The sequence below is a fragment of the Eubalaena glacialis genome, chromosome 16 (genome assembly GCF_028564815.1).
Source record: "Eubalaena glacialis isolate mEubGla1 chromosome 16, mEubGla1.1.hap2.+ XY, whole genome shotgun sequence".
In the NCBI taxonomy this organism is placed as follows: domain Eukaryota; kingdom Metazoa; phylum Chordata; class Mammalia; order Artiodactyla; family Balaenidae; genus Eubalaena; species Eubalaena glacialis.
The window spans coordinates 11,226,156-11,331,730 of NC_083731.1; the positions used below are offsets into that span (position 1 = coordinate 11,226,156).

The 105,575-nt window shown below is 39.4% G+C and overlaps 1 protein-coding gene across 1 annotated transcript; it reads right to left on the reverse strand.

Moving 5' to 3' along the window:
• Positions 1-25,000: 25,000 nt before the first annotated feature.
• TM9SF2 (transmembrane 9 superfamily member 2) lies at positions 25,001-81,985 on the reverse strand. The gene is made up of 17 exons (XM_061171257.1): positions 81,633-81,985; positions 68,131-68,198; positions 66,289-66,382; positions 61,131-61,258; positions 56,030-56,159; positions 52,689-52,813; positions 51,356-51,467; positions 50,214-50,293; positions 49,302-49,410; positions 44,778-44,910; positions 42,354-42,473; positions 39,465-39,522; positions 36,266-36,425; positions 34,346-34,497; positions 33,012-33,123; positions 29,358-29,529; positions 25,001-25,691 (listed from the first exon to the last, which is right to left on the reverse strand). Exons 1-17 carry the CDS (start codon positions 81,795-81,797, stop codon positions 25,624-25,626), a joined length of 1,986 nt encoding a protein of 661 aa, XP_061027240.1. The 5' UTR covers positions 81,798-81,985; the 3' UTR covers positions 25,001-25,623.
• Between the last annotated feature and the right edge of the window lie 23,590 nt (positions 81,986-105,575).

The following is a 105,575-nucleotide window of genomic DNA, read 5'->3' on the forward strand; positions in this document are numbered from 1 at the left end:
GGTTGGGGTCATTCACAAGAAACATTTGCATGAGGTCTGGAAGGTGGAGGTGAAGCAGCAGGTCACGTGCGCTCACCCTGCTGACACGGGGCAGTCAGCGTTAACTTCCTCTCTTTTGAGATTATCTACAGATCTCATTACTTTACCTTTATATCCACCCATTTTTTTCAACTCAAACATTTATCGACATGATTCCTGACCTCAAGAAGCTAATCTGAATGAAATTCAGGCACGTGCTACAACACGGATGGACCTTGAGGACATCATGCTAAGTGAAATAAGCAAGTCACAAAAGGACAGATGCTGTAAAATGTCACTTATATGAGTTTCCTAGAGTAGTCAAATTCATAGAGACATAAAGGAGAATGGGGGTTACCAGGGGCTGGAGGGAGGGGAAATAGGGAATTAGTGTCTAATGGGTACAGAGTTCAGTTTTGAAAGATGAAAACAGTTCTGGGAATGGATGGTGGTGATGGTTGCACAACAGTGTGAATGTACTTAATGCCACTGAGCTGTACACTTAATATGGTTAAAATGGTGAATTTTATGATGTTCATATTTTACCAAATAAGAAAAAAGATTTTATTTACTTATTTATTTTTATTTATTTATTTTTAAACGGAAGTATAGTTAATTTATAATATTATGTTAGTTTCAGGTGTATACCATAGTAATTCAATATTTTTATATACTACACTCCATTTAAAGTTATTATAAAATATCGGTTATATTCCCTGTGCCATACATTACATCCTTGTATGTTATTTATTTTATACCTAGTAGTTTATACCTCATAATCCCCTTTATCTTGCCCCTCCCCCCTTCCCTCTCCCCATTGGTAACCACTAGTTTGTTCTCTGTGTCCATGAGTCTGTTTCTGTTTTCTTATATTCATTCATGTTTTATTTTTTAGATTCCACATATAAGTGAAAACATCTAGTATTTACTTGTCTTTCTCTGTCTGACTTACTTCACTAAGCATAATACCCTCCAGGTCCATCCGTGTTGTTGCAAATGGCAATTTTTTATTCTTTTTTTTTTTTATAGCTGAGTAATATTCCATTGTATGTATATACCACATCTTTATCCATTCACCTGTTGATGGACGCTGAGGTTGCGTCCATATCTTGGCTACTGTGAATAATGCTGCTATGAACATTGGGTTGCATATATCTTTTCTAATTAGGGTTTTCATTTTCTTTGCATAAGAACATGCAAACAGGAGTGGAATTGCTGGATCATATGTAGTTCTATTTTTAATTTTTTAAAAAGGAGATTTTGAAAAGAAGCTATCCATGAAAGAGGTAGACAGGTGTAAGTGGGAAAAATGGGTGGGTTCTGAGGTCTGCTGGTGATATGGAGAAAAGGGATATGGAAATAGAAAGGATGCTGCAATTCCCTCTATGTGAGAGGGGCAGGGAAACCAGGAGGCTCTGCAGAGACGGGATAGCTCCCGGGACGTGGAGAGTGAGCCTGAGAGTGTTAGGAGAAAAGCAGAGAAAGCAGAGAGAACACTGCTCCAGATTGTAAACCACAGGAATGCCCAAGTCTCAACCAATGTTGCCCTACAATATACACGTCTCCTGAGTGGAAACACGTTACATTGTTACCACGTGGTGTTATAAATGTCATGAAACTCGAATAACTCTCACCGTTACCATCGAAATACTGAGTTTTTGTACTGGCTCAACTACAACTACAGTTTTGGAAAATAGTCACACCCAAGGAGACAGTGGATAAAAATATCTGATCAAACCATGGTTTACTATAACCATTTCGAGCTTAAATAACTTAAATAACCATTTAAAGCCATAACAGTTAGGAAAATGAAGCTGCATTATTCTTTTGTTACAAACACCAAAGCCTCTTTATCATAATTCATTTTCCCCTTCCTTTTGGTGTCTGGCTGATGTAGGTTATTTTCGCCAAAGTTGCGTCTCAAAGCCTACAGGGCCAGTGTCACTGATTCAAGACTTCAGAATGTTGCACTTAGAAAGAGGAATATTAGAAGTTCTGTGGAATAATTTTTCAACAGTGGCATAGATGGAACTACATTCTGAAATCATCCATCCCTCCTGCTGCTCTGATACAAAACCCTCCCAGCCTTACCTCCTGGCAGGCGCTGCCTTTGATAAGGTGATGACTATGTCTGGCTTTCTTGGGGAGAAAGGAGACTGTCTCTCAAATTTAGGCCAAATGCAAAATAACTAGAGACCACATTGTGGACCTTCTGAGCCTTAGCTTTCTCTCTATAAACTGAGGAAGTTAGACTAGCTGACCTCTAAAATTCCTTCTGGCTCTCAAATGCTGATTGTATAAGATCCTTTTCTAATCTCAGCCTCCAAAACTGTGCTGCAGTGCCGCCTAGTGTCATAGGCAGGCTCCCCCCGCCCCCCGCTTCCCACACACTCTCTCGGGACTCTCTCGACCCTTCCCCTGACCCACTTTCTTTTTTACAAAGCACTTATCCACTTCTAAATTACTAGATAATAGGCTTATTTGTAATGTCTTTGTTGAATGTAAGCCCTATGAGAACAGGGATTTTTGCCTGTTTTGTTCACTGGTGTATCCCAAGCCCCTGGAACATATCCTGGCACAGGGCAGATGTTTAGAATTAATTTGTCCAACTCAAAGTGTTGAATCTTGAGGCATCCTCTGCCAAGATTATCCTTTACATCAGGGAGTCTCCAACCCCTGGGCCACAGACCTGTAACGGTCTGTGGCCTGTTAGGAACTGGGCCACACAGCAGGAGGTGAGCGGCAGGCCAGCAAACGAAGCTTCATCTGTATTTATAGCTGCTCCCCATCACTTGCATTACCACCTGAGCTCCGCCTCCTGTCAGCATTATGGTGAGTTGTATAATTATTTCATTATATAGTACAATGTAATAATGATAGAAATAAAGTACACAATAGATGTAATGCACTTGAATCATCCCAAAACCATCACCCCTGCCACCACCCCGTCCGTGGAAAAACTGTCTTCCACGAAACCGGTCCCTGGTGCCAAAAAAGGTTGGGGGCTGTTGCTTTACATAATTTTCCCTGTTATTTTAATTCACTTTATATGTTAAAAGTTATCTTCAGTTGCTGTTTCTTAATTGCCTACATGGTGGGCTGAATAATAGCCCCGAAGATGTCTGCATGCTAATTTCCAGAACCTGTGAATATGTTATTTTGCAGTTTTGAAATTAAGGATCTTGAGATGGGGAGATTATCCTGGATTATGTGGGTGGGCCCAATGTAATCACAGGGTCCTTGGGACAGGGAAGCAAGAGGATCAGAGTCAGAACAAGATGTGACACGGACTCAAGGTCAGAGTGATGAGAGGCCACAAGGCAAGGAATGTAAGCAGCCTCTAGAAGCTGGACACGGCGAGGAAACGGCTTCTCCCCTCCGGCCTCCAGGAGGGACAGAGCCTTGCCGACACCTTGATTTTATCCCCATGAGAGCTATTTTGGACTTGTGACCTCCAGAACCCTAAGATAATAAAGCTGTGTTGTTTTAAGCCACCAAGGTTGTGGTCATTTAATACAGCAGCAACAAGAAATGAATATACTTGAAACGGAGCAGGACCCTGTGGTCCTTCCCCCTCACGTCCTCCACCTGCCTTTGTCTGTGGAAAAACTTTAGCCAAATAAGTTTAATCAGAGAAGTGAGAAAATGCAGAAACAAAGGAAAACAGTTCAACAAGACTGAATACTAATAGTTTACTCATTAGCATAGTCAAGGACCTGCTTTATAGATACTGAAACCCTCACCAGGTGGAAGAAGTTAACTACATGATGACCAGACTGTAGCCGTGACATAAGCTGCCACAATTCCGAGAACTGGCCTCAAGGAAATGGGAAAAAACTGACCCCAGAAAGGAAGATTAACTGTACTTAAAACAATCAAGATGACGCCAGTCAGACCACCACATGACCAATTTCAAGATGACCATCAGAGCTGACTGTGCTGTTTCTACATGTAGCCTCCTCCCTCATCTATAAAAGCTCTTGCCCACTGGTTGTCAGTGAAGGGGAGTCGGCCTTTGGACAGGCGTCCACACCCCCCCTCGCCCCTGTTGCCGGCCTCTGAAATAAAGCAAACTTTCCTTTCCACCAACATTGCCTCTTTATTGGCTTTTGAGTGGCGAGCAGCCTGACCCCACTTCCGGTAACACACCTAGTAAAAAGAAAACCTTCCCAAGCACACCTCCACAGACAAACTGGCTCTTAAAGAGTGCTTTTAATGCCAATTCCAAGTCCAAAGTGACACTGTTGGTTCAAATGACCACAAATGTCTCTGTTAGTGTCAGACAGAATCAACAAACTTTTGCTCTGGCCAGAACCTCCTTGACTGAAAGTTTCTAAAGAGAGCAGCTTAAGTAATTTTTCAAGCCAGAATTGGAATCCTTTTTCTGTATGTCATTTGAAAAGGACTCTCCACCCCTGAACTGATTAAATAGAGACACCAAGCACTTACCACTGCCTGAAGTCACATTACACACTTATTTGCTTATTGCCTGCCATTTCTGTCATTCATTTGTTTATGGTGTGTTGCTTTCCATTAGAATGTAAGCCCCATGAGGGTGGGAACTGAGTTTACTTTGTTTGCTACTGTATTTTCAATGCCTAAAATGATGCCTGAGACACAGTAGATGCTAAATAAATATTTGTTGAGTGAATGGCTGGGAAGTTGACTTGCTAAGAAGATGTAAGAAATCCTTCAGCACCACTTTGCCCTACCTCTGAGAAAAAACAAATGATAGCAATTCAAATGCAGCTGAAAATGATGAGATTAAGAAGAAGAAAAAAAAAAAAGCAAGCAGTCCCAGGTTGTTAGTTTTGAGTGATGGGAGGAAATGAAGGAGTCACATGAAGATAAGAGTGAGAATGGGGGTGGCACAGGAGTTACAGACAGGCTTCAAAATGATCCCTTGCCTGTCTCTTCACAAATTACGCATTGAGGAAATAAAAGAGATATTTGCCTACTATAAGAATCTATTAGGTCCAGCAATCCCACTGCTGGAGTGGGATATCCGGAGAAAACTATAATTCGAAAAGATATATGCACCCCTATGTTTGTTGCAGCACTATTCACAATAGCCAAGACGTGGAAGCAACCTAAATGTCCGTCAACAGAGGAATGGATAAAGAAGATGTGGTACATACATACAATGGAATATTACTCAGCCATAAAAAGAATGAAATAATGCCATTTGCCACAGCATGGATGGACCTAGAGATTATCATACCAAGTGAAGTAAGCCAGACAGAAAAAGCCAAATATCATGATATCGCTTATATGTGGAATCTAAAAAAAATGATACAAATGAACTTGTTTACAGAACAGAAACAGACCCACAGACATAGAAAACAAATGTATGGTTACCAAAGGGGAATGGTGGGGAGATAAATTAGGAGTTTGGAATTAACATATACACACTACTATATATAAAATAGATAACCAAAAAGGACCTACTGTATAGCACAGGGAACTATACTCAATATTTTGCAATAACCAATAAGGGAAAAGAATCTGAAAAAGAATATATATATATATATAAAACTGAATCACTTTGCTGTATACCTGAAACTAAACCAACATTGTAAACCAACTATACTTCAATTTTTAAAAAAAAGAATCTATTAGGAATTTTGGTTATTAACGTATGGAGCCAGGGAGAGAGGCCCATGTCTTGGCCACTACCAGGTAGCCCTATGAAAAGTAAACAGTAAAGATGTTAAAAAAAAAAAGTAGTAATAACGTGAAAGAACTAATGTGCAAGGTTATTCCCTATATCATGGTTTGTTATCACAAAATATTGGGGGAAAAAATCTAAATGTTCATCACCAGGGAACCGATTTTTTAAAGTATGGTACATGAAACAACAGAAAAGTATGCAACCATAAAAAGAATAAGGAAATAAATTATTTCCTTAATAGTTTATTTCCTTATTCTTTTTACTTATATAATGTACTAATATAGAAACTATTTTGTTATGTATAATAGAAGACGTTGCTAGTGAAAAAAGACAAGGCACAGAACACTTGTATTATATTCTATCTTTTGTGTAAAAAGAAGAGTAAAATAAAAATATGTTTCATATTTTCTTATAGTCAATTATTTAAAAACTCTGAAAGGATAAAATAATGCTGCTAATGACAGGGGTTACCTGTTGGAGAAGGCAGGAACAAGGCAAATGGAGAAAGGGAAGGGAAAGGTTTTCACTGTATCCCTTTTGCAATTTAAAAACTTTTGAATCATGTATATGTATTATTTATTCAAAACATTAAATTTAAATCATATGAACAACAAGGCAAAAAGAAGAAAAGAGAAACCACAGTCTCACCCAGCTAGACCTGGGTCCCTAACTCAACCTGATGCAGAGCTCCCTGCACCGTGTTTGTATGTGGACAGTGGGATACCATATGCATTTTAGCATCTTTGTGGCCACTGAGCTCTGTGTCTGTTTCATATCCCATATTGGATTAAAAACTCCCAAAGTCCCAGCCTGTTTCCTGGAGTGAGGGCCCAGGGACTTGCACAGCTGACAGAGTCTTCACAGCCTCTATGGATAGGAGACTTGATAAAATGTGTAACGTTGAAACATATAATGAAAGCTGGTTGGTTAAGACCCTCTGGCTTTGGTGGAATAATCTTTAATGCACCAGACAAGAAGATCGCTAACCAGCCTTATTACTGACAATTTCCTAATATCCCTGATAGGGCAGGCAGGTGATTTGAGGATTATCCAGACGCTGACAAATCCCCTGGGCCCTGACAGTCTCCTTTACAAAAGAATCAAATCTGTTTATTGCTGATAATAGATGGTATGCCTTAAGGTTTGCTTGTAAGTAACATGTGCCTTGCTTTTTTTTTCCTTTTCTTTTGGCAACAGGAACCAAACTTGGATTCATCCTGATAAACTGGGCATTTGGGACTTTATGTTATGTAATTGCTCTAACAGTTTCCTAATCCCCATTTGCTAAACCTTTGCACCCCAGCTCACCATGGCATAAACGGCCTTGATCCAGGGCAAAATGGTCCATGTAACCAAAGAGCCTATTCTTGTGGCTGACATTCACTAATCATTCTTCCTCGTTTTTATGTGTTGTTCTGAGAATTATTTAAAAGGACAAAGCAAGTCTTGAATTTGTAGGTGTGACAAGCTGAACTCTCTTCATTTGTCTCTGTATTCCTTGCAACAGGTACAGTAGCTAGCACACTGGAGATTCTCAAAACCAGTTGTGGGATTGCCTTGTTCATAAACTATCATCATTTCTCCAGTGAAATGTTCTCAGATATCTAAATTTTAGCAAACTACAATTGGAAACCCAAATAGAGAGTAATTTAAATTAGCTTTGTCATTCCTTTTGATTTATAAGAAGTAAAATGTCATCTGCCAAATTCTAAACCTATGCATAGTCAGTATTTAATCTTATCCATAACATCTCAGTGAAGGTGGTTATTTTTTAAAGTATTGCTGCATAAGAAAAATTTTCTAAGCATAAGTTAATATCTCACTTAGCAAGATCTGCCTGACCTTTGATCTTATGACTATTTTCCTATGTAAGTTGCACCTGAAACTGATAACACTAGCCCAGACACGGAGGGAACTCTGGGCACCTATACTTTTTTTTTGGCGGGAGAGGCACCTATACTTCTGCACTTTGCATACTAGTCTAGGGATCCATGAGGACCTGCCTGGTGAAGAACGCAATCGTTGGTATCCAAACTCATCCTATCCCATCTGTAATATTCTTCATTCTAATTTTCTGCCTAATGAAACAATACAGCTAGCCATAGGATTTCCAGCCTTCAAACAAGGCCCCTTCTGAAGGTTTTGTCATTAGTTTTCTCAAAATTAGAGGAGTTTTAGGATTCCAGAAGTTGAAAAGGCCCAACTGTTAAATGTCTCTCTGTCTCTCTTTTTAAAATCCCATTTAGTATTCAGTATATGTTCATTATAGACAAATTGAAACCTATGGAAATAAATCAATAGGGGCATAGGGAGAAAGTTAACATTCCAAGGTAATTGTTAATATTCTGATGGCTTCCTTACAGACATGTTCTTATGCATTTTTCTCTGTGTGTGTGTGCGTGTGTGTATCTCTCTTTTTCTCTCCCCAGAGATGGATAATTAACATATATAGATAGACACACACATACAAATATATCTTAAAAATAACATCACATATACATTCTGTTTTAAAACTTGTGTTTTTCCTCTCAGTAAATCACTGAAACATATATTTTAGGTAATATTGTAACACTCCAACCCACATGGAGATACTCAGACTTTTGTGGAAAAGAAATCAAACAAAATACATATATAAAAATACTAAAGACAAATCCAGGGAGAGACCCTATGTAAGCTGTGAAAATGAGTTCAGAGTATTAGAAAATTACTTTCTTCTAATTCAAATTTTTTTACTCTGGAAAACTTTGAAAAATATTTTTCACACCGTAAAATTTTTATAGGAACACAGCTAGGAAATTCTCCTATTGTCATGCAATCCTAAGCTTAAAGTTCGCAAAATCTAGTTTTTGCTTCTTCTTTTTCTTCTTCTTTTTTTATTTTAAGCCTTTTAATTTAACTTATTGACCCCAGTATTTTTGCTACATCCATTGCTAGGATCAAATCGTTATTCTTTTCAAAAGCATTCCTTTAACCTGAGGTCAAACAAATGTGAAATATGAGGAAGTTATAAATAGACTGAAATCTAGAACAACCATAACCTTGATGTACTTTATCTAAATTTTTATAACTTTGAAGTGCACCGAATACAGAAAGAATGCAGAGCTTTTCTTTTCCAGCCAGAGAAACCACACACACCAAAAGAATAAAAAAATGATCTCTTTCTCATTTCTGTAGTCAATTTTTCAATCCAAAAAAAGAAAGTGGGGGAGGATTTAAGTCAATCCAACAAAAATAAACTGTTGCTACTGTTTATTGAGAAAATAATTCCTCGAGATTTCTTTTTCCCCAAAGAACTACAAAAAGAAAAAAAAAAAAACCATAAAGATCTCTGGCTTAGTTTATTTCCTAGAGGAAAAATTGTTTAACATCTGTTTATTTTGTAAAACCTACCAATAGCAAGTGGGCCCATAAAATTCCCCCCTTTTTTGTGTGTGGTGGGAAAGAAGCAGGGGGCAGGCTAAATTTGGCCTGCAGTTGGAATATAGTTTGCTGTCTGGAATTGCCCAGTCTTGTTTGGTTTCTATAAGATTCCCAAGGTCCATGAACTCATGTGTCCCAGATGAATAGCCCAAAGGGAGGGGCTTGGGTTGGATGGTTGGAGTGAGACTAGACAGTGGAAGACTCTGAAATCCAGGCAGTAGAGTCTAGACTTGACTCTCTGTGCAGTGGATTGGGTTGACTCCAGTTCTCCCCCCTCTCTACATTTACACCTTTCCATAGGCTCAGAGTAGGTAGAGTATCTCTCCTTGTCCCTTGACTTTGAGCTTGGCCAATGACGACAGTGTATCAGTTCCAGCTCTAGGCCTTGTGAGGCCTCACATCTTTCTGCATCATTGTGAGAAGAGCACACGTTGGCAAAGCCCACCAGGAAGAGGAAAAGGGGGAGGAATGACCCGTGGAACAGAGCTTCCCCACAGACCTGCAGTAGAAACAAAGCTGCCCCAGCAGAGAGCAGAGCCCCCAGCCCAGTCCAGACTGGCTGAACCTCAGCAGACATATAAACACTTGCCAGTAATAAGTACCCATCGTGTGACACCCCTGAGTTTTGGAAGGCTCTGCTGTGCTGCATCATTGCACTAATACAAACTGATACACACCTTTAACCAAAATAAAAATCATTTAAAATTTTTTTAAGAACCTATACTTTAGGGAGTTTAATGTGTGGCTGTGTACAGGATGGATGAGATGGGGGAAGAGACAGTATAGTAATCCGCATGTCAGGTGATGAGCCCAGAACACGTGTGGAGGCAGCAGGTACAGGATGAGGCAAGACACTGACAAAGGATTCACGGTTAGAGAAATGCAAATTATGTAAAACGAGATTCCCCTTTACACCCGCAACATAGGAAAAATTAGAAAGTCAGATGATAGCAATTGCTGAGAACGGTGTAGGGAGATGGAAATTAGCATGCAATGCAGATGGGAGTGTAGACTATGCTATCTTCCGGAGAGCAGCTCAGCAGAACTCAGTAAAATTCCTATGTGTACACCCCATGACCCAGCAATCCCATGCCTGGGTGCAACTCAGGAAGTTTACCCAGGTCCGTAAGAGGAGGTAGATAAGGATGCTCATCCCAGCAGTTTGTGGGAGCAGGTTGTTGGCGACAACCTAGTAATATACAAAGGGAAGGGCAGACAGCAGTTAGTAATGAACAAGAGGTACGTATAGCTGCATGGGTAGGTCATGCGGTGGAGGAGAGAAAAATGAAAAGAGAATGAGACCCATAGCCCAATACTGTATGTATGTACATATGTAGAGATGTGTGTATGTATATATATATATATGTATACGTATATATAAGTATATGCCTGTATTTTTCAGAATTATGTACATATGGACATATTCAAGGACATACACCAAACATATTACAGGAGGATGGAGTAAAGTGGGAATGGGAGCAAGGTTTGGAAATTAAGAAAAAAATAAGAGAAGGGTCTTACATATACAGATGATACTAGAGGAATTAGCTAAATTCTGGTACCTGAATTCCAAACATATGGATGTGAACTTTCATCAGAGAAAGTGGTGGCAGCTTCCAGACTGGAGGAGAACTTGAATGAAGGGACAGGACTAGAGATGGTTTGAGAGCTCTCCATAGAGTGTTACCACTGGAGCTCTAACATGAATGAACTTTCATTCGTATAAATATGTGACTTCACTGGTTCTTCCATTGCAGTATATCCCATTTGTGCCAGCTATCGATTTATTGCCTCAGGGCTCCAAATCCACCTTACTTTGCCCTGCCCTGTGACGCTGCAGCTGGAACCCTGTAAACACGTCTCCTTTGCCTCCTGTCCCAATGGTAAGTTTTATCAGTAGCAGGGATGGGAAGGACAATGCAGGTGAAAGGGACTTTTTTTCCCCCTAGTTTCAGTGTCTTTTTTCTTGTTGCTACAGCATAAAAGCCAGTGGGGCCAGCGGGAGACCCAGTGACACACACACAGTCTGAGAAGTTTCACTGTCACTCCAGCAGGTAGCCTCCCAGGGTATTTCACCAGCATCCCCACTGCTTTGCCAGGGGGACCCAAGCACCCCAGCAAAATGCTACCCCATCCAGTGGCCTCGGTCATACCCTCCCCAATGAGTTCTTAACCTGTGTCTTCCTTGGATAATTTGCCTCTGCTCTAGAGGTAGTGCTTTCTCCCTACAGCTGTGATTCCTGTGTCTTCAGAGTTCTCTTTACAGTTAATTCTCTCTTACCAATTTAGTCATCTCTATGCTAAATTTTCCCTGTTCAAATTACTGGTGTGGTTTCTCTTCCGACTGGACCCTTCGAACAGTAAAGCAGGAAACAGCACAGCACAAGCCTTTCCATGTTTCTCACCCTTCACAGCTGACTTTCACTGTCTCCTTTGTTTGTCTTCTTGATTCACTGCAATCAGAAATTTCATTGATAAATTCCTAACCATCCAAAAGTCATCTTTCAGACCTTTTCTCTCTTAATTGCTTCTCCCTGATACCTACCATGTTTCAGACCATTCCTTTTGAAGCCAACATGGCTCTATACGGTAGCAAGAGCTACCATGTTGGAGTTGGACAAAACTGCTTTGAAGTCTCAGCTCTGTCGGTTACAAGCCTGGTGACCATAATCTTTGTGAGCCTTGGTCAGCCTTCTCATCTGTAAATTGGGGAATAATGATGTTGATACACAGGTCTCAGATTATTTTAAAGGATAAATATGGTAATTTATGTAAAGCATCAAAGCATAGGGCCTGGCAAATAGTAGGTGCTCAACAAATGCTGGTTCCCGTATGTTAATGGCCCTCCACCATCCCCTCCCCAGTGGATTCTAGGCTCCCTTCTACAGCACCTTCCTTGGGCAATGTTACCACACAGGAGACTCTAACTACCACCCACTTACTCGGTCATGCCTTCTAGATCTATCTTCCTCCGAGACCTCTCTTCTAACCCAGCGAGGGGTCTGACGTCACCTGAGCACCTTATCACACCTACAACCCCCTTGCGAACCCCCCAACACCGAGCACTTTCTCACCTGCACCTCCATGTGTCCTGGTCACAGCTGACCGGCCAGGGACAGGCACTCCAGCAAGAGCTACACCTCGAGGCCGGCCACAGCAAGCCTCCACCCAAAGCTGGGGGTCTCTCTACTGACACAGTGACCCTGGAGACCCAGTAGTCCCTCTCTGTGGGCTCTTTTAGTGTGAGACAGAGAGGAACGTGGTATGCGCAGCCAGAACTGAAAGAAAACAAGAAAAGCCAATTTGCAGATGCCTCATGGCAATCACGCCTAGGGGTAGGCAGTGGCATTGAAGAGAAGGAGAAAGAGTCACAGAAGCAGCAGAGATACAGCAAAGCCCTGTCATCGGGAGTGGAGCTCCTACAGAGCCAGCAGCAAAGGACACCGCGTGTTGGGCAGCTGGAGCGGCTGGGAGCTCCTGCTTGTCGTGAAGAACATGCCAAGACTCCAGGGAGCCTACATGCTGAGATGACTTCCTGTCTTTCCTACTTCCCATTGCTTCACTTCACTCATTCATTCTCTCTGTCTCTGTCACTCTCTCATAGAAATAGCTTCATATAGCTTTTCCCCCCCTGTTTGTAGTAGGAGATGCTCATTATCTTGGTCTTTACAATAAATGCTGCCACTTGAAAAAAACCCTGAAAGGGTCTTTGCTCCTTACAACCTGAAGGGGCTTAACAACATCCCAACAGAGCTTCAGACTTGTCTAGATCCATCTGCCAAACTGACCATAGGAGACTCTTTCCTGGATGTCTGCTGAACGTGTGCATGAATGCATACACACACACACATGCATGCACACGCACGCACACACACACTAGCAGGGGGATAAAGGAAGAATAAGCCAGGATGGGACACAGTAAAGAAGCAGCTAGAAAGGCAGGTAAGTGCCTTAAGACAAGCCATTGAGCAGATGCCAGTAGATTCAAGCTCTGGTTCTCAGACATCAGGGGGCATCAGAATCACCTCAATGGCTTGTTCAACCTCATCTTGCTGGGTACCTCCCCACGCCCTGCAGAGTTTCTGATCTAGCAGGTCTGGGTCCGGGCCTGAAAATATGCAGTTCTAACAAGTTCTCAAGTGATGCTGCTGTTGTCGACCGGGGAACCACACTGAGAGCCACCAGAGTTTCAAGAAGAAGTGAATAGCTAAGAAAATCGAATACCTCAGAGGCTTGGCGTGAAGTACTGGACAGACTGAGGAAATGTCTATGCTGTCAGTTCAGATAGTAATTTCCAGAGACTAGCAGATTGGTGGCTTCCTGTCCCCTGAAAAAATACCAAAAAAGCTATTCCTGTCCCCTGGGAATACCCCATTGTCAAAAGCTGCAGGCAGCGTGGGTGAGCCCTCTTCATTAAGGCTGTCATCAATCACACTGCCCCAGTGCCCAGCCCTGACTAGGACAGTCGCAGTGGGTTAGCGGGTCAGTCAGCGTTTGTCACCCTCAGCATCCTGCACTTTTAACCAAACCCTCAGGTCAAAAGCCTTCAGTGCGATAAAGGCATTCGTGGTCTGAATCCACATTTCAATAGAACAGAAACTGAAAATAAGCAAAATCACTTTGAAAGGTGATTAAGAGAGTCACCCCTTGAAAACAGCTATTATTTGTCCATCATCCAGGTTAGAGGTCAAAATAGGAACGAGGAAGCAAAGGCTCTAGAGCTCCCTCAGATGGACATTTTAATTTCAATTCTGTCCCCACTTTAGAGCACATTTCATTACTTGCTGAATATGGGAAGTTATTGGTTGCCTACCGTTTAGTTTCCTAGAGCTGCCATAGCAAATTACCACAAAACAGGTGGCTTAAAACAACAGAGGGACTTCCCTGGCGGTCCAGTGGTTAGGACTCCATGCTTCCACTGCGGAGGGCCCAGGTTCGATCCCTGGTCGGGGAACTAAGAACCCGCAAGCTGTGCAGCACGGCCAAAACAAAACAAAAAAAAGCCCAAATCAAGGTGTCAATAGGGCCACACTCCCTCTGAAACATGTAGGGGAGGGTCTTTCCTCGCCTCTCCCATCTTCTCGAGATTTGCTGGCCATCCTCGGCATTTGCTGGCTCGCAGCAGACATCATCACTCCAGTGGCTCTTAGTCGTCACGTGGCATCTCCCTGTGTTTCTGCCCTCACATGGCACTCTCCTCTTCTTATGAGGACACCAGTCATACTGGATTAGGGCCCACCTAACGCCAGTATGTCCTCGTCTTAACTAATTCCATCTGCAAGGATCCTCTTTCTAAATAAGGTCACATTCTGAGGTAGAGGGAAGGGGGAAGAGGGCGGGCAGGACTTCAACATATCTCTTCTGGGAGGACACAATTAACCCATATTATTTACCCAGGACCCTTTACTCTTTCCTGATGAAACCCAAGTTTTCGCAGGATTTCCCTGGCAGTCCAGTGGTTAAGACTCCGCGCTCCTAATGCAGGGGGCCCGGGTTCGATCCCTGCTCAGGAAACTAGATCCCACATGTCGCAACTAAAGATCCCACATGCCACAACTAAGGCCCGGCGCAGCCAAATTTATCTAAAACCAAAAACAAACAAAAAACCCAGGTTTTCCCAAAAGCATGTTAACTGATACAACTATGAACAAAAATATCCAAGCTGAGACTGGGAAGACCCTGCCCATGTGGCAATGGCTTGTCCCAACAAGTCATTGCTGTGCAAAAAGTAGGTACCTGGGGTAACCCACAGACTATTTTCTTGAAGAGCTTACAGCTATGGGGACTCTGGGCAAAGTGACAAGCCTTTAAGAGATGGGCACATCAGAAGGCCATATATAGTCGTGGCACGTCTCAGATCATTAGTGTGCCAATTATCTGCTTTCCTGGATTTATCCCCATTAGTTGGGGGAAGGTCGACCCTTTAAAAAAAAAATCTATCTAAGCTCTTATAATAAAGCCTAACATATAATAGGCACTCAAACTGCATAAATGTTTCAAATATTGTTAAATATGTTTATTTTGCTAAATCCTTTTTCTGCCCCATTGTGAGCAGTTATCTGCCTATGCCACAGAACGAGTGAGAAAGTATTTTACTAAAGGAGCAGATATTCGTTTTCCCAACTCAGAACTGAGGAAGTGGATGCAGAGCCTGAGGGACAGCTGTGGGTGATCAGGCTGGGACCATGTTCAGTGTTTTTGCAAGTAGATTAAATAAGACAAAGCGGCAAATGCTGAGGCAGAAAATGCTGGAATGTTGGCAGAGAGTCTGTGTTTTTCCTCAGGCACCAAGTAATAGTGGGTCCCCAGGGATTTGGATGTGGCTCAAGTGGGGCTCAAGTGGCCTTGGAAGGAGGCTGGGTAATAGGATGACTTTAGCTCAGCCCAGGAAAGACAGTGTGGACCAGACCTGCAGGGGTTTGAGTTCAGGTGCAGTCAGGATTTAGTGACAGTTTCCTTCCCATCCATCCCTGACCCACAAAGTTGGGTGCAAACTCAAGGAGACTTTGATGGACCCACTTACACACTGCAAAACAGATATGCTAGGAAAATTGTTAAAGATTTGGAAATGGGCAAAAGAGATTATTAGTATCCTTCCAATAAAATGCTGGGGTGTTTTCCCCTGACCATAAAGGAGTACCAGATCCTATAAGGTTGTGTGCACCTCTGTCTTTGATTGGACTAGTATACACTTCTGTAGAGATAGAAGTAAACTTGTAGAAAATGGATAGTCAGGCAAACGTTTCCTGTCTCTAGCAATGCCAACGAGTCCTGTTCATAGTAACGCAAAAGAATCTTATCCAGTAGAGAATATAAATCCCTGTAAGTCTCAATCTCATTTGACCTGGTTATAACCGCTTACTTGTTCTTTCATTAATTAATAAGTTAAATAAAATCTTTAACATGCAAGCAGTTTATATCTGTCTGAGAGTCATATTTTACCTTTCAGGATATTATACTTTAACAGGTAAAGAGGTAAATAGGAGTAAAGTGAGGATGGCATGGATGCCTGGAGTCTCAAAGTTTCAACATACATGTAGTAACTATGGAGAAAATCAAGCCAGTGTTGGGGAGGGATGAGAAAGTAACACGTTGGGGAAAAAATTCAAAAGCGGTGAAGTCTGTCATTGGACCTTTCCGATGCTCTTTTCTCTAACCTCCTAACACCCTAACTTTCCTCATCTTGCTGACCCAAGGCTATATAAATCTCCTCTCTAGAGACCCCACCAGGGTCTGAACCCACCCCACCATCCCCAAGATCCAAAATGCCTTCTTCCTTTCCCAGCAAGACCCTCTGCCTAACTAAGAGGTTGAAACTGAGTACAATTCCTCAAGGGCATTTTTTTCTTTCCTTTTTGAGAAAAAAAATCTTTAATTTTAGATTTATGCCAAACTGGTGAAATTGTGGTAGAATATATAACACGATAGTTACCATTTTTAAGAGTACAGTTTAGTGGCGTTAAATACATTAATAATATTGTATAAATATCATCACTATCTATACCTAAAATTTTTTCATCTTCCCAAACACCAACTCTGTAGCCATTAAACGATAACTCCCACCCCTGTAAGTCCTACCCTACTTCCTGTCTCTATGAATTTGACTACTCTAGGTACCTCATATTAATGAAATCATACAGTATTTGTCCTTCTGTGACAGGCTTATTTCACTGAACATAGTGTCTTCAAGGTCTGTCCATGTTGTAGCATGTGTCTAAATTTCCTTCCTTTTTAAGACTGAATATTCCATGGTATGAATGTACCACATTCTGTTTATCTGTTCATCTGTTGGTGATCATTTAGGTTGTTTCCGCCTTTTGGCTAATGTGAATAATGCTGCTATGCATTTTTTCTCTTCTTTTTAAATTACTTGGCCAGAAGACGTTTTAAAAGATCTCTCACTGGGGCAGTGTGTGCAGTTTGAAGACTAGGAATTCCACTTTGCCTTGCCCTCATCTTCTCACAAACCAGGATCTGCAACCTGGCATCCTGCTGCTGAAAGATGGCTGCCCTCCAGCATACTTTCCTGCAGCATATGCCAAGGAATGCTTGCTACCTCCCCTCGCTCCCCATCCTATTAGCTGGTATATTAGTTTTGTACGGCTGCCATAACAAAATATCACAAACTGGGTGGCTTAAAAAATAGAAATTAATACCCTACAGTTTTGAGGCCATAAGTCCAAGATCAAGGTGTTGACAGCTTTGGTTTCTCCTGAGGCCTCTCTCCTTGGCTTCTAAATGACTGTCTTCCCTCTGTGTGTGTCTGTGTTCTCATCTCCTGTTCTTATAAGGACACCAGTTATATGGGCCCACCTAATGACCTCATTTAACTTAATTACCTCTTTAAAGGTCCTATGTCCAAATACAGTCACATTCTGAGGTACTGGGGGTTAGAACTTCAACATATGAATTGGTGGGGGGGACATAAGTCAGCCCTAAACAGCTGGTTCAGGGTTGAACCAGATTGACAGCATATCACTCTCACACACCCTGAAAGTTTTTACTCTGCTGGTTTGATGAAATTGGGCTTATGGAATAGGTGCGCACTTTTATTGACATAGCCTGGAATCTGCTTAGTGGACAAAAAACCACTTAAGACCAGACCGAAACTGCAGAAATCCCTGGAAGGAAATTTCATTAACTCACTGACTCAACTGCATCCCAGGACAGGGTTTTCTGGCTGCTTCCTAAGAAGAATGTCAGGATGCTGCCAGCGAAGGTGGTAATGGAGGTGGGAAGGAAGCTGGTTGTGGACTTTGTAATTTTTGGGTAACTTGCTTAACTTACCGGGGCTTCAGTTTCCTCCTCTGTGAAAAGGAGGGTCTCTTTAGGCCCTTCCTGAGTACTCAAACATGGGCCAGGAACTGCAGGCATCACCTGGAGCTGGTGAGATGTGCAGAATCTCTGAACCCATTCCAGGCCCGCTGAATCAGAACCTGCATCTTAACATCTTCAGGTGATTCACAGGCACATGGAAATTTGAGAGGCACTGATTTAAGACTTGTTGGGTCTGGCAGTCACAGAGGGAGATCAAGGAGCCAGTCACTACGAAACAATTTCTCCCCTCCTTCGTTTCTTCCCCTCAGATAGCAGGTTGGAGGAAAGATGTTCATCCCTGCTTCTAAGCTGCTGTGAATACAGGTAGGAAAGGCTCCCATCCTATAGGCAACTGTCACCCAATTCAGAGCAGAAAATAAGGGTTCCAATGCAATGGCCCCCTGCCACTTGCTAATAATCCTTGGCTGCAAGATCCAGGGAATGAGCAAAGACCAACAGGATTACTGGGTTAATTTCAGAACTCCCCCCCACCCTGCCCCATCTCCACCCCGCAATCTGCCATAGATTCATGTTATAAAAAGGGAGAGCTGAACTCAACAGTAAAAAACAATCCAATTCGCAAATGGGCAATAGACATTTCACCAAAGATGGCAAATAAGCACATGAAAAGATATCCATTATCAGTAGCCGTAAGGAAAATACCAATTAAAACCACAATCAGATGTCACTACAGGGACTTCCCTGGTGGTCCAGTGGTAAAGAATCTGCCTTCCAATGCAGGGGACGCGGGTTCGATCCCTGGTCTGGGAACTAAGATCCCACATGCCGCGGGGCAACTAAGCCCGTGCGCCGCAACTACTGAGCTCACGCGTCTCAACAAGAGAGCCTGCGTGCCGCAAACTACAGAGCCCACGTGCTCTGGAGCCCGTGCACAACTGCAGAACCCACATGCCCTGGAGCCCACGTGCCACAATTAGAGAGAGAAAACCCACACGCCACAACTAGAGAGAAGCCCGCGCACCACAATGAAGACCTGATGCAGCCAAAAAAATAAATAAAATAAAATAAATATAAAAAAAGATGTCACTACATACCTATCAAAACATAAAAAAATAGTGACATCAGCAAAGGCTGGTGAAAATGTGGAGAAACTGGATCTTTCATATGTTCCCAGTAGGAATGTAAAATGGTACAGCTACTCTGTAAAAACAGTTTGGCAGTTTCTTATAAAACTAAACCATTTGACCCTGTGATTTCATTCTTGGGCATTTATCCCAGAGAAATGAAAACTTATGTTCACAAAAAAATCTGTATGAAAATGTTCAGAGAGGCTTTATTCATATTAGCCCCAAACTGGAAATAACCCCAATGTCCTTCAATGTGGGTAACAAACTCTGGAACATCCACCCTCTGGAACTTTCTCAGCGATAAAAGAGAGTGAACTGCTGATGCACAATACAACCGGGATGAATCTTCAGAGACTTATACTGAGTGAAGAAAGCCAGTCTCAAAGGTGACATACTGCTTGAGTCCACTTAAATGATATTCTTGAAATGACAGAATTGCAGAAATGGAGAATGGATTAATGGTGGGAGGAGGATGAGGGAGGTGAGGGTAGCTATACAAGGCCAACCTGAGGGATCCTTGTGGTGATGGAAATGTTCTATATCTTCATGTATCAATGTCAATGTCCTGATTTTGATATTGTGCTATGGTTTTGCAAGATGTTATCACTGGGGGGGGAACTGGGCAAAGGGTACGCAGGGTCCATCTGTGTTGTTTTTTACGATTGCATATAAATTTACAATTCTCTCAAAAGGGAGATAGAGAGAGAGAGAAAGAAAGAAAAAAGAAATTATTCTTTAAAAAAAAAAAAAAAAGACATAGAGACCTGGGTCCTGGTCCTCATTAGAGAAATGTGCTTCAATTCTTTGCCAGTTGAGGAATTCTGGTGCTTCTGCTGGGTGTGAAGTGGAAAGGGAGAAGGTCAGAGAAGGGGAAAAGGAGGACTTTTTTTTTTTTTAATAAATTTATTCTATTTATTTTTGGCTGTGTTGGGTCTTCGTTGCTGCCCCTGGGCTTTCTCTAGTTGCGGCAAGCGGGGGCTACTCTTCGTTGCGGTGCGCGGGCTTCTCATTGCGGTGGCTTCTCTTGTTGTGCAGCACAGGCCCTAGAGTGCGCGGGATTCAGTAGTTGAAGTACACAGGCTCCAGTAGTTGTGGCTCGCGGGCTCTAGGGCACAGGCTCAGTAGTTGTGGTGCACGGGCTTAGTTGGTCCGCAGCATGTGGGATCTTCCCGGACCAGGGCTTGAATCTGTGTCCCCTGCCCTGGCAGGAGGATTCTTAACCACTGCGCCAAGAGGGAAGGCCAAGGAGGACGTTTTATTTATTCTCTAGAAAGCCCTACATTTCTAGGCTAAGTAGACAAGTGCTTGGACCATCCTTCCTCAGGAAATAACTGGTTGCCAAAGCCCAGCCAAACCTCAGAACCCGCCAGAAATCCTAAGAAACCTACAAAACAGATCTTCTGTGCCCTCGTGGGCACCACATGTCAGAAGCCCTGTTTGTCAGCAGGATGGGCCCGGGGGACACTGCTCTGCAGCCTCCAGATGTGGGAGAAGTCTGTCTGGGGTGTTCCTTTAACCACACGCCACCAGGAGGCTAGGCCTGGCTCAGCTGTTCTTGTATCAAGGCCCTGGGCAGCTTCTAAGACCTGCCTTTGGCTGAGGGGCTCATCAAATTCCACTTGAAGACAAGAGGGAGTCTGTGGCACAGGCATCTCCCTGAGGACTGCCGGGTCCCCAGTCAGGGGTTCTGTAACTTCCCTCCCACCACATCCCTTGGCATCCCACCTACTTGAGTCTTGCCCCTTCAGTGTTTACAGGGTGCTCACAGACTAGTGGAACTTCAGCTTCCTGCCCTGCCTGGCGCAGACAAGGATAGTAAAGGCATGAACCAAGGGCGACACCTTGAGCTGCCCTGCAGTGCACAGGGCAAGTGGCGGGATGACGGGAGTCAGGCTCCATAAACGGAGAGCAAGTCACTGTCCTCCCTTTACCTCCCCACCTTTTTCTGTCTCAAAGACAGTGGCCGTTCAACTGCCACACCCTCTCCTATATTTTATTCATGTTTTCTGTTCACCAGAAAGCCAGCAGATTGGGCTCCTCGACCAGCAGGTCCCAGTCAAGGAACATTGCTGGGTCAACCTCCAGTGGTTTCCACCACCATCCCTTGCCTTGACTCGAGGGGCCTGGGGCTCGCCTCCACCGCCCAGTCAGCAACTTAAACCCTCAGAATGCACCACAGGTTAGCTCCTTCTTGCCAGGAGCAGGATCAGGGTATATGGGGCTCCCCACCTCCCAGCAACGCTCACATCTTCCAGCAATTTCTCTCCTTCCGATAGCGGCCACGTTACGATTTTAAGAAAATAAAGAGTAATATGCTACTCTGGATAACGCACACATAGAACATCTAGAAAAGCTGGTAAAATCAGGATAAAGATTGCAATGCCAAACCATTGTGTTTGCGTAACTAGAACATTGAGAGGATCAGAAGGAACTTAATGGCTTAAGTGGCTTAATATAAAATGACATCCTGACCCAGCTCCCATTTAGCCTTTCGTCATTTGCTGACAATTTCACATACGTTTACTCACACATACCTCATAGCAGCCTGAAGATTAAATATTTGAATGTAAGTGCAAGTCAGACGGGATCAAAGTAGATTTTACAGATTTTTCACAGCTCTGAAAGGTAGGCTGCATCTTCCAGTGGAAGAGGGCAGCTCACGGGCACTGTGTAGGGTCTGCGCTTCCTTCCCTCGGGGCGCATTTCACCAGCAGCACCTTGGGCTTTGGTTGGTGGGGGTCGCCACAGCCTCCTGGGACCATCCTAGGAGGCCAGGGCGCAGCAGGGTGAGCCTGGGGAATTGCCAGAACCTGGAGCCTGAGCCGGGAGCGTGTCTGAGGCACCCGTGTGCCTGGGCTTCCGGCCACAGCCTAGGACAGTGAGGGGGAACATGGGGAGTCCCTTCAAACCCCGGAGGGGCTGCTCCAGAGCGTGAAGTCAGCCACCTCGGGGGAGCAACGATGAGGTGCCTTGAGAAGGAACTACTCCCCAGCTGTTCACACCGATCCTTGGATTTTTTTTCCCCTGGGGAAACAAAGCTCATTTCACTGTTACTCACATGGTTAAAAATGCAACCACCCTGACATGGATGTAAAAACAAACAAACAAAATTCACACCTGAGGTAGAAATAAACCACATCGTGGCTTCTCCTGAAATTAAGCTTTGATAAGACTGGGTGGGGAGGGTAGGTGGAGAGAACGCCGAGGAAGGGCACCCAGCTGCTGAGGCAAATGGTGCACGCGAGTGTGTGTGCACAAGTGCACATTTTAGCCAGGCATCAGGTTGTTTTTAAGTCCCTTTTCCAGAGATCAATAACAAGGGGCCACATTTGTGCATAGCAATTCGTGGAATCAGATGCTGCCCCCATGAGCTGGGATCTTTTACTAGATCTCTTGTCATTGTGTACTGTCTCTGGGCAGTGGAGCTGGAGCAACTACCCAGCTATGGGACAAGAGAATTTTCTCTTCAAATTTCTTTCCCCAAACAGGTCCTAAGAGGTGGTCTATACCACTTTACAGATTTATTAAATGTCAACGAGGTGACTTTTATAACAGCGATGCTTTGTACTAATATACCAAACATACCCAGCCCAATAAAAATACAAACTCCACAGCTGCTTTCTTAAAACTCTCACGCCAATTCTGAAACCAGATACTATTAATACTGTCAGTTAAATAGGAATCAAAAAAGAGGTTTCAAGTAGGTAAATTAAAAACGAAGTTTCAGTTTCTGGAAAGAAACCGTTAACAATGATTGTCTCCAGGGGAGAAAAGTCAGTAACTGAGGATGAAAGCAGACTTACTTTTCTCTATATTCTCTTGTCCATTTTGAACTGTTTACCATGTGCATGGATTACCTATTCCAAAGAAAAATTTGAATTAAAGTGAAAATTAAATATTCAGAATCTAAACTGAAACTGTGAATACAGACTATCCCTGTTAAACTGCTTTTGCTTAAACCTTCAAAATAAAGGGAAACAAGCTCTGCTATTTAAAAAAGCCCTCCCTCCTGCACCCCCCGCATTTCAATCGCTGTGTATAATTCCTCTGAGGAGCAGAGTAACCATGTGTGGGAGTTAAAAATGCATTTAATCATTTCCCCCCAAATTTGACAGAAGTGTGGCAAGGAGGGCCATCTGTTTTATTTGAATGAGAAATGACCCAGCATTCTGATTTCAATTAGCCTCTTTGTAGCTTTACGTTTGAGCTGGTTCCATGGGTAACAGTTCAAACTAAGTGTAGAGAGAAGCTGGCCAAGTTCTGCCAGTGCTGATTTGTTTTAACAACTGTCAATGAACATAGAACAAGTGTACAAGACGATGTTGCTGGAAGCACATTAAAATGCAAAATTTTACAAAATCAAAACCCCACATTCTGGAATCTGAGAGCTAAACAAAATATTGAAATAGTGTCTTTATATCATTATATCAAATAATTTAAATATTTAAAATCAATATCACTTATTTAAATTCTTAGTTTCAAATGATATACGCCTACGACATGCAAAGTCCTGTTATGCTGTGGGCCTGAACCGAAGATGATACAAGTAGTGATTCCTGCCCTTGAAAAGTGTGTGATCTATTTGCAAGGATAAGCCTGCAAAGTTATACAATAATTTGAGTAATATTTAAGACAATAATAGAACTGTCAAACAGCAGTACTGAAAAAATTATTATGAATTCTGAGGATGGAAAGGGAATACTTTAGTCAAGGGCTTCATATTGGAAGGGATCTGCTCATTAGTGGTAGAGCAGGGCTGAAACACACACACCCCATCTAACACCTGTGTCCCTTCCACATCACCTCTACTCCCTTTTTACACACAAGCGCACGCACACACACACACACACGGCAGGTTTACAAAGGTGGGTGCACTCCCTCTAGAATGGTCAAAGGTAACCCAATGATGCAACACTACATTGGTGATGGTCCAAAGCCACTCCCATAGCTCTAGGGAAGCCAGCCTGAACCTCAGCTCCAGTTGTCACTGCCTCCCAGGGTGTGTTTGTCAAAAACACCAGATTCCTGGGCCCCCATCCTGCACAGGTTGACTGCCCAGTTCTCTGATAAATTCATGTCATGGGTCTCAAGGAAGTCATATGAATGGGGGAGGGGGAGAGTCATTTTTGATGGCAGCTAGTTTGTGCAATTACTGATGTGCAATTTACTGGAAGTGTAACTGATTCACACTTTCCCACGGCACTCAGGTGTTCCCAGTCCTTACCATCTGCTTTCTTGATGTCCTGAAAGAAGGTGCTGTGACCTCGGTTCTGCAGCTTCAACAGTTTCTCAGCATGTCCCTCCTCAAGGAGTTGGCCAGTTCTCCAAAGCCACATCATCCAGGGCAGAGGAGTCATGGTGGTGATGGCCACTGAGAGGGGACCCTGTGGCAGGGCCCTGGCTCAGCGGCAGAACCATGGGATGGATTCTGAGTCCCCAGCTCCTTCCACCCGAGCACTGCTGAAGCAGGAAACAGGGAACTCTCCACAGTGCGGCTAACCCAGCCCCACCTGCTTTGTTTACTGCCGTACATGAGACAGTCCCAGTCAACATGCTGCAACACGGTTATTTAACTCTAGGAAATCCAAATTAAGACAATGTAATCATAAAGAAGAAGAATTGCTAGTCATTGTTAATGTACAGATCATAAAAACTGACTTTTTAAAAAAATAAAAAATACCGTATTTTGAAAAACAGGTAAAAAATATGAAATTCTTAATGGCAATGCAGTAAGGCTCATATTAACTACTATACTTACATAATTTAACTGGCTAGATATGCATGATTAAAATTTCTGTTACTGCCTAATAGCGAAAAATTTTAGTTTTGTTACAAAGCCCAGGAGACTGGAATTTCATTCAGCTCAAAACTCAGAAAGTATTACATTAGCAAAAATCAGTAAAATCTGACATAATAGTATAAATCATTAAAAACACCATTGGTAAATGGATTTGTATTTACAGAATCTCCATGAATATGCAATGAAGACGTTTTTACAATATTTATTAAGATAAGAATTTTATAAATTGAAAGACTCAGAGGCACATAGTTTAAAAGGCCAATACCATGGGAATAATGAAGTCAACACAGAAAAGAAGATATGAACAGTTACAACCAAGACAAGATTTTTTTAAAAGCCACATCCCCCCAATACACATCATACGAATTATCCTTCAAAATTACCATGATAAAAAGTTACTTCCTTCAAAGAAAAATAATTCTTTCCACCTACCAAGCCTAGAAAATCCTATTTACAATGAACTGTCCTGTATTTCATCAGTATTGTTTAATATGGCCTCTTCTATTTTGTCATTAGAAGTACTGAAAATTTTATAGCTATTATATTTACAAATGCACATAATATTTAAATTTGCTCTTCACTGAGAACAACTGAATATATACTTAATCAAATCACAATACAAATGTTTTAGTGTTGCTAATACATTCTGTGGAGACAGGTGTATGGGGAGAGGTGTATTTAGAATTATGTTGTTTCTGAAGGATAACTAGGCCAATAAGTGTGATAAAACTCAAGGTAGTCACAAAAACAGGTCTTTGTTGATGAAGAATTTAATTTATTTCTGTTTTAACTGGACACACGGGGCTTCTTCAGTCAACCTTCACCACACTGTATATTTTGGTAACAAACCAAAAGCATGCAAAGAAGCCAATTGTTCCTATAAAAGAAAAAACAAAAATAAATCCCTTTTCAAAGGCAGCTTCATGATTTACACAAAAATACAGGCTTAAAATGATTGGTTCCTTAAAAAAAGCCACAAAACTATAAATCATTACTTAACAGGAATATACCATAGATCTGTGAACTTTTTTGAAAAATACAGAATTCAAATCAAATTTCTTACAGAAATTGATAGAAAAAACTTTTTATGCTATAAGATTACTGAAAGCTTTCTGTAATATATTCTTTTTCTTATTACATGGAAAAGGCTAAAATTGAAGATGAAAAGGATGCCAATTTTACTTTTCTATTTAAGAATATTTTCATTTTTTTTCCCCACATCTTTTTTGGAAGTATAATCACTTTACAATGTTGCTGTATAACAAAGTGAATCAGCTATATGTATACATATATCCCCATATCCCCTTCCTCTTGCACCTACCTCCCACCCTTCCTTAAAAAACTAAAAACAGAACTACCTTACGACCCAGCACAGCAATCCCACTACTGGGCATATACCCTGAGAAAACCATAATTCAAAAAGAGTCATGTACCACAGTGTTCATTGCAGCACTATTTACAATAGCCAGGACATGGAAGCAGCCTAAATGCCCATCGACAGATGAATGGATAAAGCAGATGTGGCACATATATACAATGGAATATTACTCAGCCATAAAAAAGAAATGAAATTGAGTTATTTGTAGTGAGGGGGATGGACCTAGAGTCTGTCATACAGAGTGAAGTAAGTCAGAAAGAATATTTTCTTATCACAAAATGGAAAACTGCCATTTAATTAATTCAACATATGATATGAATGGCTTAAATATCAGAATATCAGATTCACAGAGTAATTAAATGGGGATATTTTCTAAGTACGGTTAGCGGGAATGATCAGTTTTCAAAGAATTACAATAAAATAACTCAAAAAGATTTTACAAAGTGTTGAAAGTGATATGATTAGAATAGTAACAAAGGCACACCCCCTCTGAAATGAGAGGTGGTGTGGTACTGGAGGACAGAGCAGCTCTGTCATGAGCTGTGTGTATCATCTTTGGATTAGACACCTGGAATCTCCAAGCCCATTTCTTTATCTTATTTAAGAGGGATAATTTTATCTGCCCTATCTCCATAGACTGTTATGTAGAGTAAATGAGATGATTCATGAAAAAATACATGCCTTAATTTTCAGGTATTTTCATCCCTCTAGATTCCAAAAAATCTGAATGCTAGACAGGTGACAAAAATGAGGCTCCAAGGGGTTACGTAACTGCCTAATGGCCTGTGGCTGGTAAGAAAGGCCAGAATTCAAATTCACTTTTTCTGACTTCAAGTGTAGTATTCTTATAAACTATACCATGCTTAGATTTACTAAACATAAATTCAGAGACTCTGTTTTGCAAGAGAATATATACTAAATTGTGAAACTAACACATTTTTAAAGCTGAGGCATAGCTTTTTTTCCAAGATTACCCCCTGAGAAATTGTCAGTAGGTAGGGGTGCAGAAGAATACAGAAGGAGATACATACATGCCCCTTGTGGAAGTTTTATCTTTAAAGTTCCAACAGTTTTCACCATTGTTTTAAATGTAATATAAACAGAAAGTATTAAAGTAGATTTTCTAAGTCAAGAGACTATACATGGGCCATTACTACAGAAGTTATGAATGGTATTATTCTCACATCATACATGTACCGAGTACCTACTCTGTGCATGTCATGCACACTGTGTGTGTTTTGGAGGACACACAAATACACCTTTTGGATATTCAAAGGGTCATTATTAAGACTTGGGAAGAGGTTGGGGTTAATTTCGGAAAACTAATGGTGAAAACATAAATATACTTAAACAATCTCATGGTTAGCAAGAACTTCAAGATAACAGAAGGTTATTTTAAGATGAGAAAAAACATTTTATCATCGTACTAGCAACCCTAAGAAAGTTAAGTTTATTTTGTTCTTAACAAAATACTTCTAGTATTTTATTTTGTTCTTAATATTGAATAGATATAGTGTACATACTAAAAGTGGCATCTTTCCTTATGTGACAGAACAATTATTTTGTCTTGTATAATAGATTGACTTAAATAAAAGGTGTCAGTTCAGAGTCCTGAAATAAATATGGATGTCCTCACTTTAGAAAAATTCAAGACACTGAAAGGGCTCAGCACTCCTATGTAGAGAACCTTTTCCACAAAGTGAAATACACTAAAAGTTACTGGCTTAACTGGTTGATTCAATTTGATGTGGCGCCAGAATTTAGATTACAAAATTTGTTTTACTCTAAATAAGTAAAAATATGACACTTTAAAAATCAAGAACAATAAAGTTCAGGTGATGGTTAAATTACCATTATAACATATGCCTGGAAAAACAAGACATTCACCAAGATCATTATTTTTTGTGCGTAGCAAGGAATAAATTACTCTATATATGCATGCATGGACACAGATACAGATGCACAAAAACAGTAATCCTTGTTTCACAGGCTATGACTGTTTTACAGACATTTATTAATTAAGACTTATGGCTATGGACCTAAATCTATCACATAGCATCAAGATATGCACCCCCCAACTTCTACCCCACTATGTCTGACCAATGAATGACCTGCAGTACAGAATTGATGTTAAGTGCCTAAAGCTTGTTACATACTGACATAGCAACAGGGGCACTTCAAAACTCTACCTAATTTTCTTAAATGTTAACAGATGAGTAAAAAATAGAAAAGTTCTAATTTTTTAGAAAGTTTTTTTCTGGGACTTCCCTGGAGGTCCAGTGGTTAAGACTCCATGCTTCCAATGCAGGGGGCACGGGTTTGATCCCTGGTTGGGGAACTAAGATCCCACCTGCCGTGCGGCCAAAAATAAATAAAAACTTAAAAAAAAAATTTTTTTTTTAAGTTTTTTTCTTTTTGACTCCTGTATTTCCTCACATAGCATGCAACACAATCTTAGATAAAATTTTAGATGTACATTTTTTTATGACAAAGAAAGGTCCCCCCAATCTTTTTTTTTTTTTTGGTGTAGTCCTTCCACAAATGCTGACCAAGCACCCACAAGGCTCTGAGATACAGAAAACTTATCTAGGTGGACAGAGAAGATATACACATAGAAATACCAATATAAAGCACACTGTATCCCATTAGGTACTTGGATTTTAAAGTGGAGATATAAACCTGTAGTTTAAAACTTCTAGAGTAAGGGATGTCCTATGATTATCTTTTCTTGATATCATTTATTCTCAATCTCATCTTGACTTCACCGCCTCAATTCCTACTTACTCCTAAACTTAGGTAGTTAGAGCTTTTTATGCTATTTCTGAAATGAGCAGAAGCAAAACTGTTCCATTAAGAGATTAACAGGGGAAAACCTTGAGAACTACTGGCTGAGATGCCCCTGTACTTGCAGCACAACAATGGACCCCGTTTAGTCTTCTCCCCTTAGGTTCTGTTTTCTCACCTTCCATTTACTGATATTCACCTCACAGGGAGGCAGACCAAACTATGCTTAGCTGCGCTCAAAACTAAATACAGGAGCACTGAGTAGCACAAGCTTTCATATAATTGTAATTTGCCTAAGAACTTGTAATTTGGATGCAAGTTTAAATAATTGTAATCTGCCTAAAAACTTATTAACTAAAAATAACTCGTTCTAATTCTTACCTGTAAAAAGAAAGAAGATCAAAACCATTATCATGGTATAACCAAAGTACAGAATTGTACTTGCTGTTCCTGTGATTTGCAGTTTTGAAAAGAAGTAGTGTATTGCATATATTAAGAAATAAACTGCAGTAAAGCCACTGGTAAGGAATGAACGCCATTGCCAATGATAATCCTGGGTAGAAAAGAAAAAAATGAAAGATCAAGAATTACTTTCCAATTAATAGATAACATGTAGAAGAATAAAGTTATAAAGCAAACACAGCTAAGTGAAATAGCGCCCCAAGCCTAATTTTTGCTATTGGTTCCAGTCTCTTTCTCACACTGAACTTTGCCAATTTCCCTCCTCACTAAAGATGCTGAGAAGCACCCTCTAGCTTTGATGGAACTACTTAAAGACTGGCTAAAAATGTGTAGAAAAATCTTAAACAGTTTATGAATAATGAAGCATTAGGCTATATTTTAAAATGTATGTTTCCCAAAAAGAAAAGAAATATACCAAGAGCTTAGTTACATAATTCAAAATTAGTATTAATTCTAGTCTAGTCATCTCTATATTAGGAAGAAGATTATCCTCAAAAAAAACCTGGTTGAAACCCATTTTTAGTTATTACTAACAATTTATATAAGGTAGGTTTTTAAATACAGCTTCTCTTACTTTTACATAAAGTGGCTTACAGCTTAGCAGGAGATCTTCTAAAAGATACTTCACTATCTTACCCTTTGGAATATATAAAATATATATATATATTTCAAAAGCACACCAAGATTAGAAAATCCTAAAGAATCCACACACGAAAACTACTACAACTAATAAATGAATTCAGCAAAGTTGCAGGGTACAAGATCAACATGAAAATCAGTGTTTTCATATACTGACAATGAACGATGCAGAAAAGGAAGTTTAAAAAATTATTCCATTAACAGCAGCATCCAAAAGAAAAAAATACCTAGGAATAAATTTAACCAAGGAGGTGAAAGACTTGTACACTGAAAACTACAAAACACTGCTAAAAAAAAATTAAAGATGATTTAAATAAATGGAAAGCCATCTGTTTTCACGGATTAGAATTGCTAAGATGGCAACACTCTCCAAAGCAACCTACAGATTCAATGCAATCCCTATCAAAATTCCAACAACCTTCTCAGCAAAAATGAAAAAGCCAACCCTCAGAGTCATATGAAATTGCAAAGGGCCCTAAAGAGCCAAAATAATCTTCAAAAAGAAGAACAAGGTTGGAAGACTTACCCTTCCCAATTTCAAAACTTAATACGAAGCCATGGTAATCAAAACAGTGTGGTGTTGGCATAAAAACAGCATATATACCACTGGAACAGAATTGAGACTCCAGAAATAAACCCACACATCTATGGGCCAATGTGTTTTCAACAAGGTTGCCAAGGCCATTTAATGAGGAAAGAATAATTTCTTCAACAAAAGGTGCTGGGAAAACTGGATAGCCACATGCAATAGAATGAAGTTGGACCCCTAACTAATACCACATACAAAAATTAATTCAAAATGGATCAATGACCTAAAACTATACACTTGGAAGAAAACATGGGGGTAAATCTTCATGACCTTGGATTTAAGCAATGAATTCTTAGAAACAAAAGAAAAAAACAGATAAATCAGACCCTCAAAGTTAAAAGTTTGGTGCAAAAGACATCATTAAGAAAGTGAAAAGACAGCCTACAGAATGGGAGAAAAAATTTACAAATCATATATCTGATAAAGGTCTAGTATCCAGAATATAGAAAGAACTCTAACAATTAAACAAAAAGATAAACAACCCAACTTACAAATGGGCAAAGGAATTAGACATTTCACCAAACAAGATACCCAAGAAAATATGCTCATCATCACTAGTCATTGGGGAAATGAAAATCAAAACCACAATGAGATACCACTTCACACCTTCTAGGATGGCTATAGTTTAAAAACCCAGAAAATAGCAGGTATTGGCAAGGATGTAGAGAAACTGGAACACTTGTGCATTGCTAGTAGGAATGTAAAATGGTGCAGCCACTGTGGAAAAAACAGTTTGATGGTTCCTCAAAAAGTTAAACAAAGAATTACCATATGACTCAGCAATACCACTCCAACATATATACCCCAAAGAACTGGAAACAGGTACCCAAATAAATATTCGTACACAAATGTTCATAGCAGCACTATTCACAATAACCAAAAGGTGGAAACAAGCCTAATGTCCATCAATGAATGAATGAATAAACAAACTGGAGTACATCTATCTATGCAATGGAATATTACTCGGCTATAAAAAGGAATGAAGCACTGATACATGCTACAGTGTGATGAACCTTAAAACATTCTGCTAAGTGAAGGAAGCCAGACACAAAAGGTCACACATAATGTATGATTCCATTTACATGAAATATCCAGAACGGATAAATCTGCAGAGACAGAAGCAGATTGGTGGTTGCCAGGGTCTGAAGGGGAGAGAAGAACGGGAAGTAACTACTTAATGGGTATGGGATTTTATTTAGGGTTGATGAAAATATTTTGAGACAGAGACAGTGGGTGCACAACACTGTATATGTAGTAAATGCCACTCAACTGTTCACTTTAAAATGGTTGATTTCATGTTATGTGAACTTAACCTCAATTTTTAAAAAAGCATCTCAAGTTTAACAAAGTCAGATTTTATCTCCTGTATAGAAAACAACTACAAAAGAATGATTTAACACAATCTAAACCTTTAAAAGTCACCTAAGGACACCAACACACATCACCATGTTGCCAAGTATATAACTCATAACAATGTAATCTCTGAAATGTTTTAATAAATTTTTCTACTTAAAATGTTTATTTTCACTAAATTTTCAGTCTACAAGTGTCTGTATCACAAAAAAAGAATATTAATTTTAAAGTCAGACAGTTAAAGAATAAAAATTCAGCAAAATGTGTTATTCTCAGGAAATTAACATTTTAAAGTTAAGCTCTAAATAAATAAATATACTGAATTAGGATACTATCTTAATTCAATCTTAAAGAAGGCTACATTCGATTTAGGAATACAGGTCAATTTCTACCTTAATAACACATATTTACAGAAATTACTTCAATTACTGTTAAGTCCCCTACATATGAACCTTCAAGTTGAGAACTTTCAAAGATGCGAACATGCATCTGGTTCCACCAAGGAACCAGCACCTGTGCCATCAGCGTCAGGCGTGAGTGAAACTGCAGCTTGCCCTCCGTCTCCTATTGCTGACGATCCTTCAGCTCTACCATCTCCCACCTCCTCTCCCTCCTCCAGTCAGTAACGCTTCTTGCCTGTTCACTCGATGCCAGTCCTTGTACCCCAATTGTTGTACCATACTACTGTACTTTTCAAGGTACTGTACTGTAAGATTAAAAATGATTTATTTTTTCTGTTTGTTTTCTATGTATTATTTGTGTGAAAAGTATTATAAACCTATTACAGTACAGTACTATACAGCCGACTGTGTTAGTTGGGTACCTAGGCTAACTTTGTTGGACTTATGAACAAACTGGACTTATGAACGTGCTCTTGGAACAAAACTCGTTCGTATGTAGGGGTCTTACTGTAATAGTATTCAAAGTGGCCTTATGCCAAAATTATAAATACTGTCCACAAATTAACGTAATTGAATATTGCTAATACATACCTCTGCACATAGGTGGAAATAGCAAAGAAGTATAGTTGCTTCAGAACAGGTAATAACCAAAATGATAAACACCAGGAACAGGAAGCCAAACATGTAATACATCTGGTGTGACCTATAATCAAACATGTCAAGATGAAGCTATAAATATTTTCTCTTTGACACAGAAAATAACACAATCTTCTTCTCATTTTTCTTGAACTGAAAATGTTTGCTTTTTCTCCCAACTAATCAAAGACAAATTCTCGTAGATTTAGACAGTGATGGGGCGGGGGTGGGGCAAGGGGAGGAAGGATGCAGCAGTGCTATTGGACTCTGCCTTCCTGTTCAGGGAGAACCTGAAACTCTTATTTATTCAAATATGCTTAGCCCATCTGTCTACTGGTGAGTCAGACAAATTTGATAAAAAAATTAATGTGAAGACAGAGCCAAACTAAGAAAAGGTTACATTTGGTACATATTGTTTCTTATCATATATGATAAAAATCAGTTGAATTTGGAAAAAACACTGTCAGGAATGAAAGACAAGTTCTAATCACTGAAAAGCTCCAATTTAGTTCTGACAATGCTACCTGGAACCTTGGTACTTTCTGTAACATATGTCAATGCGATCAAATAAGGATCATAATATACTGCAATGTACACACCCTAACAGTGATGCTCAAAATTGCCACTATGTGCTTTCCCATTCGAACAAGAAATCAGAGAGTGAAGGGATCTTGGGATAAGAAACGACTTTGTAATTCTTTCCCCCCCCTTTGGCTGTGCCATGCGGCTTGTGGGATCTTAGTTCCCCGGACCCTCAGCAGTGAAAGTGCAGAGTCCTAACCACTGGACCACCAGGGAATGCCCAAGAAGCGACTTCGAAGGCTGTCTAGCTCAACCCTTCCTCCAATGCTGGCTTGAATCCCCTCTATCAAGAGCTCAGAGCATCTTCTCTGAAGCACTACAGATGACTTATTAAAGAGCACAGGTTTGGAGAGATTTAGGTTAATTTTCTGTCATACAGAAAATGTAGCTGTGTGACACAGGCAAATTACTTAACCTCCAAAATCTCATTTTCACCTCTGTAAAGTGGGATAATACCCACCTTACAGAGGTCTGAGAATTAAGTAAGAGTAAGAAATAATAAGCCCTTATTAATAATAACTTATCACAATTATTCTTTCTCACACTGAAAAGATAAAATAACCTTTTGTCTCTTAAGATTTCTGATAATTGGAGAATGGCTTACATTTATAAGGTATAAATAGTAATCCATATAAACAAAAAGAGAAAGCTAGTACTACATATAATGGGAATGGGAATAAGAGGACTTGACTTAGTCCTCAGCTTACCAAATACTATTCAGAATGAAGAAAAGCTGTATAAAGATGCACCCAAAGGGCAAAATCCCTCCCATGATAATACCAGGTAACGGCTTTGTGTAGAAGGACTGTTCAGGAATTTGACGTGGAATCTGATTGGTTCGAACTGGGTGTTCAATGGCCTTCAGAAAAAAACAAAAGAAAGGATTCATAATTATATATCTATAATCTAGTACAGAGAGGAAAAAATTCTTCTCTGTACTAGATTATTTGCCTGCTTTTTCTCAGCTTCCATGCTGACACGAATGGCGATACAAGTCTACCTGAGTCATCCAAGTGACATTTGTATTTAGAAGCAACAAACCAGATACCATCAGGTACAATATTCAGTCTGTCTTCTGGAACAAGCCACCACTGTTTCCAGCAGTGATCCAATGACTAATGGCTTTAGACAAAGTAAGAAACACACAGGAGGAGATAATACAGTACTCAGAAAATAGTACTTAATAAAAAGGTAGAGTTAGGTTTTTCCTTTTAATTACATACTTGCTGTAAGAAATCAGCTGGTTCTGAAACTGTGGTCAATGTATTTTTTTTGGAGATGGACAATGTCATCTTTATTAAAATTGCTCAATTTTACTAAGACTTAAGAACACGAAGAAGATAATGAATGGCTCTATGAAGCTTTATAATCCTAAGTTATTGGTGATGTTCTCAATTATTCTCCCTTTCGTACACATTACATGGTAGTATAAAAACAAATGGAACCTAGAGTACCTAAACATAGTTACATAAGAGGAAAAAAGAGTACATATGTAGAAATTCATTTCCTTGCAAAAAAGTTCAAAAACATACTTCTATAGTTTTTGTGATGACATATCAAAATTTAAAACTTGATATTCTCATTGAGATTATACTCCTGTGGACTACATTATTTTACATGTAGGTATATGTGTATATAGGCAGAGAACCATTAAATCGTTCTTCAATTTTTATATTTTTAGAATTTTAAGTACTTATTTAATCTATGTAATTAAAAAAAAATTTCAAACCATATCAGTTTACTACTTATGCTATATAGATTTTAAGTCATAAATTAAACAAAATGCCAAAGAACTGAAAAATCTTTTAGTAGCCTGGCATGGTAGGTGCAGTGGAGACTCTGAAGTCTCTTAAAAGTCAAAGTAGATAAGTTTCTTCCAGGGTTTTTCCAGGTCCCCTCACAAAGTGTACTACACTACGTAATTTCTCTTAACCTTTTGGAGATACTTTCAGAGGAGAGCAAAGATAGTGAAGTGGAGTTAGAGGAGGACACTGAAGAATTCTCATTTTCCTCTTAGCCTGAGGGTAGAAAGGGGGCAGCAGAGGTGGAGACTGAAAGACTGAGGGACTGAGACTTGATTATAATATTTCTTAAAATCAAATATTAGCAGGTAAGCATATAAAATTTATTCCAAAGCTACATATTAAAAAAATTGCTACTCTTACTGTATAGTCACTTTTGTTACAGCTTCACTTCCTAACCCATACTCAGTTTTACCCAGTTTACTTAGTTAAGTAATATAGATTAGAAACACTTATGGCTAAGAAAAAAATGCATGTACTTTTTAGGTTAAAAAAAAGTAATAATTTATTTTTAATGTAATACATTCAAATTTTTCATTAGTTTAAATTAGCATTTCACTTCCTATTAATCCATTTTAGTTTCCATTTCCATTTACTTACAAAACTTTGACATCTAAGTTTACATCCATAACCTCTCTCTACCACACTCTTCTGAATACTATTTTAAGAATGACTGCAATCAAACTAGGAAGTCATCAATTTTCTATGAAATCCAGATCCCACAGGACTAGTTTGTATCTTTTAGATACCTATGTCTTTTAAGGTGGCATATGCTAATTTCCACAGTTGAGATTCATTCGAATAAGTTAACACCTATAAACTTACATTCTTCTTAAAACCAAAGTATGCACCAATAAATGTTAGAGGCACAGATATGCAGAACCAAAGAGCCAATATGGCAACCAACGTCCCAAAAGGAATAGCTGCTGAAGATCCTTCTCCCCAGAGAATCAGATTCATTATAAAGAAGTCAGCAAACACGATCCTGAAAGACACAATAGGTTTTTGGGTAAAACCTGAGGTGGAAGCAAAATGATATAGTAGCAATCATATGTAGTTAATATCACGATTTCTGTGTTATACACAAGGAAAGTGGAACTGCTGAGTCATAGGGTATGTGAATTTAAAATTTTAGTAGAAACTGCCAAATTGCTCTTCAGATTGGTTTTGCCTGACTTAAACTCCTAACAGCAGCTTATGAAATCTACCTCTTTCCATATTTTCATCATGCTTGGGATTGTTAACTTTGTTGTTTTAACTTGCATTTCCTATTGACAACTGCAGCTGAGCATCCTTTTGTTTGTTGGCTTTCTAGGTTTTACCTTTGGTGACTTGCTGGTTATATTCACTGCTCATTTTTCATTTGGGTCGCAGGGCTTTTGCAAAGTCACATATGTGAGTTATTTATATACTCCAGCAAATAACTCCTTGTTAAATACCTTTCTCCTAGTTTATGACTTTTAAGAACCCAAACATATGAATGTGTGTACTTCGTCCCTTTCAGTCATTCTTCTATGAGTACATTTTTAAAACATGGCTGTAATAATAGTATAATCACATCTGTATACCCCCCCCACACAGTTTTTAATGTTATCAAAGTGATCAATTTTTTCCTTTACCTTTTGTGTAAATTAAGAAAGCCTTTCCTAACCCGGGCTCGTAAAAATACTCTTCTAAATTTTTGTCTAATTGTTACACCAGTTACATTTAGGTTTTAATCCACCTGGAACTGATTTCATGTGTGTGAGGTAAGAAGAGAATTTTTCTCCCTTCATGTGGACAATCAACTGTCCCAGCATCATTTTACATTGTTCCTTTGGTTCGTGATGCCACGTCTAGCATGCTTCTGTGTATACATGGTCTACTTCTGTGTTCTCTGTCCTGGCAGCCACAGGACCTCTCCAAATGCCTTTGCAATACTTGGTCTTCTCATCAGGTAACATGGTGAATTTGTATGTATCTCTAACAAGCTTTGTAGACTTGTCATATGGACTGTCCCTATTTTGAGAAGTTACTTCAGGTGTTGCAAAGTTTTTCTTTTGCTAATACTCCTGTGAATACAGTCTTTTGCCCACACAACTACCACTACCACTAAGATGTTTCACTTGCTACTGGTGGTACTCATCATCTTGAAATATTAGCTGATATCTAGCCATTCTGCCAAACTCTTTTACTAATTCTACAAGTTTATAGCTCAAATTTGTTTATGTTCTCTGTATACAAATTATGTCACCAATAAATAATAATATAATCTCCACCTTTCTTTTTGTTTCATGTCTTAATGTAACTAGAACTTAAATAACTGAAGCCCTAAAAGTGATTTATGAAAATGTCTCTAGTGTTTCATCATTAAATGATGTTGGTTTTGAATTAGAGATAAGATTTTTATTAATAGAAGGGAGCATTTCTCTCTCCATTAAATTCTTTTTAAATCTGAAAACAATCTTTAATATTATCAAATGCCATTTTGCTGTGCCTACTGCAATAATTATATGCAGGTGCTTATTTATAAAAAAAATTTTATGAATTGATTTCATATTATCAAATGATTCTTCTTTTCCTAGATGAACACCAATTCCCTTTGCCCTGGGGACTTGGGTTCTTGGCTCTTCTCCTTCTCTCTACTTACCTCATCATCCCCTGGTGAACACCTGTTTTTAAGGGTGGGATGAAGATGATAAATCAGAGAAGGTTTGATCAGAGATGTAAAAAACTAGCATAGGATAATTTCTGTGAAGGCAAAAAAGGAAGGAGTTTCAAGGAAAAGGTATTCCAATGTTACACAATGTAAAGAGGTAAAGACAGGGAAAATGGTTTCTAGATTTGAAAATGGGAACATCTTTGGTAACCTTAGAGAGAAGTTCACTAAAGTGATGCGGGAAAAAGATTATGTGGGTTTACAATGTAAATATATGCTAAGAAAATCAGAGTAAGGGAGTATAGACTATTTTTTCAAGGCATTTTGTTGAAAATTGAAAAGAAATAAAGACAGTAGACTAGAAGATGCTTATAGGAAGCTCTTTTTAGAATATGGGAAACGTAGGCATATTTGTAGGAAGAGATGAAACACATGACCAGAACACAGAGAAAGAGAGAAATGGATTATGTCAGAGATTGGGGGGATGTTTGAAAGGCAAGATTCCAAAGGAAATTGTGGCTGACAGTCTTGGTAAGGAGCGGCACTTCTTCAACTGACAGCAGAGGGAAAGAAGACAAAGGATATGGCTTGAGGAAAGCATAAAAATCTGAATAGAACATGAATGGCTGAGAGGCATGTGAATCTTCAATGGAGGTGAAAATCTTGAGACTATTTAACCCAATCATGTATAAAAATGCCAGCTATTCTTTCATTTCTGGCCTGCAAATGGAACAGTCCTGGCTTCAAGATTTAACCCTTGGCCTACTTTATTGCTGCTGATTATTCAGAGGCCAGTTCTTGCCCTCCATTAATCTGTGAGCGGAGGATAAACTGGGTTCTATTTCTAGGACCAGACACACATCAGATACTTGATATCAGAAGCTATCTTCCAAAGCACCACAGATGTTCTGTTTTTTTATGTTGGTGGTTGTTTTTTTCATTTTTGGTATACGTTACTCTAATCTAATTAATGGAATACGCTTAAAAGTAGATATACTTATGATAAAAATCCAAAAATGTATGCCTGCCTGAACGATCTTCAGGTGAGGATTCATTTTCTGTGATTAGGTCAAAAACTTTATATGCAGCCTTACATGACAATATGTCAGACTAAGAAACAGACTTAAGAAAAGGAATAAAAAAAAATTAAAAAAAATAAAAAAAGAAAAGAAAAGGAATATAAAAATTTCTCATGTCTAAAGGTACCCTTTCCAGATAAGACATGTAGTTGCCATTCTGCAAATGTTTATTAAATATTCACTTTTTAAAAATTAAATTCATTTTCTTGGGTACATAGAGACAGAAAAGATTAGACTTACAGGACAGAAATTCTGGGAACTAAAATATGACTATGTCAAGCAAGTTATTATTGAAAAATTCACTTACCCAGGACAAAGAAATGATGTTAATAAAACGTTTGTTTTCCACTTCTCACCTCCAAAAGCTGTAGAAGAAAACAAAAGTGGCATTAACATAAAGACTTTTCTTCAAAGCAAACCAAATATCCATACCTCAGGTCTGGTATTGGACAAATTAACAGACAGCACTGGGTGCCTATTCCTAGAAAATGACACTAGCAAATGTCCTAATACTCCCTAATCAAATGATCCAAATCAGAGATGCACATCACAGGACTGTCCTGGATAAGTCCCGCTCTCAAGACTGTTTCAGCATAAAATAAATCTAGTGTCAAAGGAAAGTCATCCAAACCAGTTTTTCTTTTCTAATCTTTTTTTTTAACTTCAAAACAAAACAAACCCTTAAGTTCTAACCCAGTTTTAATTAATGGGACTAGATGGAAAAAGGGTGCACTGCAGATTCTCATTTATCTTGAGGTCAGTTTCAGAATTTGTTATAAAACTAGGAACCCTCAAGCCTGACATGCAACACACTTCAATGTCCAGAGTAGGTCTGAGTCTCCAGGATGCCTCCAGCACTGTAGTTTCAGGTAGGCCGTGGGTGGCGGTGGGGAGATCAGTGTGTAGGATCAGGTGACCAAGAAGAGTAGAAGGGTTACAGCCACTTGACAGAACAAATTTACTTGCAAACTTTTTACTCTCCTTTGCCCCTCTCTAATTTTTTTCCCCACTTTATTTTATTTTATTTTTTTATAAATTTATTTATTTTTTATTTTATTTTATTTATTTTTGGCTGCGTTGGGTCTTCGTTGCTGCGCGCGGGGGCTACTCTTCGTTGCGGTGTGCGGGCTACTCATTGCGGTGGCGTCTCTTGTTGCAGAGCGTGGGCTCTAGGCGCGGGCTTCAGCAGTTGTGGATCGCGGGCTCTAGAGTGCAGGCTCAGTAGTTGTGGCGCACGGGCTTAGTTGCTCCGCGGCATGTGGGATCTTCCCGGACCAGGGCTTGAACCCGTGTCCCCTGCATTGGCAGGCAGATTCTTAACCACTGCGCCACCAGGGAAGCCCTCCCCACTTTAAAAAAACAATTAAAAACTTAAGTCTCTAGACTAAAAAAAAAAAAATGAAAATACTCCTCTGCTCCTAGTTTAAAAGTTGGAGATAAAACTAGCTGAGATCTGAAAACCGCTCTGATTTTTAAAAAAAGTTTTAACAATTTATAAGCAAGTTTAAGTACCTCTTGCCCTAAAAGAAAACAACAAATTATATATATATGATTTGAATTCACAGCATTACTGATAGGCTATTGTGAAATTATGAATTTTGGGTTTAATACAACTCTACTCAAAATCCTAATATATTTTTTGAAACATTAAAAATGCTTCTATAAAATGAAGCATGTTTTGACTAGGGCCACGTGACAGTGTCTCAGAATGTTCTGCCTGATTAATATGCTACTTAATCTGCAGCTAGGAGAAATGAAGGACGGAGAGAAGATGAAGGGGAGGCGTGTCTGTCGGGCAGAGAGCACGGATCAGAGCTCAAGCAGAGGGAACAGCATGTGGGAAGGCAGGTGCAGAGGGTGACTGAGGAACTCAAAGGAAGCCAGCGCACAGCAACAGTGAGAACGGGGGAGCAGGCAGGGGTCCAAGCGTACCTCATATGTGATAAAATACATCTGACCACCCTAATCCTAGGTCTGTTAGTAAAGAATGAAAGAAAAAGAGAACTCTGACAAAATTCACAGAAATTAAACACACTCACACACACATACATGAATATAGAACTTCACATACTCTATGCATCTAGCAAAGTCTAACATTTCTATTTGGGGTTGAGTCTAGCCAACCACACCTTAAGGCCACCTATGTAACCCTACTGTGTTTTAGGGTTATTCCCTAAACCTTATGCCTATCAGAAGACCTTGGACAACCCTAGCCCTGCGTCAGCACCTCCCTGGCATTTAAATTCACAGATTACCTATGGGACCGTCTCTACGGGACGACAGGATTCCTGAGCAGGACCCTGGCAAAGCTGCTTTCTAAGTCATCTAATCATATCCCCATCCTTACTCTGTGGCTCTGATCCTTTTTTTCACTGAACTTTATTTTACTTCTGGAAAGCAAGAATACAAGAGAGTGCAACAAATCATGCTACAAAAGTAACTCACTTCAGGGCTCTTTAAAACAGTGAGATCTTAATTTACTTTAAGTACAGTTTACTTTTATAAATATTAAATTGACATAAGTATGACCTCTCTCATATAAGGTATTCCCGTATATACTTGTTTTTTAAAATTTATTTTATTTATTTTTGGCTGCACTGGGTCTTCATTGCTGCGCGCGGGCTTTCTCTACTTGCGGTGAGTGGGCTTCTCACTGCAGTGGCTTCTCTTATTGCAGAGCACGGGCTCTAGGCGCGCAGGGTCAGTAGTTGTGGCGCACGGGCTTAGCTGCTCTGCGGCATGTGGGATCTTCCCGGACCAGGGCTTGAACCTGTGTCCCCTGCACTGGCAGGCGGATTCTTAACCACTTGCGCCACCAGGGAAGCCCTATACTACTTGTTTTAATGAATACATCAGTGATACTCACTAGTACACTTTTTCCTTTATTAGTCTAAATATGTTTCTATGAATGTAGCAAATCTAAGTTGTTCAGCCAAACCTGTGATGTCAAAACTTAAGAAGGAGAGATGGAATGATGGATAAGCAGCACCCAAATTTGTTTAACCCACTGTTTAAGCATGTTTGAACGAGCAAATCTAGGGACAGTCATCCACTTCACAAGCTTCATTAAATAAGGATACACACCTATAACACATATTGTTTAAAGAGCATCAACTACCAGACACAAAGGCTCAGACAACTGATGTAGCAGGTTAGACTCCTGATCTGAACACCCAGCAGGGTGGCTTTTACTTACACTTATAGAATCTGGCAGCGACATAGCCTGCAGGAGTGCCCAGCAGCACCCATAAGACCACAGCACAAGTCATCAGTGCTCCTCTGTTGGCAGGTGACAAAAATCCCAGGCAAGCAAAAACTAAAAAATAAAGTTATGAATTTTATTATGGTCTCCTTTGAAGTGACAGAAGACCCCTCTCATTTTTTAAACAATAAACGAAATACAACTTCATGAAAATACGCTCTCTTACCAGGCAACCACACTGAAACTTCATAATATTTAAGGCACTGTATCTATAGGATCACACATAAAGTAAGCTCCAATTTGGAAGTTTCCTGTCAGGGTCCATTAAGACCCCACCTTTCCTGTTATCAGCAGAGGCTCACTGGATGCTCATGAGTGCTTTCAGCTCTTCTGAGATTCAAGTACAGCTTTTAAAATTAATATCAATAAAAAATATTCCCACTATAAAATATTCTCACTTTTTGTTCCTTTTAAAAACAATACTGAGTCCTCTGGGGTGAAAAAAACCTTATAACAGTAAAACATAAAGAGATAAGACAGAATCTAATCAAAGAACAAAACAGGGGAAAAATGATTTCATAGTACTATTCGCTTTGTGAACACAAGTTACTGAAGGGCTTGGTCAATGACTTGGGAAATTCTGGTTCCTACCCTTATTCAGCTAGTTCGTTTTATTTGTTCTTCCCTATATAACCCTCCCAACTAATAAGAAAAGAAGTACTATCTTATATTTATAGCAATTCCCAGCTTTAAACTGCAAGTCAGAAGTTATGGTTTTCTCAGAAAGAAATCCAAGAACAGATGCAGGTGGCTTTCTAATCCCAGGAGCACCAAAGTTCCCAGTGTTTCCCCTGTGTGCACACAGCCAAGCACACACCATTGCACACCCTCTGATCAGCACCAACTGAAGAGGAGAAACTCACGATCGATGACAGGAAACCAGACAGGGTAACTTTAGACGGTCTACTGGAATTTCAGCTAAGGTGCACCCCCCACCCCCAATTCCTCCCAGGCCTGAGAAATGGATTGTTCTGAAGCAAAACAGTCCATATTCGAGCAGTGAAGGGAAACAAACCCTATCATTTTCTAACCTAGGCTCTCTGAAACGTTCCTTCCTTACAAGTTCACTTTCTAGCTGACCCCAACAAAGATCGGAGAGGGGCAGAAGGCAGCTCTCAATAAAATTTTAAAGCAGAATTTCACCCTCAAGCATCCATTCTGCTCTAACACCACCTCAGCTCTCTGGGGATTCCGTGCAATCGCATGACTGTGTCCAAACCTCTTTCATGACTCGTTTTCCCAACGTATCCTCTTCAGTGTAATATACTTACAAATGCTAGCCTCACCCATCACACCGGCATCTCCTTATCTAAGTTGTTAGTAGATAAATATGTTCTAGTTAGTCTTCAAACTGAGCCGAAAGGTGCAAATCAGTAAACCCCAAACTTATTCAGGTGCCAGACATCTGGCATCGATAATTCTCTTCCCAAACATTTATGTGGTTAATTGCATCATAAAAACTTAGAACAATTTTACTAGCAGAAAATGATTATAGTATTAGGCATTTAATATGCAATCAAACATAAGAACAAATGTTTGCTAAAAAAATTATTGAAAGGTCAGTGGTTTCTGAATTCTTTTAGTAACATTCATGTGTTACTGTTCATCAGTAGCATGCAACAATAAAGGAAACATGGGGAAATGAATGCATAATTCAGAAAATTCTTTTCATAAACATTTTTTTCTCTTGTAACTAGGAAAACTGAAAGACCATGGCATTAATATATTTCCAGAGAATAGTCTCAGAGCCACTCCTGCAGCTGATGAATACCTCTAAGGGATTTCTATTTTTAAAAAAAGAGAAGAAAAAGATTGTCCTAATTGACAAAACCTTAATAAAATTTCTGAAGATTTTCAGGTGGCACAAGGAAGAGAGACTTTTTGTGTAGGAAGATCCTTCCTGAACATTGCTAGAGAAAGAAAGAGGTCTTGCTTCCTAAATCCTGCCAAGGTGGAAAGGTGTACAAAGAGCTTCCTGTCCCATCCCCTTCTCCTTTCTCTCTCAGTGGAAGCCAAGAAATCTTACGCTCTGGTGGGACAGGAGAGTCAACCTGTGTGACCCTGCTGCCAGGCCGCCCAGACTCAGACTCAGATGGTCTTTGAGGATCTAGTCATCTGCAGCTCCAGTGCCCCCACAACAAAGGCCTGGTCTCTATGCAGCTGTGAGGGAGACATGAAGAGTCAATTTCTGGCACAGCTAACCTTGCCCCAGGTCACTTACGGCCAAAGCACACAGATTCTGAGAACCAAAAGGACTCTCAGAAACAACCGAGCCTAGCCACAACTTAGGAAAACTGGATTTCAAATAATTATTTAGAGAAAGTAATTTTTACTTTGTAATTTTCACTGAACACTTACACAGAGTCACGAAAGTCATAATTAAAATCTGTGTCCCTGATCCCAGGAAGACTGACAGCAGCATCCCTTTTCTTGGAGGACGGAATATATCACCATGAACTAGCTTCCAGCCAAATTCTTCCTGGGCATCCTCCTAAAAAGGGAATAAAATCGTTTAAGTGCCATGTGGTATCACCAAGAAAACTAGACAGTTTGTTCACTGTTGAATATGCGGATATGGAAATTTTTTAAAAAACCTTACAAATGTTAATATTTATTTCAGTTTTGAAGTATAAAGCTTGACTCATGGAGCTTTATAGCTTTCTTGAATTATTTGGAAAGGAATGTTGTGTGTTAAGGTCTATAAATATAGTTACTGAGAAACTTTAAAAAGAAACACAAAGATAATGTGATACCTAGTTCTAGTCTAATAAGTCAAGCTTTATGATCCAATTTGATGGCGATTTTAAGTCATACTCTATAGTCTTCTTAACCTACACTTACTAATCTCCAAAACAAGCAAATGGTATTAGGTCTCATAGCTACTTTGCTTGTATAGTAGGCTTGGCTGTGAAAATATTAATAAGCTTGTGTCACCAGCCCAAACTGCTCCCCTATCTCCAGACACACATACACACCTGCCTAATCAACAGCTCCACTGGGTTGTTTAATGGACACCTTGAACAGAATTATCCACAGTGGAACTGATTCTCTCTCCCCGCCTCTACCTGCTCTACCTGCACTCTCCCTCAGTAGATAAAAGCTCTATCCTTCCAGTTGCTCAATCCCCAAAACCTTAGAGTCATCCTTGATGCCTCCTTTTGTTTTTTTCACACTTCACATACAATCCTTTAACAATTCTTACAGTTCTAGCTCTAAAATATATCCACAGGATCCACCACTAGCCCCTGGTTCAAACCATCCCTTCTCACCTGGCTCTCACGGAATTCACTAAACTCGTCTCTGTTTCTGCCCTTGTCTCCATTCAGTTGATTCTCAATACAGAACCAGAAAGATCCTTTTAACTAATCGGGTGGTTCAGACCAGAAACGTGCGGTCATTCACTGGCTTCTCTCCCTCTTCCACCCTCTCCACAGTCAACTGGTCGATCAGCATTCCATCCCACCTCCTGAACACCCTCTGTATCTATCTGCCCACTTCCCTACTTCCTCCCTGCCACCATCCCCTAACTCTGGGAACTCTCTAACAGTCTCCTGACTGGTCTCTGTGCCTCCAGTCTTGCCTGGCTCCAAACGATTCTCCACATAATGTTCAAAGTGATTTTCCTAAAACATGAATCTGGCCATGTCACTGCTGTTTAATATTCTTCAACAGCTTCTCAATGACCTTCAGAATGCACAGCTTAGAAGTCCTTCAAAATTTGGTCCCTGGTATTTTTTCAGCCTCCTCACTTAACATTTCATCCAGGGTACATCTGTATCCCTCCCCCAAATTCCCACTCAAATTTCTATCTTTGCGAGCAGTAGACAAGATTTTAAAAATAACATTCTAGTATTTTGTAGTTTCACATGTTCATTTAGATCATTAATCATTTCAATATAAGCAATAAAGTTGGAATCTACCTTATTTTTTTTCTAGATGGCCACCCCCCTTACCCAAAAGTATTCATCAAATCTATTTCTTCTTTGTTGCTACACTTTTGTTAACCTCCAAATTTAGACTCATTATTATTATATATAGAAAATATTTACTTGGAATTTCTTCGTTCACCAATCCTCCTAAATCTCTCTTTAGGATTGTTATTTATTTATTTTCTACTAAAGTATTTCTATAGTAATTCCTTCAGGTCTGATAGACTGATTCACTGCTAAAGTATTTCTACAGACATTCCTTCAAGTGAAGGTCTGTTTGTGGTCAACTGGTTTTGTTAGTCTGAAAAAGGTATTTCATCTTCATTTTTGAAAGACAGCATCTCTGAGTACATGATTCTATGTAAATAGTTAATTTCTCTCACTGCCAATTTAAAAATATTATGTTTTGAGCTTCCATGGCCAATTTAATTGTTTTTCCTTTGCAGATGCTCACTCTTTTTCCCCTCTGGCTGATTCTAAGATCTCTTTTCTCTGGTGTTCTGTGGTTCTGCCCAGTTGATCTAGGTGTGGATTTCATTTAATTTATTACACTTTGGATATATTGCATATCCTTTATCTATGGATTCTTATCTTTCATCTGTGCTGGAAAATCGTAGCTGTTACTTTTTCATATATCTTATACTCTGTAATTAATAATCTTAATATCTGAAATCTTTGGGACCTGGTGTAAATTTGTTGTTTATTGTAAATTTTTGTGAATTTCTGATTAATAGATCACACTTTATTGACCTTAAATGGGGGGAATCCTGCAAATCCAAATTTGAGAGACTTTCCTTCAGAGTATTTCTACTCGATTCTGCTGAGAATCAGAAGGCATGTACTAACCTAGAACCATTTTGCCCCCCTTCAAGAATCCAGGCTTGGGCTTCCCTGGTGGCGCAGTGGTTGAGAGTCTGCCTGCCAGTGCGGGGGGCGCGGGTTCGAGCCCTGGTCTGGGAGGATCCCACATGCCGCGGAGCGGCTGGGCCCGTAAGCCACAACTACTGAGCCTGCGCGTCTGGAGCCTGTGCTCCGCAACAAGAGAGGCCGCAATAATGAGAGGCCCGCGCATCGCGATGAGGAGTGGCCCCCGCTTGCCGCAACTGGAGAGAGCCCTCGCGCAGAGATGAAGACCCAACACAGACAAAAAAATAAATAATAAATAAATAATAAATTAATTAAAGAAATCACTATTAAAAAAAAAACAAAAAACTGGAAACTTAAAAAAAAAAAAAAAAGAATCCAGGCTTAATACATAGGAGATCAAGGTTCACCACTGACCCAAGGTTTAATGTCCCAATTGGTTAAAAACTTGATATAAGCACGGACCCAAAGGAGAACTTCAACTTCTCATGCTTGTACTGCTTCCTGCTCTGGCCTCACTCAATTTGGGGGGATGGGGTGGATTTGGGGGAGCCCTTGGATACCTTTTTTTTTTTTTTTTTAACCTATCATAAGCCCAGCAATGCATCAAGTCTGGTACATCAAGGGCTAATTTGTTTATTCATTCATTCAACAAATATCTGTTGATCACCAACTATATGCTTGGCACTGTTTAAAACACCAGCAATACTACAGTGAGTATAACAGAAAAATTCCTCTTCTCATGAGTACACCTTCTCATTGGAAAGGCAGACAATAAACAAAATAAGTAAAATATATAGTACTCTAGATGGTGATAAGAAGTATGGATGTGGGGTGTGGGTGGAGAGGATGTAATTTTAATGGGATGGTGAGGAAGGTCTCACTGGGAAGATCATATCTCAGTGAAGACCAGAAGGACGTGAGCTCTCTGAGGGATGAACACTTGAGGAAGACAGAAAAGCAGCTGTAAAGGCCTGGAGATGGGAACCCGCCTGATGTGTCTGCGGAACAGCAAGGCAACCAGCATGGCTGGAGCAGAGCTCCAAGAGCTACTGCAGAGCCTTATGGGCCACTGTAAAGACTATGGCTTCACTGAGTGCAGTGGAAGTCACTGGAGGGCTGTGATTGGGAGTGAAATGACCCTGAACAGATACGCTCTGATGCCTATGATAAGAGACTGGCAGGAGGGAAAGAATGGGAGCAAGACTGGAAATAGGGTTTCCTGGCCTGTACCCCAAAGCCACCTCTGTACAAATAAAGAAAAAAATTCCATTAACTCAGCAATTATTTGGAATTGCCAATTATGAACAAAGTATTGTGAAATTATTTTAATCAAATATTTAATAAGGCACACAATCAATAAAATCATGGAAAAGAAACTGTGGAGTACAAGTGCTAAAAAGCTTCTAAACATTAATATGTTCTTTTTTCTAATTAGAACAGGACAGAGAGATGGGGGGAACTAAGAAGCTGGGGAAGAGAAAACAATGAAAATCTGAGTTTTATGTATTCATTACAAGTAGTAATTCTTGTGGAAATTTTGTTAAAGAGCTGCTAGGAAATTAAAAGGTATAAAATGTAAAACATTATGCAACTTAAAATGCGAATAAATGAAGTTGAGGCATTAATTACTTTGAATCCACCAAAAGGTTGAAATGATAAAAATTCAGTTAAAATTAATTTAAAAAAATTAAACATACACACATATAAAAATTGCTTGGGAGCTATTCTACTCAACTTTGCTGTTTCACAAACGGAATGTCTGCTGGAAACAGAGACTCTGACAGAGCTGATGGCACGTAAGTGAAGAGGGCAGAGCTGGAGCTGTGCACGTGCACCCTTTCTGCACCCTCTACTGGTGCAGACGAGGCTGTGAACAGTTCAGCTCTGAGAGCTGCGGTCACTAAATTTCTACAGAAGACCAATCCTTAAGGATGATTTTCTTATTTGAAAATGTGAATTCAGGGTAACTTTTGAGAAGAATGTTTCAAAAGCAGATTCTGTCTAAAGCTATTATTTAAATTTTTTCCAAAGAAAAAATAAAGACTGTCCTCGGCAGACCAAAGAACAGTTCAGATGTTTCACTCACCGTAGAATCCATCTGATTATATCTGGCAATATCTTTATGCAGCGTCCGTAGCATAATCATAGCCACCATTCCAGACAAGAAGAGGACAATGACCAAGGAATTCATGATGCTGCAGAAATAAGCATGTTAGGATTAATCTACAGCTTAATCTTCGGAATAGCAAAACTCTTTAAAAACTATTTATTGAGTAATATTAAAACAGCATTAATCAAATTAAAAACTTGACCTAAAATCCAACAAATTCAATGAACTGTGTTCTGCTACATGGCCTTCTAGTGGATACATAACTGTATGTACTTATCATAATTTTGTGGTCTGTTGAGAACTAGAATTTTTTTTCTCCATGGTCAACATTAATAACTACTGTGCCCAAATTAGGGCAACATAAGCTGCAAGGATCAACAATGGACTGGTCTGTACCCTCAAGAAATCTACTGAAAAACAAAGTTACTCAGTAAATTAATGAGTATCAAAAAAGATTAGTCAGTGAAGTAGGAAAAGGAGAGTGATGGCACCATGAACAGCTCTCTAGATAAAAGTTTTGAGTCATGCTTAGAGGAGAGAATAATAATAATAATAATAATAAACAGTCCTAACAGCCGCAGCGGCTCGTCTATTGAGCCCTCTTCCGTGCCAGGTAAGGTGCTCAAATGCTCTGTTTCATTACCTCCTTCAATCCTCAGAATAGTCCCATGAGACAGGTTATTTCTAGATAAAGAAATGGACTCTGAGAAACTGGGTGATCTAGCCTGACTCACAACCAGTGACTGAAAGCCAGGACTGAACCCAAGTCTATCTAATTCAAAAGCCCAGCCTTCTGAATAACTGGAGAATCAGAGTGAATGGGATGTTCAAAGGGAGAGAGAATAAAATAAGGACAGAGCATAAAGAAGACTAATTCTATACTCTTACCTAAACCACTGAATGTGGGTATGAGGCATAGATTCCAGAATGTAGTCCCATCTAGATGCCCATCTGATATTCTTATCTTCCTAGAGGGATTTAAAAACACACACACACACTCTTTAAATAAGAATTTGCCAATGAAGCGTATCAGGAATCTAAAAATTTCCATTCACAGCTTAACATTCCAGTCAACAGATACAATTCCTCATTATCATAACTTGGGTTAGTCATGAGACTTATGGACCTAGATTTACTCAAGTCTCAGGAAAATTAGGATAAAATTAAGCAGTAAATAAAAAATAAGAGTTCCTAAAAGTATCTAGTTACTTGTATTTTTTTTAAGTCTTACTTTAAATCTTAATTAGCAAAGGCTTATTTTAAATGTCAAGATTTAGAGCTTTAGAGTATTTAATTATTTTCAGAAAATTGAGTGGAATAGCTTATTCTTTATTCTCTTTGATGCTATCTATCTATACCTATGAGACATCTAACCAGACCAGAGTCATAACCTAGGTACCCTGAGCATCTGGCAGGTGTCACCCACACTGAGCTCTTAATACCTAGAAAGAAATATGTACAATTTACTGCACCAGGCTTGCAAAATTACACACTATTTAGGGACAGTAAACATCACAACTATATTGGATTGCCAAGATAGTTTATTAAAAATAGAGGTGGAATATTGCCCAAGATTCTCATAAAATGAACTTTTACTTTCCTCCTAAGAAAACCCTCCCTTGAATTACCTAAGAACCTATATAGATCATCTACCATCAGGAAACTCTCCTTTTAAGCTTACACTCAAATCCTGATTTTAAAAATGGTGTTCTTTGCCCAAATGCTTGTTGCATATCTTTGACACTTTCATACCATCCTTCATGCCTAATTTCTACCTTTTGCCTTGTTTATATCTCTTACGGCTTAACACTTTCAATCAGGCTCAGTTCTCCAATTCCCCATACTTCTTATTTAAACGAAGACTTAGTTTTGAGTGCAATTATGTTGCCTGGTGCGCTGACAAACTATTCCAAAAATTAACTCATTAAGAGCTTATCTATTTGACAAGCTAATCATATTTTTAATTAGTTTAAGTAATATGAATTTAAAATCAATTTCTGAGTTATACTAAAGATAAAAATCACACTCACCTGGAAGCTAACAGAATAAGTATAGGCAATTCTGATCTCCCCAGAAGCCTTGTTACTTATATCCATGGGGGGTCCAGAGCAGTCTGGTTTATCTATATGGGTGTGCTTGAAGCTGTGGGAAGAAACATTTTGGCAAGATGCTGATAAAATAGTTTTTTAAAATGGAGTAAAGGTTAGAGATTTTGTACGTATTTCACAATGCTGCTGATAGTCAAAAGTGATTCATATCACACTGAACAGTACAAATATTTACTTCATATAAATAAATGGCTTAGTTATAAGTGTACAAAACTGTTACTCAAAATAAGAACCAGGGCTTCCCTGGTGGCGCAGTGGTTGAGAATCTGCCTGCCAATGCAGGGGACACGGGTTCGAGCCCTGGTCCGGGAAGATCCCACATGCCGCGGAGCAACTGGGCCCGTGAGCCACAACTACTGAGCCTGCGCGTCTGGAGCCTGTGCTCCACAACAAGAGAGGCCGCGACAGTGAGAGGCCCGCGCAGCGCGATGAAGAGTGGCCCCCGCTCGCCGCAACTAGAGAAAGCCCTCGCACAGAAACGAAGACCCAACACAGCCAAAAATAAAATAAAATAAATAAATAAATTAAAAAAAAAAAAAAAAAAAAAAAAGAACCAAACTTTGGAAAACATTACTTGAAGAGCATTAAATAATCTTTAAAGAAATCAAAACAAACACTGAGGGAGTTTAAATTAACTGCCATCCTATTATGGCATGCATTGCTTTACCACTAGTGGCACAAGAAAATGGCTATATCAGTTGGGTGGGGGAGTGGGGAGTCATGGAAAGAAAAGAATACTCAATCAAAGAAGCATCTCACAAATAACTGAGGAGTACTTTCACACTAAAAAAACTGACAATTTGAAGAGATGCCCTTTCAATGACTTATCACATACTGGCATCTAACACTGCATGGAGACTTTGGAAATGACACACTAATCAGCTCATTTGGGCCTCTGAAAGCCGCAAATATCTGAAGTAATGCTTTTCCACTGTAAAAGGGAACATGGTCCTAACCACTTATGTTCTCCATTCCAAGCTGACATAGAAAAGCTGTCAAAAATTGACTGAAAAACAAAACAAAAAGGCACCTTGGCTACTTACCATGACAGGAAAATAAATATTTGTATGGTTTCTCTGGGCAACCCATAACTCAATAACAAATCATTCTAAAGGGAGTTTTAGTAAAATCAATTAAAATACCAAATTATATGCCAGAATACTGATTAAGGAAAAAGTTAATTAGTCCCAAAATATTTATTCTTTGGGTCTAAATTTCACTTATAGTTATTTATTTTTATCTATTGTATAATTACCTTTTTGGTTCAAGTTTAGCAGCCACTAATCTTGCTCCCATGGATCCAGTTTCAACAACATGGTAGTATATTTTGATGTCAACATGGTTAAAGATGTAAAATGTATCTCTTTCATGGAATTCTGACTGTGGAGCAGAACTTAAAGTTAGTGGTGGAAAACTGGCTATAAAAGAGTCGAAACATAAAATTTTAAAATGAGCCAAAACAAGTAAGAAAATTTGAACTTGGACAGAATTTTAATCCTTCCCCATAAAAATGTGTAAGTTTTAAGTTTAAACTTTTTTTTTTTTTTAAACATCTTTATTGAAGTATAATTGCTTTACAATGGTGTGTTAGCTTCTGCTTTATAACAAAGTGAATCAGTTATACATATACATATGTTCCCATATCTCTTCCCTCTTGCATCTCCCTCCCTATCCCACCCCTCTAGGTGGTCACAAAGCACCGAGCTGATCTCCCTGTGCTATGCGGCTGCTTCCCACTAGCTATCTATTTTACATTTGGTAGTGTATATATGTCCATGACACTCTCTCACCCTGTCACATCTCACCCCTCCCCCTCCCCATATCCTCAAGTCCATTCTCTAGTAGGTCTGTGTCTTTATTCCCATCTTGCCACTAGGTTCTTCATGACCTTTTTTTTTTTTTCCTTAGATTCCATATATATGTGTTAGCATACTGTATTTCTTTTTCTCTTTCTGACTTACTTCACTCTGTATGACAGACTCTAACTCCATCCACCTCATTACAAACACCTCCATTTCTAAACTTTTTTTTTTAATTGAAGTACAATGTTGTGCTAGTTCCTGGTGTACAGCAAAGTGATTCAGTTATACATATATATTCTTTTCCATTGTAGGTTATTACAAGATATTGAATATAGTTCCCTGTGCTATACAGTACAACCTTGTTGTTTATTATATTTTATTTATAGTAATTTGTATCAACTAATCCAATACTCCTAATTTATCCTCCCCCCTCTTCCCCTTTGGTAACCATAAGTTTGTTTTCTATGTCTGTGAATCTGTTTCTATTTTGTAAATAAGTTCATTTGTATCATTTTTTTAGATTCCACATATAAGTGATATCATATATTTGTCCTTCTCTGATGTACTTCACTTAGTATGATAATCTCTAGGTCCAACCACATTGCTGCAAGAGGCATTATCTCATTCTTTTCTATGGCTGAGTAATATTCCATTGTGTGTGTGTATATACCACATCTTCTTTATCCACTCATCTGCTGATGGACATTTAGGTTGCTTCCATGTCTTGGCCATTATAAATAGTGCTGCTATGAATACTGGGGTGCATGGATCTTTTTGAATTAGTGTTTTTATCTCTTCCGGATACACGCCCAGGAGTGGGATTGCTGGATCATATGGTAACTCTATTTTTAGTTTCTTAAGGAACTTCCATACTGTCTTCCATAGTGGCTGCACCAACTTACATTCCCAGCAACAGTGTAGGAGGGTTCTCTTTTCTCCACACCCTCTCCAGCATTTATTATTTGTAGACTTTTTGATGATGGCCATTCTGACCGTTATGAGGTGATACCTCATTGTAGTATTTTGATTCTCATTTCTCTAATAACCAGTGATGTTAAACATCTTTTCACGTGCCTACTGGCCATCTGTATGTCTTGGGTGGAGAAATGTCTATTTAGGTCTTCTGCCTATTTTTTTGATTGGTTTGTTTTTTTTGTTGTTGAGCTGTATGAGCTGTTCGTATATTTTGGAAATTAAGCCCTTGTCAGTTGCATCATTTGCAAATATTTTCTCCCAATCTGTAGATTGTCTTTTCATTTTGCTTATGGTTTCCTTTGCTGTGCAAAAGCTTATAAGTTTGATTAGGTCCCATGTGTTTATTTTTGCTTTTATTTCTATTGCCTTGGAAGACTGACCTAAGAAAACATTACTACATGAGAAAACATGTCAGAAAATGTTTTGCCTATGTTCTCGTCTAGGAGTTTTATGGTGTCATGTCTTATATTTATAAAGCCTTTAAGCCACTTCGAGTTTATTTTTGTGTATGGTGTGAGGGAGAGTTCTAACTTCATTGATTTACATGTGGCTGTCCAGTTTTCCCAGCACCACTTGCTGAAAAGATTGTCTTTTCTCCATTGCATATTCCTGCCTCTTTGGTTGAATATTAATTGACCATAGGTGTGTGGGTTTATTTCTAGGCTCTCTATTCTGTTCCATTGATTCATATGTCTGTTTTTCTGCCAATACTATGCTGTTTGGGTTTCTGTACCTTTGTAGTATTGTCTGAAGTCTGGGAGAGTTATGCCTCCATAAGCTTAAACTCTTTATAAGCCAAAACTAACTGGCAGAGGTACAAATTACACTTCTTTAATGTTTTAATTTTTACATAAAACTTTAAAAGTACCTGACAAGACATCTCTTATTGTCTAGCTTTTCCCTTAGAAAATAAAAAAAATAAAATTTTAAATATTATATGTTATGAGCATGCTAAATGTTACACATTTTAACACTTTTCCTCCATGGAAGTTTAAAACTTCAGAATAAACCAATAACCTAAATTATTCAAGAGTCCTTGGTCAACTCTCACAAAAGCATTAACCAAATAACCAGTTTCATGATCGAGCTCATGCTAACTTCTACAACCAGGTCATATTCATTAAGAGGTTAAATCAGGTTGACTTCATTATACAAAATTTAATATATATCCCCAATAATTTTGATTACTTTCTAAATTAATGTCTTCACTTTATTATTTTATTTTTTAAATTGTAAAAGAATGGCCTCAAAGATTGATACCTTTTAAAAAAGGTATAATACCGAACTTTTACAATACAATATTCTATGGACTTAAATTCGCAATACAAATTTCATGGACTTATTATGAGGTCTTTTTGGCAGTCAACCATGAACTTTTTTTTAATATGTAAGATTTATGAATTTAACTTTTAACAGAGTCAGAACATACAAAGTCTTAGTCCATAGCATAGTGTTTAGCATATAAGAGACACTGCCAGTAAATGTTGAACTGAATCTGAATTATTTTAGTTCTAGTTATAAGTTGTTAATCTGGCTTTATTAAAGACTAGGTATGGGAATTCCCTGGTGGTCCAGTGGTTAGGACTCAGCGCTTTCACTGCAGCAGCCCGGGTTCAATCCCTGGTTGGGGAGCTAAGATTCTGCAACCTGCACGTCACAGCCAAAAAAATAAAAAAAGGACTGACTAGTTGTCCTTCAGAACATCTGAATTGCACTCATTCGATGAATATAACAATTTTTGTCCAGATAAAGATTGACTCCTTCTACCAAAAAGCCATATTTTAAAAAATAGTATAGAGTTAGTTTATCACAAACTTACGTTAATAACACAGGCATCTTTTGCATGGCCTTTATCTGTAATGTAACAGCCAATAGGAAATCCAGGATTACAGAACCTCTGACCATCTTCAACATCATAACACCATGTTACCGGCATATTATCCACAATCCTATGCACAGAAATAAAAGTCAAGTTAGAAACCACCAAACATGACTAAGAATTACTTCCCAATCTGTGTCAACACTTTGTAAAATTTAAATGTCTAAAAATGCCTTAAGGTGTCAAAACTACAATCAAAGAATTTTGATAAAATGTGGTACTTCATAAGTAATAGTATTGTGCCAATATCTGACACACTGTAGTGGGAAAAAAATCTCTATACCTTCTTTGAAAGAGAGTAAATTAAATAAATTAATTTACTGCGATCGCTAATATAGCAATGCCATTATCTAGACACCTAAGTATAATTTACCTTCAGCGAACACTCAAAAGCTCTAAATAGGTGCAAAGCAATATATTTAGTTCCTTGGGAACAGTTTATGGAATAGTATAGAAACAAACGTCTTTTATTACTCAGGTAATTCAATAAAAAGGAGAAGAATGTAACTGCAAGATATGGGGAAATATTCAACTTAAGGGCCACGCGAAAAAGTGAAAATAATAGTATCATCTATTAAAACCGTGTAAATCCAACTTATGTCTAAAAGAAATGCTGCTATAAAGTTAGAGAAATAAACCTTTCAAGTTCTATAGTGAAAAGAAACTTTTTTAAAAAAAAGGATAAAAGTAAAGAATAAAATTTTGTAGTCCTGTATAATTACATTAAAGTGCGAGCATGGGGTGCCCTATGCCCAAAACACATCACAGGATACAAATTTTAAAAATTACTAAAAATATACTAGCTGTATTACAGTCATAAGACAACATTCCAGGGCATGTTTTATTTGTGAATTAATGTGTGCCTTAGGAAGTAAAATTATGATTCTATATTCACCCAGGGCGTATGTTAATGACCTAATAAAACATGTCTCATCACACTTAAATGCTATTTAATAGTACCCAATGTACTAAATTTTAGAATCACCTACACTATTAAGTTGCTTATTATTATAGCCAGCAGGCTAGTAGTTCCCATGAAAAGACTAAAATATCAGAAGCACGAAAACCATGTTAAATAATATAAATAATTTAGATTTTCTGGAGGCCTCAAGAATCAGTTAATTGCTTTAATTTTTTAGATAGACAATGAAGTTCAATCAGTGAGTATATACTAGCAATATATTAATTTTAATATCTTTACACTATCATATCAGAGAGAGTACTACATAAAATTATAGTGCTAGTTACAAAATGAGAATTAAGGGGCAATTTAGGTTTTTTTTAAAGGTGAACGTCCTAAATTTATCATTTATATAATGCCTTGACATAATCTTTGCCTGGCTGGAAACAAGAAAAACCCAACAAACCCTTGGAAATAAATGTAAGAAAACTTAAAGAATATAATTTTCAATTACTGCCTTGCTAAGTTGGGAAGTAGTAGCTACTGAAATTCATAACACCAAAAATATTTAAAAATTCTATTTTCAATCTGATACAGTGAAAAAGAGTATAAGAAGAGGACTCAAAAGGTTAAAGGTCGAATGACTGGACCCAATTTTTTACCATTAAGGACTGCATTCCATTATTTCCCTCTACCCTCATGGGGTCCATCTGAAATACTTCTAGCAGTCAAGCTTCATTTATTAACAACTCAATTTTCCCAATAAATTAATTTCTAGAGTTTCTGATCAGAATGGAATAACCCATGTTGCCACAATACACTCAAAAAAAAAAAAAAAAAAAAAAAAAAAAGTGCAGCCAAAAGCAAAGAAACTTGGCATTTAGGTTATTCCACATAGTTTTAACATAAGTTAATTTACACTATCTAATTGGGGTTTTGAATTTTTGAAAATAGCACATCATTCCCCTTTGCCAGCCTACTGGGATCCAAGATTGGTACTCACTAGGCTAAAATATCTTCAAAGACCCCTCTCTGTCCAATAAGACAGAGTCTGGTGGTTTTACGGTACTAAAAAAATTTAAGTACTTTGATAACTAGTTAAATAAATTACACTTTTATAAATAAAATGTCACAAAGACTTGGAAACTTAGGCAAAAAGTATAATCACAAACCTTGCCGAGTACAGGGAATTCAAGTGTCTGCTGCTGGTATCAAAACATTAGTCAGGGAACTTCCCTGGTGGTGCAATGGTTAAGAATCTGCCTGTCAATGCAGGGGACACAGGTTCGAGCCCTGGTCCGGGAAGACCCCACATGCCGCGGAGCAACTAAGCCCGCGAGCCACAACTACTGAAGCCCGTGTACCTAGAGCCCATGCTCAGCAACAAGAGAGAAGCCACTGCAATGGGAAGCCTGTACACTGCAGTGAAGGGTAGCTCCCGCTTGCTGCAACTAGAGAAAGCCTGCGTGCAGCAATGAAGACCCAAAGCAGCCAAAAATCAATAAGTAAATAAATTTATTAAAAAAAAAAAAATCACTCAGTCTCAAGAATCAAGAAGTAGCTTAACGTTATTGACAGAGTAAGCCAAGAAGATCCTCAAATTATTCTAAAGTCCCAAATAAGAATTAAAAGTATTCATCAATTTAGATATGAAAATTAACTATTGTTAATTAACTGACTGTTCTCTATAATGAGAACAATGAGTTGGTGCACTAACTAATAATCAGTCATTTTAATCGTTCAGAAGGTAGTGTGGTTAAAGTGTTATGGGGGAAGAACTACAGTTCATTCATGTGATGGAATGCTATACAATTACAAAAAGAATGAGGTAGATATAGATCTATAGATGTGCTTTACATGGAAAAATGCCCATATTTTCTTAAACAAAGTGATCAATTTGCAGAATAATGTGTACAATAATTCCGTTGTTATTTTAAAAGGTACATACTCTTTTATATACCTACATGTGCATAGAAATCTGGAAACATACAGGAGAAATAATAGTGCTACCTCTGGGGACCAGGATTAAAGAAGTTGAGGGTAGTAGAAAACACTTTTTATAATCTTTCATATTTCTAAGGGTTCCTGCTATTTTATCTCTGTCAACTCTGCTATCTATGCTTAAAATCAAATTACATAGTAAAAATGTCTGAAGCCAGCCAAGGACAGAAATATACTCAACTAATGGTTCACATAAATTCATCAATATGAATCAAATATTTTCTAAATGTGTAATGAACTGATTTAAGGACTAAAGCCCGTTGCCTAGAATTACCAGACTGTATATCTGTGATATGGCTTAGATTTTTTGTTAATGGATTCAGACCTGAAATCATAAACTTTTCTGATTCAACTACAAAAATCACTATCCACCAGCATTGTTCCAGTTTATTTTTTAAGGCAGAATCGTTTAAGTTTGCAACTATTTTAAATTATTCTTCTTGTTATTAAGCATCTTGGGATCAAAATAGTACCTATGTTAATTGCATCATAAATAAGTTAAAAATATTTCTAAGTACTTTATTGTCAGGAATCTACTGAAGAAGAGGTGCTTCTATTATCTTTAAGAGGAAGACTCTAAACGGGATTCTAAGAACAGAGGGTAGAAGAGAAAGCTAAAAATCACCCATAGTGGCCTAAAGAGTCATTCTTTCATTCAGTCAACAAATGGCCAGCTGTCAGAGTAAATGGACGTAGAAGGGGTGAAAATGAGCCTTAAGGCTCATAAAGACTGAGCCTTAAATATGATTTTGAAGGCTGGAAAGAACAATTTTAAGCAAAGAGAAAACACCAAGGGAAACTTTTCAATTACTGATGAATGAGAAATGTATCCCGAGTTACATTAACTCAGCAATTAAGTAGTATTCTCACAGTAGTTTACAGGAAAAAAGCTCTTGGCTTACCAGAAACCAAAGAAATGAAGAGATGGAGGAGACTTTCAAGTTCCTGTTAGCACTGAAGGTCAGATGAGAAAGAAGCTGATGCAAGTGTAACGGGCACGTTTCCTTCCTTCTAACAGAGCCCTGCTATGGGAGACTCATTTCTATGTGGTTCAGTTGTATTTTACCCAGGTCTAGACAATCAGAGTGAATCACCCTAATCACAGACTCGTTCATGAATGGGCATGTGACCCAGGGTTGCCCCTCTCTAGGACTTTTTTGTTCTACGTGTACGGAGGGGAGGATGGGGAGAAACCAAGGCGGCAAGAGGGAATGAGAGGTTCCAACAATCCTACTGAGCCACAGGATCTGGTCATGTCCAAACTGAAATCAATGGTTCTCACCTCCCTAAGTGAGGGCAAACGAGTCAATCTGAGATAGTGACAGGACAAACATTCAAGAGGAAGTCTGTGAAGATAGTCTTCCTTTTCACCACCTCCAGCACCTTACACTTTTTGGAAGAGGCAAAACATATGTAAACCATGACCACCATAGAATACAGGCATTTGTTGGCAAAATTATCTGGAAGAATAACAATTGGTTATATTTGAAAAGTTGGGTTTTCGAGACCCTTTTTTTTTTTTTTTTTTTTTGAGACCCTTTTTTAATACTGTTTGAATATTGTATAGTAAGTAAATACTACTGGGGAAACAAAAAAAAAAAGTTTTAAATGCTTTTTGATTATGATGCAAACTGGTAAAAACATTGTTAATGTTACATCATGTTTATAAAATAAAAAACAGATTACACAAATTATAAGTATTTTTATTGGAAGTAGATGCTATTTCTCAAATATCAAATGAAAGTTAAATTTTGTTTTCCTATGGTCTTTTTCACAGCCTGCAAATATAAAATAACAGTATTTTTCTAGAAGACTGATCCAGGTCCTTTCCCAAAGCATAAATATGCTCCTTTTAACTACGTATGAATAAAAGAAGTGCTCTAGGAAACAGGTCTGTGTACCTAAACAAGTACCAGATATTACAATAATCTAAGTGCAGAAAATGCTGATACTTTAAGCTGTCAACCTTAGTAATCCTCTGGCAAATAAAAGTCACTACTTCATATTACTAATAACAAAAAAAGGAAATAAATTAATTTGCTATTTTTATAGAGTCAATGAAGTATTTACACATTCAATGAAACAGAGATTTCTTCTTGAAAAGGAAAAAGCCCAAAATCCCAAATCTCCATGTCTTACCAGTGATGTTGATAATTCAGTAACATGCTTTTTTTCAAGAATTCTAACTTTTGTTTGTCTTCAGCTTTCTCTGTATGGTACGTTTTTGTACAAACAAGCTTACAGGTCTCCTCCTTATTAAATGTAAACTGTATTAAAATAAAGTGGAAAGCAAATTAAGAAAAAATATCCAGGTCCTTCATGCCTGTAACATAAATAGAGTAAAAGCACTGGTCTCCTTAAATTACTTAAGTGCATTAATATTGATAATAAACATATAGAAATTCCCCACAGATCAATCAGATTTAAATTTCAATCTTATTCTGTTTCTCTAAAAACCTAAATCATCAATTTTTCTTTTAATAAGTAACAGTTTTTATTTTTATTTTTGATAATTTCAACCAACCCATCTCTTAAATATAAGCGCGTCTTAGAAGGGGAAAAAACCCACACGTAGAACAAAACAACATCAGTATCTCCATAATAATGTCCCCTGATAATGTTCTGGAAATTATGGATTTGAAGGCTTTCTATTAATAAACAGGTCAGGTCTTATGTCTATGTATTCATTCAGTGGGTGTTTGTTAAGTGTCTCCTATGCACCAGGTGATGGCGGTTCAGCAGTGAACAACACAGACTGTGATGACACAAGAAGAAGTCAAATCTGGATGTCTAGAATCAGAACAAATGTGATTCTTTTTACTCACATTTGAAAAGATTGTCAATTTTTAGGATGTTATGTAATAACAAAGTTGAAACAAAAATTGATAATTTTTTAAACCAAAGTTTAAAAACTAAGGAGTCCTCCAATTCTGGAGTCTAGGACTTATTTCATGAGCATGAACACACACACATTATATTATTCACAACACATTATATAATGTAGGTTTACTTTACCAGGGCCTATTTATGTCTTAATTTTAAAAATGTATTTCCTAGTTTTCTTAACACCTTTTAATAAATTCAAACTTTATTACAGGGAGTAAAAAAACCCCCAACTTGCGTGTGTTTCACTTCAACGTAGTCCATCCTTTTATACAGTATTTATTACAGTCCCTAAACCAGTTACTGTGCATCCTCTGACAAACCAACATTTCAAGTGTAGTTCACTGCTGCCACCTGTCAGCCAATAGTTTCGTTCTCAAGGCATTGCTATTCTGTGACTACAGCAATATTTATGTAAATATTTAACAGTTTAAATCTTATATGAACCTTATAGGTTCCATCTAAAAGACTGGGAAATGAAAAAAAAAAAAGTATACATACTAAGGAATCAGAGGGATAAGTGTCAAACTGAAAGCAGAGAGAGACATTATTAGTTACTATGAAAGTAGCAAATCTTACACCGCAGTTCGATGCTCACTGGGCTCAGGCAAGTCAACGGTGTGTTCAATTGTGAAGGAAAATAGCAACCCTAAAGATGACACTTAACCATCATAATAAACGCTTATTACCTCATGTAACCCTCCCAACAGCCCTATGACGAAGTCTTCTTTGCTGACTCCTCCTCCGTCTTCCTGACCCATTAATACCAACTGCCCCAAGGCCCGGTCCTTGGAATTCTTCTCTTCACTATTTTTACCCACTCCCTTGGGGAGTTCATCAATTCCTGGCTTCAAATACCACCTATACACTAATGATTCTCAAATACACGTATCTAGGCTGAACCCCTCCTCCAAACTGCAGACACGTATCTTCAACTGTTAACTCAACATCCCTACTTGTATGCCTACCAAACATCTCACGTCATGTCAAAACAAACTCTTCCCCATTCCCTCCAAACCTGCTCTACCCCCAGACTTTCCCATCTTAGAAAACAGAAACTCCACACCCCACATCCCACCTCTCGGCAAACTGTCGGCCCCAACTTCAAAACACAGCCAGTTTCTGAGATGCTGACCGCTTCACAACTCCCACCCTTACCCCAATGATCTGAGTCACCATCAAGTCATGCATATTTTCATGACCGATTGTGAGAGACTCCTAACTTGCCTCCTGGCTTCTCACTCTCCCACGGTCCATTCTCACTGCAACAGTCCTGGTGACCCTGTTAAAATCTAACCCTACCCAAAACCCTTCAATGCTAACCATCTTGCCCAGATGTACAGGTCAAAGTCTTTACAATGGTCTATGAGTGGGCTACATGATGTGGTCCTATTACTCCTTTGCCCTCATTTCCCACTATTCTCTGTCTTGCTCACCTGCTTGAGTCACACCAACTTTTCTCTGTACCTTGAATACATCGGGCGAGCGACATCTCAGGACCTTTGCTTTTGCTGCTTCCTTCACTACGTCCTCCCCTCTCCCCACGTATTCACTCCCATGGCTCACTCCCTTACTTGCTTCAAGTCTTTTGCTCACCTCTCAGGTGAGATTTTCTCTGGCCTATTTAAAATTGAAAATTCTCCATCCACCTTCCCTGATTTATCTTCAATAGTTCTTTCATCAGCAATTGACACACCATGTGTTCCAGTAATTCGTTTTGTTTCCTTCTCCCCATCAGAATACAAGTCCACGAGGACAGAGACTTTTTTGGTTCACTGCTGTACCCCACAACTACCACAGTGCCAGGCACGTGAAAGACATTCAGCAGTTGTGTTAACTGACTGAATGAGTGAATATGAGTGGTTAGACTTGAGATTTTATGATCCTATGATAGGTGGCTCCAGCTTCACATAATGCACACGATATCTTGCACTGTTTTTTTCCTGACCTCAACAAAAGTCATCGATAAAAGATGCCAAAGCAGATTTGGGGTTTTGTTTTGTTGCTGGCAAAATTCTTTGAAAAGAAAGGACAAAGAATCAATACTGAAATCAATGCTGAAAAATACATCAATACATTTATGGTTGCCTTGGGGAAAAAAATCTGATATCTTGGTCCCATGTTTCTGTTAACCTATGCCTTGATCTTAAGAAATGCTTGCTCTGTCTCTTTAAGCTTGGGGCTTAAAGAACTTGTTTTAGCACAAATCTTGATCCTCAAAAATTCTAGAAAACTCCGGGAAAATGTTAGGTGCACATTCTTTCTCCATTTTAAAACACTCCTTTTGTTCTTCTATTTTACCTCAACTCCTAGGACAAAATTAAATCTGAAAAGCACTAGGCCTGGGCTTCCCTGGTGGCACAGTGGTTAAGAATCCGCCTGCCAATGCAGGGGACACGGGTTTGAGCCCTGGTCTGGGAAGATCCCACATGCCGCGGAGCAACTAAGCCCGTGAGCCACAACTACTGAGCCCGCAAGCCACAACTACTGAAGCCTGCATGCCTAGAGCCCGTGCTCCACAACAAGAGAAGCCTGCGCACCGCAATGAAGAGCAGTCCCCGCTCACCTCAACTAGAGAAGGCCTGCGCACAGCAACAAAGACACAACGCAGCCAAAAAAAAAAAAAAAAAGCACTAGGCCTAAAAGAAGGGTCTTTGGCATAAGCAAGGCATAATCTTTACATAAAAATAAATGAACCCTGAGTAGAATCCTACTAAAGAAGTAATTTGCCTTTAAAGTCTACACCAAAGGGACAAAACTTCTCTATGGATTTGCATACTTTGCTGTTTACTGTTAGAGACTCCTGTTGTCCCTCAAGTTCACTGAAGGTGTTACTGATGCTCTTCCCGCCTTCCATCATTTCTTAAGATCAAGGCATAAATAAACAGAAAGATGGGACTGAGAGACCAAAGGAGTATTTTAAGGTAGTTATACAATTTAATAAATATGCTGAAAATCACCCTCCGCTATAAAAAGAATGCAACAATTTCCAAAGTAATCTTTCAAAATATCACATCAGGGAAATATTATACAATTAATATGCTTGCCCTACTCAACACCACCCATGTCCATATATTTTGAGCTCCTTCTTTCCCAGTGACTTCATCTCATTAGGCCTTCAAATCTACTGTCTTTGAAAAAACAGACTCTGGCATCTTTACGGTAGAAAATCTCAAATTAAAACATTTTAAGAGGACATACTTACGGTTGAAAACTATGAACCTGTAGTGAATTAAAGGTGTACAATTATGTCTTCCCCCAGTGCTTCACGGTGTAGATACGGTGCTGGAGTAAGAGGGTTAATGGGACTAACCGAGGCTTTTTGGGGATTTGCTGGACAGATGCTCAACGTAGTAAGGGCCAAGGGAGACAGACGGTGGTGCTTAGTGAGAAAGCAGGCAAGGCAGCTAATCATGGGGTCACAGAAGAGTCGGGTGTGACACCAAGAGAGGGAGCTGTTAGGCTGGGGTCAGGTTACAGTCACTGAAGTGAGTGTGCCCACATGGACAGATGCCCACAGAGAGTTAAAGCAAAATGCACAGTGCAGGATAATATTTTAAAACATAAACACACACATTTAATTCTATTTGTATATGCTTGTAAGTACATGGAAAATTTCAGGAAAGATTAACAAGAAACTGTGATGTGGAACAGGGCGGCGGGGGGAGAGAAACTTACTTTTCTTTTTATAGTCTGTACCATTTAGTTTTGTATACGGTGATACATTATTATTATAAACTAGTTTAATTTTTCTAAAAGAGAGAGATACATTATTCTTTGTGCAGCAGGAGAGCAGACAGAAAATGAACAGGGGACTGTGAAATTCAGAAGGATAACAGGCGTAAAAGACAACAGATTTAAAAGGCAGAATAATTCTGGATGATGAAGTACATATACTGAAGAGAATATCTTATATTGTGCTTAGCTTGGTTCAACTGATGTCCTAAAAATGTATCAAAGGTGTACCAAATATACTTCCACTCATCAAAACAGAAAGGTTAGCTTCCCCAAAACCCAACGGGAAAGCTGAAGTAGTGCTGTATCTGCTAATAGGGAAATTCTAGGGAATCTGTCCCCAAATGAAGCTGCTGGGACAACCCTTCATAACTGAAAGCTGGGTTCCAGGTCCCTCTGTAAGGTGAGGCAGGGAGTCTGAGCACTTCCAGGCCACCACCTTATCATTTATTGATATAATACTGACTGTAGGAAATGTTCCTTTGAACAAACTTATTTATGACATATCGTGAGAAGGGGAGGGATCCTTCTAAACTGTGACTTTAAGAAATTTTTCCTGGATGCAAAAGAGAAATGAATTCCTTCTTAGCTAAGTTATCACAGGCTTTTCTACAAGGGGGGGGGAAAAAAAAGAAAAAAGATGCAACTAAATCACTTTTATATAACACTGAATACAAACCTTATATGGCGACGGTTCAATTCTTTCCCCAAATAATACCTGACCTAGATTTTCAGATGGGCGTTTTCCTTCTGATGCTTGGCAAAAATCAAACCTGCGGGCAAGAATACTTAAGTTTTTAAGCATAAAAGGAAGCAATGAGATATCAAACCCCTAGCCACCCTAGAGGACAGATTAGGTACTGATCACTCCAGCAGCTCTAGTAGATGAATAAGAAATATATGCCTACTCCAAGTTCCATGTACCACATCTCCCCAAAACAAAACAAAACAAAAATCTGAAAATTATGCCTTAGAATGCTTTGATTTTTCAATAATACTTTTATTAAGATGTAAATTATAGAATTTTAAAAATGGACACATTATAATTTATTGTTGTTCATTTCAATGATAAAATTATTTACACCCTACTCTTCAAGGGAATTTTGCGTAACTCACCTCCTTTTGTTATCTTTCTAATTCAAATATTTACTTAATGCCATTTCAAGAAGATGTATCAACTACATGGGTTTCTGTCTCATCCCAATATACTGGCCAACATGAAAAGCAGGCTAGACAGACCCTCCGAGAACATGGAGCTGTGGAGAGGCCATAACCAGGCAGCTGTAAGCTTCTCTCTGTGCTATAATTTCCTTGTATTACTAACCAAATTTTCATAAAGTTTTGTTTGAACGTTACAGCCTAATTTCAGCCTTGCTATAGAATATTAAAGGGCAGTTCTGTGCTCACCATGGTCACCATGGTTGAGACCAGCACAGTGATGGCTAAAGACTAGTTAGATCCCTAAGAGGAAGATGAATCTTGGGTGATAAAAAACTGGGGCTGGGAAGTCCCCAAATGAAGATTCTCCATCTACTGGATATAAGAGATTCACTGAGTTTTCCCAAGAATAGCCACAAAGATTTAAGGAGAGAGATTTGTTTATTTAACAAAACAAATACTAGAAAAAGTCTCCAATAGTTACATAAATTATGGTCCATTCATTCATGAAATTTGTATTCTCTTCTTACACATGTTTAGGCACATGGATTCTTGTAGGATAATCAAACTTTTTGTGTGTGTTTTCTAGAGTAAGCATATTTTCTTTCAAAACTCTTAGATACCAGAGAAATTTAGAAGCCAACTAAAATTTAGGAACATATTTTATACCCAATATGGCATATAGTGCTCAAATGAACAAAGGATATTTATACAGCATTTTTTATAATATCAAAAAATGGAAATAATGAAATGCTCATAAATAGAGAATTAGTGAAACAAATCATACACAGACTCTATACGATCTCTACAAAGGGATAATAAACAGCTACTAAAAAGACTGAGGTAGCTGTGTATTAACATAGAAAAGATGTCCACATAGATTCAGTGAGAAAAACAAGGCGCAAATAAAATATATAAACCTACTTTCATTTAAAACAAAATGTATAAATGTGGTTGTGTATGTTATAATAAGCAGAGAAAAAATGCAGGGGGCAGACAACAAAGCAGTTATTTCTGGGGATTGATTATGTGGGACATATGGATTTTGTTTAAAACTATGTGGGTTTTTTTACAATCAAAAAAATTAAAACAAAATGGCTATTTGTCCAGTCAGGTAAAAAAGGAAATCCACAGTTTTAGCTGGTGCTTCTGTTGCATTGCAAAGTGACATCAACAGATCACATTTCACATTTTAACCCTACCTTAGAACTCAACAATACCCCTTTTAAAAATGTTTTCAGGCCCTGCACATTTTTTAAATGCATATGAATTTATCCATAACTGTGGAGAAAGTAAAGTTCTAAATGTACAAAATTCTGATGAGTCATAAAATTTCATATAAAAACCAAGCTGAAAAACTTACGCTGTATATTCGTAAGGGAGAACAGATTCCACTGAGTCAAGCCTGTTCACAAATAGTTCTATTTCAGCCTGAAAATGAAGAAACACAGAATTAGAATATAAACAACTAGAGACCAAAACTTAGGTCATGCCTAGAATTAAAAAGGAATTTGACTTTTGAAATGAGAAATTTTATGATATCCAACTCACTTTAAAGAATTACTTATAAATCCATTCATTGAGTAGATTTATATGCATTTAAATTACAATAAAATAATTTTCACTTGCAAATGTCTCCAATAGTTTCTAAATGCTTTAAGTTCTAAAAATTTCTAAAAAATTAAATAAGCATTTAAATTAAAGAAGGTATCATTCACTACATCAATATAGATTGTTTTTAAAAATCTGGTTTTCAAATTCAGTATTTCATTCTGCAGCACAAAGATAATTTTTATTTTTAAACAGTTTTAAAAAAACATTCTCGGGGCTTCCCTGGTGGCGCAGTGGTTAAGAATCCGCCTGCCAATGCAGGAGACATGGGTTCGATCCCTGGTCCAGGAAGATCCCACATGCCATGGAGCAACTAAGACTGTGCGCCACAACTACTGAGCCTGCGCTCTAGAGCCCGCAAGCCACAACTACTGAAGCCCGGGCGCCTAGAGCCCGTGCTCCGCAGCAAGAGAAGCCACCGCAATGAGAAGCCCGCACACGGCAACAAAGAGTAGCCCCTGCTCGCCGCAACTACAGAAAGCCCGTGCGCAGCAACGAAGACCCAATGCAGCCAAAAATAAATAAATTTTAAAAAAACCACAAAACATTCTCACAGCATTCAAGGAATGCTGTCAACAAGAAGAAAAAAAGAAATGGATGCATCCAAGAAATATTTTGAAAATAAATTTGATAGGACTGATGGGTTTTATGTGAGAGTAAAGATAACACACGCCTTAAGTTTAAAGACGAGAGATGCTTTAATTTTCTGATTTTGACAAGTTACAAAAGGGACATTGGAAGAGGATCAGGTTTGAGGGGAGAGATCATGAGTTTGTCTTTAGACATGTTTTGTTTGAAGTGCCTCTGAGATACCTAAGTACAGAAGGATAAACAGTCATGGCATTCAGAAAAAAAATCTGGAGATATGAATTTGAGACACATCTGCGATTAAATTCAATATGAGACCACTAAACTTTGGCTAAAAGTTTTCAAAAGCTATAACACCTGTGGCTCTTTGAAATGTGAAGTGGTTACAGCCTTTTGGAAAGCAAAATACATACATTCTTGCACCCAGCAATCCTACTTATGAGAACTTATCTCCTAGGAATAAAATCATGTGTGCACAACAGATCATGTATAAGAATGTACACTGCAGACTTGTTCATTAAAAAACTAGAAACATATTGTAGTATGCCTGTTGACAGTAAATTAGCTATTAAAATAAACACCATGGGACCATTAAAAAAAAAAAAAAAAGATGTTGCCAGGTAGGTAAGAAATTTCTAGATCAATTGTACTAGAAACACAATCTCATGCTCTTAAGCAGACAGGAGACAGACAATGACGACATGGTTTAATTCTGGAGGACTGCTTTGATCAATTTGAGAATGCTTAACTACAAAAGTAGTAACAGAGAAGAAATTCATAAAGACCAAATCAAGTTCAACAACGGGGGAGAGGGAGAAAAGCTGTACCAACTTCTTAGGAAATATGGGCTAACTCAAAGCCACACCTTCCTACTGAAGCTCCCAGGATTTCTTCAACGTATATTTGAAGTTCCAAAGGAACCTGTACCCATGTACCCACTCTCCCAATAGGGGCTCATTGCTACCCAATACAGAATTCTTTAGTTGAAAATGTCAGTAAGTAATCTGTGCCCTGAAGTACTTTTGGTACTAACCAAAAACAATTAAATAGGAGCTGTTTACCTGTATTTTATAGGGTTAGATCACCATGGTTGCCTCTGGACTCTGATCTGAGGCTACCTGGAAGGGCATAAAGCCACACTTGCCATTTGATCTCATTTACTAGTGCTGTCAGCAGTCCGCTATACCTGTTAATACCCCGAAAGTGAGACAAAATGTTCAATGTACAAAAACTAATAATACACTGTCATTGGAAAGACAGCAAAACACAGTGGGCAAAAGTAGACCTCTGGGGCCAGTTTGCCTGGGTTCAAATCCCAGCTCTACCACTTATACTTGGTCAAATTATTTAACATCTCAGTTTCCTCATGGGTGCTTCAGTTTCTTTATCTGCAAAATGGGGATAACAGTAACTACCTCACAGAGGTATGAAGATTAAATGAGTTAACATTTATAAAGTATGTCAAACAGTGCCTAATACATGAAGTGCTATGTATTTGCTAAGTAAAGAAAACCAAATAAATTTAATGATATTCAGAATAGGGAATGCCTAAACTACACTGCTCATCCACTAAAATGCTCATCCAATATTCATGATATACAATGGAAGACATTAGCCTTTGTACACGGTACTGAAAACACACATAAAACCCCTAAAACCGTACTCAAATAAAATGACAACTCAACGGTAACACTGTCTCAAACACAAAAAAAGTTTAACTGTGTCTCCTTGTACAAAATATTCAAGACTATATCACTGGTCTTTTTGGCTAAGAAGATAATGGGACATGATATTTAAGCTTACAGAATGCTTGAGTAATTATCACAAATTTATATAACTGTTGTGAAGGCAAAATTCCCCGTTGATAGCTTACTCTGCCAAAATAATTTTCACTAATTATAAGGAGTCAACACTGCTATGAAGATACACCAGAATCCAAGCGCTCTATTTAATGTATCTTAATGAAGACTGAAAGTTCCTAAAAAGCTAATCCAGTTCACATCTTTAGATTTCTTTCTAGGGAGGAATGCAGCTATTATATTCTACACAACTTTCTATGTTTTGAGCCTCAAAATCCATAGATCCACATTTTCATCACATAAGCTAACTCCCTTGTGCCACAATTAAGCATATTCCTTACTCTCAGTACAAAGAGATTAAGAACACAGACTCTGAAGCTAGGCTGCCTGGGTTTAAATCCTGGCTCTGACATTTACTAGCTATGTGATCTTGGGGAAGTTTCTTCACTTCCCTGTGCCTTGGTTTTCTCATTTGTAGAATGGAGGTAATAATAATCCCTGTTGCAACTGGTTTTTAGAAGATTCGAAAACAGTGCCTGTCACAAAGTACTATGTAAGTATTTACTATTATGCAGCAACATCCAATAGAACTTTAAGCAATGATGAAAATACTCTTTATCTGCTCTGTCAAATACAGTAGCCACTAGCCACACGGGGCCATTGGTCACTTGAAACGTGGTCAGTATGGCTGAAGATCTGAATTTAAATTTTTATTTAATTTTACATTTAAAAAGTCACAGGAGGGGGCTTCCCTGGTGGCGCAGTGGTTGAGAATCTGCCTGCCAATGCAGGGGACACGGGTTCGAGCCCTGGTCTGGGAGGATCCCGCATGCCGCGGAGCAACTAAGCCCGTGAGCCCCAATTACTGAGCCTGCTCGTCTGGAGCCTGTGCTCCGCAACAAGAGAGGCCGCGACAGTGAGAAGCCCGCGCACCGCGATGAAGACTGGCCCCCGCTCGCCGCAACTGGAGAAAGCCCTCACACAGAAACGAGGACCCAACACAGCCAAAAATTAAATAAATAAATAAATAAATAAATAAATAAATAAACTAAAAAAAAAAAAAAGGTCACAGGAGGACTTCCCTGGTGGCGCAGTGGTTAAGAATCCGCCTGCCAATGCAGGGGACACGGGTTCGAGCCCTGGTCTGGGAAGATCCCACATACCGCGGAGCAGCTGGGCCCGTGTGCCACAACTACTGAGCCTGCGCTGTGGAGCCCACGAGCCACAACTACTGAGCCTGCATGCCACAACTACTGAAGCCTGCAAGCCTAGAGCCCGTGCTCTAGCAACAAGGGAAGCCACTGCAATGAGAAGCCCACACACCGCAAGGAAGAGTAGCCCCCGCTCGCCGTAACCAGAGAAAGCCCACACGCAGCAACGAAGACCCAATGCAGCCAAAAATAAATAAATAAAATAAATAAATTTATTTAAAAAAAAAGTCACAGGCATCTAATGGCTTCTATATGGGACAGCACAGTAATGGAAAAGAATAAAATGCTGCTTAGTACCCTTTATATACCCTCTTCATATACTTAATATTTTACTCTAGTCATTGCAATCTTCCCTTTACTTGAAAAAATAACTCGAATGTTAGTCTATCCCAGAGGTTGGCAAATTTTTTTCTTAAAGGGCCAGAGAGTAAATATGTGAGGCTTTGCTGGACAAGCAGTCTCTGCCGTTGTAGTACAAAAGCAGCCACAAACATTACACAAGTGAATGAGCCCAGCTGTAGCCCAATAAAACTATTTACGGGGATTGAAATTTGATTTTCATTTAATTTTCACTCATTCCTAAATATTCTTCTAATTTTTTTCTAATCACTTAAAAATGTAAACACAGTTCTTAGATTGAGGACCCTACAAAACAGACAGCAAGCTGGACTGGACTCCTAGTTCATCCTTGAGCTCTGTTTACTAGGTATTTTTCAATGTTCTTTAAATTCATATCTTAGGAAACCCAAAACAGGGCAAAAGGTTCAGAGATCTGATGCCATTTAAAAAAATTTTTTAGGACACTGTTGAAGAGCATATAAATTTAGGGTAAAAGTTTCTTCCATTTCTACCCAATGGATGAGGCAAGAATTTATGCTTAGCCTATGATGTTCTCTCTGAAGTTTCATGGTACATCTCTTAGCTATAGGATTATAAGATTGAAGGAAAACCTTATTCTCATTTTCTGACTTCTCTCATCTCTCCTTTGAGTCTTAATCTTTCAAAACGGAAAGGTCTTAATCTTTTGAATCATCTATCTCCTTGATCATGCCAGCTGCTTTTCTCGGGACCTTGCCCTACTCTCACATCTTTCTTAAAAGGTATAGCACTGAGAATTACAGGCAGAATTCAAGGTATAGACATCAAAGCTTCATATATGTATAGAATGACATTGTTACTTTTCATTAGCCTTTTTGGCCAAAAGCATAAATTCTTCAATGACACTCTTCATCTCTTTCCAATGTTCTGTAACTGATAGTTTAAAGCTCATCACCTCAAATACATAATTGTTAACTGTTTTTCTTCAAATATACTTTAACTTGTCCATGACCAAATTAATTTACTACCTTTTGTTCTCTCATATAACTTTAAGAGAGGTTCTGGAAGTATATTCCCAGTGGCTTTATATTATGTTAATACAAGAGTTTAATACTACTAGCTAATTAAAACATTTCACATTCATTCTTTTTGCTAAATTTAAGATCCAAATTAGCCTCAGGGACTTCTGGAAGTCTGTCTCCATTTTTACTATTCCCCATGGTTTATTCCCTACCCCTGCTCGCCCTTAAGCTAACCCACACCATTTGAAATTCCAATTTAACCTTTTTAAAAAACAATCTTGTCAAAACTTTAGACATCAAATTCACTGGCTCCCTCTAAGTCTACTTTAAGTCTCTGAAGCAAACTCTAGAAGCCAGGAAAATTTCTCTTTTAGACACCATGCTAGTCTTCTGCTTATATAATTTAGTATCATTTAAACTGATTATTACCACACTTATTTCATTTCAGTCTATAGCCCAAAGACCCACACACCCTCCCTCCCTATTTTCTTATTTGTACATTGTTAGTTTTTATCCATCTCACACTTGGCGTTTTGTCTTCTATCAACTCCCCATTAAATTTACCTTATCTATCAACTTTTCCTGATCTGGTGAAGTAGCTTCAAATTCTACTCCTAATAACAAAAATGTTAACGTCACCGAAGAAGCATGTTTCATCCTTGCTGTGTGATTTATAAGGATATCTACAATTATCAAGGTCTGTCCACAAAATTTTCCAAAATATTGAGAGCAAAATTCAAAAACAATCCTTCTCACAAATCTTTCACCTAAAAACAAAACTAATTTTAACACACAGCATATAAATAGGGAACACAACTTCAGTTTGGAGGGAGAACAGAGTCAGACTGCTGGGTTCATTTCAAATCCTAGGTCTATTGCTAATAAATATGTGCTTATGGGCAAGTAATTCTGAATGTGAGGAATGAATGACGTAATAATAAAACAGAAAACGATACAGAAGCTGGTTTATAGTTGGCACACAGTAACTATAAGTTAAATGTTTAACTATAAGCTAGATAAAGATAGCTATTATTACCTATTATTTTAGAGAAGCTGGACCTTCCTCAATCCAAATATGTATTAGTATAAGGATAACCTTGATGGTTTCTGTGAGAGGCCCTCCTTCCTCCCTCCCATTAAAGGACACTAAGGACAGTGGCTTCCGATCTACTGTTTATGCCTCTTCATTACTCCCTTCTTGGCTATCAGTCTAGGGAAGGGGAAGATAATAATTATCAAGCTCAATTCTCATAATAACCTTACGAGCTAGGGCTTACTTGCTCTACTTTAAGACAAATAAGTTCAAAAACTGGACTGCTGGCTCAAAAAAGTGAGTAAACTCAACTGCTGCTACCACTTTTAATTTTTGCTGCTCTCAGTCCTCCACTTTTCTTCCTTCTAGTCTCTTCTGACACTTTTCCACACTTACGTTTACAGGAAAGTTGGTCCATCATAGATATCACCACTAAATTATGGACCTTTTTCCGTCGCTTGGTGAACTAATCAAAACACACCTTGGATATTCAGTTCATTTTGGCTATTTCTGTAGCACTTTCATTCATTCTTCCTTTTTTAAACTGTGAGAATTTGAAAATTTAAGATTTATCTCATTTAAAACATGCTAAGAATTGTAAATTTAAACTGATACATTTAACACAGAATAGAGCAATTTACAACATATTTGTAAATATGCTACATTTACCACACTCTATTTTAAATATTGACCCTTATAGTGAAACAGGAAAATTTCAAAAATATTATAAGTATTATAAGAATAATATTACGAGATCCTCGTAATATGACAGTAGGACAAATGTTAAAAACAAGAAAGGAGAAAGGAAATGAGACTGCTAGTGAGTTTATGTGGTTTCATGAAGGGCAAAAGTATGTTACAAACATGACATTCGTCCCTAAAAAATATAAATATACACACAGATAAGACAAATAGAAGAAAATATAAACAACTGTTGGCTCTAAGGGTCTAGGTGGATATACAGGTGATCATTATACTATTCTTTCAACTTTTTTGAATTTTGAAAATTGTCACAATTAAAAGTTGGAAAAAGAAAAGGCTTTAAAGATGAGAGTAGACTTTAGTCATATTATGAAGTGACAGAAGCCAAATCAAAGCAATAAGAAATAAAGACTAAAGAGTAAAGTTTAGTGTGGGAAGATGTTAGAAGCAGGAAAGATAACTTCAAAAGAAGTAATAAATAGGGGGAAATAGTAGAATTTGCAATATATGTGAAAACCCAAGAACATTCACAACAACAAACCCTGAAAAACCATGAGAAATTCATTCAGTCAACACATTTACTCAAAGCCCATTATGTCCTGTACTAGACACCGTGAATGCCATAATAATATAAAATCCATGAATGGTTGCCTTTCAAAGAATTTATAATCCAGATGGGGAGATACAGCACGCATTCAAGGAAGTAAAAGAAAAAAGTGGCAAAGCTATTTATGTGTTCTTAGGGTAGCTAGTGGGATTTAGTTTTCTTATTAAAATAGCAATTGCTGTAAGAGGGCAATATTTGATTAATTTTAAGGTCATTTTCCATTCTAAACATCTTCTTTATTCCCCATCCAAGAGTTAATTACGTGCATCTCCTTCTGGAGATAGCCAACTCCAAGATATCACTTACATGACTCAAAAGAGCCTTAAAGGTTACTTTCTTAACATTCCCACTTTCAAACTGTCCCAAAATGAGTTATTACAAGCATGAAAAGTTGTGACAACATTAACCATTTTAAGAAAGGTACAGATTAATCCTAAAGCAAGACTGTAAATTCTAAAGCAAGACATAGACAAAACAAGACTGGTATTACAATACCACCCTAAGAAATCTTTTATGGAAATGCTTTTATGTAATTTAGAGTTCTGTCGTCTCCCTTTTCCATCCTTCTCCTCCCAAACGTACAATTTTATTTCTAGTCCCCATCTGCCCACTCTACTTCTGATCCCAACTTTGGTCACAACTACACCCTATTTTATTACTTCAAAGCATGCCATGCTATAGGACTGCATTTCCCCCCTATTTCCTTGTTCCTTTGTTTTGATTCTGCTTTTACAACTGCCATCATGTATGTCCCACCCGACACCTACAACTGTTTTTCAAGGTAGAAAGAAATCTCAGTGAAGAAATGTGACTTTGTACAATGATCAAAGCAAGTGACTAGTCACAAAAGTGTCTGAGATACCAAGGTACAGCCATAGAAAAGGAAAACTATGGAAGCTTCAATTACTTTAATATTGGAAAAGCCCACAGTGGGAAAAAGTCCGAAGAAGGAAAACCGTAGCTCAGACGTAATTTTAAAATCCCAATAGAAATGCTGGAACTCACAAATGGATGTTCATGAGCTTTGAGTTACCTGACCAACAATGCCCAGAAGCTGATCTCCTAGATACTAAGGTTCTTCCTCCACTTCCCATCAAAAAATAAAATTTCAACTTTAAACTGTATCAAAGAAAGGAATAAACATAAAATGTGACTGGTTAAAAACTGATGACATAGGTAAAGAGCTTTTTGTTGTAACTGCAATAACTGTGGAAGTCCAGGATTACAAGCAGCCCGGGATCTGCAGGGCAGGGCAGGAGAAGAGGTACAGCGCTCATCCTAGAAGACCCAGGAGTACCCCAATGTGGTGAAGAGCCTAGACTTCGGACTCAGGCACTCCTGGCGTTGCATCTTAGCTTCGCTACTTATGAGGTGTGTTTGCTTGAGAGGGTACTGCATCCTACCCAGCTTCAGTTTCCCCATCTAAAAACCACAGGATTGTTTGGAGGATTAACTAAGATTAATATATAACTGGCACACATAAAATACACAAATTGTAGTTTCTATCATTGTTATTAGCAAAGGGCACTAAATAGGTATGAAAGGTGAGAGTAAGAAGAACAAAGAAAAATATATTTCACAAATTTCTTACAAAGCCTTTCATCAATACTTAGTTAATTTTCATGGCAATAGACAATGGCCTTGTAGAGTACATATATTTAGGTAGCTACAATTAACTACCGTACAACACTACGAGGACACTGCCATAGAAAACTGCAAGGAAGAATAGAAGTAGGGGTTTGGGGAACTGGGCTCTAAGGCTGACTGAGCTCAGACCAGTTTCTAGAACTTATGTGTGTCTGCATGTGGAGCACGTGTCTGTGGTTTTGTTTCAGATGTTCAAGAACGCACCTCTTGAAAAGGGCTTCCCTTTGTAGAGAGCAGTAGGACAGTATTTCATCTGCATCAACAACGCTTGCTTTCCTAATCCTATAGCTCTCACATCCACTATAATGAACGATCACAGTTTTAAAATAGCTTTATTTGAAAATTTAATTTCTGAACACAAACCTTCTCAGTTCCATGTACTTTTTCACAGGAACAAAGAACAATCGTTGGAATGTGAATTCATCCAAAGTCATTCTTTCCAATGCCAGATTTCATATGTGAAACAATATCAGTAACCCTCACACACTGATTAGTTTCCAGTAGCTAAGAATCAATGCTCTTCTTCCAGAAAAAAACTATGAAAACATAAAACTAAATATCAATAAATATATACCAATTATATTGTTAGGTACACATGTAAATTATATTTTTTCTTTAAATATTTCAAAATCTTCAAAATCTCTATGGTCAAGTTAAAACGGGTAATTAATACATTCATTCTTGTGTTTGTTCAGAGCAACGTTGAGAACTGTTTTCTTAAATTTGACTAATTCCATATTTATAGGCAACTGCTCCCAAAATAACAGACACAGAATTTATTAAAAGCTTCTAAAAGTAACTACTGAGAAAGGAAATTTAAAAGTGTGATTCTGATTTTTTTATAAAAAAGTTGTTAAACTAATCCATTTAAACTTTTTTTTTTTTTTAAACACCAGGGAGGTATATTTGGTCATTTTCCCTTACTGGACAGGAAAGAAAATCTTACTCTTTCATCTAAGAACATGATCTGTTCGTGCACACACATCATCAAACAGTAAAAAAGTGGCAAATGTTTTCTAGAGTTAGTTGTTCATGTTGACAAGCCATTAAATAATTGCTTGAAAGTTAAAAGCAGCAAGGGTGAACTGCTCACTAATCTTCAGTTATCAGCCATTAGAATGCCACTCAGCACACTGAAGACTCAATCTAAAGGTAACTTCACATTTATCTATTCACTTCTGACCAGGGCTTATTCTCCTTCCTGCAGTCAACATATTATCCCCTGAGCTTAAGAAAGTAAAATGCTAGCAGAAAGGAATACCATGGTTCAATTCTTTAATACTGTGGTTTGAAAAACTAACAAAATAAGACAAATAAGAGAATTGAAAGATAGAGAAACCTCAACAGCAACAAAAGCAATGCAGCATTAAAAAATGTTTTAGGTACCATCACATAGCTATTAAATTGATAAATAAAAACTATAAAATACTGTGAAGACACATGGAATCATTTAGCTAATGGCATTGTAAATCAAACCTACCTTTCTTCAAAGAAACCTGGTGATATTAAATAGAGCTATAAAATTGCTTCTTGCCTTTGACCTAGTAATTTGTGAATATGCAATGAATTCCTGCTAAATACATTCTAGCAAAGTTACTTAAAATAGAGAAAAATCGGGACCAATCTAAATGCCCTACAAGCAAGAAACAGCTAAGCAAACCATAGTATTGTAATACTACAATGAAATACTGTATAGTCAATGAAAATGTGCACTATGTTGATATTCAAATGTACCTGTAATGATAGCAAGCTAAAAAAAAAAAAAAAGGCACAGAACACAGTCACACTATTTATAAAGGCTAATGAAGATCATAAATCAGAAGTTAGAGGAATATGAATATGACTGGACTCCTGTTTCTATGCCAGTAAATTGAACATAAAATAATTTTGAGAGGAGAAAATGACCAAATCCTCAGGGCTCTTTTGATTGTCTCTCAATATACATAGTGAGCTAAATACAGGACATGGACTTCACAGGATATGTAAAGACTCTACTCCATAAATTACACTTATGCTGAAGATAAACTTGGTTCATCTCTACACTTATGAATATTGTATAATATTGCAATATTGAATATTGTATAATATTGCAATATAATATTGATAAACATTGTACTTTCCCTCCAGGAAAGGCAAAATATCTTTCAAGGGGAATATATAGTAAGCAAATATGATTATCTCTATCTTACAGATGGAAAAACTGATAGAAATAGTATCAATGACCTACCCAATTCATCCAACTGCTGATTCCCTAACCTAATAGCATCTCTGGAAATAATTATTCCCACTTCACAACTCCCATTTCCAATTTTTAAAATAAGTCCTTTCAACTTTTCTGACAGCGTAGACAAGACTGTCTTCCTTAACAAATATGGAATGGATGAGAAAAAAAATATTAATACCCTGATTGAAGTAATGAAAATTTAAACTGTTTACTGTTTTTCTCCTTTGAGAAGCAAAGAGAAGAAATATTAAAGTGTACTTCAAACTCCCTACACCAGTTAGTCAAATTCTAGGGAAAAACTGCTAAAAGTGCCTCTTTCTACTGGTCTAAGATCTGTTTCCACCGACCAAGATGTGAAAGCAGCTGGCAACAAAGATGAAATCCAAACATTTCAGAAAAATTATCTGTCTTGCCTGTTTTATCCCTATACCTGTGAAAACTAAAAATCCAAAAGGACTCCCTGAAATTAATCAAAAGTTAACTAAAAAGTAACTACCTAAAGAAGGACCTGCTGAGGAAACAAAATTATCTAACTAGCAGACCACCTGTAAATTTCACTCATACTCATGTCTGAAGTCCATCTCAAATGTCACTTCCTCTCTGTAGCTTTCCCTGAAGACTCCAATCCGCAGATGTTTCCTCATTTGTGTTTTAGAGCACTTTGGACAGCCATCTTTTATAACATATCAGATTTTGATAATCTGTCATAAGCTTATGACCTTTGAGGTTCCTAGGAGACAGGAATATCTTTTTTGTGTCTAAGGCACTAGTTAGACAATATACGATTGCTGTTAAATTTAAAGACCAAATACTAAGTTTTAAAGGATGATTACGAAAATATTTAATGGAAAAACCTGTGTGCTTGTGAGACTAGCTCTCTCTTCCACTTGGAAGTACTATTTTCTTTCAGTCAGAACTCTCAAAGAGTGAAAATTTCTTGCACTGCAAGGTACGAGAGTTACAGTATTCAAGCACTAACTGTTGATGTGAGTAGACCTGAAAGATCCTTAGACGTTTTTAGAGATCCAAGTTTTTAAACAGAAACTGTAAAATGCCATGAAAAGTTTAATAGCTTCTTTAGTGCCCTAAAATAAGCTCAAAATTCACAACTATAGTAAAGTTAGCAGCAATAAACACCAGCTTAAAAAAACCAAGCTTAGTAAATAAACCTACTCATAGATTGTAAAAGTTTGCTGAACGATTATTTGAACTGTTAAAAGTATTAACGGTTTCAAAGAGTTTCTTGCGCCCCAAAGGGTAAGTTTTAGCAACCTAAAATAACTGTGTATGTATACTTTCCTGCCCTCTACCTAATAACCTAAAAGCAGGGTACTTTACCTACGTCTCTTTTACTAGTGGTTAAACTGAAAATCTTGCGTTTAAGGTGGTAAGAGATCAAAGTTTTCAAGATCTGCCCTAGAAAGAAAACGCCGGTTTCTCCTGTTTGCTCCTTTTAAGTGTTTAAAACAATCTCAGAGAAACTAGTGGGATCTTACATATTTTTTGCATATTAAAATTTTTTTTTACACTTAAATGGTAGACATTAACTGTCTCAACCACCACAGCAACTCCTTATTAATGCAGTTTACGCGGTTCTGGGTGTTAAATCCCACAAACAAGGAAGCGACTGCTAACCGTGAGGTTAAAACACCGAAGTCCTAGAAAGAACAAGTCCTCATAACCAACCAGGGTTCCAGAAAAGTAGAAAACGGGAAGCAATGAAAGTACAAGTTACTGGAAGACCTGGCCGTCCCCTTCCTTGGAGGCGGGACACGGGGCTGTGAGCGGACACTCGCCCGTGGAACGCTCGCTGACCTGCACGCCTCCAATGCCAAGCGAGCGCCGCACACACACAGTCCCTGTTCCGGGAAAACTGAACCCACCTGCTCGTGCTACCTGGCCCGCCGAGTCCGCCAGAATCTACCCCGCTACGGAGGCCGTTCCAGAGCCTGCGCCCCACAGCGCGGCCAACGCCACGCGCTTCTGGGGACACCCGACCGCACCCACTGCTACGCCCCCTTCCCCTGGGACGCCGGCTCCCCCCGGCAGGGGGAGGCTTCCTCTTCCGACTGTTCACCGGGGGGTCCGCCAGGCCGCACCCACCTTGCACTCGTCGCTCTTTTTTTCTTCCTCGCAGAAGTTGACGGGCGCCAGGCCGGGCAAGTAGAAGGCGGCGCTCCGACGCGGGCCCGGGGCCGCCCCCAGCAGGAGCAGCGACAGCAGCAACTGCCACCGAGGTGGAGACGGCGCCGACAGCCTCGCGCTCATAACGGCTGTTTCGGGGAAAGGGCAGCAGAGCCGCGGGGGGTGAAGAGGGAAGGAGGGACGGGGAGGCTCGGCGACGACAACCAGGCCGCCGGAGCTGAGCCAGGCCGGCCCCGCGACGGATAGTTCCGGTTGCGCTAGGAAACACCGCGGGCTCCGCAACAGACTCCGAAGTGGACCTCGACGGAGCATGCGCAGCACCGCCTGCACATGCTCAGTGAGAGCGGCCGCAAGCGCCCCGAGGAGTTTCCGGGAGAGTGGAGGAAATCCACTTGCCAGGTTTTCAGCGGGTCGGCTGGGGTGTTTGCCGCGGGAGAGGGTCCAGCGCTCACGTTCCTGTTCCAAATTCCGATCTAGAGCCCCCTTGGGGCGTCGTGGAGCGTCTCACTTGCCCAGCGCCCGGTGCTTGCTGCCTTGCCCCGGTTTTCCACGGTTTCCTCACGACAGTGCCCAAGGCACACCAGCCCCTATTACAGAGGTGGTGCTCCATAAAGTACTTGCTGATGGAGGCTGAGTTGGTGGAGGGAAGGAGAAGTTTGGGAGACGGTTGGGTGCAGGATAAGGAAACCAACGAGGAGGAACTAGCCACAAATATTCAAATAGACAGCTACTCAGAGGTGTGTGCACGGACAGGTTCCCAGCATTGGATGCGGTGGCTCATTCTTGCGTGGGACAGTGAGTGCATAGACTAAACAAGATCTCTTTAAAGAGGTGAGTGGAAATGAGGTGGGGGGGAAAATGGGAGTAGACAAATAGGAGAAGGGAGTGTTGACATTTCTTTGCAAAGGAAGACAGGAGCACACCTGAGAGCCCGGTGAGAAATGTAGTTCCAGCAAAATAGAAATCTGGTATGATCATCCCTGGGCAAGTTTCTGTCACTTTTCCTATTGAAGTGATGCGATGTCCGTTTGTATATGCACAGACGTACTTGTGTGTGTTTGTGTGGTGCATTTTGAGTATTTTTCAAGGAGAAACTTGCTTTTCGTGACAAAGGAAAACACACAACATAAAAGATGTGAGTTAAATTTTACTCGGGGACTTTACTGAGGACCATAGCACAGGAGACCGCCTCTCAGATAGCTCTGAGGAACTGTTCTGAAGAGGTAAGGGAGGAGCCAGGATATATAGGAGTTTTTGGCTGGAAAAAAACAGGTAGGCCAACATCAAAAGGTTACTGCTAAACACAGAGAACAGACATCTCAAGTTAAAGGTTTTAGTGCTTTTGTATGTATGAGAAGATGCAAGAATATGAGTTCACTGAAATTATTCCTTAGATATGCATCTTAACTATCCAGGGCCAGTATATAAAGCACAGAATATTCCCGTTTTTTCTCCATCCTGAATTCCCCTCAGGGTGCACTGTTGGTGCACGACTGCAGTAGCGAATAGCTTGATCCTTGTAGAACTGGACTGGGGGGGCAACAGTCTTTATAAAGTCAATTCCTTTGAGCTTTAGAGTTCAATCGAATCTGCAGAACAGGGCACCAACTTAGAGTACATAAGCAAGGAATCATAACCCAGAAGTACCTCCTGCTCAGAATTCAAGAATTGGCAAGTCAGGACTTCCCTGGTGGCACAGTGGTTAAGAATCCTCCTGCCAATGCAAGGGACACAGGGTTGATTCCTGGTCTGGGAAGATCCCACATGCCGCAGAGCAACTAAGTCTGAGCACCACAACTACTGAGCCTGCGCTCTAGAGCCCGCGAGCCGCAACTACTGAGCCTGCGTGCCACAACTACTGAAGCCTGTGTGCCTAGAGCCTGTGCTCGGCCACAAGAGAAGCCACTGCAATGAGAAGCCCGCGCACCACAAGGAAGAGTAGCCCCTGCTCGCCGCAGCTGGAGAAAGCCCGCGCGCAGCAACGAAGACCCAATGCAGCCAAAAATAAATAAACAAATAAATATAAAAAAAAATAAATAAAACTAAACTTTCATAAAGTTATTAAAAAAAGAATTGGCAAGTTTGCTAAGTGGACAATTCAGAAAAATATGGAGGCCCATGCAATCCTATCTAAATTCTTGCGGGGATCTGCACATTTCCCCCCCGGAAAGTTTATAACATTTATTAAATTTTCAAAGGAATCTATGACCCTTCAAAAAAAAGGCTAAGACCCACTGTTCTATACTGTGGAATAACCAGAACAATGAAGGAATTCTTCCTTGCAAAGGTAGTTTGCACTATGAACTCCAGCTTTGGAACACTACTGTCTAGTTATGTGGACCTTGAGCAAGCTAATACACCAAGTCCCAGATAATAGGGGAGAACTGGGAAGTAGAGAGAAAAGAATGTCCATCTTCTTTAGTTTTTTGTGAAGTTTAAGGGTGGTGGTGGGGGGGGGGGAAATGCACATTAAGTGCTGGGCAGAGGAAAGGCAGCCATTTTTATAACCCAAACAGGGGTGAGGGTGGGTAGGCAGGTGAGGGGGCCCTGAGCAGTGAGATCGTGTCTAGGTCACTTCTCCCTCGAGCAAATCAATTAGCGTATTTGTTGAAATTACTTGGGCCAGGGAAAAGAATTTATAATATCCTATACTTGAAGTCATAGAGATTTCCAACATAATAAGAAGAAGCAATGTTCTCTCCATTTAGAAAGGAAAGGGGCAAGACAATTAACATTTTTTGTTCACTATCTTCTAGTTATCTGGTGCCACTAAATACCTATCTTCACTATCTCACCGCTCCCATCCCAACCTTTTCCTCCTCCAGTGTTCCACAAAGCAAGAAATGGGCACCGCTGCCCACCTGCTTCTCAGGCCAAAAACCTGGGAGGTAACCTAAATTTCTCTTTCCCTCACTCCCCACATACAGTCCTTCAACAAGCTGTGCTCGCTGGGCCGCTAAACTAGACTAAGTCCTTTCAGTACTTTCCATGTCCACAGCTACCCCCTAGTCCAAGCCAAAATCTTAGTTCTCTTGCACTAGTACTTACTGCTATTAGCCTCTCAGGTTCCACTCTTGACAACAGCGATCTCAGAAAATCTTTATATCCCTCAATTCCACTCTTCTGCTTAACCCTGGCACCCCACAGTACTTATCACTACCTGGAATTAACGTGGTTATTTGTTTACTGTCTCACTCCGTTTACACGTAAACCCCATGGGAGTAAGGACCTCTTCTCTACAACCCCAAGCCTAGAGCAGCGTCTGGCATATAAAGGAAGGGCAAGTAACCGCAAAGCACTACAGGACTGGTACTGGCCGGACCCCATAAATTCTAGATCTGAATTTAGAATCTCGGACTTTCAGCGCCGAAGTAAACCTGAGGTTGTCCACACGCGTTTAACCGCCTCTATTCACAGAGGAAAGAAGGGGGACTGACTGCCCGCAGTCAAACGGCCACTCATTGAGACCGAGCCCGCTGCAGTGGGGATGTCTAAGGGCGGGTGGTCCCTAACCTTCTTCCTTCCAAACCAAGCCACCGCCTCTATCTGCCGAGCTCAGCATCAGCAAAAACCCGGAGAAATGGAGTCTTCCTCAATAAAAATGGTCACCCGACTCCAGGAGCAATCTGGTCCGCCCATTGCGCGAATCGCGCGTGCGCACGGCCAACCAGCCGCACCTCGCCAGCTCCTACCCCGGCGACCTCTTCCCCGCTTCCGCCTCCAGAGTTCAGACACGTCATCCCGCAAGGCCGGGCCTAGTGGGCGGGGCCGCGGGGCGGGGCTCGGCCGCGGGGCGGAGCGAGCTCCTTACTTCCGGATCCGGCCTGGCCCCGGGTTCTCTCGGTTACCTGGCGCCGCTGTCTGGCAGGTGTCCCAGTACTGGCGTGGGAAAATCGCCGCGCTCCTCAGTCAGGCCGCAAAATGGAATCCCTTCCTTGTGGGCGCTTTTACCCTGGGCGCTGCCACGCAGGAAGGCTGAGTGGGGATTCTAGTTCCAAACTAGGAAGAAATGAAGTTTTGCTTCCATCCTCCCCTTGACTGTGACGCTCCCTTTCTCCCAGTACTAATACTTCTGACTCGGCTGTAAAACTTGAGGGATTGGATTTTCTCCTTTCCTCTGCTACAGGTAGCATTTGCCGGCTCCGATTTAAGGCTGTTAACAATCTGGCGTTTGTTTCTTCCACCCCTTTACGCCAAAGTTATTTGGACAGTGTGTTTTTCCGCATTTCCCACGTCTTCTGTGTCTTTACTCGCAAATGAAATATAGGATGCTCAGTTAAATTTTAATTTCAGATGAACAATGAATAATTTTTTAGTCTTTGTACGTCCCAAATATTCCATGGGACATGCATATATTTAATCTGGCAACCCTACTTGTGTGTCACATTGTAGGAAGGGCAGCTGTACTCTGCTCGTTGTGTGCCTGTAGTGATTTTTTTAGAAGATAAAAATGACCTCATTGCCATTCTATTTCTGATATAAAGTTGTGATAGTCCAAGGGACAAAAAGTCAACCATTGTCTTCTTCCCTCCCATTCTAAACACTGAAACGTGCAAATAAAATTGGCCCTGAGGCTGTAAACACAACTCATGGTAGTTCAGAGCCAAGGTATCTTAAGTTTTAAGATGAAAAATGGTTCCAGGACAACATGACTTGTAGGCTAAAAGTAGGAGTTGTAACCAGGAGAGGGATTATTTGGCCAGGAGAACCTGGGAAAATGAAAGCCACTGAGGCAAACACTAAAGTATAAAGACTCCACATCTGTCGTGGTTGTAGCTCTGTGATGTAAATGGAGGTATTCTAATCATATAGCCAATTCGACTTGCTCTGAATTTATGTCCCAACCAACTTTCTGCTTACAATGTACTTGTCATGTAGTTTGATTACAGAGAGAGAATGTTTGCTGGATTCATGTAGCTGGTCTCCCCTGGAATTGTTGTTGTTTTAACAACTATATTGAGGTATAATTTATATACCATGTGATTCACTCACTTTAAGTGTACAATTCAATGAGTTTTAGCAAATTGACTGAGTTACTCAGCCATCGCCATAATACGGTTTAGAACATCACCCCAAATAAGAGGACTTTTAACATTTATCCCCCTTTCCACATACAGCTCCAGGGACCACTAATCTACTTTTGGTCTCTATAAATGTGCTTTTTTCTGACTCCTCTGGGTTTCTTTAAAATTATTAATTATTTTATTTATCCATCATTTCAGTGTCTGTGGCTAGTATAAATTCACCCTAGAGATAGGTCTCTTTTTAGTGTCCTGACAAGTAAATAGTCGCAGGCTGTTGGATTATCCCGAGTTCCCCAATGTCAATGCCCTCCAACCAAAGAACACCAGGAACACACCAGGAACCACTTGACTAGTGGTTAGGTATATCACTAGTCGACTTTATTGCTTGATACAGTGAGGGAGGATGCACACCATGGGGAACCATGGGGTGTCTCAGTAAGAGGGTGTTAGAAGGAGGCTCATTATAGGATTTGGGGCTTGTGCTGCATGATCTGGGGGAGTGTTTAAAGAAGTGGAGATTTGCTCTGGGTTGGATGCTGCCAGGAAGCAGTGGTAATTCTTAAGACTGGATATCTTAATAAGTCTTATCTAGAAGGAGGGCAGACTAGACTGAGGCTAAAGTTATATAACTGGTAAAGAAACAGCAGGCATTACTCTTAGCCAGAGTAGGGGGATGTTTGGTCATTCTGTGGTTTGGACAATGTTCAGGGTTTTGCCTGTTGTTTAGACATAATTACAGAGGGCTCCTGTTTTGTCTTGAACATGATCAGAGAGGCCTTGCTGATGTTCATGTTCTGTGAAATTGTTTATACTCAACAAGGCCTACCTGTGATTACCAGGCCAACTCCTCCTGTCAGGGGCTGCTTTGCACTTTTTCATGAAGATAATGCCATCTAGTGGGCACTTTGTCTGGATAAACTAGCCACCCATTCACTCCTCTGTGTCATTAGATATATTTGCCTTTTTCCTGAAACTTCTGTGAAAAATATTAGGCCACTGGGTAAACCCCAACCTCAAACTCAGATTGTGATAATTTTTATGGATTTTTAAATAGTTCACCTTCATCTCGTAAGTGAGGCAAGTGAACAATATTAGTGCTCTAGTTGTTTGCTTTCTTTCATGACCCTGCATCTTTTAAATGCAATTTAGCAATAGTTGCTATGCATAACCAACAAAAGTTTCCTATCCAGTACATAAGAGCTCTTATGAAAGACAACTAAGTAGAAAAATGGGCAAGAGATAAAACAGATACATCAGAAGAATAGATAGCGAATGGTCAACAAAAATGAAAACATGTTCAACCTCATTAATCATGAGGAAATTGCAAATTAAACCCCAATGAGATATGGCTACACCCACAGCAGAAGAGCTAAAATTTAAAAACCGACAATATCAAGTGTTGACAGGGTTGTGGAACAACTGAAATGCACATCCACTGCCAGTGGGCATGCAGATTGGTGGAAAGTTGTTTTGCACACATATTCTATAACCCAGAAATTTCACTCCTAGATCTAAATGCCTATTTACATTCACCAAAAGATGTGTTCACCAAGATAGAACTCTAATGTCCATCTACAGTAGAATGGATAAACACATTGTAGTATAGTTCTACCATAGAATACTACACAGCAATGAAGACAAATCACTGTTAAACACAACAAGGTGTTTTAATCTCAGAAACATATTAAGTAAAAGAAAGACAATGAGAATACTTGTATGATTCCATTTATATAAAGTTCAAAAACAGGTAAAACTAATCTATGATGCTAGAAGTCAGGGTAGTGGTTACCTTTTGGGATCTATAAAGAGGTAGTGATTAGGTAGGCATGTGGTAGGGCTGTTGCAGTGCTGGTAACGTTCTATAGCCTCACCTGGGTGGTGGTTACCTGGGTGCAGTCACCTTGTAATAGTTCATAGAGCTACACACTTATGATCTGTGCACTTTTCTGTATGTTATACTTGAAAAAAAGCTTATTAAAAGATATAATTATTGTGGACTTCCCTGGTGGCAGTGATTAAGAATCTGCCTGCCAATACAGGGGACACGGGTTTGATCCCTGGTCCGGGAAGATCCCACATGCCACGGAGCAACTAAGCCTGCACGCCACAACTACTGAGCCTGCGCTCTAGGGCCCGCAAGCCACCACTGCTGAGCCTGCGTGCCACAACTACTGAAGCCACGAACCTAGAGCCCGTGCTCTGCAACAAGAGAAGCCATCGCAATGAGAAGCCCGCACACCTCAGTGAAGAGTAGCCCCCGCTTGCCACAACTAGAGAAAGCCCATGTGCAGCAACAAAGACCCAACACGGCAAAAAAAAAAAAAAAAAAAAAAAAGATATCATTATTGTGTTCTCCCTTCAGCAGCACATATACTAAAATTGGAAGATATCATTATTGTGAATAATATCATTATTGTGAATAATATTGTGAAAAAGTTGGTAATCATTGAAGTTGGGTGTTGGGCACAGGAGGGTACCCTTCTCTCTATTTTATGCATTTCAAATTTTCCATGATAAAAAGTTAAATATATATGTATACATATACATATGTTTCTGTGTATGTATATTTGTGTACCTATATATTTATGTATGTGTATATATTTATTTGTAAATGTTTGAGTTGCTCCTTGACTTGCCAATCTCTTCAAAAGTGAATAGGATTTTCCAGAAACCATAGCAATATGAGAAGAGCTATGTAATTCTTTTATACCGTGTTGGATTTGGAAATAGGCATTAAAGAAGTTCAGCGTATTTAGACAGTATTAACCAATGAAAGCAATATATCTAATATGTGAAACAACCTGAGTGAACATTTTTATACACGTATTAATGGAAATATGTTGAATATATATTATATGTATATTATAGATATACATATAAATGAAGAGAACAGGAGACAATATGACAATGTCTTTTACTACAGGTCAAATCCTATTAAAATGAACTTTGGCAAGGATTACAAATTTTTTATTTCATCGGAATGTTTTAAATATGCTAGAAATAAATGAGATTTGAATGTCATTTGTGAATTGTGTTTGAGAGAAATAAATACATCATTCTGTTCATTTTGCTTTGGACTCCTGACTAATGATTGATTTGAAACTTCTGAGTATCACTAGGTATAGTTCCCTAAAATAAAATGTTGGACAAAGTTTTCAGAAAAAATGTCCAGAAAGGGAAATAAAGAGAAAGGGTGCAGGAAACAGGACATGATTGCCCAACAAACCATATGAGGCCTGTCACCATGATTATTCTTAAGTAGCTGCTGAATGATCCAAAATATACAAGTTCCCCCGCAAGAAAAATATTTGAGTAACTTGGGGTTAGAATGTTTACTGAAAATAAAATGTGGACTGAGGGAGTTGGGGAGTGTGGATTGAAGGGTAACTGTATAAAAACAATTCAATGGAGTCACAGTGTGGTCATGTTTTCTTGAGCACTAACTTTAGAACATAATACCCATGTGGGATGAACCTCACTACTGAATCTTGTTGAACCACCACAACTACCAATAACCACTTGTTTAAACATTTTAGAAGACTGATACAAAACAGAAAAAGCCTGTAGGCAGACAGAAACACTTTAACATCCTCCCCCTTTTTCCTCCCCATACCTACTGACACAAGAGGGAAATGGTTTTAATGACCAGCCATCTGCCCAGGGACTTTTCTCCTATTCCTGAGAGGTTCTTAATGTCATGGAGCATAAGAATTACCATATAAGGTAGAAGGCAATACTCCATGCATTCTGAACTTTGAGAGCTACTTAAAGGACTTTTAAAGGCACTTTCAGCCTTATACAATTTTTGCCAATTGTGCTGCCTTTAGAACCCAACACGTAATTCAGCCATGTTCCATGCAGTTTTGACTCTTAGCTAGGGTTGCAGGTAAGATACAGGGTGCCCAGTTACCTTTACACTTCAGATAGTTTTTAGTATAAGTACATATGTCCCATGTCTATCTGGAGCATATTTATTTAAAAAGTATTTGTTGTTTGTTTTTATTTGCCAAATCCAGCGACCCTAACACTGATGGATCTTTGATTTACAAGGATTTGAACAAAGACTCAAAAGGGGCCTGCACAATTAAGGTACATTGAAATAAAACCGGGGGAAAACATTTGCAATAAAATACAGTTATTATAGAATGATAAGAAAAAGATGAACTACCCCTATATAAAAGTATACATGAAGAGACACTTCACACACACACAGATATACAAACAGCAAAAAGCATTTAAATAAATATTCAGCATTATTTGTAATGAAAGAATAACATATTAGAAAAAAGACATACTTTTTTTTTAAGCTACCAAGGAAGCAAAGTTAAAAAGCAATGATAGTGCCCCATGTGATTTCATATCTGATCGTGAGACTTAAATATCCTTTTTGGAGGACAGTTTGCATTGTGTATTTTTTTAAAGCCTTTAAAATGTATATAATATGAAAGAACAATTCTGCTTCTCAGGATCTGTCCTAGAGAAATACTTAGAATGTGAAAAGATTTAGCTCTAAGTATGTTCACCAGTGTAATGTTTTTAAAAGAAAAAAATTTAAAAACAACCTAAAAGTTCAACAGAAGAGTTTGTTAAATAAATTACAGTAGTACACCCATGCAAGGGAATACTCTACGGCCATAAAAGTTATATTGAGAAGAAGTAATAACATGGAATGATGTTTAAGATACATTGCTAAATGAAAAAAGTATATTATAAAACAGCATGCACCTTCTGATTTCAGTTTTGTTTTTAGAAAATATATACACACTGTTAACAGAATGAAAAGACAGACTATCGACTGGGAGAAAATATTTGTAAATCACCTGGCCAACAAAGGACTTGATTTCAATATAAAGAACTCTCCAAACTCAACAGGAAGAAAACAAACAACCCAATTAAAAAATGATGAAAGGCTTGAACAGACACTATCAAAGAGGGTGTGTGGCTTGCAAATAAGCACATGCGTTCAACATCAGTATCCAATAGGAAAATGCAATTAAAACCATGATGAGATACCACTATGCACCTATCAGAATGGCTAAAATTAAATGCACTGGTAATACCAACTGTTGACAAGGATGTAGAACATCTGGAAACCTCATATATTGCTGTTGGGAATGCAAAATGATACAGCCACTATGGAAAACAGTTTGGCAGTTTCTTACAAAGTAAACATACACTTACCATATGACTCAGGAATCCCACTCCTAGGTATTTAAAGTCTAGAGAAATGAAAACTTTTGTTCACACAAAAATTTGTACACAAATATCTATAACAGCTCTATTCACAATCACCAGAATTAGAAACAACCAAATGTCTTTCAATCTGTAAATACATAAACAAACCATGGTACATTCGTACAATGGAATACTACTTAGGAATAAAAAGTAATGCGCTGTTGATACATACAACATCTTGGATAGATCTTATACACACTGAGTGAAAGAAGCCAATCTCAAAAGGTTACAGACTATGATTCCATTTATATGACACTTCCCAAAACCCAAAGCTATAGTGACAGACAAGTGCTTGCTAGTTCCAGGGATTAGGGGTGAGGGAAGGTATGACTACAAAGGGATAATGAGGGAATTTGGGGAGTGATAATATTGTGTACCCTGATTTTGGTGGGGGTAACACAATATATGCATGTGTTAAAACTCATAGAAATAGGTGTTCAAAAATGGGGGAAAAATCGCTTATATGTGGAATCTAAAAAAGTGGTACAAGTGAACTTTTTTACAAAACAGAAATAGTCACAGATGTAGAAAACAAACTTATGTTTCCCAAGGGTGTAAGGGGTGGGGAGGGATAAATTGGGAGATTGGGACTGACATATACACAGTACTATATATAAGAGAGATAACTAATAAAAACCTACTGTATAGCACAGGGAACTCTACTTAATACTCTGTAATCACCTATATGGGAAAAGAATCTAAAAAAGAGTGACTATATGTATATGTATAACTGATTCACTTTGCTGTACAGCAGAAACTAGTACAGCATTGTAAATCAACTATACTCCAGTCAAAATTAAATAACTAAATAAAAATGGAGAAAAATATATAAACAGAAAAAAAGAATGGAAGGACACACATGAAAATTCTTAAGAGTGGGTTATTTCTATGCAGTCAGATGCAGGTGATTTCCTCCCTCTCAGTTCTGCAGTATTTCCATTTTTAAAAATAATGAACATATGTTTCATCTGTAAAAATATTTTATATAGACAGGTTATATGTATTTAAACACATAAATATATATATTATATATATTTACATATATTTGTAGAAAGATTTTTTTTATAGGAAAACTTGAGTGATACCTGCCATTATTTCTTTTTGGTTCAGCCTTTTGTGGGCAAAGAAACTTCACCGTGCTATTGGAAAAATATCTTTTAGATAAGATGTTTCTTTTACTTATGAAAGAACTGGCAGTGCTCTCATCTTCCCATAAATCTTGTGCTCTGCCCTGGGCCACAGCACAGTATCCTGGCCTCTGCTGCACCATTAGGTTTGTCATTAGCATCCATTAACCAACAACTTCCACTTTGTGGTATGAGGCCAGAATTCCTTCTGAAATGGAAAAATGTTGGTGTGATGATGCGATCATAGACTAAGTACTGTATTTGTTTCCCTTTCACATCATTCTAGTGTGTCTTACAAATGGATCAGAGTTCTCATCAAGAATTAAGCATTAGGAAGCTGCCAGGCATTGCAATAGCACTTGGCTTATTTGATTTTGCTCTACAAAAGTAACCAAGCTATGCTAGGTGAAGTTTTTATTTTTTTATTTTTTAAAGTTTAGCTTTTTTTTTAAACTTTGGGTTTATTTATTTATTTATTTATTTATTTATTTATTTATGGCTGTATTGGGTCTTCGTTTCTGTGCGAGGGCTTTCTCTAGTTGCGGCAAGTGGGGGCCACTCTTCATCGCGGTGCGCGGGCCTCTCATTATCACGGCCTCTCTTGTTGCGGAGCACAGGCTCCAGACGCGCAGGCTCAGTAGTTGTGGCGCACGGGCTTAGTTGCTCCGCGGCATGTGGGATCTTCCCAGACCAGGGCTCGAACCCGTGTCCCCTGCATTGGCAGACAGATTCTCAACCACTGCGCCACCAGGGAAGCCCTAGGTGAAGTTTTTAAATGGCTTTATCCAAAAATCTAGAGAGAAGAACTTAAACCAAGTGCATGAGGCCTCCTTAGTCATTATTTACCTCATCCAGGACAGAAGCCCGAGATTCTGACCGCAAACTGAGCAGCAGACCCCTACAGGGCTGTGGCAATCAACACTCTAACCACTCCTTGAGGGATCCCAGCCTCCCTCATCTATTCCGACCATGGCCACCAGCAGGAAGTGAGGCCACAGGCATCCCACAGGCCAACTTGTTTCTCAAAAATCCACAGCTGTTATCGGACACTGAGCCTCTGTTTGACAGCTTGACCATGAGCAATTGGCTGTCTTGAGAGCTATACCACGCAGGGCAAGGATATTCCAAAAGACTAGGACAGGCAGGTTATAACTTTTTAGGGGTTTGGTCTTGATTCCCATTAACAGTTCTAGAACTCAAACCAGGACCAAAAATTCTGTATATTTCCACTGCTACTCAAATATATAGGTACATGCATAGAAAATGATCTGGAAGTAACAATAGTAAGCTTGAGGTGGGTGGGGGGACTTTAACTTTGTCTGTAACTATCGAAGTTTTTACAACTTATATTATCTATGTAATTTAAAGTAATTTAAGTCCTAGAATTCTTCTGGGGCGGGTGGGGTGGAGAAAGATGGATAAATTCACCACTTTGTCATTTTATAAGAGCAGCTGTTCTGAAGGAGTTAAGGACAGGAGAATTTGAGAGAAGTGAGGGTCTTGCATTCTCTCCTTAACTATGGAAATCTGGAAGCGAACACAGCACCTGAAGAAGGAATTAGGCTCTGAGTAACTCTGAATAGGGAAGGTAGCTTCGTAGTTGAGGAAAGAAGCTTCGAGAAATGGGGTTTGACGGTCTACTGATCCAACAGTTCTCACATTGGATTATTTCTGTTCTAACTGCTGAGTGAATGAGAAGTGGAAAAAGATCCAGAACAAAGAGTGACCACATGAGTGAAGGAAAGAGATGACATCTGGAAGGGTGGACATACACTGGACAGTCCATGGAGGCAGGAAGGCAAGCTGGAGATGAGGGGCAGGGGATAGGTGCCAAACCGTCCACCACCATATTTTCTTGCTAGTTGCATTGGCATAAATATAGTTCATTTTGCAGATTCAAGATCTTTCAGGTTGCAAGGAAGAGGGGCACATTCAATGGTAACTCAGGTAATAGGGAATGCACCATGTAGATTTCATGCAAACACCCTGAGAGCCAGGTGAGACCTTTAAGAAAGAACTTCACGGAATATGTGTGCCAGCCTGAGAGGAAGGTGGCAGCATTTTACTGGTAGAAAGTGAAAAGAAAGGGCACCATCAGGCTTTCACTGACTCCCCACTGAGGGAAGATTTCAAAGGTTCGTGTCCTTGAAGAGCTCACTGTTTAGTGAGGAAGCCAATGACGGTAATTCAGTGGACAGATTCCGTAAAGAAGTGCAAAGTGAGGAGGGAACGGAGGGGAGATTGTGACAAAATTATCTGGGCAAGTTTTCTGAGGATTTGCTAACTGGGTTGGTGCGTGCAGGATAAGTGTGACTGAGGGGCGCTGAGGATTCAGCCCCAGTACGACCAGAACCAGGACCACCAGGATCAAGATTCAGACCTGGTAACAGAGAGGGTTGTAGAGGTTCAGCATAACAAAGAATAGCCTGAGGTCTGCTTAGAGGAACATCGTAAGAGGTACTGTGTATGAAGTTAATAACTCCCACAGAACAGGCTTCCCTGGTGGCGCAGTGGTTGAGAATCCGCCCGCCAATGCAGGGGACACGGGTTCGAGACCTGGTCCGGGAAGATCCCACATGCTGCGGAGCAACTAAGCCCGTGCGCCACAACTACTGAGCCTGTGCTCTAGAGCCCGTGAGCCACAACTACTGAGCCCATGTGCCACAACTACTGAAGCCTGCGCTCCTAGGGCCCGTGCTCCACAACAAGAGAAGCCACCACAGTGAGAAGCCCGCGCACTGCAACGAAGAGTAGCCCCTGCTCGCCACAACTAGAGAAAGCCTGCACGCAGCAACGAAGACCTAACACAGCCAAAAAAAACACTTTAAAAATAACTCCCACAGAAGAGACTGAATTAAAGAATCAATCTCACAAGAAAGCTGAAGAGTTGAGTCACTGTTTAGCATTTTGAGAAGCTCGCTTCTGAACTGGTTCAAAGATGCTAACAGCAGAAAGGCAGCAGGGGGCTTCTTTCTTTTCTCCTTCCTTCCCTCCCTCCCTCCCTTCCTCCATTCCTCCCTTCTTTCCTTCCTCCTTTCTTTCCCTCCTTGCTTCCTTCTTTCCATCATTAAGGAATTCTTTTTCAGGAGAATCAAGAATGAGAATATTTCATGACCTGTTATTAGGAAATTGCAGTCAGTGATTCAGTGCAGGAGAATGAGGTACTAAGTTAAGCTAAAGGCAATAGAAGTTCACAGAAGTAACAGGGGCAAATGTTCCACCAGGGAGAAAGCAAGTCACTAAAATAAAATACCATAGCTATTAAATACATCCCACTTGTAAGTATTCAGAATTTCCAAGTAAGAAAATTAGACTCCTTGATGATGCCCTTAAATTCTATTATTTTTATTCTGGGTAAAATCTGACATGTCTAATAAGAAAAAAGTAATGGAATAATTAATATGATCCTATTTTTTATACATATAATTGTATTTTTCACTTTATTAAATCTTAAGATATTATTGTTAAAGACATTACTAAAATTACATGTATATACTCAGTGTCTCTCAGAAAATAGAGTTCCAAGAATAATGGTGGGTCATTCTATATTTGAAGAAAAACATCTGTTTTTAGAGAAAACTTTCTTCTCTAATGCATTTATTCATTTAGTTCATTTGTTCTTTCCAGTTCTTTGCATGATTCTCTTTAGTAATAAAGTGAAGGCAATTTACCCAAAGATTAATATTTTCTTGCTAGTTGCAGTGGCATAAATATTGTTCATTTTGCAGATTCAAGACCTTTCAGGTTGCAAGGAACAAGGGCACACTCAGAGTAGCTAGAGTGCTAGGGAATGCACAATTAGGATGAGGGAAATGTCTCAATATCAAAGCCAGTAGGTTTCAAAGGAAATCAAAGCAGTACGAAAATCATTTGATAGGAGCTCAGAAGACACGGAAGTTGAGAGTCTGTTGTCCCCTCGGTTAGGGCCCTGTCCCCATGGATACTCATCAGCGTCTCCTCATCCATTGCTCCCGTCACTATTGATCAGTCAACTCATTGAGCCTTGTCATTCTAACTCCCTTGAGAGGACTGAACTGATTTAGCCGTCGCTGTCCAGTAGAGGGCTCTTGTGGTAGTCAGAGTTCTTGGTTGCATGTAATAAACTGCATCATTTTCTAGGGCTGCCCTAGCAAAGTACTACAATCTAGGTGGCTTAAGTAACAGAAATGCATGATCTCACAGTTCTGGAGACTAGAAGTCTGAGATCAAGGTATCGTCAGGGGTGGTTCCTTCTGAGGGCTGCCAGGGAAGGATCTATTCCAAGCCTCTCTCCTTGTCTCGTAGATGGCCATATTCATGTTCACATGGCACTCTTCTTATATGTGTCTGTGACTGAATTTCCCCCTTTTATAAAGACACCAGTCCTAATGGATTAGAGCCCACCCTAATGACTTCATCTTAACTAATTACATCTGCAGTGATCTTATTTCCAAATAAAGTCACATTCTGAGGTACTGGAGCCTAGGGCTTCAAAATATGAATTTTGGGTGGACACAATTCAACTGATAACACAAACCCAGATCAAAACAGTTTAAGTTAAAAGGGGATATTACTGCAGATCTTCAGGAAGGACAGGGGCTCAGGAACAGTGGAAACCAGAGCCTGAAGGACCACCTTGACTCTGGTCTTTACTTCTCTGTAACAGCTTCATTTACTTCTCTTTCATACAGTTTACATCCACAGGGCAGGGGATGTGATGATTGACAGCTCCAGAGATCCACATTTCCATCATCAGAGAAGAGATGAATAATAGATTCTCTGGCTGCAAATTAAAACATTTCAGGATAAGGGCTGTGTTGTTCTGATGTGGTTTCAGAGCCCACCCCTAGACTAACTGCTGTGGTCACAGTTCTTTCCAAATATGTGCCACATGGTCAGAGGAATGTTTCTCAAAAGAAGGAGGATATTTTTCTTGGTGGAATAAACAAAAGATACCTATTATCTCGTCCCTGGTGGGTAGAATTCTCACAAAAGACCATCTCCAAAACTGCTTCCTGCCATTGGACCAGGTCCCTAATAATCATCTAATCAGTGTGGCTATGGTCATGGTGCGCTGTGAAACCACCTGGTATCAAGCATGGCATCCTACATACAGGGATCTCTTTAGTAGGGATATATGGACAATGTAAGCTTTTTTTTTTTTTTTTTTTTTTTGGCTGCACCGGGTTCTAGTTGCGGTACGCAGGATCTTTGCTGCCACGTGCAGGATTTTTAGTTGCAGCATGCGAACTCTTAGTTGCAGCATGTGGGATCTAGTTCCCTGACCAGGGATCGAGCCTGGGCCCCCTGCATTGGGAGCATGGTGTCTTAGCCACTGGACCACCGGGGAAGTCCCAAGGCAAGCATTCTAAGATATCTCAAAATTGCACAATGTAACAAGAAAGCCCATCATATAGATGAATTTTATAAAGCCAGTTTATAATAAGTTGTTTTCTTATATATTTGCATTCTCTACTTAGAGTCAAATGCAGAGGAAAATATCCTAGTTAATTGAGCACTGCACATGTAAAATTCTCAGGTTCATTCAGGTTTTACCATGTTTTACTTATTCTGAAGTGTTCTGGTGACTAGAGATCAAGTGTCAGGTAAAAGAAAAAACCGAACACTACATTTCCAGAAAACTTCTGTCCACACAAAAACCTGCACACAAATGTCTACAGCAGCTTTAGTCACAGTTGCCAAAACTTGGAAGCAGCCAAAATATCCTACAACGGGTGAAAGGATAAACAAACTGTGGTCCACCCAGACAATGGAATATCATTTGGTACTAAAATGAAATGAGCTGTCAGGCCATGAAAGGACATGGAGGGACCTCAAATGTGTATTGCTAAGTGAAGGATGCCAGTCTGAAAAGGTTGCATACCATGTGTTCCAGCTATACGACACAGTGGAAAAGGCAAAACTACGGAGATAGTAAAAAGATGAGTGACGTGAAAGATAAACAAAGCCTGATGCTAGTTCAAGTGATAAGGATTTTGGTCAGTTGCAAAAGGGAAAAGAACCCAGCGTGGACTGAATTCGACCTTGATCCATGCTGAGGTGACTGGGTGTTTAAAGGGAGAATGAAGGTGGGGGGAGGGGGAAGCGGGGACTTGAGAAGAGTCAGGGAAGTGAACAATTACAAAAAGTGGGAAATGGGGTGGGTCCACGTGAAACCATCTGGCTTTGCTAAGTTAGGCTCCTTCCCTCCCACAGAGGCTGGGAGAAGGGGGCCCTATCTTCAGGCATTGGCTGGAACAGTCACTTCTTTGGGCAACCTTGAGTTTTCTCAGGCAGGCACTTTAAGAGGGGGTAGGATCATCCTAGCGATACGAACTTGAGATGTTAGAAACCATGATAGTGTTTGACCAAGTCTTCATGGGCCAAGGTTGAGGCCTGGTGGAGAAGAGGGCTCAGAGGAGCCTGGGTAGAATTTGGAGAGAATTACTCTCAGTGGTTACCAGAAGTTTGGTGGAGCACAGGGCACTTCAGTGGTAGTGAAATTATTCTGTATAATACTGTCATGGTGGATACATGTCATTATACTTTGTCAAAACCCACAGAATGTACAACACTAAGAGTGAAACTTGAGGCTTCCCTGTTGGCACAGTGGTTAAAAATCCACCTGCTGGACTTCCCTGGTGGCGCAGTGGTTAAGAATCCACCTGCCAATGCAGGGGACACGGATTCGATCCCTGGTCCGGGAAGATCCCGCATGCCGCAGAGCAACTAAGCCCGTGTGCCACAACTACTGAGCCTGTGCTCTAGAGCCCGTGCGCCACAACTACTGAGCCTGTGCTCTAGAGCCTGCGAGCCACAACTACTGAGCCTTTGTGCCACAACTACTGAAGCCCGTGCACCTAGAGCCCGTGCTCCACAACAAGAGAAGCCACTGTAATGAGAAGCCCGCACACCGCAACGAAGAGTAGCCCCTACTCGCCATAACTAGAGAAAGCCTGTGGGCAGCAACGAAGACCCAAGGCAGCCAAAAATTTTAAAAAAATTAAAAAAAAAAAAGGGGCTTCCCTGGTGGCGCAGTGGTTGAGAATCTGCCTGCTAATGCAGGGGACACGGGTTTAAGCCCTGGTCTGGGAAGATTCCACATGCCGCGGAGCGGCTGGGCCCGTGAGCCACAATTACTGAGCCTGCGCGTCTGGAGCCTGTGCTCCGCAACAAGAGAGGCCACGACGGTGGGAGGCCTGCGCACTGCGATGAAGAGTGGCCCCCGCTCGCCGCAACTAGAGAAAGCCCACGCGCAGCAATGAAGACCCAGCACAGCCAAAAATAAAATAAATAAATAAATTAAAAAAAAAAAAAAAGAGTGAACCCTAATGTAAACTATGGACTTTTGTTAATAATAATGTATCAACATCTGCTCATCCATTGTAACAAGTATGGCACATTAATGCAGGATGTTAATAATAGGGAAAATATGCATGGTGAAGAGGGGGGTATATTCGGACTCTGTATTTTCTGCTAATTTTTTTCTGTAAAACTAAAACTGCCCTAAAATAGTCTATTTATTTTAAAATGGAATTTTCAAGTTTTTTCATTAGGTTTGAGTGGAATCATTAAATTTGAAGTGAATAACGCTAGTTGTTATTTTAATATAATATGTTACAGACTTGAAGATAACTTTAGCATGCTATGTGTAAAGGAAAAGTTACGATTGAAAAGTTGATTGCTTCAAAAGTATTGCATAATGTTAAAAATGTTTAAAAAAAAGGTAGCTTCCTACCCCACCCAGGTGACTTCTCTTAGGAGTTTGAAATCTCCCCGCAACTACCCTCATTATTTTGGTCCTCACAAAATCTTTTTTTGTGTGTGACAGCAGGGAAGCTGTTATAGTTCCTTCTCAGAGTCAGTGAGACAGTTTTCAGAGTTTGGTTTCCATGAGAAAACACCCCAAAGGCACCTATTCAGTGCCTGGCACAGAGGTCCTAAAGAAATAATATTTTCCCTCTCTATTGGAAAAGGTACCTCTTTATTTGGAAAAGGTACCTCTTTTTACTGGAAAAGGTACCTCTTTATTTGAGGTAAAGCATTTTAAAACATGCTCAAACAAAAAGACTGAGGCTCTAAAAGAAAAAAGTTTTTCCAAAAACTGAGACAGGATGCTGAGGAGCTGGGAGACTTCCTTTTTTATTTCCAGGGACTACTAACTTTATTAAGGCATTGGCACACCCAGTCCCAGGAAGGCATAGCCTTTTGATTGAAAATACCCAGTATTTGGTGAACATAGAGAAGGGCGCCCTATTTGGGTAATGACTCAGATTAGATAACCAGCTGTCAGTAATTTTAGCGTTTGCTTGGTTTTATGAAACCTTTTATTGACTTAGGCATTCTGGTTCAGGTTTTGTTTTTTCCTTCTCCACCTGTTTGTGGATAGATTTTTTATGAGTGGTGTGGAATTCCTTATTTTACACATTTACTTACATTTCATGCTAGATACTTGATGAAGGAAATTGAGCTGTTCTTTCTATTGCCTTATGAGCAGGAGATCCTGGGGTAAACATTGCTGTGTGACAAACCAGGACCAGTAGGAGTACTACGGAAACAAGCTTTGAAAAGAGAGGTAATTACCTAAAATTAGATCAAGCGAAAACTGCTCTATTAGGTAAATCCTGTTGCTAAATTGCTTACAGCAAGCGAAGCACGGGATAATACTGTGTTGGATGAAAAAAAAATTTTTTTTTAAGCCTTAGCAACAGGAAAATGTGTCAAATACCTAGTGTTATCAAGTTCTCTCTTTTCTTTCTTACTTTTCCAACTTGAAAGAAGACATAGGGAATTATATATAGACAACCGATTCAGGGCATGGGGGTGGATGACCCTGTTTTAAAATATGTTTGAAAATAAGCAAGTTAGTCACTTTGAGATCAAGTGCTATTGCTGAGAAATTAGTGATCTTTTTCTAGAACTTAATGGACAGACTGTTTTCAAAACTAACCATTTGTTCTAGTTGCCCTACTTTCATTAGGGCATTACGAAAGGCTTTGAGGCATCATGGGGATTGAACTTCCTCAAGAAAAGGGCCATAACACAAGTAAGGGACCGGAGAACTGGGTATCTTGGCAAAGTTGCAGTTACAGCTGTTTGTGATTTCTACAGGAGTTCCTTCTCCAGGGCTATGAATTCAGCCCCGTAGGCTGAATACATACTTTGTCTAGCTATCTCATGCCTGTTGGGGAAATCTACAGGCTGCAGGAGGTCCCAGTAAGTGGGGAGACAGGACATTGTATCATTCTTTTCTCTCTCCCTCCTGCACCCACCACTTATAGCATAGTCATCTGACTTAAAGTAAGAGCTGATAAATCATTAAAATCATAATTTTGAAAACTATGTATAAATTTGGGAAAATGCTTATGACATCATATTACACAAAAGAAGCAAGACACAAAAATGAACTTTGCTACACACCACTGTAAAGCAATTATACTCCAAAAAAGATGTTTAAAAAAAAAACTTTGCTGTGATTACGACTGTGTAATAGTTACGGATACATATGAATGTGGTCTCCAAGACAGCAGGACAAAATGAAAAACATCTGGTTTCTGGGGAGATTTTTAAAAGATCTTTGAGTTGGGTTTGCTTTAATCTTGCTGTAGTTGGTACAAAAAGAAAAAGAAAGGCAGAGTGACATTAAAAATATTGAATAACTGGTATTATACACCACGGAGGCCACTCCAACAAGCAGCTCCCATAATTACAGAGCGAGCCAGATGGTGGCAGGTAAACACAGCCTTGCAAAGCCAGGTTGCACTGGGCATTTCCCATGGGTCTGGGGGTTGGGAGTTGTTGCAGTCCCAGCGGGATGCTAGTGGGTAGATGCCCCCCAGCGATGCCTTATCTGGAGCCAGAGCAGTCGGTGGGGTGCGTGTGAAGCACCGGGTGGACTCCGCCATCACCTAGTAACCAACCAGCACTGTACTATTTCCACACTTCGGCAACCGGTACAGCTGTACCAGTGCCTGCAAGCAGATAGGACTCCTGATTAAGAACCATCCTGAAAGAGAGAGTGAGATGATGCTTTTAAAGCCCTTACTGACTATAATGCCCTGCACCTGGTAAATACTCCATACACACTGGCTGTTGTAATAGTGCTGCATTCCTGATTTCACTTTTATTCTTATTAATAAGCAAAAAAGCACACAGCCTAGGGGTCCCACCAGGAGAGTATGGAAGTAGGGTGTGCCCATTACACCTTTTTTTTTCCACAGAAAGAGGTTTATTATCCCTTAATTTCACTGTCCGTTTCCCCCAAATCTGCCCATCAGGTATCGCCTAGCTCAGCAGCCCTCTGGTCTTTGGTGTGGAGATGGGGGCAGAGAAGAAGAAACAGCAAGGACTTGAACCTGGGAAACGCTGCTTAATGTCAGCACTGTCCTTCCAAACAACATTCGTGGAAACACATTTCCCTACACAATCAGGACAGGGACCGGGAGTTAAGAAACTCCAATAAGGGTGCCACGTACACACCAGAAAAGTAGACACAGTGCTATAGCTGATCTTCTAACCTTCTCATTTTATACATGAGAAAACTTAAGCTCCAAGACAGTAAGTACCTTCCTCAACTTGGTAAGTTACTTTTTTTTGGTAAATACATTTTCTTGTGTGTCTTGTTCATTTTACTTTATAAACACAGATACCTACTTCCAGGTATCAAGAATGTGTTAAGAAACACAGCTGAAAAGCACAAAAAAGGATCAGCAAGGGTCTGTCATTACCCATAGTGCACAGAATGATTAGCGTTCAAACTCGTTCTGGAGGGGAACAGGCAGCCTAGGGATCTCCTCTAGCTATGGCAGGCCCAGTCCCTCCTGGTAGAGGAAGCCAACGCCTGTTACTCATGATCATCCATCTCACCCATCATGGGGAGTGGGGGGTTTCCATTACAAGCCCAATGTGGCTCATCCTCTTCTTCTTCCCAGGAAAAGGAGCCTTGTGAAGATGCCCACAGAGTCATGAGCACTGCAGCCTCGTCAACACTCACACCTGTGGGTTTTCTCCCTACAAGCACCATCATTTCCAACAGAACGCTGTGCTCTTTCTAGTGGCTGACATTTAGTGCGTGTTTATTATGTGCCAGGCATTGTACTAAGCAGTTTATATGGATTACTTCATCCTATCCTGTTAGGAAGATATTCTTATTATGTGCATTTGCAGACGGGGAAACTGAGGCTCTGGATGGGTGGATAAATGGTGGGTAAAGCTGAGGTTCAAACCCATTCTTAACCATCAAATTGCCTTTATGAATGATGGTCTAAAATAAGGTAAATTCAAACTTCTTCAAATCTAGGGATCAATAAATGATAAATGTAAAATAATGATATCTAACACTTATAACAAGCTTATGAAATAGGTGCTATCATTACCTCTGGTTTACAGAAATGCCTAAAGTACTTCAGGCTCTTTTGATAAAACCACATCCAGAAGAAGGAGAAACACACATAGATACAAGCACAAGACATAAGCAAACACACACACATTTAGACTTGAAGAAATATACTCATAGGCAGAAGCATATTGTCTTCGTCAGCTTGGGCTGCTATAGCAAAATACCACAGACTGGAGGGCTTAAACAACAGACATTTATTTCTCACAGTTCTGGAGGCTGGGAGTCCCAGATCAAGGTACTGGCAGATGCGGTTCTTTGTGAGGGCTCTTTCCTGGCTGGCAGATGGCTGGCTTCTCCCTGTGTGCTCACAAGGCCTTTTCTCGGTACCTGCAGGAGGAGAGAGACAGCTCCAGAGTCTCTTCTTATAAGGGCACTAATCCCATCACAAGGGTTTTGCCCTTATGGGCTAATCTAAACCCAAATACTCTGAGAGTTACCTCAGTAACCAGAGGGGGAAAAAAAATTCCCATTATAAACAGGTATTTGTTTTGCAGACAAAAGAGTATTTTCCTTGGAACCCCTTACTAAGACACAATTCCATGAGAGAGGTATCATTAATCCCATATTACAGATAAAGAAACCGAGAATCAGAAAGTTAAATAATTTACTCAATTGTTTTAAACGCTTGCCAAGTTCGGGGGACCCCCTTCTATGGAATTGGCATACTTTGATTCCCTCTCTCTCTCCTAAACTTTTTATTATGGAAAAATTCAAATTACACATAAATTGGGAGAAAGTAGAAGAAGGCTCCACGTACCCATCACCCAGCTACAACAGTCACCAACTCATGCTATCACTTGTTTCAACTATGATTGTTTTTAACACTCAACGAGATGGAAATTTCTGCACAATGATAAGTAGCAACCAGACAAATGGGTAGTGTATTTTGCCTTTTATTTTCTATCTCAAAAAATTTGTTCAACGAAATCTAGGCAATATGTCTATAACTCTCCAGCCCCTTGCTGTGAGATGAATTTTTCAGATGTCTAAGCACTGGGAATTCCCTGCCATCCAGTGGTTAGGACTCTGTGCTTCCATTGCAGGGTGCATGGGTTCAATTTCTGGTTGGGGAACTAAGATCCAACATGCCTTGCGGTGTGGCTAAAAAAAAAAAAAAGTCTAAGCACTTCAGGGATTC

What these genes read in the sequence shown, in the direction of transcription:
- TM9SF2 (XM_061171257.1), bottom strand. Translation starts at nt 81,797, where the DNA reads ATGAGCGCGAGGCTGTCGGCGCCGTCTCCACCTCGGTGGCAGTTGCTG. An exon ending in GCTAAACTTGAACCAAAAAG is followed by an intron (nt 51,468 to 52,688) that starts GTAATTATACAA and finishes TTCTTCCCACAG; the next exon opens with CTTCAAGCACACCCATATAG. An exon ending in ACATCATTTCTTTGTCCTGG is followed by an intron (nt 36,426 to 39,464) that starts GTAAGTGAATTT and finishes TGTGTCTTTCAG; the next exon opens with GATCGTGTTTGCTGACTTCT.